The 128,932-nt window shown below is 41.3% G+C and overlaps 1 protein-coding gene across 1 annotated transcript; it reads left to right on the top strand.

Annotated features, from left to right (window-relative positions):
* The first annotated feature begins 10,465 nt into the window (after window positions 1–10,465).
* ST8SIA1 (ST8 alpha-N-acetyl-neuraminide alpha-2,8-sialyltransferase 1) lies at window positions 10,466–122,820 on the top strand. Its single transcript, XM_014880251.2, has 5 exons — window positions 10,466–10,768; window positions 36,538–36,682; window positions 66,936–67,045; window positions 71,701–71,793; window positions 109,254–122,820. The coding sequence occupies exons 1-5, from the start codon at window positions 10,524–10,526 to the stop codon at window positions 109,738–109,740; spliced, it is 1,080 nt and encodes a 359-aa protein (XP_014735737.2). The 5' UTR covers window positions 10,466–10,523; the 3' UTR covers window positions 109,741–122,820.
* The last annotated feature ends 6,112 nt before the right edge of the window (window positions 122,821–128,932 follow it).

Genomic DNA, 128,932 nt, shown 5'->3' with positions numbered 1-128,932 from the left:
ATTGGAAATCAAACTCTGGTCTGACACAGAGCTAACACAAAAGCCAATAAAACAGCAAGTCACTGATATCACAGTAATTATGTTATTTTTGAAATATTTAAACTTATGCTTGGGTTAATTCCTATCCTATGAGAAAATGGAGTTAAGTGAATTGGTTAGGACACTGCTGTACATTGCTTGTATGCTCCTAAGTTAACAATCAGGGGAAAGAAAATATTAACAGACACTGAAAATCAACTTAAACTCTAAAAGCTCCCCATTTTTTTCCACTTTGTGACAAATATTTTAGTTCCCTGTTAAATTAGGTAATACACTTGGTAGAAGGTGGTCTAAAAGATCCTTTCTTTATGAGAAGGGATGATGGGTAGTTAGCTCAGAAATGTCTTGCTGAATTTCTCTATTTTAATATGATCTTCCTATGGTTTTTTAACAGTGTTTTAGAGCTACTGAATCATTTGAGTTGAGAGTATTTAACCCCTCTGGAAATCTGACACCTGAGAGCATTTCTTGTTGAATAATCACAAAATGAATCAATGGAATTAGGCATGAGAATATTTTGAACTCATCACCCAAAAATTTGGAGACATTGTTTGGACATACACTGACTGAAAACCCAAGGGAATCTGCTGCTGCAATCTGTGTCATGCAGGAAAAATCCCAGTTTTTGAATTAATCTAGATGGCACCCAAGGCAGAACAGCAAAGGCTATAGCTAAATCCTAAGGCTGAAATTTTGCCTGACTGCAGTCCTTATCCATGCTCCAAACCTAGCAATCATGAAGCCTCTGTCTGACCCCAATGACAGAATATCCTTTGTTACATCAGTTATGTGCTGATGAAAAGAATCACTTGCAGATTTACCCAGCTGTCCTTCCACATTCATTTCCTCTTCAGCCTCCATTAGCAAACTTATCCTTGTAAAACTACAGATGCCAACAAAGCTCCCAAATTTCCATCTGAGGATTTATCTGCTTATTCAACATTCACAGTTTCGAAAATCTGTGGAAAGAAAAGAAATTCAAGATGTTTGCAAGATGTTTGATGTTTGTAATTATTGTAAATGCAAAACATAGCACATTATTTGTTCCAGTAATAGGTCTCAGCAGCAACAGAGTGTTTGCCTGTCCTCCAGGTCTCAGCTGTGGGAAGTATTTTGACAGCTCGATCCACAGTGTGGAACTACATGTGGGCAGAGTTGTGTTTTCTTTTTGCTGCTGAAGAGAGACTTTCAAATTTGCCACAAAGCCCAGGCATGTGAGCACATTTTCCTACTAGAATACCTCCTTACACTCTCCCTCACTTCTAAGGGAGTGAAGCTGATATCCACCTTGGTGCTTGGTAGTATCACCCTCTGGAAATGCTTCCTCTGCTCCTGGTGGGACACCCCGATGTCAATTACAGCTTCCTGTCACAAAGCTGTGACAGCTGGGACTGTAAGATAAATCCAACTCTGAGCGTGGAGCCAGAGAGCCTCCCTCACACCCTTCCATTGCTTTGGATGTAGACATTGAGCTTCAGCCTTTCCAGGGGCACATTCCACCCATTTCTGGCACCAGTTGCTATAAATCATGACCCCCGGAATGGGGAGAGCACCCTAGCAGCCCATCATGTTGCAATGAAACCTCCCTGACAGACTTTCCCCTCTTGTTTGGGAAGAGAAAGCAGATGATAATCTAGGCTGGCATCCCACTCTGGCACCACACCACCATCACTGCAGAATGTGTGACACCTCCTGTTTACACTCATGACCTAAAAACAGAAGCCAAACCTAAACCCAGTTCAAATCTAGAAGAGGTTGAAGGCAAGCATCTGGAGAATACAGGGTCAGCTTAGGGAAATCCACCTTCCATCTTGCAAATCATGGGCTCTCTGTTCACTTGGAGTGACAGGCTCCTTCTCTTTTATACTCTGCAGAGTCCAGGCAGCTTCAGTTTGAGGATTCACAGATAATGTTTTCATTTCCATTTCCCTCTCTGAAGACAATCTCGAAAGAGACGTCCATGTCTTTCAATTTGTGATTACAGTGACTAAAATAATGGCTTTTACCACAATTTACAGCTTCCTCATGTCCTGACGTAAAGAAGCTTGGTGGTTTCATGTAGTTTGGTTAAATGGCCTGCATTTCAAAGCTATTTCAAAGCACTGCATGGCATTTCACGATGTGTTTTTCCCAGCATTTTTTCAGGAATATCATGTCTGTTTGAATCTTCAAGTCTGCAAAAGTCATCTTACTATGCAAGTAAGGACTTTATTTTAATAACTGATTTTTGAATGACACTCAATAATGTGTTATCTCAATTCAGACTGTATATTTTACACAACAACCTATATTTTGACCCTTCCAGTTCAGCAGAAATCATGTTAATGATGGTAGAATTACACCTGCTACCAGGTGACTGATTATTTGCACATCAAAGATTTTGTTCCTTGCTCAATTTCTAATACACTGGCAATTTTCTGTTACCCTCTCAAAAAATTATTCTTTGTGCAACAATGTTAAAATATAATAAACTGATGATGTCATATTTCCCACAAAGTGAATAGACAGTTTGGAAAGTATGTTGAGTCTCTGAATAAAAGGGCTTTGTTGATATTTATCTTCCCAACCAGGTTATGTTATCTATTAGACTCTCTCCCACCAGCTGGCTGAATTAATGCCTTGTGAAACTTCCCTTCTAACATGACAGGCATCACAGTGTGACATTTTGTAAGAAAAAGCCATCCATCTCCTTGGTCTCTTCTCAAGAGAGAAAACTGATTTCCCTGCCTTTCAAATGGTTTATAGGACTAATCTCAAAACAGAGTGAAAGCACAGCCCCTCTGAATCCTTTCAAAGGGATTCACATTTGAATAAGTAACTTGAGAAAAAATAAGAATGACGAAGCTCCAGAACTAAAGGTGTCTGTGTGTCTAGAGTCCATGGTGGGATCCCATTATCTGACAGCTGTGAAAGAGCTGTTGTGGTCCGGGGTGCAAAGTATGGCTGAAGTTCATCAGAGGAACGTGCAGGTTGGTCCCTGGTCCTGCACTTCTTGAGTTTTTAGTCATGGTGCTGATGTCTCTGTGCAATAACTGCAAATCCCTCTGGGAGGCTGCTCTCCCTTGGAAACCACTCTCAGTCACAGGATATTTCCCTCCTCCATCACTAGCAATTTGTGTTGTCTCCCAGCACGAAAAATAATACTCCAGCTGTTTTCAATTTCATCTCTATTCTTTGGTGGACAATTTCTGTGCTGAGCCTTGCTTTTGTCTTAATTACATTTGTGAAGAGACAGAATAAAATTTTACTGTTGTTTGCCCATTAACCAAACTTTAAATTTTCTGCCTGGGTGCCAATGAATTGATGCTGATTAAATTTGAAGCACTTCACTAGTATTAGCTGTTGGTGCATCCAACAGTTTGGATCACAGCTGAATTTCTCTGGAATGTGTGTCCCACAGCACTGCACTAGGCTTGAAGAAGTCTCTGTTACAAATCTACCTCAGTCATCAGTCAAATATTTTCAAGTCTCTGTTTCTGTTTTCTCTGTTAAATGGAGTTAAGGGTAATAACACCTTTTTTTCCAGAAAAAAATTAAATCACTTTTGAGGCCTACTTAAAAATGCAAGAAGGTCCTGGTTCTGGTTCCATTATACCAGTGTCACTGTATGCAGATTGCTGGTGCACACAACTATAAGTCAATGAATGTATTTGGAAAGACTGTTATGAGGCCAGTATGTAAATTTTGCCTTTGATGTATGGGTTAATGGAAAATCTGACTAATGCAAACCTGACAAGCAACCCAAGCTCTGCACAGAACTCGGTGCTCTGCACTGGTTCTGTGCCTGAAGTCTCCATCTGGCCAGGCTGCTTCATTTCCCATCACTGAAGCCTTGGCTTTTTGCTCAGTTTTAAGCCAGATTTCCATTTTCACTGTGGATGCTGGATCCTGCACCCTTCAGAGCAGTAGCTTATGCTCAGGGTCTGAGTATGTGCCAGAGGAGGCCACTGACAAGCCAGAGTGTTTGTGAGGCTTCTTTTTAGACACTTGTCTGTCCAGGGTTTGAGGTTTCAGCCACCCTTGGTGAAAGTTGTCTTTAAACACATTCCTGCATCTTCTTTTTTTACTTCATGCTTTTCTCTTTCATCTTTTCCAGAGTGGACAGCTGAACAAACCACATACTCTAGATCTGCTGTTAATTCTCAGCAGTGGAGAACTCTCCTTATGCCTCACACAGATTCAAGTTTCTCCCTAGTCAGAACTACATATCATTTATGAAAAGAGGAAAAAGATACAGCAACAACATTAACAAGATTTTTCCTCTCTTCTGCTTTTCTTCTATCCACTTCATCCTGGTCTAGAGGGATTTCTTATTGTGAGACCAAATTTATTATGTCCCCCTCCATATCAGACACAACTTTCTCTTGAACAGGATTCTTAACCAAAACTAAATTATGAATCACTGCAACTTCCTGACAGCAACTGCTCAAATTGAAACTTCAGCAAATGTCAGACATGAGGTCAGAATCTGTTTGAGTCCCCAAGGAATAGGAACTGAACTTACAAGGGAAGACCCTGTTTGCTTCAGAGATGTGCTTGTAGTCTCTGTGTATGTGGGTGTGCATGTTCTATTGTGCCTTTTATATGCATTTTATTTCCTTCATAAATTGTTCATTATACAAGAGGACCTTCCCACCACAGTATCTTGGGCATGTCGGTTCTAGTACATAAAGTCACAGAATGGTTTGGGTTGGAAGAGCCAAAGAGACCATCCAGTTCCAACCCCCTGCCATGGGCAGGGACCCCTTCCACTATCCCAGGTTGCTCAGAGCCCCATCCAGCCTGGCCTTGAACTTCCAGGGATGGGGCACCCACAGCTTCTCTGGGCAGCCTTTGCCAGGGCCTCACCACCCTCTTAGTAACGAATGTCTTCAGTAAATCTAACCTAATTTCCCTTTTCTTTCAGTCTGAACCCATTCCCCCTTTTTTTCCCCACCACTTCCTGATGAAGAGTCCTTCTTCAGCTTCCTTTCAGATGCAGGAAGGCTGCCATCAGGTCTTCATGCAACCTTCTCTAGGCTGAACAGAACTTAATTGATACTAAATCCAGAAAGTCCCTTACCCTTCTGAGTAGCTGTTTTTGTGAGTAAACTCATTATCTTCAGCACAGCTTGCTCCTGTTAACAGTGAGGACAAATTAGTGGAGCTGCACATGTAAGAATTTCACCTAGAATTTCACTGTACTTACTTATATTCACCTTACTGGTGCTCCTGGCCATCCATGTCTTACACGGGCATCTTTACATGCATTAAAACACACTGAAGAGCCATCTTGAAGCCAGCGCTGTAGAAGTTTGTTTTTTATGGCTTCCCTAGAGATACTGTAATAATGTACAGCAGCAATAGTAAGATTTTCAAAAATTGCCTGTTCCTCCATTTTATAGAAAAGCCTTTCCATGCAAAACCAAAAAGTGAAGTGCCTGTGGCTAATGCCTTGATACATTCCTTGTCATTTACTCCTGCGTGTTCTCACTCATTCTTGTTCCACCTTTTTACCAGCCAACATCACTGTTTGCATAAAAAGATCATTTGAAAGTCCTTTGAACACTGCTCATAAAAGAGGTTCTCTGTTTTAGAGAATGAGCTCTGTCTTTCATCAGTAAATCATTTTTCCCCATTTTATGCTTCATTCTTGTGCATTCTAACTCCTCTCTGCAGCTGGAAGGATGACTGTAGATGTTGTCACAGTAATGATACTATTACAGCATGACAGCTGAGGGGAAAAACATGTGGAAGAACTGGAAATATTTTTTCAGAGGATAACTGGTACAAACCAGGTAAAAACTGATTAGTTTTTGGGCACCATGACTTTGCAGGAATTAATTTGATACTGTAGTTACAATTCTCCCCTTTAATAGGATTATATAAAACTGTCAAATTAGGGGCTTAAAATGCTTTATCAGTGAGAATATACATTTATGGCTGGTTTCAACAGAGCTACAGAGTAAATTCTGATAGGGAGAGGTATAATATAATGGGAATTTGCCAACAGGGTGACTGTGCATCCATTCATACAATTTACAGTGTTTGTGCTGTTTTTACAGAGGGAGATTCAGATGCCAGTTTTTAGATCTGTGTGAACAGAAGCAATTCAGAGAAATCAGCCTGGTCACAGATGACACCACACAAAAGCTGGCCCACAATTATAGTTCAGACAGGTGATGATTTCTGAATATTTTTGTGTTGTACATTGGGTCAAAAAAAAAGAAAAGTACCAAAGGAGCACCGTTTTTTTATGGCAGTGGGGAATAAGGACTGGGGTTCCACACAGAATGCTTACTTTTCTTTCAGCTTCATTTTCCCTTGGAAAATAAAATCCAATTTTCATGTAGACTCTACTAATATACTTGCAGAGCAGAGGGCACAGAGTACAGCAAGGAATTTTAGTCAGGTGGTAACTGAGTGCATTGGAAGATAATGAATTGCCAGGTATATGGCATGGTAGCATTTTGATCAGCTAAAAGGATGCCATACCGTGAAAACTGATTCCAGTGCAACTCCTCTGCTAAATTCTGCAGAACAGAAAGTGTGTGGGATGCTGAAGTGGAGGGAAATTCCCTGTTATTTTGGAAGTGAGAGAGCTGAAAGAGCGCAAAGACGAGGTACAAGGGGATGCCCGTAGGAGTACACGATAATTCAAATGAAAGCAGGCAAAAGCTGGATATTTTAAAGGATGTAGTTCTAATCTTCGCGAGTGTTTTGGGCTGGGAGCAAGGGAAAGAAGAAACCCTGGATTCTGTCGCTGGGGAAAGGTGTTGTCTGAGCAGAGTGTCAGCTCCACCCGCAGGGGCAGCGCAGGAATGCAACAGGGAACGTAGGGGATCCTGCTGCTGCATTTTGGAGGGAAGCCGGGAAAATCACAGCACAGCGTATTCCTTCCTATACGTGAATAGTCACGCTGTTTCACCGGAAGGTTTAAAAGGCAGTTTATGGCTTTTATCTGTGCTGCTTTTTAAAGACATCTCTCAGGAACTATTTTATTTTTTTTTTTCTGTAGTGGACAGACCCTGCCCAGGATACCTGGCCCTTCTTGCTGGGATCTTACTTGGAAGCAAGTAATGGATGTAAGATTAAACTCACCATCAACTCTCACTAAAATGGAGTTCAACAGAGTAGAATCATGCTTGAATATCAAATTTCTGCTTCGATTTAAAGATATGGATTGTTAATCACAACATCTCCACATCTTCTCAACCATTGCAAAGTGTCACTGAAATAGTTCAGGCTAGTTACTTGTAAGCAAGATTCATTTTTGGCAGTGTATTCTTACCTCCTGTTTATTCTCCACCTGCAGCTGTTATTCCCAGCAGGAAGGAGTGGTGTGCTGCTCTTCAGGGCTCACTGACAGAGGAAAAGGACAGAACTGATAACACTGCACAGAAACAGATTTGACTCCAGAGTAACAGACCTGGCTTTGATCTTGCCCTGGTGTCTCTGTAATTCCCACCTGGGCAAGAGCAGAGCAAGGCCAGGCATTTTCAGTTCCCCATGGCAAGTCAGTGGTAACATAACAAGCTCTGCCTTGTGTCTGACTTGATCCATGTGGCTCCTTGAGGACAGCAGGCAGGATATGGTGATGGAGTTACTGCCCTGGTGCCAGACAGACCAGGGACTGCTATGAAATCAGTGAACAGCCTGGGCTTCCTGCTGAAATAGATGTAGAAAACAAAGGAGGAATTTCTTAGGAATATCTCACAGGATCACAACTATAAGGTTTCCCAATATCTTGTGTATATTGGGTGTACTTTAACTTAATTCATTGCAAGCAGTTTGTATATTGAGAGAATAAGGCATTCCTACTTTCTCTTGTTCTTTTTCACTTGCTCGTTTCTAAAGCAATACAGAGCCTCTAGTTTGTCTCTCTTCTCAACAAAGGTGAGCAAAGAGTCAGGATCTCATTTGGGATACAGTTCTGTTCATTTTTTTTTTCAATCACTTAATTTGTTTTACTTTTAATGGCTCTAGCTAACTATGTTTTGAATTAGTATCCAGACAGTGAATGGTTCCGTTTGTTTTTAATAGAGGTGACTGAACAGATTCTGGTTTATTCTGCTGTTGGTAAGTAGTTTCCTCACCAAAACAAAAATATTTATCTGGCTCTAAATATTTTTTTCTAGAGGTTAACTAAAATGTCTTGCTCAGTTTCTTTTCCCATTTTTATCCAGAGGAAACAGCTATAACACTCCAGAGAGCTCTAGCATATCAAATATGAATGAAAATAATATATTTCTTATGCAATTACATGTTTATGTTTATTACACATCATGAAGTAAATGTCCTGTTTGTCTGTATATTTCTACACAACAACATGCTGTGAATGAAAATGTTATCCCTTCTCTCGAGCAATGAGAGTGCATTGAGATTTCCAGGTTTATTTTTTCACTGAGAACTAAGTATGTTTGCATCTCTAGTTGAAAACACTGTTGAAACACCCATATAGTATTTATGGTTATTTTATTGCTGCCTTAGGGCCAGAAGATACTAAAGTAACTGTATCAAACTTTCTCTTAGATATCCTTCCTTTACCCAATTACCCCTTAATACCCTTAATTACTACTAAACCCTGAAACTTGCTCCAAGATAGCCAGATGCTGAAAGTCTGGAAAGCAGCTGGCTACTAACTCATACAAAACACTTTGTAAGGTTATGTGGTAGTCTGCAGTGTTTCTCGGTGGGTCTGAAAGGTGTGTCTGGAGGTGGTGAACACAAATGGATGGTACTAGCCTGGCTGAGTCTGCCAGGGACTAGGAAGGACTGGGCTCTGAAACTAGGATCTGCCACTGAGACACTGAGAGGAGTTGAACGTGTGTCCCGTGTTTCAGCCTCCCTGATTATCACAGAGAGGTGCTTTCTACTGCTGGAGTCACTGTGTCGGCATGAAATGATGACACTGATGAGTTAGGAGGGCTGAGGGCTGTGCATGTGGCACCCTCATCCTGGCACACAGATGAATTCCCAGTGGGAAGCCTGAGCTGGGCACTGCCATAGGTATGCAAGGTTCATGCTGCTGCTCCTTGATTTGTGGGTGGCTTCTCTACCAACTCTCCCTCACCCTGAGCACTGCAACAACCCCCGAGGGCTGGAACACGCATCAACCACCCGCACTCCAGCCGGGGGTATAACCCTCACTGTGTTCTCTTCAAAGACCCAACCACGCTACTGGGCACAGAAAAATCATAGAATATCCTGAACTGGAAGAAACCCCAAATGATCATCCAAATCCAATTCCTTCTCCTGCACAGGACAACCCCAAGAATCCATCGTGTGCCTGAGAGTGTTGCCCAAATGCTTCTTGAAAGTCGTCAGGATTGATACCATAAGCACTTCCCTGGGGAGCCTATTACAGTGCCCGCCACCATCTGAGTGAAGAACGTTTTCCTAATATCTAACCCAAGCCTCTCGTGACACAGCTTCATGTCATTCCCTCGGATCTTTTTCAGGGGTCATCACGGAGGTGAGATCAGTGTTTTCCCCTCTGCTTCCCTTCACAAGGAAGCTGCAGAAGAGCTGCGAGGTGTCCCCTCCATCTCCTCCACACTGAAGAGAACAAGTGCCCCCATCCGCTTCTTGTAAGAGCTGCTGCTTTGGAATCGGCTCTGCTGGCAGGGGCAAGCTCTGCTTTTGGGTTTGCCGTGCCCCCGGTTTGCTACATTCTCCCAAAAATATCTTCACGCACAGATTTTTCTGCGTACTTTTTGTAAGATGTACTTTGTGCGGGATACACTTTGACTGGGCGGGCGGGTGATCCCGGCTCCGGAGCTCTTGGCTTGAGCCCGGGGCAGATCCGGAGCGTTCGGGGCGGCCCGCGGGGAGGGAAGACGGCGCGAGCGGCTCGGCACCGCCGACACCGTCGGGCAGGGGTCGGTGCCCGCCAGGGCGCGTTGGAGACTGGTGCGGCCTCTGCCGGGGAAGAGAGCCAGGCGCCGGGAGGGAAGGAGAAAGAGAGGGAGGGTGGGTCGGTGGGTGCCGGCGGCGACATCCGGAGCGGGACCTCCCTCCCTCCCTCTCCCTCGCTGCGCTGCGCTCCGCTCGGTGCCCGCGGTGAGGCGGGAGCGGGCGTGGCGCCGGAGCGGAGCCCGGCTCCGCAGCAGCCGGGTCCCCGCAGCAGCCGGGTCCCCGCAGCAGCCGGGTCCCCGCAGCGGCGGAGTTCCCGCTCTCTCCCTCCCCCGGCGGCTGCGGGCCGGGCGGCGAGGCCGGAGCACCTCGCGGCAGGGGCGGGGTGGAAATTTAGCGGGCCGGTCTTCAGCGAGGCTGCGAGCGAGGGGCTCGGCAGGAGGCGGAGGGAGGGCGGGGAGCGGCGGAGCATCATCTGGCGGGGAAGGCGAGGGACCAAATGACTGTGAGGAAGGGCGGTAGCCGGCGCCGAGAGAGGAGCGAGCCGCGGCGCAGCGGCAGCAGCAGCCCCGCTCCCCCCGGCGGCGATGGCGGCGGCGGGGCTGGGCTGAGCTGAGCCGAGCCGAGCCGAGCCGCATGGCGCGGGCCTGATGTCGGAGCGCGGCCCGGTGCCGCGGTGGCGCTGCGGGAGCAGGAGGAGGATGGCGGGGCTGGTGTGGAAGTGGCCGCGTACCCGCCTGCCCGTGGGCGCCAGCGCCCTGGGCGTCTTCGTGCTCTGCTGGCTCTACGTGTTCCCCGTGTACCGGCTGCCCGACGAGAAGGAAATCGTGCAGGGCGTGCTGCTGCAGCAGGGCAAGGCGTGGAGGAGGAACCAGACTGCGGTCGCCCTGTTCAGGTACCGCCGTGCGCGGCCCAAGGGCAGCGGGGACGGGGAGCAGCGCGAATCCGCGGCCCAGAGCCCGCCCTCCCTACCCCGCCGAACCCCAAACTTTATTCTTTCTTCCCCGAGCCTTTGTTTTGTCACAGCGGGCGGCAGGCAGGCAGGGCCCTTTCTGCCCAGCAAAACTTTTTTGGGGTGGCTCCGTTGGCTGCGGGGAGGAGAAGGGGCTTGGCGCGGGGGATGGAGGCTTATTCTCGCAGGGATACCTTCGCAAGGGGGATGAGGTTCCCGGGGGCTGCGGAGGCTGCCTGCACAATGGGATGCTCCTTGCTTCCCCGGTATCAGTGGCACTGGCAGCCCCTGTGGCTGCTAACAAAGCCCAGGGCTGCCAGCCCGGCTTCCCTCGGAGCTGGGGACTGCCAGCTTGCTGCCAAACAGAAAACCCAGCTTGTGGAGCTCCCCGGGATGCGCCAGGCAAGGTTTGCGTGGATGTGCATTCGTGTCAGCGTGCCCGCTCTGAGCAGCGCTGGGGAAGCTCCGCGCTGCTCCTTGGCTCTACGTGGTTTATTATAGAAGCCACGTGAAAAGGAATCTTTTCTCTCTTCTTTGCTTTTGACGTGGCTGGGAAATGGCGATAATCCTTGGGGCCCATTTCACCTTGCCCAGCTGCACAGGAGAGGACGAATGTTGCAACCAAGCTACCACATCTGAGAGCGATGGAAAACCGAGCGGATCCCTGCGGTGGGGAGGCTTTTTTGAATCGCTCCGCTTTAAAAGCGTGTGCAGTGGAGATTTGCATCCCCTCAAAAATTTCTCGCATGTTTGGGTAAAATACAAGCAATTGGAAGACAGACAGATTTCCCTCCCTTTCCTGGAGGGAAGCTGTTGTTTTTTTTTTTCCTGTCCTCCAAGTAGCAAATTAAAGATCAGAGTGAGCAGTAATCAAATTCCCTCCAGAAAAATCCTCTTTAGTAAAATGAATCAGATCCAAAATTCAAGGGACTTATTTTCCCTTTTGAAAATATTTTTGTTTGTTTTTAAGTGACATACAGTTTTATTTTAAGTTCTATAGTATTTTCTGAATCTATTCACCTTTGTCATGAACTGGAGCTGATGTGGTTGCTTAATATCTTGTCTGCTGGGATAACAAACTTTACAGTTTTTGAAAGGCACATTTGTTGTTACCCCCAAGTCCTGCAGGAAATCTGAGCGATGATAGGTGATAAGCAGGTATGTGTTAATACTATCTCATTAGGCAGGCCTGGAAGAAGTCCTCCCCTTAATATCGAGCTAGCAATAAGGTACAGATGCAGGATCCCTCTCCTAAAGCACTTAACTAACAGTAGAAGCTATATTGATCTTCTTGAATATTCATTAATCTAGATTCTGTGCACCAAAGACCCCCATTTTTGGGCGTAGATGAATCCAGGTTTTTTGAAAAATTACCCCATAGTTTATGTGGGAATGAGTTTGATCTCTTAGTTGTCATGTTAGTAAACCAAATGTTGTTTCAAGATTGGTAGTGCTGCTGCAATTTCAGTTTATAAAATAGTTTTAGAGCATTTCTGCCACGTGGTTTAGTAACAAAAACTCTGTGTGGCTTATCAGCTATTCCACTTGTCCATATGTTTTTCTACTGCAAGCATAGTGGTTATCCCAGAGATGCTATTGAAGAGAGTCTCATGCAATAAAAGGAGCTGTTGTTTCTTGTCTGAGTCTCTTGATGAGTTGGTGAAGCACTAAATACAATGACCTTTATATCAATCTGCTTTAGAAGTAGTTTTTCTGAGAAGTTGTATGCTGGAGGTATGTAGTGAGTACAGTAAACTGTATTATTCCAACAGTTGTGAAGTAGAACTCTATTTTTGCTGCTTAAATTTGCTTTTCTTCATGACAGAAGATTTTGAAGTTGAAGCCCATGTCAGGCAAGCTGCTGTATATTTCAGGTTAACAGAAACTCTTTGCTCTGGTCCTGCTGTCCCTAAGCAAGGCAGCTGTAAAAACTCCAAAATTAACTTTCTGCTGGAAAATTCCAGAGAATGTCAGTCTCTGTTTGAATGGGAAAGGAGGGACAGAGCTTCACAGAAAACCTGCATGTGAACTTTCAAGTAATATGGTTTTCCATAATAGTCTAATATTAAATGTGTTTTAATGTATTTTTAATAAAATATTATTTAAGAACAATGTTAATTGCCGTTCTCCCTAGCCCTCCTGCCACCTTCTGGTTAACAAACAATTTTGCTTTTACTAAGTTTGAAGCATAAATTGGAGTTAATCTGGGCTAAAAATCCATATCCAATATTCATAGTACTGTTTTGTGTAATACAGTGGCATTTGTGGTACTGTATAGCCAGGTTCTTGGTACACAGAGCAAACACCTGACAGATTTGGAACTCTCTCCTTGTATAAACTCACCGGACTCCTATTGCTGAGGTAGATGCTGGGTAATTCATTTGATGAAATCATACTTTTCAAACCTCAGAAAGACTATTCCCCCTTTGCCTTCTGTACCTGGATCAAGGACAATTTCACGAAGTGACTTAAGTTCAACAAAACCTTCTGGGTAATTTTGGGGTAGTTTGGGTTGAACCCTGGAAACCAAGTGCTGGTAGCTCTTCAATCTCCACTGGTGCTTCCTTCTCCTCTGTACTGCCAGCAACCTTATGGAAAGATCTGATCCCTGTAAACCCTCGGTTATGCAAGGACCCAGACTGGCCTGGTTCTTGTGGAATGATTCAATGGCGATTTTGTGTTTGAATGAATTTCCAGAACCGGTTTTCAAATATAAAACCTGTATAATTAGCCATGGATGCCTTTAAATACTGTGAAAGTATCTCCTGTCTGACAAATGCTGAATATTCTGTCAGTCAGATGGTAAAACTGCTCAATTTTGAACTGCAAAGTGGTCAAAATAGGCGTAAGACCATCATTAAAGCCTCTAAGAGCTAATGTATCTAATATGCCTACAATATAATGGCTTGTCAGCCTCTGAGGTGGTTAATGATATTGAGCCCTAAATGCTTTTACAAATTGCTTAGGGGTGTTTTTAGGGCCTGGCACTGCTGAGATTATTTAAGCAAAAATGTTTTTACTTGTCTGTTATTTGCTAAGGTAAATTACATACGGTAATACCTTTAGGATGGTTTTATTTAAAATACTGCAATTCATTAAAGGCAGAACTGGATCTTTTTGTCTGTCTTACGAGCTCCATACAATTACAAATCTCAAGCACTGTTTATATGACACTTCTTACATTTGTTTGTAGAGAGTGGACCTCCTCTAGGGAGTGAATATGCTTGTGGGGGGGGGGCAGTGGATTTTGGGCTGTCAGGAGTCCCACTGAACAGATTGGATGATGGTTAGTGTCTCAAGGGTTCTTCAGGAAGAGATGAGACAGTCCCTGCAAGACAGCAGAAAGGCTTCCTTTGAGATTTAGCTTGTGTTCTTGCTTCTGTTGCTTCAGTTTTGTGTGATGCTGAAAGGTCACCAGGAATTATTCTGGGTGGCAGATGTCCCCTGTGAACTCACTGTTCATGACCTGACTCCAGTTCAGAGCCTCTGCTACAACTTTTATCTGCTCTCCAGTGATGTCCCCTCTGACATGGCCAAACTGTCCATGCTCACCTTGGCTGGAGGCTTCTCCACTGCTTTCCACCTTTTCCATGGACAGAGCAGAGAAGGTACTGCCCTGAAATCACACAGCACGGTGAGTGGCTGAATTGGACAGAATATCCAGGCTCTGGTATTTGCAGTGTAAATGTGAATAGACTGTGGAGCCTCTCCTACTGTAGGCTTTGTGTGCCTTGCTAGAGTCCTGCTCTGTTCCCAGTGTGCCAGAGGGGCTTTCCCCACTGTAACTTCCTCTTGTCAGCTGGCTGTTCCTGTCTGTACCTGGAGTGCAATCACATGAGGAGCATCCCCCTGTGCACATCATTATTCATTCTGGATTGCTTTAACACAGACCTAGAATTCCAGGTCATTTCTCCAGCTGGGTATGACAGATGTGATTGCCGAGTCAACAAGGTTTTCCTTTGTTCAGATGGCTTTTTCTCCCCCCTTCTCTTTTTATGTCAGCACTGCAAATTACATGAGTAATTTGCATGAGTAATCCGGGATCTTCATTGGGCTATTTCAAGGCAAATCTGAGATTAAATTTTGCATTGCTCAGGTTGACTTTATATAAGAGTTTGGCCCTTCTTAAACAGCTTCATCAGATACAGAACTATTCCTGCTTTCACTAGATGCATATGAAGGACCGAGTTAGGAGCAGACCTGGGAGATGCTGGATTAGGTTAGTTCTGCCTCTATGGCTTGAGAAGCCCTGCCCTGAAACTGATGGATATGCCCACATGTTGAGCCAAATCCAGTTCATTTTTCTGTCCTGAGTAGGTGTTGCTAATGCCTGGCTGTGTTTTCATCTACATTTTACTCGATTTTGTTGTTGTTGCTGTGGTATTTGCTTCACTGGTGATAAATGGAGTATTGGTAATTTGTGGTTTCCAGCTGAGATGAGAAATTTTGGTGAAGAGGTACAATTTTGAAAAGCAGGTTAAAGGTGAGAGGAAGGTTATTATTGCATGTCATTATTTGGAGGCTGTGATGAAGAAAGCAAGCTGTAGAGAGGCTTGATTCCATATCTTCAAGGTGGATACCTGAATGACATGAAAACAAAGAGAAATAGTTACCCGAGTTAGCTCACAGTGTCTTTGCAGATGAGAACTGTACTGGCAAGATAGGAATTGATTTAAATTCCTGAGTTCCAGCTGCAGCTCTCTTCCTTCCTTGACCCTAAGTAGCATTTTCTTACAGGCTTTGATTTGTAATCCTAATGAAACAGGCTGTCGAGATCCCTGTATCTTGCAAAGTGTTGGATTGCTGCTTTCCTTTGGACCTGTAAAAACCCCAGTGTATATGGGAGGATGTAGCCAGGTCCCTGGGATTCTTTTCCTGTTAGCTGGAAGCAGCCAAAGGCCCACAGCCAGAGGCACTGGGGAGCAGGAGGAACAGAGGTTTGTTGGAATTTAGGTTACCCAGCTGGGGCCCTGAAAGTCTATTATGTACATACCCAGACACTGTTGGATGTATGTCTTTTCCCATTTATGTTTTCCGTTTCTTTGCTGTATAGTGGATGGAATGGGCACTGAATCATCCATACAATGCAGCAATGAGTGATTTATTCCTTTAGTTGTAATTTTCATCTTCAGAGCAGCCAGGAGTGTTGTTCCCATTTGACGTATGTTCAATGACATACATGAAAATTCCTATTTTTGAGGCTACTTCCTAGTAGCTAAATGCATGGAAAATGAATTGTCTTTCACCCTTTAGAATTTGTCTTTCCCCAGTGTGGATGAACCTCATTGAAATGAGGAAGTTGTTTGGACTATAGTCTTTTGTTATTCCAGTTTTCTGAGTACCAAAAAAACCTTAAATTTTAAATCCCTGGATATACATTAATCTTTTTCTGTATGCTGCATGGCGTTCTCAAAATGCAAGGAAATTGCTCCTAATGCTAAATCATTTTAATGTAGCTGCATACAGTTAAATTCAGACTGAAGCACATTAATCCAAGCTAAGCAGTGTTTGTAAACCTCAGTGTAGATTCAGGTTTTGTCACGTCACAATTTTTACATATAGAAGATCAGAGATTCTTCTCCCAGGTCTTGGAATTTAACCTGATTAGATAAACAGCAGATGGGGTGGGACAAGGCACTGATAAGTTCCTGGACCCTGGCAAAGCATTTTTTTCTGTAAAGTATTTGCTACAGAAGCTCTGAGCTTCATGAAGAAGCTGTGTCTGTTGTCTTGACCTTAGTAGTATTTGAAATTTTTAACAAGGTGAATTATATTGTGGAGAATTAAATCCTGGCTTTCACCGGGATTCTGGAGGTCACTTTCCCACTGCTCCATTTAGGAAAAAGGTGAAGGTTGCGAAATTAGATTATTATAAAATATTTTATGGCTAGCAGAATGGTGTGGGGGTTTTGTTGTTACTGCACTAAATCAACAGACTTCTATTTTGATTTCTGTTCCATTTGTTGGAAAATGCCCTCCTTAATTTCTTGGTTTAGAGATGCTCTTTTCAAATGGAGATGTGGCTACAGTGAGGCTTTTAAAGCTGCCAGGATTTATGTCTTTCATGATTGCTGTGAGCATACTGAACATTTCCTGAACAACCATTGTGTTTATATTTCTTCCTTCTTTTCCCCCCTCCACCTCTTCTTCAGCCTATTCCCATCTTAAGCTGCTTGAGGACCTCCTCAGCTTTAAGGGGAGCCCCAGACTATAGGAGTGGCTCCTTTTATAATTATCCAATTAACATTCACAGCAGTGATAGAAAGAACTTGTGTGAAATTATTTACTCCTTTATCTCCTTCCCCATCTGAACTAACAAGACCCTTCTCCAGAGTCTTGCAACTCCCGCTGATGATCAGGGCATCTGTTGTTTTGCATCCTTGATGTTCCAGTTGTTGGCTATCAGGCTTTCCAGGTAAATTGCAGACTTTGCCTTCACGTATTAGCAAGATAAAGGCTCTACTTACCAGGTTGCTTCTGCTCTGAGGAAGCACCACCAGCTTTAATTTAAAAGTTGCTGTAGAGCTATCCTATATTTTGAGGGGTGCTGGGAAAACAGATCATGAGCTATTTTCCTCGATTTCTTGTGGGAAAAACTTGCTCTGCATATTACTGGAATGCCAGGACTGGCCGTTGCTGTAATAGAGAAATAACAGCTTTGTATTTCCTGTCAGAGATGGAAGACAAACAAACAAAACATATTTTTTCCCCAGTGAAACGATTTTCATATTTTCCTATGTGGTCCATCTTGGCCAAATGTCAGTTCTGGGATTCTATTTCATCTGCCTCAGTGTTTGGAGGTTCCCTTGTTCTGCTGATGCTGTTGGTCCTGTGGCGTGGTGGTACTCCAGGGCAGGTTGATGAGAGACCTGGTGCTGTAGGTGGTACTCAGAAATGCCAGAAGAGTTGAGGAAACCAGTCCAAAAAGCTGGAAATGTGCAGTGAGAAGCTGATGGTGAACCCAAAGCTCTCTGATTGATGCCTACCTTTCTCTGTGAGTCAGTAAGGTTTAGGCCTGATGGCAAATGGGATGAACACTATGAGGTTGCTCACCTGGGCTTCAGTCCTCCTGCTTTTAACAGCCAGGGGACACCAGATTTTGGTTCCCCATGTACTTCAATACACAGCAAAGGAAGCAGAGTTATAAAGGGAATTATGGAAACTATGTACATGACATGGTTATCTCATGTAACTGAACTTCAGGTCTAGGTCACCACTGGTGTTGGTTGGGAATTCTGTGAATAATTACCACTGTCCAGAAATTATTATTTTTGCAGTGCCATAAGCTTGCAGAGAGACATTCGGGGCTCCGAGGGATTTTCCTTTCAAGAATGTGTGTAGTGAGATCCTGGCTATGCAGATTAGGAATATTGATTAATGGGCTGGGCTTTCCATCTGTTAGTGCAGTTTTTAATGTGAAGGAATACCTGGGCCAGTGACAGGCTGTGGGAATGTTCCCTGGAGGAGTGATCCAATACTTGTGCTGAAGGTTTGCTGGGTACTGGCTCTTCCTGCTGCTAGAACCTGGGGTACCAGCTTACTCCTTGTGAAGTGTGCAGTGCATTTGTTTTAGTCGTTTTCTTCTTTCTGTGACTTCCATTGAAGCATTTATCTATTTCAAACAGAATAGAAGAACTCTTTATTCCATATGTAGCATTCATTAGGGATATGAATCCCTGTTCCTGGGTAGTAACTCACAGTTACTTAGAGTATAAAGAATGAATTGTCAGCTACTGGTGAAATTCAGATTCTCTCCTTCTGCTTCATTTGTGAGTTCTGTCACTAGACAACAGTAACGAGTGCTGCAGCAGACATTCCTAAATGGAATGTAGTCTTTAGATTATCCTTGTTCATTGTGGATGATTTACTGCCATCCACTCAGGCAACATTGCATTCTTATTTGTCTGAGTGAGGTTCAGACCCTTTGCAGTCTCCTGTGTTGTGCCGTTTAGTACTTAATGGCAATGTAGAAAACATGAGAATAAATTCATGTAGGGTTTGGCTGTAACATGGGATAGAAAGGAGATGCAAAATTTGTGAGGCAGGAGCAGAGGAATACTATTGGATCAGATGAGAATGGGAATGATGAAGTGAGCACTCTGCCTACAGCTTGCTTAAATATTTATTTGAAAAATAAATTTGATATAAATGCATGCTGTATTTAATTTTTATGTGCTTTTAGACCTCTGTAATTTTTATGATATAGTTAAGAAATGGGTTAAGAAACTTCGGTCTAGTCTGTAAAGCAGATAGCTCACCTGTAAGTTCTCAGAAATTTTATAAAGCTACCACGATTCCTCAGTTATTTGGAGAGGAGTTTAAAATTTGTCACTGTGATGGTCTTAACTTAGGAGTATGAGAAGGACATCTCTTGCCAAAGACCAGGAGTCCAGTTTTCAGTCCAGTTTCAGCCCTGTTTTCAGGCTCTGGAACTCTGAGGCTCAGCAGACCAGGGAATGTCCCCCTGCAAAATTCCACCTGGCTTGGTGATTCTTACTCCTCTCTCAGAGGAAAGCAGGAAAGGATGCTGAACTACATATTTTGAGGCTAGGGGCACTTAGTATGACTTGGAGGATGCCCACCCTTGTAATAGCTGTGCCAGCTCCTGCAATCAAGTGAATTTGTGACAGTCTTGCTTTCATGGGATACAAATGAAACAGAATGTTTCAGTCCTCATAACTGCAGGGAAGCTTGTAAATGTGAGCAGTGGCTTGGCCCCCAAAAGGCAAGTAAAAATCCAGTGTGGGTTGTTGTAATTCAGCTGCCTAATTTCTGTGCTTAATCATCATTCTGGGGGCCTGACTCACAGTTTTTAAGTGCTAGGGATTGTTATAGTGAGAATTACATATCAGCCTATAATTAGATGCAGTTTTTAATTAAGGAAACTGCAACAGTGAAAGGAATAGGAGAAACAAAACCAATCCGGGCATTCCTTCATAGGTCATATTATTGAACACTTTGTCTTGGCAGCCAGCAAGCATCTAGCACAAACACACTTGCTGAGCCTTATGGACAAATGCTGAACATCTCCAGGTTGATGTATGCCCAGCTGGATGAAGCAGTAAAAATGCACATGAGATATTTATTCTTTCTATCCTGTTTAAGCAGTTGCCTTTAAGTGTATCCAGAAGGGAATGGCAGTGTGCTCTTGGAGCTTTTTGATCTACAAATGGTAACAGCAACAAAGAAGTTAGCCTATCAATAGAGAAATCATGTGTTTTGATAGATCTGTTTAGACAACAGAACAAGTGGAAAACACTTATTTAGTGTAGTTCAGTAAATGCTAATGGGTCCAGCATCTGAGAACATGTTTATTTTTGCCTTGGGTCTTTGATGCTTTCTCTCATTCAAAAAAACCGAACAGACTGTTTTGTGCTTCACTTGTCTAACAGGCCATTGCTACTGAAAGTCTAAGAGGGTTGAGTTTGTTGTTTTTCCCCTGCCTAATCTGTGGGAAAATGTTGAGTTGGTTTTACAAATTTAGTGCAGGTTCTGTTTTCTCATCTGCTGCAGAACAGCAGATCTGCATCATGGAGAAAAGCAATGTTCCCTCTGCTGGTGTGGAGGGAAATGGGCTGCTGGGGCTCCAGTGAGCTGTGGGCTCTCTTCTCTGTGGCATAACCAGGAGAACATGTGCAGTGTGCTGTCACTTGAAATCAGAGGTCAACCTGGATGAGTATGGGCTTGCTCAGCACTTTGGAGTTTAATCAGTTCTTTCCCAAAGAACTTTTAGAGTAATCGTTTGGTTTCACGTGGTGTCTCATGTGGCTCTGCAGTCTGTCTGGTGAGACTCTTACTCCTTTCCATTTAAGATCAATAACTTGTTTTGCCTTAGAGAAATTAAAAAGAGATCCCAAAGTCCTGAGAAATAAGCTATTTTCACCCATGAATTGCTGCCAGTGTACAGGTATTTCTCAAAAACCTGGATAACTGCTAAGAACAGATTAAACAAGTTTAAGGAAGAAATAACCAGGCATTGTCATTTCATCATCACCTTTTTGGGTCTAAAGTGAATTGGTTGAATATATTGCAGAGGAAGATCTCCTAGAACACACTGGACGAGTGATTGAGCACATAAACGTGATTTTAAAAGTATTTTTAACCAACTTTCAGGCAATATTCCCGTCTTAAGATGCCTCGTTGCAGGACTAAGTAGGCCAAATTATTTATTTAGTGAATTTTTACTTTTATCCTCATACTGAGTAGATATCTTGGATAAATTTCTTGAAGGATGTTTAGGATTTTTGCTTGCTCTTTTTAGCAGCTGCTTTTAAATGTTGATACTGTAAAAGACCATAAACCTTCAGCAAGTTAATTCACAGTGAAAAGCACTCTGGGCCCTCTGGGCTTCTGCTTTCCCTGAGCAAGCTGATACACGCCCTCTGAAAAGAGGAGTGGGGAGGCACCCTTGGGATTTCTTCCCTCCTTTCTCTAGTCCTGCCCTCGCTTCCCTCCCTGCCTGTGGCTGTGCCTGCTGTCCCTTGGGAATTTACAGGTGACATCACAGGCATGCCAGCTCCAGAGTAACTTGTGCCCTGGCGTTTTGGAAAAGGATTGCCTTAATGCTTTGGATCATTTCCAGAACTACCTCAGCTGTCACCAGCAACTCTTCCCTCTTCAGAGTAATATGTTCTATAAATAGTGGTGCAAATTAGGCTCTGGTTGTGTCCCAGATCCCTCAACTTCTTTCGTCCCTGGTGACACGACTGTGGAGGGAGAGGCAGCAGTGTCCAGCTTGGGCAGGGCTGGGGGCACAGCTCTGCCAGCACTTGGTCTTGTCCTGGAGCAGGGTGCCTTCTTTCATATATTCATATTCTTACATAAAAGCTGAGTTGGAAATCTCTTGGGAAAAGCATCAGAACCCTCTTGTTGGCTGAAAGGAAAGGATTGCAGAATGGAGTGCTCCAGAGGGAAAGAAAATGCCCTTGGAGAGCAGGAGGGAAGGTGGTGAGATGGAAAAGCTTTGGGAGGTTGGGAGGGAGGTGGAAGATTGCCAGGGCTTAACACAATAGAGACAAGGAGTTTATTACAGCAGGGGTATTGAAGAAGAAGAAACATAAAAAGCAGAGAATAAAATAAAGAAACATATATGTGAAGCAGAATAGCAGAGAAAGACCACAGTTAGGAAATTTGAGAACAAGTATGTGGCTAAATCAGAAAAGCAATCAATTAAGGGTAAAACATTCAGTGAAGTGGACAGTTTAAGGGCTGCTCAGTTGGTTAAGCAAGATAACCCAAGGAAGTAACAATTAATTAAATCAGTGTGAGGTAAATTATAATTTCAGTGAAGAAGCTCAAGTATCAGATGGAAGCAGATCACTTGAGTAAATTGAGTTTCCAGTTTCAATGGCAAGAGGTATAAGAGAGACTATGAAACCATAATAGGAAAGGGCATTTTCATGCCACAAGATAGGAGAATCATTTTGCTCTAGAGATGACTGTTTAAGTGGTGAGATTTGGAAGTGGAGTGATGAAATATGTGGAGTACAGCCCACTCACTGCAGCTATCTCTGGTACCTGTCCTACTTAAGAGCTGTGGTAGGGAAAATGTCCATATGGTTAGCAAAAAAGGCAGGAAAACAACATTTGCTGCTCTATTTTTTTTCATTTTCTGGTTGCATTTTGCCAACTAGACAGTCCACAAGCTTGACATCTAGTGAACTTTGCTGAGGGTTAGATTGCCCTTGGGGGCCCCAGCAGCTCAGGCTTGAGGGGACATGAATTACAGCAGGCAATTCTTTGACTTCTCATATCTCAAACTGGGCTTGGTTATTATGGTTTTGGGGTGAGACTTTAAAACAAAGGCATGCTTTGTTCTGTCTAGATGCCTTCCATAGCATTTCTGATGAGATGACTTCTCACTTTATGTTTAGTAGAATCATACACATTGTTGGCATTAAATAGATGCATACATAATGTGTATTTAGAAAGAACTACAAGCTTCACTGTTTTGGGGATATTCAGCTACTTCAAAACTCCACATGCACTTGGTCAGTTCTGGTTCCAAGCTTTGGAGCAGCTCTGGGAAGGTGAGGGATTTGTGGGGGCAGACGTGGAACTTCTACACTTCTGGGTGTCAAATGCCAGCATCTTCTCCAGAGTGATCTTTCTGTGCGGGAGGAGGGTGCAAAGCAGTGAAATTCTGGGTCCTGGATGTTGTCTTTCTCTCTCTTCTGCAGCATTTCCATCATGTAGCTTCTGCCCCAAATATGCCTACTTCCCAATGGCTGTAGGAATCCTGTGGGGATCTGCAGGAGATTTGTGACAGGTATGCACCATTAATCAAATTATAATGGACTTTTATTGCAGTGCATAAAAGTCTTTAGCAGGACTAATTACTGCATCAGGTCCTATTAGTTTCGTTTCCTATTTCTGCCAAGGCCTGGCACCAAATGCTGCAGAGAAAGTCATGCAATAAATGTAGCAGTAGTATGATCTCCCAAATAAGTCAATGTCTCAGGTTCTTAGCATTTTGAGACTTCATTGAGCCTTCACTAACTTAGTTTAATACCTCATTTCAAATTACTGTTGTTACTTAGAACAACCTTTCATGTTCATAGTGCTTACATAAACAATCAATTCCATCTTAACCATCATTATGCTTAATTAAGGAAGTGCAGATGTTCTTGGAATGGTTAGTTCTTAAATATATTTGTCTTATTCTTAGACTGCTGCTTAATCAATTAAAAAAATGTATTTTCTCTCTGACTCATACACCCTTTTTGTACTAATTTGCTTTTTTATCTGGTTGATTTTTAGATTGTGACACTGTACTAGAAAACAAAATGCCACCATGCTGTTGAAAACTAAATAGCTCGTCTTCAACTCTGTAGTAAACAATTTAATTATTGTGGAAACTGAACTATTGCTCTCTAAAATTGTTGAGTTGTTGCTTCTGAACTGATCCTCTTTTTTTTCTAAATAATTCACTGCTTAAGTTTCTTAAAATGAGTAGCATAGACCAACTGGCCATGATTCAGTAACTCTGTAACTTGTCATGCATTCTTGAGCTGCAAGGTGAATTTTCAAGATGAATTTGAGACCTAAAAAGGTGGCAGTTGGACTACCCAGTTGATGGATGCTCTCAAATCAGCTGTATCAGGCCTGGGAACTGATGCTCTGTCAAAGAAAAAAGTATGTTGGGTTAACTTTTGTGTAGTACACATCCTGTAGGTATGAGCGTGGGAGTCTTCTCATGCAGGTCAAGACACTGACATTTATTTTCCTGATAGGGCACGTTTTTGTTATTTTTACTCAGCAGCAGGAAGGAAGACCACAGATTCAGTCAGGTCTTTGTGGAGTAAGTGCAGTGCTGCCCCAAGAAGCTGGGGACAAAGGGGTCAGAAAGAGACAATGTCCTGGGTGCTTGGGGCCAGGGACTGCAGGATTCTTGTTTGCAACACGTGGTTTCCACAGTGTTCCCAAAGGACTATGAGCTACTTCCAGGCCAGACTGAGGAGCTCAGGATCAATCAATAAATTAGAGAATCTGCCACCTTCCTTCCTCACTCCCCTTAGGGTCCTGAATGCATTGTTTCATGGGCCAGTGGTTTTATTGATTATATATCCCCAGTCAGGGCTTTCTTGTTAGTGAATAGAAGATCCAGCTGTAAGCTGTAACCCATCAATATCTGTACCAAAAATTATCCCTGACTCAGTCCAGAAATCTCCCAGGTTGCTTGCATCACTCTGTATTGCCCTTCCTATGGATGTCAGGGAGATAGATACAAGTTTCCTAATGGACCCAGAGTTTGTGATCCAGGGATTTCCTTGACTCTTTTAAAGGAGGTTTCTGTTCCCAGCATTATGCCTCATTCTTTGGGAATTGAGCATGTGGATTCCTGGGTAAAAGTAAACTCAGGTTGGATACATGAGCCTGAGAGACTGCATGTCTGTGAGTTTTATGTCTTGTCTTGTTTGAAAGAACTGGTTTATAAATTCCTCCCTCAGATCTTTTCAGAACCCAGCTCAAGTATTTTTAATATTTAGATTTCTTTGGATTATGGGTAGTCTGTGAAAACTGGAGCATGGCAGCTAATTAAATTTAGAAATTCGACAGTACTTCAACCCAAAATAGTTTCCTGTGATATGTGTAGCTGTATATGTCAAACTCTTCAGGCTTGGCTTTTATTTAGAATTTCATAGTGTTGCAGTATATATAACTCTTGCAGGGTTTCAAGGTGGCATGTTTTGCTTTGTTGTAGTATGCTAGGCAGCTCCCAAAACAGCAACAAGTCTCCTGTTTACTACCTTTACTCTAATGGATTTTGTAACTGGGTTTTCTCAGAATAAAAGTCTATAAAGGATGGGAAACTCAGTCAGAAAGAGGAGGGGGAAGTAAAACTCCAGACTTGGTTGCTGCCAGGAACATTTCCTGTAGCTGTTCTGCAGCTCTTGGAAGCCCAGGGTTTCCCAGACCCACCAACTCATGGCTGTGCAGGGGAGATGTGGTTGTATAGCTGGGGGCAGGTCTGACAGATGGCAGAGGCAGGAGGGGTGGGTGGAAAAGAAAACATCTTGGCAAGATGGGTAGGACTCATAGCATGTAGTAATCTCCGTGGTTTGTGTTTGACAGGCTTTTAGGAATTCTAATCTCACATGGAGTGTTATCTTGTTAAGGGCCACCAGATTGGGCAGAGGGAGAAGTTGGATAAATTACATTTTCTGCCAGAACTTCAGGCCTATAAGAGCTTAGTACATAAATCATGTTTATCCCCTAGGAAGCTGTTTGATTGCTCTGGGTTAACAGAGTTTGTGCATTCCTGATTTATTCCCAGCAGCATAGAGCATAGCACAGCAAACTGCTCAGATTAGGATAGACTCAAACATGCTTCCTGTCTTGTGCTCACTTCTTTTTCACTGCCAGCTCTCTGTTTTCTACTTTTGCTTCTTCTTCTGTGCCGGAAACTTCCCCACCCCAGAACCACTAAACATTGTGGTGTGTTGTGAAACTCCGTTTGTAGTGAGTGCTGCCAAATATAATTTCCTAAATGATAGCGGCAAAACAGGGTGCAATGGGTTGAAAGTTGTAAATATGTGATGATCTTGATGACTGGAGCCGTTGGGGCTATATAGTCTATAATGACTCTGATAAGAGCTGTGATAAGATGTAGTGGTGCCTGTGAACTTCTGGAATCTTTGGAAGTGAGTTTAGGAAACTCTGTTTTCAGCACTATGTGAAAGCCAGGTTTATATTCCTTGATTACACTGGATAATTCTTTCTTGTGGGTTGGGGAAAATTCTGCCAGCTCTTTCTAGGATCTGGAATAGCTCAGATGATGAGCCTCTGCATGTCCTTTGGAAGCAGCTGTTAATTAATAGAAATGCAGATTACATGTTTAGATGAAACAAGGAGTGCTTAGATCCGCACTGCTTAAGTCTGACCCAGGGAATTCCCAGTGTTTTGTACACCCTGAAATCCCAGTGGATGTTTGTGGTGAGCAGTGGATTGGTGCTGTGACCCTGTCCAGAGAGCCTTGGCTCGGGCTAGGTTGCCAGTGAAGGAGTGGAGTGACTCAGAAATGAGATTATGTGGGAGGAAATTCAGAAAATATCTCCTGGGCTGTTCCCCACCTCCTGTTAGAGACTCCTGAGGTTTCTTTGCCGTAGTGAGCATTAGAGAGGAGGTTTGAGAATGCTTTAAGTAATCACAAGAGACATTTTACAGAGTTGTTAGTAAGCTGGCAGCATTGTTGAGATCAAATGGCAAAAGATTACTTCTGCATCAGCATTTTGTCCTTTCTAATGTAGTGCTAGCAGTGTTTTTTACTGATATATGTTCAGAAAGACAAAAAAAAAAAAATTTTGAGTTATTTTGCTCCGGCAAAATGGACCTTCGACCATCTCAAATCAACCCACAGCTATCACTCAGCCACTGGGAATGGAAGTAGGAGAGTAGGAAAAAGGAATTCTGCGATCCAGCACTTGCTTCTGCTTTTGTTTCATCATAACAGAGTCCCTGATGATCATCAATAAACTTTATTTTTGGGTTTCACTGGGCCTACAGGAGAGAAAGGTGTGAAGACAAACAGGGTATATGGCCTCTTGTTCTTGGAACAGGTGTCTGAAGGTGATTTGTGAGAGCATCTCAGCTGATCTTCCCTGTAAGAACAGACTCATTTCAGCCCAGAGCTGGTGAGATCTTATTTCAGTAAGTTGGTAAAGAGAAAAAACAATTACACTATGATGGAGTTCAATATGAGTGCAAGATGACTAGCATTTAACTTTTTTCTGTAGCCTCACCAAAAGAGACTTAAAAAGACTAGGAATTAGAATTTCTAATAAAAAGAGGTTCCAATTTGGATATGTCTTTCCTTTATTTTAATCTACTTAGTGCCTTTAGCAAAGTGTTTGCATCAGTGAAGCTGATTTTACAGCACCTAGCACTTGGGCAAGGTTTAGAACACATTAGCAACATTTCAAAAATAAACCTTTTACCTGCAAACAGAGGAATTGCAAGTTCAAGGTGTGTTTCAGATAAATGGCTCTGTTTTAATCCATGATAATTTTACCATTCTTGTTTATCTATTAGAAGCCATCTGTCAGCACACAGAAAGACCACTGAACTCAGTTCAGAAATATTTCTGGATCCTCGGCCAACTGATGGTCAGCTGTTTACAGAAGTGGTGGTGGTGGTTGCAGCAGCTAGGGTTGTAAGTGAAGTCCAGTGTCAGTGCTTGGTGATGCATTAAATCCTGGCTTTCATCCAAAACTAGACTATTACAGCTTAACTGGTGTATAATTCTGGGTATACAGAAGCAACAAAGAGCACACTGTTTTGTCAGTGTCCATTTCAAGGAAGCTAAAGCAAGGCTTTATTTGGCATTTATGGATTATTTTTCCTTTTTCAGTCTGTAGGAAATGTGATGTAACTGGAATCTCAAATCATAATCCACTCGCTTTAAGAAATTTCTGTCATTGGCAGATTTCATCCGAATCAAACGGAATAATAGAAGTTTACAGGTAGGGAGTTCCTACCAGTTTAATGAAAAACTGGAGAAAAGAGAGAGGTCAAGCCCAAGGTTTCCTATTTTGTTTGGCCTTCTATTTGACTGATCAACTCATTCTTCTGGCTGGTAGCCATCAGATGGATGGTTCCCAACCAGGCAAAACCCATTCCACCTCCTAAACAATTGATAGTTATGAGATGTGGGAAGCAGTTTCTGAGAAATGAGAGGAGCAAGTTTCTCTTCAAATCTGGGCTTCCTTCAGTCTATTCCTTCAGATTTATTAATCCACTTTTGATGGGTTAAAACTTTTATCCAGATGTGCACCTTCATATGCCTTTGAAAATATATTGTTTTTCATGCCTTTTCCTGTGATACTTTACATGTGACAGAGACAAGAAAATACAGGCCACAGCTGCTGGGTCACCTACAGTTTTTGCATCAAAAACCATTTGGAGTGACAAGTGCAATAGTATTCCTTTCCTCTTTATTTTTGCTGTTTCAGCTTTCAGGAAATCTGTGTAATTAATGATTTTTTTTTTTTTCTTTCTGTCTAGTTTGCCTTCTATCAAGGGGTATGAGTGAATTGATAGAATTAGTGAAAAGCATTCTATGGACCTTTTTGGATAGGGGCACTTTTGCAAGGAGCATTATTCACAGGGACTTTATCTGGGTTGAAGAAGCAGGTGGAGAAGTCACTGAGGTGTGATAATTGACTGCTTAGGTGGTACCTATAAACACTTAGGATAGTGCAAGCTCAAATGTAAGGTTGGAGCTGCTCAATTAATTTTTACTAAATCTCCTTCTCCTGAAAGAAAAAGCCACCCTGTGCCCTTGTTGAGTCCAAATATTTCTCTCTGTGTGTGGTGGCACAAAGCAAGCAGCAATTTCACTGGAAGGTAGGAGGGAAGTGGTGAGAATAACTATTCCCTCCTGCAGAAGCAGCTCATGTAGTGGAACTTTGTGTCTCAGTTGATGGTTCTGCTGTTTTGCAAGACAGCCCTTCGTTATTTTCACCTCATATCTGTGAAAACTGCTCTCCTCCTTCCAGGTTCATAAAATTAAAAAAAAAATTGGCAATTAATCTCCTCCCCTGCCCCACTCCCCTTTGCCTCTGAATTCTCTGTGACAATATCACCTGTCAGTACAGCTGTTCCAGTTCCTGATACTGTGAGAGATGTGTGAGCAGAGATGAAAATCCATCAGATGGGGCTGCTGGCAAACAGGATCCTTCCAGGGAATGCTGTAGACAAGCAGGAGAGCTACAGTCCCTTTGTCACAGCTCACCTTTGCTGCAGAAGCTTCCATTGACTTCCTAGGATCTGGAGCAGCAGGCTTCACGGGCTGGAATAAAGCTATCTAATGCAGATGTTCCTTTTTGGTCATTAGAGAGGAGACAGGTATTTAGTCTGAGATGAAGCCCAGCCTAAAAGGTGTGGTCTCCATGAGGAAGGCTTGGAGTGACCTCAATCTGCATTTCAAATACTGTAGATGAGGTGAACCCTGTGTCTTCTCTGACACAGTTGTGTTTAGGGAATGGTGGTGGTGGCATAAGCAAAGGCTGGAGTTCAGATTTGTATGAGGTTTCTGTCTGCCACCCAGAAACCATCATTTGAGCTCATGCTCAGGTTCCTCACTTCTCTGGGCAATGTAGCTGTTCATTGCAGTTCCCAGGTGGGATTTCAAGTCACTGCTGCTGTCTCTCCTGGATGTGGTTGGGAAAATACAGATGGCTCAGAGACATCCTGCATTCCAGTAGATTTTACTGCATGAATAATTTGGATATCTTTGCTACTGCTAGTCACAGTTTGTGGTGGTTTCCTTATAATACAGCTCTTTTATATATCTGATATGAAAGTCTTAGAAAAATTTCATCTGACCAAGTCCTAGAATTCATACTCTATAATTCATACTTTAAAATTTGTATTTCAAAGTTTGCAAGCAGGGTTTGAGCATAGGAATTTGAGACAAGTTTGCATGAATAGAAATGTGCCTCTCTGAAAGGAAATGAACAATTCTGTGTTGCAGTAGCTTTTCAGATCAAAGCTGCTCCATATTTAAGTAAAAAAATTGGCAAGAGGAAAGAGAGACAGACTAAAAGCTTGTCAGGTGATCCGGTAGACTTTTATTCATTCAGTTACAGAATGGCCTGAGTTGGAGAAAACCTTAAAGATCATCTCATTCTACTCCCCAGCCATGGGCAGGGACACCTTCCACTACCTCAGGCTGCTCAGAGCCCCATCCAACCTGGCCTGGGACACTTCCAGGGATGGGGCAACCACAGCTTCTCTGAGCAGCCTGTGCCAAGATCTCCCCACCCTGACAGGGAATAATTTCTTCCTGATATCCAATTTAACCTGTTCGTTTGAAGCTATTCCCCCTTGCCCAGGCCCTTGGAAATAGTCACTCTTCATCATTCCTGCCTCTCTTCAGGCACCAGCAGGCCATAATTAAGTCACCCCAAAGCTTCTCTTCTCCAGGCTGAAAAATCCCAATTCTCTCAGCTTTATATCCTTGCTTCTTCTAGCTCACAAACATTGTTCAATCAAAACAGGTAGTTGCCAGATAGTCCCTGGCAATTTTTAGCCTCATCTGTATTTCTCCAATCCAAATGTGACTAAATGTACAATCAAAATCAAATCCCCCATTTTCTCTGACACTTTGAATATGTCTGGAAGAAAAATGTATTATTTGTATATGAAAAAAAGAATTAAACAAAATCAGTCAGAGATTAGGATGAGGTGCTTTGATGAATGACAGCTCAGATTTTACCTTCTAGAATTGAAACAGGGTTTGTTTGTTCAAGGCCAAGGCAGCAAGGGTAGGGTAACCATACCATTACAAAGGGTGAAAAAACAATTTTATGTTTCTGTTGCAATCTGGGAAACAGACCTGGGAATGCTACTGTGTGGGTGGCACCAGATCAGTGATTTTAAAATAGGTAATTAAAACCCAAATATTCTCTGGATACATCAAAATAGGTAGCGAAAACTAGATTCTCGGGTTAAATAAAATACTTTGTTTCCCTTCTGGGCACCTAAAAAAAAGCCTGAAAGAAAATTCTAAAAAGATACTGACAAAGCAGAAAAGGTGCAATTTTTTGATTTCATAGTTTCCTCCCCAACTATTAATTTAGCAATTTGTAGCAAATTATCATTAATTTATAGTTTAATTTCTTGCTTTAAAAAGTCACAGCAGCTCTGTTGCTGAGCTGATGAGGATGGTTTTCATTCATAAGAATTGTTCTTATTCTGTGGTCTCTGCAATGCAACCTCTTTCCTTTCATGCGAGATGCTGTGCCAGGCATGATTTACTGTTTGCAATCTTTTTATTGTCCTGATAACTTTATTCTCTTGAGGAAGTTGGGGAAATATTACATGATCCTTGTAAAGTCCAGACACCAAAAATTGCTGCAAGTGGCATTGAAATAGGCTGAAATCACATCAAGAAACAATATAATACTACAGTTGAGGAGGAAAACAGTCATGACTTTAGTCTTCTGAAAATCTTACCATATTGCAGAGACCTTGACTGGGGAGTAAATCAGATTATCCCTCTCCTGCTCTGTGGTATCCACTCTTTTCATATTTCTTTTTCATTGCATTTAGACCTATTCTCCAAGCTTGGGTAACTGGGTATCTTCAGAAATTAACTATGCACAGCAACGTGTTCTGGATTTGGATGTTGTATTTGGCAAAGGTCTTAATTTTAGCTAGAGTTTCAACTATGACTGTTGTCCCAAAATCCCAATTTGGTAAGCTTTTGTGGATATCAAGAGCATTTGCACTGGCCATTCTCTTATTCATTTGGTATTTGTCCAGGTGATCTTTCTTAGGAGGGAAGTTTTAAGATCATATTCCCAAACAGTTGTGCTGAGGATAATTTTCAATTCAATCTTGAGTGGGGTGTATGCCTGGAGTAGTAAGGTGCTTTAAACACCATGAACACCTCAAAGTCTCAGTGAATTCTTCAAGCTAATCCCCAGTACAAGTATTAGATTGAATTTCTCTTTCCTAAAATTCTCTTTTCCTAAAAAGCTCAATGTGTGTGACCAAGCCCAACAATGTTTTCGCAGAATATTCAGAAGCCAATTGCCAACTGCAGCTCCAAGCTCATCAATAGTAGTAGAACCAGTGATTTTATTGTTATTGAATGGCTTTGTAGAATTCTGTAGGCCCATAAAATTCCCAGACTGCCAGCTTGGAGCAGAAAATGGCCACAAGTAGAGCCATTATGTGGTGTTTGAGAGGGCTATCTTACAGCTGCAGGCATTGGCTGCTGCCTACTCTGGGACATGGGATATGAGCCTAGATTTTTCTGTTCTTGGATGGCATGGGATGCATGAGTAATGAGAGGTCAGTTTGTCCCTGTAGTTGGCAGGGGGTAGCTACCCTAGAAATAATATTTCCAAGCTTTATTTAGAATGAAATATTTAGGGGTGGATCTCGAAATAGAGAGAATAGCCATAGGAATTATGGAAAAAGGAAAAAGCTTGGTCCATAGCATGAAATTCAGGAAACTCAAACGTTTCTGCTCATCAGAGGGGAGGTTGACATTTCAGCAGCCTCCTTTAAAGATCTCTTAAAGGAAGAAAGAAAAATAATTTAAAAATCAGCCAACAACCTGAAGTGCCAAAAAATCAGACTCTGAAGAGGGTTCCTAGAGACAATATATTATTAAGCAGTGATTTTGGTTTCTCCCCTGCCACCAAAACTTCTTGCAAAAACATGGGGATGTGTTATTTTTATGGAAACATTACACCAAAGACATAATGAGGAGAATTTCATTATTAGATTTTGAAATAGGAATAGGAAATAGGTGTTGGTTTAGTTGAGGACTCCACGAGGCTCTTGGTAGGTCTTCCTGCCTCTGCTGGGGGAATGTAGATGGAAGCAACTAACAAATTGCAGAGAAGTGGATCTGTGCAAATCTTCCCAAGTGACCACATGTGCTCTGCATTCCAGCAGCTCCACAAAACCCTGGTGGTGAGGGAAGGCCTGATGGTTTTGTCTTGACACCAACTGAAGCTCCAAAGCCAGACACCATTTTTTTTTCTTCTGGGCCTTCAGATTAATTTGGTCCCAAAGCTAAATAAGGGAAGTTGAGGCAAATGGGAGTTTGCATGTAAAGGGAAGGTTTGTGTCAGATCCTGGCTCTGTTTTGCTGTCATTAGATAAAGGTTAGTGTGATGCCAGCTAAATCCAGGCAGATGAGCAGAGTCTGACTAAAGCAATTAATTTCACAAATTATTTTTATCTCAAACTTGGACGTGAGCTTCAGTCATTATTTTAATGCTCCATTAAAGTCCTACTGTAATGAAATAATAAGTCTCATGTTAACATTTTCGTGCAATGATTGAATAAGTGCCTCTGTTCAGTGCGGGGACTGCTGGCATTTGCTGGGACCTGCAGGAGCAGCATCAAGCTGTACTCTCTTCTGTCCTTTCCCCATCCATGTGCTCTGGATCATCCTTGTTTTTTGAACACTTCCAGGCATGGTGGCTCCATCACTTCCCTGTAGAAACTTTGTGAAGGTGCCTTCCACTTGCTGCTGCTGCTGCCTGACAAGTGGCTCTCCATCAATCTGATCTTTTCCACATTAGTGCAGTGCATCTCACTTGCATGGATTTAAAAGGAAAAAGCTGAGAGGAAGAATTTAGCTCCCCCTGCCTTGCAGAGTGCTGGTGGTGCTTACATGGTCCATGTAGGACAGCATCCCAAGGCAGCTGGAGAAATGGTGCTGTGCTGGGGAGGCAGGACCCACCCCCCCACCTACAGAGAAAAGACAGCTAAAGGGTTGTGACCTCCTGGCTGAAAGCCCATGCCATGGAATTGTCCATTTTTTCTTTTAGATATTCTATTGGCCGCATTTGGAATGTTCAAAATAGCTCCTTGTATCATTATTGACTGGGACTTGAGTCAAACCAGAGTGCAATTAAGCATTAAGTGTCTATAAACTGAAATCAGACTGCAAAGTTTGTTAACTTAAGGTGAAGAATAAGTAGTTTTGGAGTTTTATGAAAGTTTTGTGGATGAATTCAAGCTAAGACCTTAGTGCTGAAGCTACATTTTGCTTAATGACCTGCCTGGTGCTCAATTACAGCTGAAATCTGAGGGGTTTTAAGTGAGATTCTCCAAGGAACATTTCTCCTGCTTCTCTCACAAGTCGAGATTTGTCCCCTAAATGCTCTTGGATCTGAGGGCCCCCAGTGCTTTTTCAATGCCAATATTAAGTCCTCTCACATACATGCCTTCTCTGAATTGGAGAGAACTTTGAATCAAAAGTATATTGTTTATGTCCTGTGAGTAAAGGAATGCTTGCAGTGAGCTGAGATTCCTGGCTAAAAGCTGTGCAGTTCTGCAAATTCTGTCACACGAATGCTGTACATTTTAATCAAGCTCAGCAAACAGTTCAGGCTCCCTGATCCTGCAAAATATCCTGCTATGGGTTTGCATTTGAATCCATTCTGCTTTTAAATGAACTTATTCCTATGAAGCTTTTCTTGCTTGGTAACTTTGGGATTTGGATCAGAAAGAGAGACTTTTGTTATTCTTTTCTGACAGAGAGCACACACAAGTGCACAAGATTTTTGTGTTCACACACACAGCCTCACTCTTGAATGAGTGGCCTGCCTATTTGTGGCCCTTCCAGGAGACCCCTGCTGCTTTTCATAATCAGTTTATTAATGAAGGATTCAGTGGGAACTGAAAGAAGTTTTAGGGGCTAGGAAAGAGTAGGGATATATATCTCATCTAATTAATAGGGCAGGAGTTGTTCAAAGAGCTGTTCCTTAGCTCTTCAGTCTACCCAGGCTAAGAAAAGATTCCTTTATATAAAACACTAGATAATTTTCTACTATGTTATTTGGGGTTTTTTTGTGCTTTTTGCTCAGACCAGACTTCCAGAGGAGGTGTGAGTTGCAGAATTTCACTGGAAAATTTTAATTTTGTTCTACAGTTTCGTAACAAATGGCTTCAGCTGATCTTGGACTAATTTAACGTTTTTTGAAAGAGTTGCTGTGGGGATAGAAAAATATGCAGAATTATTTTCTTTCCACTTGAGAGACAGAAATTATTTTCCAAAATCTGCAAACTGGTTTGTGGACAGCCAGAACAATCTTCACTGTCAAATATTGTATTTGGAACAGTATTCCATGCCTGTTTTACACTGTTTCACAAAGGTTATTCAATGAGAGATTCCAAATTTCCTGTAGTCTGTTTTTCACAGTTCTATGATGAGGGCTTTATTTGGGCATCAGCAGCAGGGTGATGTGAAGCCTTTCCTTGATGGTTGGAGATAAAGCCATTGGTGTTCTTGGAATGGGAATGGCTGCTCTGGCTGACACATTGCTGTGTCCTGCTCAGAGGGACATAAACCAGCTCTGCAACAGTTCCAGAATTACAGACCTACCAAGGTGGGAAGGGGCCTCAGATGATCACCAATTCCAGTCTTTTGTGGGAGAAATGAGAATATGCAGCAGTTTGTCCTGTTGTGTCTTGAAGATCTCCAGCCTTGTGGACTCGACTACATTCTTAGGGAACTTGTTACTGGGAGCTTATTGTTACTTCAGTTGAAGTGTGTCTGAAAAATTATACTCACACATTTGCAGAGAATTATGAACTTAAGGCAAAATCAGTTTTTGATAGGAAAAAATGACGTGTTTTTTCAAATACCAATTTTTAGAGATTAAAAGTAGTGGTAAAACTCTAAAAAATGCTAAAATTCAAATTCCTTTGAATAGCTTTATGGTTTTGAATACAATCTCCTCTTTTGCAGAGGAGAACAGCTATAGCAAGCATTTTAGTAGTCATGAATAATTGATGCTTTTCTGCTTACAGCTCTTTTGCAGCCACTGGAAATGGTTCCAGTCTCTTTGGAATTACCTTTCAAATATATGAAGAATATTTATGATAACATAGTATTATAATGTAATGGTGGAATTGTGCAATGTGTGTTTTTCATACATCTGTGAACATCATCCTTCCTGGTACTGTGTAGGCTTTGCAAACAGGATATTCTGGACCTTCAGAGCTTTTCATCATTCTGTATTTTAGGATATTAATTGCCGAGTTTGTTGTGGTACAGAATTTTCAGGATAACCTTCAATCACCTCACCAACTCTCCAATTTCTACTCAGGCTGAGTAGTATTTTTGGGAAATGAAAGAGTAAGAGGATATGGAGTTTCAGCAGGGACACTAACAAGTATAGTCACTCTCTCTAAATATAATCCATCATACTGGGATGACTCAGGCTGCCCTTCAGTTAGGAAGCAGGCTCTAATACTGCTGGGAATGTAGCACAAGGACATTCGGTAACTGAAGAGAGGTGCCAAAATTTCCATACCTAAGTATGTAACTGGGGTTTTAGGAGGCCTGCTCTTCATAAATAATGTTTATGTACCTTAGATCAAAATTTCAAAGGAACTTATCTGATATCTCTTTGTGTTGGAGACCAGGTTTTTACGATTAAAATGGGCTGTATAAGATGCAGTTTCTTTTGCAGAATCTTGGTTTTGTTTATGTGTCAGTCTGAATGAAAATTTAGATCTATATTTTTTCCTGACTATTTCTAAGATTTTCTGAAATAAAAGCAGATTTTCTGGCTCTTCTGTAAGTAAAAAAGAGTCCTATGATTCATCTACTGGCTGGGAAGTGTGGCTTTGGGGCACCTGAGAGCAGGCAGGAACACAGATGTGAGGGGTGATGATTAACAAAGGTGTGACAAGACTCCAATTAATACCATTTACTCTTTTTTTCCCTTCTCTAGGAAGCTGCTGGAAGAATGCTGTGACCCTGGGCAGCTCTTTGCTATGACAAAGATGAATTCCCCTATGGGAAAGAACCTCTGGTTTGACGGGGAATTTTTATATTCTGTCACAATTGACAATGCAACTTACTCTCTCTTCCCACAGGTTAGTAACCATGTTTTATTTTCATTTTAAGTATTAAAATACTAAATGGTAACATGATACAAATGAGTCTAAATAGGCTGAAGGGTCATCAAGAAATTGTATCTTCATTTCTCAATAACAAACAACAAAACTGCTTTTTTACTTCCACATTCTGAAAATTTTGGTTGTATGAATGTTAATACTTCCCTGGCTGCTTTTTGGGATGTACACAAGGGATGAAATTGGGTCAGCTGTCTTGATTTTTAAAATGTTTGGTTCTGGCTATTTTAAGAGGGTGATTTCTGCATTTCAGTCAGGGATCACAGTCACTGTGAGCCTGATCCCTCACCTACAATTGCTTCAGTTCAGATCTGTGTAGCCAAGATGGGACAGTGCTTTGTGTGAAGGTGTCCCAAGTTAAGGAAGTTCATTGATGGCAAACAACGTAAGTCCAATAAGAGAAGCCAGCAGCTTGACTTTGTTGATTTTTGCTGTGTTTTTGAATGTTGGAAGTGGTTGGTTATTAATATCTATCAAAGGTGCTCGGTTAAGTGCAGGGGTTTTGAGAGCTGTCAGTTTGTAATACTGATCTAGGTTGTTTCTTGTATTTTAAATTAATACAGGAACTGATACTAAATAGTGAGTTGGTTATATTGAATACAAATATTTTATGTGGCTACACACTTAAAGAAAGCCAAACTTCTGGCTATATTAATTGATTTACCTGCTACTTTAATCTGTCAAATTCAAGGTATAGGGATTTATTCAGCCTCCCAGTGTTGAGTCATTCACACAGGGCTTCTCATTTGTTGCTGTTTCAGTTAAATACATAGCAGAGCTCTTACTTGTTAACTTCATCCTGCATATAAAACATCATAGAAGTTTTAGGGGTTTTTTTTAAAGTAGTTTTTAGATCTAAAAAACCCCAGAGTTACTACTTTGAATGAGTTTCTTTTAATGGAGAAGGAGTGAGGGGAAGCTGCACAGTGGGGCAGAGGAGATGGGAGCACCTGTGGTCTGTGCTGATGTGATCCACAGAGCTCTGTTACAGCTGTGTCTTGCTCAGGATGCCAGGTCCTCTGTCTTCTCACTGGTCCCTGTTGCCATGAGCTGGGTGATGGCTCTGCCTCCCTCAGCCTGCTCCTAGCTTTTGTGTCCCAGCAAGCTCAGCAAACAAGTAGGTGCTGAAACCTGCCTGGCAAGTGGATTTTTTCCTGCAATGCAGCTGGAAAAGGGTTTCCCAGCTGGACTGAACTTCTGGAGACTGATAGAAAGTTTATGATGTGATGCAGAGAAGTGGCTGTAGGTTTTGCTTATGGTGATTGGTGTGATTTGTTGCTACTGTATCAGACAAAACCAGCATCCTTGGCAGAGCTGTGAACTTCGTACCACAAAGGTACTGGCAACAGGTGCTCAAAATGTGTGTGTTTTTTCCAAGGTTTCGGGAAAGCCCAGTCTGGGCTGGCAGAGGAGGGTCACTGTTTTGTGATCGATTTGGGATTTCAGATTTGGGGCTTTTTTTGGATTAAAACCTAGCACTCTGCTTGGCCACAGTGGTGTCCTTCCTCCTTTCACAGCACAGAGTAGCTTGCTGGATGGACTCCTTTGTAGATGTTAGAGAGAAATAATAGTCTTTGCAACTCCACTGGTTCCCAGGGTCCTAATACCTGTCCTTAAAGTTTATCAGCTGGTCAGATCAAGAGTAAAGATCTGGGAAGTCTGGAATAGAGCAGCTCCTGGGGAACAACACGGGCTGAGCAGCTGGGATTCAGTGTCCTTGGGCTTGTCAGACAGGCTGCAGAGGGGGTGGGTAGATGCTGCTGGAGAGTTGGTGGTGGAAAAGGGGAATTTTCATCATGTTCCAGCCCTGGAATGTTCCAACCCAGGACTGCTATCCCTTTAATGAGGTGATGGGCAGTTTGTTTCTGACAAGTGGTACTCACTACTGCTCCTTCTTTCCTGGCAAGTACCACTGCCTCTAATTTGATGTGTTATTCCTTTGCATTTTGCCCAGAGGAATTTTGTAGGCCTTTGTCAAACAAAATCCTGGAAGGCTTAAAAGCTAAGGAGGATCTATTTGCAGTAATTTTTAAAATGCATTTCTCTACTTTTCTCTTTGTTTCAAGAGAAGTACTTGCCTAAATTTTCCAGGCTCCTGCTTTGAAGAATGGTGTCTGTTATTAGCTTGCTTGCAAGTAATTTTCCTGAAGATGAATGTTCCTTTCAAAAGTATCCCAAAGCTTAAAACCACTCACAAAATATGGTTAATACTCTGAAATGCCAGGGGATGTAACAGTAATGTAAAGGGCCACAGGTGTGTTGATATAACAAAAAAAATTTACTCTGAAATAAATAAAAATGGCTCCATCCACATTGCTGGGCTTGAGCAATTTGGTGATTGCAGAAGATTTCTCAGTCCTGAACCAAAGACTAACTTATAGGATAATGTAACTCAAAACTAAATAGGGAACTTGCTGTATTTCATGTTATACAAAAATAAATATGTCCAAAATTAACACATAAAAAGTCACTTATTTCTGAATGTGAGCAATAGGAAATAGAATATTTTTTCTTCTGAGCTGTCTGTAGATAAGATTCTTACAGCTGGGTCAACATTTTCTGACAGAATGCTTTTCCACTAAAAATGCTATTTCATGAAAATATAAATTTAGTATCAGTTCATTAGTTTTTCATTTTTTCTTTGAAGTGAAAAGGTTAAAAGGTTTTGGTGGTGTTATAACATTTCATTTTAACTCTTTTTTTAATGTAATACTTCTGCTGTTGGAGTTTTATCAGCTCTGTTGCTGCCTCTTTTTTCTTCAGAATTTAAGTGATTATGTTACTCCTTTTATTTTTTCAAGTTTTTGACCCACCACGGGAGAAATTAGCAAAAGAGAAAAGCTTTTATGTGGAAATAGTCATTCAATGCCCAATTTCAGCTTATGAGGACAAAATCCGATGTTCGCAGAGTTTTGCATAAACCAGTAATTCCAGATGCTGGAAGCAGCTCCTCTTGGTCTATCACTCTGTGTCATTTTACCCCTTGATTTTGAGAATTAAATTTTTTGGAAGCAGAAATGAGATATTGCACTGACTGCAGCGCCTTTCCCCTCCTGCAGAGAGCTTGGGCAATACTGAGCAGTCACAGGAGCCGCACTGGCCACTAAAGGTCGTGGGCAACTTGTAGATGTATCTTGTCACCAGTGTGGACCCCTGTAAAGCAGAGCACAGAGCTGTGTGTTGGTGAGCCCAGCACTGCTGTCCCTGATGAGACAGACACACATTCCCACAGTCTGGAAGTTCCTCCCTCAGCTCTGGTCCTGCAGCATTGCACTGAGGCACGACAGAAGGCATGACTGGCATTTCCCACCCTGCACCACCTGACTGGGATGGCACAAACCAGGCTTCCATATATTCCTGCACTCATTTTTAGCTGCTCTGAGTAAGCAGGATGTCACCACATGGGTGGCTAGGATGTAACTCAAAACCATGTGAGAGAAACGTGAACTGACACTCATCTGCTTTGGACGTAGAGAATGCATCAAGCCCCAGTTTCAAAAGGTTTTTTTTTTTAATGATTTTTCACTCCTTTCTATCTTTTTTCTCCTTAGAGTTTCAAAAACAAATTTCAGAGTATCTGTAGCATTAGAGAGGAAAAAACTGCTTACCCCAATAGCTAGTTTTTTATGCAAATATCTGGGTTTTGGTGCTTGTTGGCTTAAGCCTATAGCAAGGAAGAACTGAGATAAATTTCTGAGGTCACCTTTCTCCATCTCCCAAGAGGTTAAAAACTCAAGTTAAATCAAATGTAATTTTTCACTCTGCCTTGTATTATTTTGGAGGGTAGAGGAGTGAATACATTTCAAAAGACATTTGAAATGCTAAACTTTAACTTTTAAACCTGGCAAAATAAAATTATTAATTGAAAAAAAAATTCCGGTTTCATTGTGTTTCACTTGAAGCAGTTAGACACTTTTAGTACCAGCAAATGATTTTAAATTACTAAAATACAATTCCTCAGTTGCTCAAATCCCCTGTAAAGTTTCACTTGCCAAAGCTGTCAGTTGCAAGAGTGGCTACTTGCACTGAGCTCCTCATGAATAGTCATCACAAATGATGTTGGAGAAATCCAAAGGAAATAACTGCCAACCACAAAAAATAAATTGGGAAATATGGCATCTGTTTCTGGATACTTTGTGATCAGGAGAAAGATGATATTTTCCAAATAACATGTATAATATAGATATTTGTTTAAAGTTTAAATTCCCACCATTAATTTAAAGGCAGAGGAAAAGTTGCTCTAATTGTAAATGTAAAATGGAGACATTCTCTGATATTTTCTGGATTTTCTGAGCGGTGTATTGGGTAACAGTGGATTATTTGATGATTGTGCTGTGTGATTTGTACTTTTTGTTCAGGGTACCTGTTAAATTTTGGGAGCTTATTTGGTATTTCTTAGATGCTCACAACATCTTTCATTTAGCCAGAGATTTTGTGTCATCGTGCTGGTGCTCTTTCAAAGCAAATTCCTTGCTCCTACAGTTATAGCCTGCAGCAAGTAGAATAATTTGTAATTATTTCAGGAGAAAAAAATCAAGTTGGGAGTTTGGTTAGACTCTGCAAGCTTTTTCTCTAATTGCATGGTGAGAGTAACAGGAAAAACATCCCGAGGAAGGAAATGGCACTTGGGTTCTAGCAAAAGCTGAGGTGTAGGAGCAGCAGGTTCTGGGAAAGGTTAGATGGGAGCCAGCTGCTGTGCAGATCCAGGGTGGAATGTGAAGCTAGAGCTGTGTAAAGAAAGTCAACCCCTTTAAGAGGGCATTGTTACCTTCCTTAGGGCAAATACTCTGTGTTGGACTGATTTTAGACCCAGGTGATCCAAAAATTGTGTGTAAAATGGGAAACTGCCCGAAGCAATGTGGGCTAGGATCTGATGGATGGGCTGCAGTGCTGCCAAGAGGCAGGAATTACTGCCCTTGCTGTTGATTTTGGATGTGCTCTGGTAATTTTTTTGCTAGCAGAATACTCTGCTCTCAGAAATGCTCTGTAATTAATAACTGCTTGGAGAAATACAGTGGAATATTGGCTGTCATTTATGGCATTTTTTTTCTAGATGTCTTGCATATGGATGTAAATTTTAGGTCTACAGACATTCCATTGAGCAGCTTTTATTTCTATTTCCATTAATTCTGCTGTCTAAATAGTACCTCCTTTTCTGCCTTTGAGTTGTATTAAGTTAGGATTTGGGGAAATTTCTTGGAGCTTTCCCTTTTGGTCCTTTTTTTTTTTTCCTGCCCCCTATGCCTACTTTAATACACAAACTCTGTTCTTGATTGGGGCTACATATATTGACTAAAAATGAAAGTGTGATTAACATTGTATACTAAAAGGTGAAGAGGTATTTAAATATTATGAAATAAAAGTTGTGGAAAGCAACTAATATATTTTTTATTATTCAAGCAATTGTGTCATACAGTGCTTTTCATAAATTGGAAGATGAAATACTCTCTGTAGAGACCTGACAAATTGTGCTCTTTTGGAGCACGAGTCTTCCCTTTGATGCTTTGAGAGGCTGCCCTAGAACAGAGGCTGAACAGTGTTAAAGGAATAAAGTAGGTATTTATTAAAAGGCCTTCACAGGCTACACCCTGGGCAGTACAAAAGCCTGACCACGGCTCCACTCAAGATGAATAATGGCTCACGAGATTTCACAGTTTTATAAGTTTTGAGCCATTTACATATTGGGGTTAATTGTCCAGTTACAGCTTCAGGTTATGAAGTCTCATAACCTCTCAGTTTGTTTTCCTCAATTTGTTGTTATTTGCACTTTTTTGGCCTGAAACTGCAATGGTGCCCTTGGTTTTTTGGGCTGGCAAAACATTGTTTTGTCTGACTAAACTGTGAGGAGAACTTGCTAACACTTTGTAAAGTTCAGAGTTACATACTAATGCAGTACAGAATCTGGATAATATGAAAGCTAAAACTTAAGGCATCACCTTCATTTGTGGATAATCTCTAGCCATTGGCATCAGGGTGATCAAAACAAAAATGTGGCTTAATATTTGGTTAAGAGAAACCCCTACCTTCATTATGATTCCATCCTGACTAATTAAGAGCTGTGTAATTGAACAGTTTGTGTTAGGAAAGCAATAATAGAGCATCCTCTACTTTGGCTGGTCAGTTAAGCAAGAGCCACATTGTTTCTCAAAGTGCTCTGTAGAGACAAGATGCAAACATACCTGGTGGTGAAAATCGAGTTCATGCTAAACAATGCGAGCTGGAACACATTTAATTTGTAGAGGAGGGGCGACATGCCCTTGTTGAAGTGAGCTGAGTGAGACCAAGGAGTTGCTTTCTGTGCCCTGTTGATGTGGGCTTTGGTCAGCCTGGGCTTGCTGAATGTGTCCAGCCAAGCAGCTCGGCCAGGCTGTCCTGGGTGAGCCTGATTTTCCTGGGTTTTATCTGCAATAATGCACATGCCAGGCTTCAGAGGGTGCAAACACATAAAGGGATGCTGACCTTTCCAAATGTAACCTAGAGAAAGGGAAGGACTGGATCTGGCTGCAAAGTGTCAGTTTGGCCTGCAGGCAGAGAGAGGATGGGCTGCCCCTACTCAGCCTTTGTGCTTCAAATCCAAAGTGACTGAGCATCCATCACTCTCTTTCCTAGGTAACACAAAAGCTCATGTTCCTATTCATTGACTGCACAGCTGAAATGTTCTCCCTGAAGTATCATCTTTATGTTGCCTACAGGTCACAATTACAAATGTTCTGCTGTGGGATTGCAAAGTACAGAGTTAAAAAGCTCAACTCGAAAAGGAAGTAGGAAGTGCAAGCAAAGAGGGACAGAGAGGCTCTGGGAATTTTTTGGGCTTTTTTGTCGATGTCCATCTGTTTTATCGGGATATAAACTTGCTGCCTTAGAAGCAGGAACTGTTGCAAGCAAAAGAATAATCAAAGGAAGTGAGCACAGATGAGAAGCTACAGGGACACCAAACTTGTGATGGTTATAAGTGACTTCAGGGCATATGAGCTGCCTGGCTGGGGGTGTAAAAATAGAAATAAGGGTGAGTTCTAGTTTGCCCAAAGGCAACCCAGTTAGGTTTGCTTTGTTTGTTTTATTGTAGTTTAATATAACTGATAAGATACTAAAAGGAAATTGTTCCTCCATGCAGAGGTTTTTCTGGCAGTGAACTTGTTTTTACACGAAGACTCCCACCTACAGGTGCAGTGAGACCTTTGGTTCTTGAGAAAGCTTTATCCTTGATAGGCTGTCCACCTGTTGGCCTTTCTTTTTGTTCATGAATTTTGTTACTAAAATTCATCTTGTTCAGTTTAAAGATGTTTTACTGTATATGTCACTGTATATTTGAATTATTCAGGCATCAGCACATTACATTTTCTCTCTGCAGTAGTTGGGTTTTTTTTGTAAGATACTTCTTAAAATAGGCTTAATACCTCTACTGGCTTATTTGAGGCTTAGGTTTGGGTCCATTTTTTACCCAGCTCTTACCACCTGGCAGAAGAGTGAGTATGAATTTGTGGAATGCTACATACTTCTATTTTTATGTGGTGTTATTATTTGGTTCCTTGATATGCCTTATGTAAATTTTACTGGAATATAGCAGGATACCAGATTATGTTCAGAAGGTATTTGTTGTGTAGCAGAGATGCAGCCCCCCCTCTTCTCCCATATATTTCTAAACAGAGATGGAGTGGAGTCTGCACGCTTGGACAAAGTCAGGGAAGGTTATGCCATTGCTAAAGATATTAAGAAGGGGTAGCAAAGTTACAAATCTCGTAGGAAGATTATATAGTGACTTTTAAGAGACCCTTTATGTCTTCTTGCTTCGAGGGGAGTCTAAGCCCAGCTGTGTATGTAATGAGAGCTCTGCTGCATTACAGATCAGAAATAGACTTAATGTAGCCAGGCATTACTGATTTAGAGTGCTTATAACCTGACATGACATGGAAGAGAAGGGCTGTGGTTCTCTCCTGGGGCTACTTTTATCACCTGCATAATTCCCAGGTGGCAGGCACTGACATCTTGGCCATAGGGAAAATAACACAGTAGTGGTTTTCTTCCATCAGGATGCACTGGATAAATCCTGGATGTGCAGGTTGCTCAGACCAAGAATCCAGACTGCTTTCTCCTTCTTGATCTACAAAGCTTATACTCTTTTGGAGTCTTTAAGGAGAAATTTGGCAATTAAGTTGGTGTTGCAGATTGTCTACTGGCCAGTAACTACCAACCTGAGGTGACTTTGGAATGTGGTGGCCAAAGGTTTAGTCTGTAGTGGCCGGCAAAGGCAAGGAAACTGAAAGTACTGGTGTGAACTGAGCCAACATATGACATTTAATGGCCTAGTGAGGTTTGACTTGTGTAATAGAACTGTGAATCCCAGGTGCTGAAATAAATAGTTCTTTTCAGTGCGGAAATGGTATCTTTTTTTTTTATTTCTTCTTCTGTAATTTATTTTTCAAAGACTGGCCTAGAGATTTCTGCTAACCATGGGCATTTGTGGCTGGGGGCAGCTGGCAGTACATTGTGGAGAAGAGCAGTTTTCATTAAAACATATCTGGCTTAGCAGATGATTTGAAGGAAGAATACTTGAGTCCAAGACCATGGCTTAAGCTCACTTTAGTCTGGTCCATCAGTCCCAGGGAGACTGCTGGAGGCATTCACAGGATATTTTCCTGCAGGGTTCATTATTTCTTGCACAATTCTGCACACTCTCCCAGGCAAGCCTTTGATCTATAAGCTGAAAATTAGTTATAAAATCCTGTGAGTGTGGTCAGGGTAGAGGTTTGAGATTCTGCCTGCCAGTTTGGTGGCTGCAGTAGAGCTGTTTTAATATTGTCTCATGGAAGCAGTCTCCAATGGCTGTATTTTCCTCTGTGTAAAACGTACTGGACTAATGTCTAGTTTCAGAATGTTTGGATGAAAGACACCGGATCTGATCATTTTTTCTGGAGAAAATGGCCTGAATTCTATCCCTAACATTAGCTCTGAAACTTGAAATAGTTTTTTGGAGCTCCCAAGTCATGCAGATTTTGGGTGCCTTCATTCTCTGGCATGGCAGGAGGTTTATTTTAGAGATCTAGATTCACAGAACAGTTTAAGCATTTAGTGAGACAGTTAGATAGGGATAAATGTACTGTGGAAGACTGATAGAACAATTTTTCATGTATATAACACCTCCTTACTTACAGTTTTATGGGATGTGACCAAAGTGTTTGCAGCCTGTTAAGTCCCATGGTAATGAGAGCTTCCTGAGTGGCCAAGGGGAAGAAGTCAGTGTGGTGAAGGTGAGGCCATTTCCACTTGTCCTGTCACTTGTTGCCTCCTGGGAGAAGAGGCCAACACTCATCTGGCTACAGCCTTCTGTCAGATATTTTTGTTAGCTCCATCCTCTTACCTGCTGGATTTGCATGAGGAGCACCAGCTACAAGAAGAAAAGGGCTTCTGTTGTACTAAAGCCAAATCAGCACCCGTTTTCACACTGTTCCCTTTGCACTCATAAGGGTGCATAAGGAAATGCATTCAATCAAACCACATAATCCAGAGGGACAGTGCTATTTATCATTCAGTTCTACAAAATCAGGCTTGCACCTTCATGAGTGTGTTTATTTTGCATGGCCTGGTTTTTGGTAGCAGGGGGGCCACAGGGGTGGCTTCTGTGAGAAGCTGCTGGGAGCTTCCACCGTGTCTGGCAAAGCCAATCCCTGATGGCTCTGAGGATGGACATGCTGCTGGCCAAGGCTGGGCCAGTTAGAGATGATGGTAATGCCTCTGTGGTAACAGATTTTAAAAGAAAATCAAAATAAAGATAGTGGGGCAGTTTTAACTCCAGATGGAGAAGAGAAGGAGGAGAGAACATGGGAGGGAAACAACCTGGGGACACCAAGGTCAGTGCAGAGGAGGGGCAGGAGGTGCTCCAGGGGCCAGAGCTGAGATTGCTCTGCAGGCTGTGGTGAGACCATGGGGAAGCAGCTGTGCCCTGCAGCCCATGGGATCCATGGGGGATGCAGAGATCCCCCCACAGCCCGTGGGGATCCATGGGGGATGCAGAGATCCCCCCACAGCCCATGGGATCCATGGGGGATGCAGAGATCCACCCACAGCCCATGGGATCCACGGGGGATGCAGAGATCCCCCCACAGCCCATGGGATCCATGGGGGATGCAGAGATCCCCCCACAGCCGTGGCAGAGGTGCCCACACCAGAGCAGGTGTGGATGCTGGAGGAGGCTGTGATCCAGTGGGACCCAGTGGAGAGAGGGCTCTGCTTCCAGGCTGGAGCAGCCTGTCCTTGTTGGACTGCACCCCGTGGGAAGGGAGACCCACACTGCAGCAGTTTTGGGAGGATTGTTTGCCCATGGGAGGGATTCACGTTGCAGCAGTTTTGGGAGCACTGCTGCTCATGAGAGTGGAATCACGCTGGAGAAGTTCATGGAGAATTGTCTCCTGTGGAAGGGACCCCATGGTCTCACAGGGGAAGGACTCCTGTCCCTGAGCAGTGCAAGAAAATCTCGGTGATGAACTGACCAAAACCCCCACGCCCTGTCCCCTGTGCTGTCGGTGGGAAGGAGAGAGGGGCTGGGGAAGAAGAGGGGTTTTTAAGGGTTTATTTTACTTCTCATTATCCTCCTCTGATTTTGTTAGCAGTAAACTCACTTTGTATCTCTAAGCCAAGCCTGTTTTTCCCTTGAAGTGCTTTTCTCCTGGTCCTTATCTCAACTCATGAACCCTTCATTAATTTATTTTCTCTCCTCTGCCCAGCTGTAGCAGTGCAGGGTGAGTGATTTGCTTTTGTGTTAAACCGTGAAAATGAGGCAATGCTGCACCAAAGTACAAGGTGCCATCAGTTCATGGTGGGATCTGTGAAACCTGTACCCAGCCATTGTCTGGAGGGGATTCTCAGAGGTCGCTGCCCTCTTGCCTCTGCCCTGTGCCTGGCAGCTCTGCCAGGATCACAGAATGGTTTGATTTGGAAGGGACCTTAACGATCATGGGCAGGGACACCTTCCACCAGACCTGATTGTTAGGAGCCCCATCCAGCCTGGCCTTGAACACTTCCAAGGGTGGGGAAGCTTCTCTGAGTATGCTGCTCTAGCATCTTACCATGCTCATAGTAAAGAATTTCTTTTTAACATTAATCTAAGTCTACCATCTTTCAGGTTTTTTAGAAATATTTGTCTAATAATTTTTACAGCTTCCTAATAGAAATTCCACAACCTACTAGGCTGTCCAATCTAGTAAGTTGCTGCCCTTATGCACAGAATATATTTCCTGACATCTGACTTGAAATTCCCTCTAGCTATAAGTTGAGAGATTATTTTTTGCTTGTCTTTTGCACATATGACTGCTATCAAGTCTCTCCACAGTCTTTTTCTCTAGCCTGAACAACCACAAGTCTTTTATTCAAATAGTTGGGTTTTTTTTAAACTTCTGAATATTTTTGTTTTTCTAATGGTGTGTAAGGAAAATATATTCCAATTAACTGTGTGGTGCCCTCAGAAATATATTCTCAGATTTATCCTTTGGAATGGTAAAACACATCAATATCGAATAATCCAAAGTAGAGTCAAAAGTCACCTTTCTGCTTGAACAAGCTTGTATTTAGTGTTGCTGATTATTCTATGTACAGTCTGGCTTGGTACTGTGGAGCAATGCTGCAAATTTAAGTGTTGAGACTGGGCTCAATAGGAGGCAGTTTAGGTGAAAGAAGACAATAAATGCAAAGGCTACACAGATCTGTTCTGTGATGCAGTATTATGGCAGTCAAAATGAGAAAGCCAAAGAGAAATAATTCTTGTATGGGTATGATGCTCTTTATAACAATTCCCTCGGGCACTTCACGGTCATTCAAATTCAATGTATGCTGTTATTGCACAGGTAAATCTATGCCTGGAGACCTCTGAAGAAAATTAAAATGGGGGTTTCTTCAGGTAGAGTTTGTAGGGAAGAAGTATTGCAAAATCCATTTTTAACACACAGTAAACAGATAGAGATGCTGGACCACTATTCCTTTTCCTTCACACAAAGGGGGGAAAAAAAAAGCAAAACCCCCCAAAAATGGAAGAGACCTAGAGAAGCCCCTGTGATACTCAGGCCAGTATATGAATACAGAAAAAACTGTGGTGGCAAAATGAGTAACAAAGTATGTGGTAAAATAGGGGAAGTGAAGCGTGGTTACTTCTAAGTAACAGAAGGGTTCCAGCTGACTTCAGCACGGCCAGGATTTAGCCAGCAGTACCCTTTTGCTGAGTGCAGTTCTGCTTAGGACTCATAATTTTGGTATTGTGGCTTCTTGGATAACAAATATTTACTTCTGTTTTTGTCTTTTCCCAAGTTTTTCAGCCTTTATTAGCCATTGTTTTTATGTAGTGTCCAGTCTGACTGAAGGAGGATTCCTCCATGGTAAGGACATGGACCTCTTGGAGCGAGTCCAGAGGAGAAACACCAAAGCTGATTACAGGGCTGGAGCAGCTCTGCTGTGAGGAAAGGCTGGGAGAATTGGGATTGCTCAGCCTGGAGAAGAGAAGGCTTTGGGCTGACCTCACTGTGGCCTTCCAGTGCCTGAAGGGAGCCCACAGGAAGGATGGAGAGAGACTATTTACAAAGACCTGGAGTGACAGAACAAGAGGGAAATGTCTTCACCCTGACAGTAGGTTTAGACCGGATATTAGGAAAAAAATTCTTTACCATGAGGGTGGTGAGGTACTGAAACAAAGAAGTTCTGCATATCCCATCCCTGGGACTGTTAAAGGATGGGGCTCTGAGCAACCTGGTCTAGTGGACAATGTCCCTGCCCATAGCATGGGTTGGAACTCGGTAATCTTTTAAGATCCTTTCCAACCCAAACTATTCTCTGATTCTACGTTATTTTCTGCAACAATTTCTTGAGATACAATCAGATGCTGCCCTGTTTAGGTATGCACTTGCTCCAGATTGTTGTCATGGTGCCAAGGTAGTCCCTATGTTTTGCGAATTTCATATTGAATATCTGTTTGAGAATAGACCATCTGAGAGATAAGGAAGTTTTAGAGAAAACCTATATAGTGATAATTGGCAATGTTGGTTTTTCTCTAGAGTTTGATATCTCCTCCCACTGCGCACCTGTAAGGCTGTGTACTTTTCTAAAAACTGCTGTTATGTGAAGCCTACAAAACAAATAATGTTTCCAAGTAAACCAGAAACTTGCTTTTTGTGCTTTCAAAGGGACTTTGTTCATCAGAGATAAAAAATGTACAGGCAAACTTAGAAAGTGTTCAGCATGGTTCTACTCCAATGTAAATTAGATCCTTCATGCTTGCTTCATTATTAGCATTTTGATCCTGCAAGGAACCCCTCATTCACAGTAATTAGCTATGCAAGATATAATACCTGGTTTTATTCTTTTAAGTATAAGCTTTTGGCCTGAAGTTTGATATGCTGGTTACCTCCATGCAATATTACACTTGCTAACCATGTAAACTTGATTTTCACACTCATTTGCTTTGTAAAATGCATGCTAATGACTATGTCCCTGCTATATTTTCTCTTTTCTTTCCCTTCCTGTGAGTACTGCTGGCTCTTTGCTTTATGGAACACTGCACTTGATTCTCTCTGCTAGCTCCAGCTGAGGGTAATATTTGCCCAGGGTAAGGTGACTTGAAAGGCCAACTTGACCTGGCAGGGACCTTAATGTGATGGCTGGTACCCACTCTGGGTTGGTGGTTCTGAGGGGAGCTGCAGTGAAGGGGATCTGGTATAACAGCTCTGTCAAGTCATGCAATGCACAGATATTTACAGATATGTGAGCTTGCAAAAATGCTGCTTTTTTTTATTCAGCAGAGCTGCTTCTTTCATATCCCACTTAGTTTTATCTTCACACTGATGAACTACATTTTCATTCCTGCAGAGCATCTCCAGCTGCAGAAAAGCAGGTTAGGCTGTAAGTTGCCCTGCTCCTAAATAGTGTCACCAGCTTAACTGTTTTTTTGACATACATTTGTTGAGGGCTAATGTTCTACATGACTCTGCTACTCTTACTTCTCCATGATGATGATAATGTACAAGACAGATCAAAATCAAACCTGATTTGCCAAGAGACCTCACAGAAGCCTTGATTTCAGAAGTTCTCATAATAGACACTTTGTCTTTAAATCTGTAAGAGCAAAACTCTGGCCTGTCAGTTGGGACAGGATCTTTCCATGCCTGAGCTGAACTTTGAGCTGGTGTCTGACTGAGAGGGGGAAAAATTGTAAAACAACAGTGATTACACCTTTTGTTGACAGCAACAGGTATTTTGGTAATATAGAAGTAAGGTGAACTAGCATGTACATTCCACTAAAGGTGTATTTGTGGTTAATTCTGTTACAGGTAAGAGAGCAAGAGTTTTCAAAACTTTCTCATTCTAGTATACTTTCGTGCTGACTTTTGTCAAAGACATCTGCTACCCACAGTGTCCCTTTGGGTCAGTGTCCCCTTCTCTGATGGAGAATGATGACAGCTCCCTGGTCTGCTGCTTCTGCTCTTTATCCTACTTTCCTCATGGCCCTTTTGTCTCTGTGCTCCCTCCTAGGTAGCCCCCAGGTCTCCCCACCTACTGCTGCTATTCTTCAGTCTTTATTAGTGTCTCTTTCTAGCTGGCCTTTTAATCACAGTTAGGGGCTCGATTGACTCCCCACTAGTGCTTTCTGGGCTGCTCTCACGCTGTGTGGAGTCCATGCAGCCTAGCACAGGCCTCAGAGGCAGAGTCATTGCAGGGATGAGGGCAAGAAGCACGAATCCCATTTTGCATCTGTTTCCTGCAGTGTAACGCTTCTGGCATCTCTGCTTTATCCTGCTGTGGACAGATGAATCCTGCATAAAGATGAGACAGCCCCCTTCCATGGAAGTACTACTCCATTAGTCCAATATTGGAGTACTCTGCACACCTGGAGTGAAATTCAGTGTTCTAGAAAAGAACATGTTTTCGTGGACTCTAACATGATTTGCTCATCATTGGTGTCAGGAGCTGTAGTTGTTTTGCTGCTGCCTATTCTTTTGTTGTCTAAATGGCTTTTTTCTCCCTGTAGTAACACTGTATAATAATGTTCTCATGTTATTCTGATAGCTTTGTTGTGGCTTTGAAAGTATAAGAACACAGATAAAACAAACCTTGTCAGGAGAGGAAGTATTTTTTTATAAAAGCAAGGTGTGCTTGGCTCTTGCAGGGCACTCCTTCTCTGCAGATCCCACAAGACAGGTTTCACTTCTCTTCTGTGGCTGGGGTAGCAAGCAGTTACCTGAGGGATTAGCAGAATCTGAGTTTGCTTACTTGGCAAGCTCACTGGTGACACAAAGCTGGGAGGAGTGGCTGATCCCGAGCCCTTCAGAAGGACCTCGACAGGCTGGAGGCACGGGCAGAGAACAACTGTGTACAATTCAACAAAGGCAAGTGCAGGGTCATGCACCTGAGGAGGAGCAACCCCAGCACAGGCTGAAGGCCAACCTGCTGGGAAGCAGCTGTGCAGACAAGGACCAAGGAGTCCTGGTGGACAACAGGCTGTCCCTGGGTCAGCAGTGCCTTGGAGACAAGAAAACCAATGGTGTGCTGGGGTGCATTGGGAAGAGCAGTGCCAGCAGGTCAGGGAGGTGATGCTGCCCCTCTGCTCAGCCCTGGTGAGGATCACCTGGAGTGCTGTGCCCACGTCTGGGCTCCTCTAGACAGAGGAGACACGGAGCTGCTGGTGTGCAACAAAGATGATTTAGGGCCTGGAGCATCTCTCTGATGAGGAAAGGCTGAGGGAGCTGGGGCTGCTCAGCCTTGAGAGGAGACACCAGGAGGGGCCCTCATCCCCTTCTGTCCCTGTCTGCAGGGAGGGTTCAGAGCAGGGCCCAGCAATGGGAAGAGGAATGGGCAGGAACTGATGCCCAGGAAGTTCTACCTGAATATAAAGAAGAACTTCTTCCCAGCACAGCGACCAAGATTGTCCAGAGAGGCTGTGGGGTCTCCCTCAGCAGTGATATCCCAGAACCATTGGGACAAAGTCCCATGCCATGTGCTATGGGATGGTCCTGCTTGAGCTGGGAGGTGGGACCAGATGACCCCACTGTGGATTGTTCTTATTTCAGCCAGGCTGTGAATCTGTAACCTAGAGCAGAACTCCAGTGGAATTAGGTTATATGATATGCATTGTATGTTTGGTTTGCCACATTTGCAGGAAAAAGTGCACAATTCTTTGTGGTTTTAAATGCCTAGGTGAGGTTTTAGTACACTGTGGGTTTGCCTGATCTAATCCACAGTTGCTTCTACTCTTATCCAGTAAAATTCAGTGGTGAAAGAGGACCTCAGGTGGTAAAGAGCATGGTGGAGTTACTGCCCCTGGAGGTGTTCAAGAAACAACTGGATGTGGCACTCAGTGCCCTGGGTTAGTTGACCAGCTGGTGATGGCTCAAAGGTTGCACTGGATGACCTTGCAGGTCTTTCCCATCCTAAATTATTCTGTGATTATGATTTCCCTTTGATCTCTCCATTTGTTTCTGTGTTGTTTTAATCCTTTCAGATCACAAAAATACCCTGGTTCCATTCTCAATTATCATGTTATGATGACATTTGTCTGTGGAATTTTCAAGTTTGATGTTATTTTCATGTTCTACAGATCACAGTTTTGGAAGCCATATAAAATTACTTTGGTAAATATCTCATTAGTGGGTCAGGTGTGGTTCATTTTTGAAATCTCCTTAAAATTTGAGTAAATACTGATAACGTAAGGTGTGCAGGATTCCTGATTTGGCAGCAATCCAAGTCAGTCACTTCATAGCCTTTTTCCCTGTAACTTTAAGAAGTTGCTTCCATTTATGGCACATATGTTAACATCCTGTCGTACTTTCAAAGAAGCTAAATACAGTACACCTTGCAAAAATGTGAAAGGTATGCATTTGGCTTTGATGAATAGCCTTTCATCAGAATTCATGGTCTTTCAAAACACATTTTCTCTTAAATTATGCTTTCAGAGTCTTTTTCCTTTCATTAAAATACGCCCAACTACCACTTACTGGCAGTGCACTCCAAATTCCTGTCAGAAAGAGTAAATTTAAAAACCACAGATTTCACTTTAAATTTTGTCTTTTGATTGCCATGTCTTTATGTTTTGCCTTCAGTGTATGTCTAGATACTTATTCGAGGCATAAAAAAGCTGTCTCTGCAGAAATGATGAGCTGAGTGAAAATTATTTTTTACTTTGCTGGTGTGTTAAGAGCAATTTGCGCCTGTACTTTGATATTCTTCCCACTCTTTCGGGTCTTGCAGTAGTTTCATTTGGATGAAGGAGAGAAACTTTCATTTGAGGGAAGGAACAGAAAATAAAGCAGGTTCAGTACAAGCTGTGTTGCAGCTGTAGGTTCTCTGGGGTTGGGAATTCTGTGCTTAGAGTGCCATGGAAAGATTGTTGGGAGATCAGATCCCAAGGCAAATCCTGGAAACCCATAACAATCAAAACAGAAATTAAACATACCACACACAGGTTGCAAGCAGAATGCTGAGAAATTCTAGCCTAAATTATCCTCTAAAATTCATACATAGAATATCTCAAATTTAAAATTCACAGTAGAAATTACAGATTTTTATAGAGAAAATAATTTCTGTCCTCACAGCTGCTTGAGACATTAATTAAATGACTGAGCTTTACTCTTGCGCTTTAGGTTCTTTAAGGCACTACTGTGGCTGTGAAAATGGATATAAATTGCAACAATGTTTAGAGAAAATGAATTCATGGTTTTCCAATCAGCTGTGTAGCCTATTACCTCATCTGCTGGGTCAGCACTGAACACTTGCTCTTCTCACATATTCATTACAAAATCATGGCAGTATTTTTTTCATTCATGTGTGGAGTTTGTTTTCTCTGTTTATTGCTTATTCCCAGATGTCATGGTCTCTAATTGTATTTTTGTTGCTGTAGTCTCTCTTTGAAGATGTATGTGTGTGATGCATAACAATATACAATTACATCATTCAGCACTTTGGAAGTAACTGAAAATATTCTATCTACTAAAGAAATCTCTGTTGAAAACTCTCCATGTTAGGGCTTGATATTTCTTCATGTGAACACATATTTCATGTTAGCAATTACAGGGGGTTTTATCTGACTATGGTGTGAGCTTTTGCCTTGGAGGTCTGTCCTTCATAGCAACCTGTTCTGTCACAGGCAGAGAGACAACAAAAACCTTTTTGTTTGTCTGTGTGCCTTCATTTTTGGAATACGTTGTTGTGTGTGGCAGCTGGGAGAAAGGGAGAAGTGCTGAGTGCTGGCTGCCTGAAATCTGGCATCCTCCTATGCAATGCTCTTGGAAAAGAGATTTTTTTTTCACATTTTACTCACCCAATATACAAAACTGTGTGGAGCTATTCCCTGGACTACTCCCTGGGATGAATGGCATTCATAGTATCTGAGGCTTGAGAGACCTGAGGGAATGTTTAATCTCTACCCCTGGCTGACCTGACAGAGCAGAGCTCCTGCTCTGAAACATGTGGGGTTTGTGCTTGTTCTGTAGTGGAATGAGCTCTGTGTGGAGTCCTGTTACATATGAATTACTGTAAGTTCAGAGCAGCTCTTGCATTTCTTTGATGTATTTAATTTGGATGTCTGAATTTTAAGTAGGAGTGGGAGAAGTGATTTAAACAAAATAGTGTAGCCTGTGACCCACCACTTTGCCAAACTCACTGTGAAAGACTTGCCCGTTTTGAATTCTGATGTAGAATCATAGCTAATTTATCTTTAGCAGAGTGTTGTAAAACAACCTCCTCTTCACTGGAATATTTGGAGTGCAGAGTCTGCCAGTCAGTTGTATCTACAAGTGTCCTCTTCAGGCTTAATGAAACCTTGGTGAAAATTCTCACTGCTTAAGTGGAAGCTTTCCCACCAAATTTCATGAATGAAAAATGCAGCCCATTTATTTATTAATATCCATAAACTTTTCGGTTGAATCTTGATTTGATTTATGAAAGATGATAAACTTCACAGGTCTCCAAGACTTTCATACAAAAGCTCAATGAAACTCAGTAGTTCTGGTAAGGTTTCTCTTTGGGATTTAACTCTGAAATGAAACACCCAAATGTGCCATTGAAAAGAGTACAGTTCTATGTCGAAAGGTATGAAAATGTAAGTAAGACTACAAGAGGGATGCTGTTAAAAGGAATCTGTTTATCTACTTGTTCCCTGCATATTCTAGAGTCACTAAAATCTTTTTTACTGGGGGAAAAAAGGGCACGATATTATTGCTAGCTGTGGGATGGTCTAATATCAACTGTTTCCAGGTGTCATGAATGGCATTGTCAGGGGACCAAGACAAAAATGGAAGGTCTAGGTGGTCCACTTGTATCTTTACCAGTGATACAAAAAAGAGAGAAGAACCTAATCTTTCCTATTACAGGTCATATTATAACAGATTATATGCCTAGGGAAAAAAACATTTTCTCTAAGTGTGGCTTTTTTTGGCTAGACACAATTGAGAAAGAATGCTGTACAACATTCAAAAAGTCATTTTGCAATCATTTTGGTCCACCCGTTAAAGGCTATCTAGACACGTGTGGAGAACAACACCACTTGAATATCTCTCTTTAATTGACTTAGAGAGCTCTCAAAATAAATTAGAGATACTGTGGGAAGATGAAATCAGAGGGCACAGTTATGTGTGGTGATAGGGCAGAAGGGAGTGGCTTGGAATTAACAGAGAGTAGGTTTACATTGGGCATTAGGAAGAAAGTCTTCACTCTGAAGGTGGAAAGGCACTGGCACAGGTTGCCCAGAGATGCTGTGGATACCCCATCTCTGGAAGTGTTCAAAGCCAGGTTGATTGAGGCTTGATGCAACCTGGTGTAGTGAAAGGTGTTGAAACAAGATGACCTTTAAGGTCTCTTCCAGCCTAGGCCATTCCATGATTTCATATATCTCTTATCAAAAGCCAACAGCCAACCCATGCTGTCTTCCATGGGATTCTTCATGCGAATAAAGAAAGCTAAAGGAAAATTTAGAAGCTTAATTTTAGGGACTATCAAAATCAGACAACTCAGTTTTCAAAAGGTGAAAAATCATGACAATATTTTGTGTGATATGTCCTGGTGAAAGGATGAAAACTAAAGCAGCAGAGTGAGTATAAGAGGCAGAATGGAGTAATTTTTTCAGCCAGAGAAACAAGTCTGGCCCAAGGATATGTCTTTGGAAATGCTGCATGGAACTGCAGCCATCATGTTTGAGTGTTACTGTTATATGTTAGCAAGTACTGAGAGTAGGTTCAGCATGAGCCTAATTAACAACCTCTCATCGCTACTGGGGACTCAGACATTCCCTGCTGGTGCACTCCAAGTTGTTTGCTCTTTTGCCCCACGGTCTTCCAGGTCACAAGGCTCAAATGTTTGCTGATAGGAAACTGTCCCTCCTCAGCCTAGCCATTAAACTGGGGCTGAAATAGGCCCCAAAAACAAAGTGGAGGGAAAGGCTCTAGACTCATGTAGCTTGCCGTTGTGTTCTGCTTATTAGTCAGAGTGTATTCAATCCAGTGCATTCCCATTGTGTTAACAGCTTCCTGCTGCTCTGGATATTCATTAGTTTGCCCTGGATTTGCATTAGGTTTGGGAATTGCTTTAAGTGAAAAATAAAATTGGTTTTATCTCAATAGGAAGCTCAAGATCTATTTGCTGGGTCTGACAATATCTTAAAAGTAACAAAATAATATGATGTCCTAGTAGCTACTGTGATTTCACAGAACCATAGAATCATTAAGGTTGGAAAAGCCTTCCAAGGTCATCAAGTCCAATCTTTGGCCAATCATCACCTTGTCAATTAAAGCACAGCACTGAGTGTAATGTCCAGTCATTTCTTGAATACGTCCAGGGATGGTGACTCCAGCACTTCCCTGTGCAGTCCATTCCAATGCTTAACCCCGTCTCCATGGAGAAATTATTTCTGAAACTTCATTTCCATGGTTGTTTGTTCAGCTGCCAGAAGAGAGTTGCAGTTTATCGAAACTTGTCCTTTTCTTCTCTAAATTGCAACCTCGAACAGAGGGTAGCACATCATTTGTTTCAGCCTCTTTCCTCAGGGAATGTAATCACACCTGGCAAAGGATGGCAGGAAAGCCGGGGGCCCGAGTGTATTCCAGAGCTGTCCAGGGTCCTGACACATGAGAAACAGCATAGAGTGAGTGGCGAGCTGGCCCTGGCTGGAGTAGGAGGTGGACTGCATTATGTGAATTCTCTGATGCTAAAAGTAAGGGAAGCAGCGAGTCAGTAAGGAAAGGCCTTTGTGTGAAATCAGTTTTCAGACTCTAATGCATAACTGTGCTATCTTGGTCTTAGGTTGGGTTGGGTCCCTGTTTGGCTGCAGTCTCAGTAGAGGAGTGAGCCCCAAAAGTACTTTCACAGAATCACAGAATAATCTAGGTTGGAAAAGACCTCCAGGAGCCTCGATTCCAATCTTTGAATGATTTCTACCTTGCCAACTTGACCAGAGTATTGAGTGCCACATCCAGGTGTTTCTTGAACACTTTTAAGGATGGTGATTCCACCACCTGCCTGGGCAGCCCATTCTGGTGCCTGACAAACCCTTCAGTGAAGAAATTCATCCTGATGTCCAATTTGAACCTTCCCTGGCACAGCTTGAGGCCACTTCCTCTTGTCCTGTTGCTTATTACGTGGGAGAAGACACAACCCCCACCTGGCTGCATCCTGTTTTCAGGTGCTTGTGGAGAATGGTAAGGTCTCCCCTGAGCCTCCTTTTGTCTGGGACAAACACCCCCAGCTACCTCAGCTGTTCCTCACAGGACTTGTGCTCCAGCCCCTTTCCCAACTCTGTTGCTCTTCTCTGGTCAAGGCTTCATGTAAGCTTGCAACAAATTACATTTTCTGATTGCATTTAGGGAAGCTATACCCTTATATAATGAAATGGCACTTTTTCCCATTTTAATCTTATGTTGCTAAGGGCTTTATTATTGATGTAGAAGTGACTGCTGTGTATTCAAATCAGTCATAAGTTATTCATTAATCATTCACGTGCCTCTATGTGAAAATAGGTTTTAAGGCGTTTTGTTTTCATTACCAGAAAAAATAAATAGCTAATGGAAGCTTCATTGGTTCTGTAATTGCAGTAGTTATTCTCTCTTACCTCCTTGGCCTTCTAAACTGCTGTTTTCATAACCTTTAGACATAACTTTACACGGCACTGCACTTCCCTCTAATTGCTTCCTTATTTGGTAAACATGGCTTTTTAAACACTTTGGTAGTCACTCATTATATGTAAATCCTTTGATGATGCTGACCTCCTTTCTGACTTTCCAGCAAGGGCTTTTAACCTTGGCTCTACTTTGCAGCAAGACTGTCCCTGAAGAAAGTGCTCTAAATGTAGACCTGTACATTGCTTAATGTGCAGTCCTTGAAATTCGTTGTGTTATTTTCTTTGTGTGCTGTTATTTGCTTTTCAAGTCTCACATGTCAGCTTTTCATGTCTTGTTAGTTACATGAGCCAGATGTGCCATATAGTTTTCTGTGTGAAGGATAGACCAAAATTTTGAGTTTTCAAAGTCTGAAATCTTGTCTTAAAAGTTATATTTTGCCTCCTTATCTATAAGGAGAAACTTTCTTACGAGGCTTAATTTTTCTCATTAATAGAGGAGAAAAAAAATGGAAGTGTGCAAGTATTAACAATAAACAGTCTTTCCACACTGCTGAGAAACCAATCTCAGTGTTTAAACTCTGCTCAAACCCTAATTGCAAATTTCCTGGACAGCTCAATCCTTGCTACTTGTCTTTGATATCTTTTTAACCAGTGGATCTCAAAAGATAGCAGTGAATCATCTGAACTATGCAGAGGTAACAGAAAGGCAAGGATCACTTGTTGTTGAGAGGATCTTTTCCTTGTAGAGGTTCATTGTCTGAGGTGCTGTCAAAATGGAACTGTGTTGCTACTTTGATACCTCCCATCATAACTAAATCCATATTTTGATGCCTATATAAGTTGATAATTACCTTTGCTGTACCTGCTTATTCATATCAATGGAATCAAGAATTCAGAGATCCTTTCTGTAAGTGTTATTGTTCCTTTTACAAGTAGGGTTGGAAATCCTTTTTATTTTTATAAGCTGAAACTAGCCTTATTTATTGCATATACTGTGTCTTGCTAATAAAGTTTTGAAGAACATGAAATTATTGATAAATCCTTTGTAAAACTGGGAAAAGTAAACAGTACCACTTACTGAGCAATAGCTGGTCTTGCAAAATTTCCAGATATCCTCCTTGCTGGCTATGTGTTGTCCCACACTGCCACAAGAGAACAATTCAACATTATTTACTTATTCCTACACCAGACATAAGTAAGCAGATACCCTGCAATTTTCCCTATTCTCTTTTGGTTTCTGCTTGCTACTCAAACTGTGCATCTTGAAATCGTGGAGGGATAAAGTGCAGGCAGAGTTGGAGGACTTTTTTGCTTGGCAGTCATATTACTTGTTTTGTCTCGTTACTCTACCTGGAATGTAACGGTTATTTACTTTAACAAAGGCTTTTGTGCATGAGATTTAGCGTGTGCCTATGGAGAGTAACTTCCTCAGCCAGGATATTGTGCACTGCAAGGCAGGAGATTAACTGCCTTGAAGTTTATACTGCATTTTCCCAGACCTGCAGAAAAACTCGTTAAACTGTCATAATATAACTGCTTGTGTTGTTTGATAGATTACCATGACATTAAAAAATGCAGTTTTCTGCTCAAAAGTGATGATTTGTGTTCATTCTTGTTTTCATGGAAAACTTGAAAAGGTTTTGGTGTGCTTTTTTTGGCTTAAGCTTAGACCATTTTATTAAGGCAACCCTGGTGTTTACGGGTTGATACACAGCTCTTTCTCTTCTGCTCAGACTTAAGAGCAGATTAAGAAACAGGGAAATAAATGCTGGAATACTTGCTGTTCCTACATGTCTTTCTGCCACCTAGTGCCCATGATCTGGGAGGTTGTGTGAAAACTGGACAGTGCCCACATTTAACCTGAGATTCATTCAGCTGAAACGTGAGAGGGAGGCTGTTTTGTACCTGTCTCCAAAGGTGCTGGCAAAGCAGAGCAGGGCTGACAATCCCACACAGAGGATGGTGATGTCCTCTGGGCCTCATGGTGTCTGGTATAGTCAGGAGATCTGGGAAAAGGAAGGATCTGCTGCTTGTTCCTCTGCATGTTGGAAGAATTTAGTGCTTTGGCCCATGGCTCGGCACTTAGCCTTATCACACAGGATTTAAAAAGAAGAAATCAAATGAGTCACTCAAGAGAAGGTGATAAGGGAAGCCAACAGAAGCAGTTGTTTATGGATTCTAGTCATGCTGGTCCTCAAGGAATTTGTACACTATTTTTCCATTTTCTACCATTTACGTGGGACTGGGTGATTCCACAGAACATTTAAATGCAGCTATTTTGGAGGCAACATAAGTTTTTCTTGAGGCTTCCCAATTGTGGAAATGTTAGAAACTGTAACATCATCCAGAATGAGATGCTCTCCACCCCCACAATATCACCAAATGACTTTTTTTTTTTTATAGGCTTTAAGTCAAAATTTGGGGTCCTAACGCATTGCAGGTCATGAAGTTTGGATCCAGAAACCTTGCAGATCTTTGGAATTTCTCACCTATTTATTCTTTTTATCTTGTCAGAGAGAATACCCAGAACATTTATTGTTTAAAATACTGTCTATCATATACAGTCAATAGTCTGTTCCAAACTACAAATGTGGTTTTATTTGTTTATTTTTCCATAATCCTCGCACTGTGCTGTCCTTGGCTGTATGGAGGCTGACTCTATTGAATTAAATACCACATCAGCAATTTGAAATTTTCTTTTAATTCTGAGCAAGTGCTACTTTTCAGTGACACCATGCTGGGTAGCTGTTAAAGATCACACCATTTTTGAAGTTCCTACTTAAAGTACAGCTGGAGCTAAAAGTGACTGCCAGCTTAGTCACTGCTACTCCGAGTTTTGTGTGAATAATATTGCAAAGTGTTCTCTCATTAGTGTGTGGCTGCTCTGCAGTTCATGGATCCTTTTGGATAGCAGAGCTCTTCCTGCAGCAGCACAGCAATGCATTCAGTCTTCCAAGAGGTCTTTTGTAGCCCTGTATCCCTGCTTAAATAGTTCCTGAGGTTCTAATCTCATGGAAAACAATACTGCCTAAAGTACATATTTGTGAAGAGCACAAAGTTTGCATAACCTTGAATATTGAATTCCACTTCAGGGCTGAATAAAGACACCGCTGTCATGGCTGAGACATGTGGACCTACAGAGGAACTTGTCCCACCTGGAACAAACAGTGAGCTCAGGTTTCAACATGTACTAGTTGGCAGTGCCAGAATAAACTGAAGAAGGTAGCTAGAGGTCCAGTGTGGGATCTCTTTCTAATCTACTTTCATAGTCACTGCTACCATTTCTTCTTGTAATAATCACATTTTAATCAGAGTCTCACCTGTTCCAGTGAGAGAGAGTAGGTTTGGACTAGATATGTGGAATTTGAGATTTGTTTCTGTGAGGGTGGTGAGGCAGTGGAACACGTTGCCCAGAGGAGTTGTAGGTGCCCCATCCCTGGAAATGTTCAAGGCCAGGTAGGTTTGGATGGGACTCTGAAAAACCTGGTCTAGTGGAAGGTGTCCCTGCCCAGAGGTTTTGGAACAAGATGATCTCTAAGGTCCCTCCCAACCCAAACCATTCTGTGATTCTGTGTCTATTACCTTGTTGTCACTGGGTCACTCCTCGCTCTGGGCTCCTGCACCTGGTTAGGATGTAATTGGTAACTGGCTGGAGAGGAGTGAACTAAATTGAAAAAACCACAGCCCCCCTCCCATCACCCTGTTGGGAATACTCCTTCCCTGACACTGATGGGTTTTTGTCCTCCAGCTGTCATGTCTTGACAGCTCTGGAGGCAGAACAAAGGGGCTCATCAGACCGAACATGATTTGTAAACAATGAAGAAGGAGCTTGTGCCACCCTGCAGCATCTGACAGTGTGAAAAACCACCGTGAACTCTCAGGGTTTTGCTGTCTCCTCAGGAAATTCAGTAGAATTTCACCCTTCTCATCAGGATGCTGCCTTCTCAAAAGGGGCAGCAAAATCACAGCATCTCTTTCAGATTCAAAGTGCTTATTTAAAAGACAAATTATTCTAATTTATGTTCTCAGTGTTTTCAATGATTTTTGTATCTTCAGCATTACATCAGAATACCATAGCTTTTGCTGTTTTTTCAGTAAGAACTTGCTTTCTGATTAAAGTCTTTGTCAGTGAGTGAGCAAAAAATTAGTGCATTAACAATCTAACAATGAAATCAAAGTGATTTAGAGTAGGATTATCTAAAATTATTTTTTGCTAGTATGTGTAATGTTGTTTTAACTGATGACAATGATTTATTTCTACTTAGATGAATGATGAAACTAATCAGTGAACTGCTTGAGAAATGCTTTGTTAAATTAGTCCTATATTAAATTGGGAGTCTTTAATCTATTTTTCTGTGTGCTTGTCATTGACTTTGCAGGGGGATGTGCAGGTTCTTCTTTTGTTTACATGAATATGAGCTAGAACACCTTCACTGATTGTCAGTAGAGTTTCTTTGTTTCAAAAGGGGAAAATGAGACAATGGGGCCTTCCTGTCTTTGGTTTTGTTGGGAGATACCTTTTAAAAAATGCCTTACACTATTCATTTAATAAATTACTTGAGTTATGTTTACAAGGAAATTCATCCTGCTTATTTCCAATATGAGAAGTGATGCTATTTAAAAGTATTTGGTAATTGTTGCTTAATAATGGGGATAAGTTGGTGGTTTTCTGGTACATTTTCTCTATCAGACTAAATAAACTGAGGGTGTTTTTTTCCAGTCCACCCACAAGACTGGCCATTCATAAAAAAAATTCATGAATGAAGAAAATAACATATGTGTTAACGATGAAAATAACAGAGTTTCAGGAAGCTAACACTAGTGGAAATGCTTTTGTTACAACTATGCTGCCTAAAGCCAGCATTTGTTAGGCTAGCTTAGAATTCTAAGGAGAAAAGCAGCTGAGCTTTTTGTGACCATTTAGCATAAATGACAGCTGGGTCCCTTCACACTATCAACTATGAACTGGTAATTTACCGAGCAAAATGTTGTGATGTGGAAAGAAGGGAAAGCATTAGAAGGTTTTGCAGAGAGAGGACAAAAAAGCCATGTATTTCATAGTTGCTTATGGGCAACACTTGGGTCTAGGACTTGTGTAAATTTTGTATGACTGGAAAGTTTTGTGTTTGTTTGGACAAAGAGTTCCTGGAATGTCCCTGCAATCTCAGCAATAACACAGATATGTGATTTGAACGGCTGAAAAAAGTCACACTGGAGATAACAAATGCAGATTTCTCCCGGGTCATTCTAAGTGATTGCTCTTTATCAAGCTCAAAGCACCAGAAATACCACAAGCAACAGAGACAGTTAATCCTTTGGACTTTGCAACCCCCCACATGCTGGTAATGGCCCTGCAACCGATGTCTTTTGCTTAATGTATGTAGGAAGTTTAAAAGTGTGCTCTGCTGGAAAACAGGCCATTGAACATTTTAAGCTAAAGGATGGTGTGTAGGCTGATGGCTGTGCCATGTCCTGAATCTTCAGCAATTTGCTGGGAGAGGCAAAACTGTCTGTGGGCATGATGGCTTTCTATAAATAGCTGTGTTGAGCCTGGTTTTCCTCCTGTGCCCATAGAAGTGGATTTTCACAGATCAGGCAGAGGGACAACCACCATGATGATATAATCTGCCCCTTCTGCTTTCCTTTGGCTTCTTCACATCACTTTGTCAGCCCCGATCTTGTTCTTTTGCTTCTTAGACTCCCTGAAATGATACTTAGTCCAAAATTGTGTGATCCAAATTTGGGAATTATTTTGTTGTTAATCAGTAGCTATAGCTTGGCAGGTGTGATTAAGTAGTTGCATTGTGAAACTCGTGGAAATTTATAGGCTTGGCTAATCCTTTGTTTTAAGGGAAAGGGCATGCTATTCTGAAATGAATAGGCTGTTTGGACAAGAGCCACTAGGAGTGAACAGGACTAAGCAGTAAATGGGAGGAAGAAGAATTAGAATGATAAGCAAGAGATATAGGTAGCAAATAAGGGTTTGAGTAATGAAAAATGAGTGTAATTTGGAACTAATATATGTTGATGGCACTGTTTGTTAGAATGTAGAAATTGTATATATTTACGCAAATTCTGGATTCCCAACACGCTCCCTACTTTGCACAAACTAAAATAAAATATAGAACTACCTCACCTTGGTGTGGGAATTTTCTGTACACACCAGGTAGCAAGCCTGTGTTCAGGATAACAGAAGGACAAGAGTTTCAAAACTTCATCAGATTTTGGAAACCAAAGTATGTATGCAAACAATAACTGGTATCATCTCTGAGGAGAACAGGAAATTAGCCTCTTTTGAAGTAGTCTCAAACAATATTAAAGGCTGTTTGCAACTCACAGAATTTGGAAGCATTTAGTAACTGCTAAATGTCTGTTTGGGGGGGTCTACAGGCACAGAATTTATGTAACAGTGCCCACTACTCTCAAAAGCAGGAGTTTGTCTGCTGCCTTTGTGGTTTGGCACAGCCTTTGTATAACCAGCTGTCTTGAAGGGAGTTTTGATGCACTTTTAAGAAAGGTACTGTTATATATAGAACATATCTAGTCTACATTTCCTCTGCTTCTCACCCCATCCCTTTACAGAGAATGTGAGTTCTCATTTGATCAGGGTCACCTCAGAGACAAAATGTCTTTTGAATCTCAAGATATTCTCCTGGTTCAAAAACTGTAAGTTAAAAAATGTTCTTGAGAGGGCAGATGCAGGACAAGAATTCAGCTGCATATTCAGTATTGCTCTGCTATGCTATCAGTACATTCCTACCCATTGCTGGGTCTCGGGAAACTAAAATGTGCTTTTCTGCTTCAGCATATCTTAATCCAGAGTTAGTTTTTTCATTAAAATCAGGTTGTGGCTGTATAGAAGCTGAACGGAGCCTGGTTTGCAGAGAAAGGTAGTAAACAAGTAAATCTAGGAAGAAGAGAAAATAAGACAGCAGGAATAAGTTCTAAAAAATGCAGAGTCTGTGCTGGGTCTGTTTTCTGGACCATGTCCTGTCTTGCAATGCCTGGTAAATACATGATGCAATGTCAGATGTTGCTCTGTACGTGCAAGCGAGGCCACCCAGAGAGAATTGTTCTGTGATGCTGCATCCTCTCTTCCTGGCATCTGTATTCTCTGAGACCTGTGCAGCAACTCCTGTCTCTGCTGCAAAGCCAGGCTTTGGCAAGTTTGATAAATAAAAATCACTGCACGATTTTTTTGCTTGAGGAGAATATAAACTATTGTATTGTAGACAAATCACATTCTGTAACTAAATCACGCTGCTTTAAATTCACATGTCTCTTCACCACCTTTTTTTTTCATATGCTGAGCTGCTTACATGACTGCCCCAAGATCATAAAAAGCTTGGGGCTGGCAGGAACATGTCCCATCCATAGTTTTGAGATCCTCTGGAATGAGGACTGTACAGATCTAATATATTTACTGTGTTTGGTGCCCAGGATCCCATGACCATTTGACTTTGCACTTTCATGCCCTGTTAAGCAGCTACAAGAGCACCTCAGCTAAAATGATCCCATTCTAATTTTAATTCATGCTAATACTAATATGTAATGTGTCTGGGCAGCTGGCTGTTTAAGGAGCTGCTGTTAAGCTCCAAATATCTTTGCCTAAGGCTCTGGACTGACTTGTCCCAGCAACACAACCATGGAGAGAGCCAGGGTGACTCCAGATTCCCAGTACACTTCTGTCATTACAGCATTCCCTGTTCCTTCCTTCCTTTCTTCCTCAGGGTGTCTTTTCTATATCAGGTCAGGAAGATCACTCTCATGGGTTTCTTTTCCCCTGTTTTCCTGGTTGTCTTTTTTCCCCTGTGCCCTCGCAGCTTGCCTGGAAAGCTGTGAACTGCCTGACTTTGGTCAGTGTCTGCATCAGGACTTCAGGCAGTTTTGGTTTTGCAGAAAATCATCTTTTGTATCATGTTTATTGCATCCCGGTTTGGGGACTGGGGATCAGACTGGTTCTACATGTACTTACCAGCTGATTTCTGTACTTTTTTTTTTTCTTCACTCCTAATTCTCTTTTTTTTTTCTTTCTGTCACTTTGAGCTCTAACAGCTCCCTGGGTTCTCCAGGAGCAGCTGCTACTAAGATGTTTGTGTTCTCCTCTGTAAAACTGGTCTTGTTTTGTGTTGCTAGGCTACTCCCTTCCAGCTGCCACTGAAGAAATGTTCCGTGGTGGGAAACGGTGGGATCCTGAAAAAGAGTGGCTGCGGCAAACAAATAGATCAAGCAGATTTTGTCATGCGGTAAGACAGAAACCTTAATGACACATTGTCCCCCCTTCCACCTGCTAAGCCTCAGACTTTTCAAAGCTGTTCAGTTGGGATTAATCAATGATAATTTGCTTTGTTGCCCTGCCTTTGCAGGATGCTTCACAAAAGCAATTTGGGTCAAAGTGTGAGGAGAGGCAAAAAAGGAGTTTTGGTTTGGTTCTGCAAAGGGATCTGGGGTGTGGGGACAATCTGCTGGTGAGTAAAGTTGTGACAGCTTGTGCAGTGTCTCAGGGAGGAACTGAGGAGCTGCTTTTTTCATCATTTATGCAGGGACAGCCAGGGTGCTTGATCCTGCTCTGTGCTCTGTCCTCTGAAACTAAATATCATGTATGCAACCTATGGAACTCAGGATGAGTAGGGGCTGATTTATGGGGCAAGGCTCGAGTTGGTCAAAACAAAAATATTCCTTGTTTTTATTTCCCTCAAGACTGAGCTGTGACTGACTGTCTGAGGAAAGGCCAAACCTCTTCTCTTGATGTGAGGTTTTTGTGATTTTTCACGTTTCCTTTCCCTTCAGCCTTCCTTAAATTTATAAGAACCTGTCAGGAGGGATGTTGAACCAGCTACTGCTTTTGTGATTAAATTTGGCACTTTCTAGGTCTGTGATCCTTAAGGAAGAAAGACAGAAATTAGTTCCTCCCTGATAAACATGAACAAGAGAAACATTGTCAGGGAGAAACTGGAGTAATGTTCCAAAACAGATGAGAATTGGAGTTTCTTTGGGTTTCTGATGGATACATAATGAACACCCACTATAACAAGTCTCCTGGTTAGATCCTCATGGCTTATTATAAAACCACACAAATTTGCTCTAAACCATTGCTGTAATTTCTGCTTTGCATCTCAAAGACCGAAAATGCCTTCCTTATTAAACGTCTGTTAATGCAAAGAAATAGAACCAATTAAAGGCAAACTTATACTTAGAACATTTACAGATGAGAAAATGTAAAGCACAGGGAGAGAGAGTGGCACCCTGATTGCCATTACTGCAAAACTCCATAGGTGTTCCATAGACTAAATACAAGAAACTGCAGCATTTATGCCATGGTTATATTTTCTAGAAAATTAGAATGCTGTAGAAGCAAATATGTTACAAAAACAACAGAAGTTTAAAAAAAAACCCAAAAAACCAAAACCAAACAAAAACAACAAAAAGCCCCCCCAGCAAAACTATTTTAACAGCTATTTTTGCTTGATCATAACAAACCAACCTTTATGTGTACAGAGCTTGTTTTGATTTAGAAATAAGTGATAGGGAAAATCCTGCAAAAATCCAGTTGTTGTCTCCAGGCTCTGTTGTGTTAATGATATGAAATAATTTTAATGGAAAATTTAGCTGATATTTTCTAAATCTCATTTCTTTAATCTGAGAGCTGAGAAAGAGCACAATGGTGACTTCCATAACATTTCATTTTTTTGAAAATAAATTTGTGTAATACCTTCGAAGTATTTCTGCAGTGTGAAGTATCCTGCAAGGTTTTGCCCTCGTTTGTTAATTCCCTTCACGTGAGTTTTGATTTTGTTTTTGTATATTTCCATAAGCTTTGTCATGTGAGAGAAGATGGCTGCAGTCATATGTTGTAATTGCTAAGGTTATTTAATGAGTTTAAGCTCATCTGGTTGCTGAGCATCTTCTACAAACTCAATTGTTCCAACACAGAGATGAAAAGAGCAGCAGTTTTCAGCCCCTAAGGCATAGCAAGCTGCATATGCAATGAGAAAGGTGCAAATGGTCTACATGTTCAGATATTTTGGCTATTATGGGCTCTTCTTCTGATTTTCAAGTTTGTAATTCTTATTTCTAAAGAAAAAAATTATTTCCCCCCCTCCCTACATGCTAAAGCTTATTTTAAGAGAGAAGTGTTGGGCAGTAGTCCTAAGCCGTGTTTTGACTCTATTTTTCATGTACTTACTGCTCAGTACCAGATATAACAGTAAGAGAATTAAAAATAAAGTTTCTTAGTATGAGTCTTTTGCTTTGGTGTGTTCCTCACCTGCAGAACACTCAGCACTCTGCTGACATATCCAAGAAAATAATTGGGAAGGTCAAGCAACAGATTTCCTGCAGTTTCCTGTGGATAGTCTGGCCATTTCTTAATGTTTCCTGCACAGTAAGGTGGGAATCAGACTTACTGATGAAAGGAATTAGATGTATTTAAATAATGCATCTGTGGCTGGCATATGAAAGAATTGTCACTATTTAGATGCTGAGATGATAGAAACTAGGGTGAGGTCTTAGTCCTTCATAGTACTTTTAAATCAACTTTAACCAAAAATATTTTCTTAAAAGTGTGCCTTATGAGCTTTTGTTTATTCAAAGCAGAGAGCATTAAATTGTCATCTGTCAGAGGTATTTATGCCACCTCTCTACCCTAAGGCAAATCAGCTATGAATCTTTCTTCACAAATATTTGTTTGACTTTTATTTTATTTTACTTTATTTTAAGGAATTCTTTCTTGTTAAGATTTTATCATTTGTTATGTCTGAGAATTAAAATTTCTCTATGCTTCTAGCCTCTCTCCTCTCCTCTCTCCTCTCCTCTCCTCTCCTCTCCTCTCCCCTCTCCTCTCCTCTCCTCTCCTCTCCTCTCCTCTCCTCTCCTCTCCTCTCCTCTCCTCTCCTCTCCTCTCCTCTCCTCTCCTCTCCTCTCCTCTCCTCTCCTCTCCTCTCCTCTCCTCTCCTCTCCTCTCCTCTCCTCTCCTCTCCTCTCCTCTCCTCTCCTCTCCTCTCCTCTCCTCTCCTCTCCTCTCCTCTCCTCTCCTCTCCTCTCCTCTCCTCTCCTCTCCTCTCCTCTCCTCTCCTCTCCTCTCCTCTCCTCTCCTCTCCTCTCCTCTCCTCTCCTCTCCTCTCCTCTCCTCTCCTCTCCTCTCCTCTCCTCTCCTCTCCTCTCCTCTCCTCTCCTCTCCTCTCCTCTCCTCTCCTCTCCTCTCCTCTCCTCTCCTCTCCTCTCCTCTCCTCTCCTCTCCTCTCCTCTCCTCTCCTCTCCTCTCCTCTCCTCTCCTCTCCTCTCCTCTCCTCTCCTCTCCTCTCCTCTCCTCTCCTCTCCTCTCCTCTCCTCTCCTCTCCTCTCCTCTCCTCTCCTCTCCTCTCCTCTCCTCTCCTCTCCTCTCCTCTCCTCTCCTCTCCTCTCCTCTCCTCTCCTCTCCTCTCCTCTCCTCTCCTCTCCTCTCCTCTCCTCTCCTCTCCTCTCCTCTCCTCTCCTCTCCTCTCCTCTCCTCTCCTCTCCTCTCCTCTCCTCTCCTCATCAATGACTTCAGTTTATGAAACCTCTTATTTGTATTATTTTTTCTGTCGTATTTTGAAATTGTCTAGCTTCTCTTAATTTGTGGTAGAGTGAACTGGAAGCTCACTGGAAGTTTCCTGACTGAGATCTCAATACATTGTACACATCTTAACAAATACAGACATGAAAAGGAGAAAATGTTCCTGGAAATTTAGTATTTCTTGGTGAATGTGATTCAATTCATCTATGTTCTATGTAGGTAGGACATTGCTGTCCTTTTCCTTGGCATTTCTTGATGATGAGAATTTAAGGTTTTGAGAGCTGGTATTTATATGCAGAGAGAGGCTGATACAGCACCACTGTGGTTTTGGTTGGGTTGGGGTTTTTTTGCTGTTTTGTTGTTGTTGTTTTTTGGTTGGTTTTGGTTTGCTTGGTTGTTTTTATTAAGGGGTTAACGAAAACTGCAGAGAGAAAACCCCAAACCCCACCAACATAAACACCTAAAACCCTTTCTCTGAAAAAAAATTCCAGATTCTGCTTGTCTTTGAGAATCATGGTTTCATTTTTGCCTTTTAAGCACTCCAAATATTGTTCATGTCTCTGTTTCAAAGGAAAATTTGAAATTAAAAATGTTGGGAAAACAGTTTTTAGTGTAATATTTATGTATTGAGTAGATTTCTCCTGACTGATTTTTGGGGCAGTGCATAGGCTTTGAATGTATCTTCATCTCCTGCACCTTCCTCCTTCTCCTAGGTGTTTTTTAGGACTGTTCATTGTGTACATGTTTCCCTCTAATTCTGGGGGTTTTTTGAGTCTTGATTCTCTGCTTCCCAAAGTAAATTTGCTGAATTGCTTTGGCTTTATTCTATTATTATCCTGCCCACCAGAACAAGATTGTGAGCAGAACTGAGACACATATTTAAAAAGCCACCTAATTTTTTTTCTCTGTGTTTTCTCATTAAATTCTATAAGATGATGGTACCCCACAGTGTAATATTTAAAATGCCAGTTATAATGCTTGTAATACCACAGAGTGGTTTTATCAATCTGGAGCCTGATACTAGTAAACAAGATAAAACAGAGTGAAAACCAGAAATTTCAAAGAGTTTGGATTTTTTAAAAAAAAAAATTCTATAGATAGTAACAGCCTCTTCCACAGCCTTTCAGCCTGTCAGTTTTTGACTTGAAACCAAGTCAGCCTTTGGTTTTGCTTAGCAGCTACATAGATCTCATCTCTGCAAAAGGTTTTATTTCTCTATTTCCCCACAATCTGGTACAAAAATGTTTATAGGTATGGTACAGTAGGGAACAATTGTAGCCTGGTCCAATAATACAGGATTTTTACATTTTCTGAAGCTTATCAGTCCTGAATGTCATTTAAAATCTTGACTGTCTTTGTGTGCAGGTGTAACCTTCCTCCTCTATCCAGTGAATACAGCAAGGACGTTGGATCCAAAACCCAACTGGTGACTGCAAATCCCAGTATAATTCAGAAAAGGTAGAGAGCAGATTTTTCCTTTTCTTGTTGGGGGTAGACACAAAGAAAAATTCTTCATCTGTGTTACAGAAATTAGTACATCAGAGTTGTGTTCTTAATAATCTCATCCTGGAAGGGGATCTGGAAAAGGTGGAATGGTTTGGTGTTAGGTGAAATAATTAAAGGCCAAACCTCTGATCCTTTCAGGGAAGTTAAGGGAGGTGCATATTGATGGGTGCCCCAAACTGGTGGTCAGGCCAGCTGGCTGCTGCACAGTTAATGAAGTGCTAATTTGGGTTTCTCTTTGCTTCAGCAGAGATAACCTCTGAGTACTCACTGCCTTTGCATTATTTGTTTGATGCTGACTTACAGAGTATAAAAGGGGTTAGGATGGAACTGCTTGGCAGTGTGTGATCATACAAGCTTTGCTTTCTTAGGAAACTGGGACAAATTTGTGTTGTTTATTAGAGTTGGTTGAAATTTTCCAAATGTCAGTCACTGATGAGAGTGGGGGAGAGGGAGTGGGGAAAAAAATGTCAGTGCTATCTCTGGCTTTGTCTTCCTGAATTTTAATTGCCATGTTTTTTGTTTGTCATCTGGACTGAGGTAGGTTGTTCTCAGGCAGAACAAGATCTGGTAGTAACCTGCCATGTTCACTGAAAAACACAAGAGAGAATATATGAACCAAGGGGATGAGCAGGAAATGATTAGACATAAAGAAATGTATAATGTGAGTACTGCGAGGTGAAGGATTGTGAAAGGAAGCAAAGCAGGAAAATTAAATACATAATAGAAAGCCAGGTGTTTTAAAAGGCACTGGCTTGGATATGGATGTTTGATGGCATTTAAATGTAATGTTTTTCCTCTCTTTCAGGAATTGAAGGGTTCTCTAGTTTTGTGTGTGGAAGAGATGACAGTCTTTGACAGAGTAGAGCAGAGAGGGCGAGCAAGAGGGAAATGCAGTAATAATGAGCTTCAAGAGCTGATTGCTGGCAGAGTGCTGAGTAGGAGAAGGCACAGAAATGCTTGTGGGATGAGATCAAAGCAATCCAAGCAGAATTGGCAGGGGATGGCGCCAGGTGCCAGGCAAAACCAGGGAGTTACTCAGGGCAGTGCACCTGAAGGCAGGGAATCTGAAAATCCCGTGGTATGTAGATGGCTAATTGATTCATGAAGTGGAATGAAATGGCCAGAACATCCCATCAAGGAAAAATCAGTTTGACCATCGTATTTGGGATGAAATGAAGAGGAACAGTGTGAAACACAACCTTACAGTGGGTTTTACAGTTTTCAAGACAGAGAGTTATTTAACTCGGGCATATTTGTTTTGCACCCTCCCCTCCATCAAGGTCTGGAGTAGAAAGCTGACTGTAGTTGCTATTTTTGAACAGAAAAGGAAAAGAGTTTTAGTGATGCTTTGAGGAGACTGTGGGGCCACACTGGAGAGACCACAGAGTTCCCCAGCAAGAGGGGAAGGATGGAATGAGGAGATGGTTGAAGAAGCAGATGAAAAGAAAGATGTGCTACTTTGTGAGGGATGGATATCACAAGGAGGAGTGGAGGGGGGTGGGAAATGCGAAAAAAGAGAGGAAGGAAACAGGATTGTGATTAATGACTGCTTTCAAAGTGAGTGGATAGTAACTGTGATGGAAGACCTTGGATGAAGTAGTATAGTGGAATGAATGTGCATGTGTATTGATTAGAGGGAGATGCACAACCAGTAACTGAGAATGACACAGGGAACAAATTCATAGCACTGACAACTGGCAGAAGCCTCCTTTGAGGCTTTGCTTCCTCTGCCTGGTCAGGAAGAAATGTTTTAATTTTTAAAATTTTTTAAATAATGGACTGATGTTTCCTGTGTTCTGCCCAAAGTCATTATTTTATCTCCTGTGTGGTAAGTTAGAGTGGGGAAAAAAGGTTATATCTTGAAAGTTAAAATTGAAAAAGAAGACTACAACTCTGTCATCACTCATATGGAAAGAAGCTTTTGTAGGAATTAAGGCTGCTTATACATCCAGACTTTCATGAAATTCAAAGACATTCAGATTTGTGACTGATGTATCTGTTTCTAAGCTGTGAGTTAGCTAGCATCAAATAATAGGATTATTCATTGTCATTCTTCCCCTCCTCTTGTCCTTACTTGAAGTATATTGATATTAATGAGGCTTGACATCTCAATTATCTCTCAAGTGTCTTATGGCAGGTTAGTGAATTGGTCCTGCAACACCATTCATAGTTTCTAAAAGATTTACCCTTACCAGATAATTTGTGGTGACACAGGTTGAGTAGGGCAAAGTTTTCATACCAGAGATATGAAAGCAATTTTCTGTGTGGTTCTAATACCAGAATTAGTGCCTTTAGAAAATCAAATCATTGGCAGCTGTTATTGCAGAGATACCACCATTTCCCTTAGGAGATTTAGCACCTTAGGATGGAAGAGTCACAGTTTTAATCTAGGAGTACCTTGACTTTAAAAATAGCTTCTAAACATTGCTTTTTGCAAAATTTAGAGATCAAATTCCTACTCTGTTTTCAGCAGGAAATGTGACTGTGCAGGTAGTACAGTTTTCACTTGTGAAATATTTTGCTCCATTCTCATTTGAGTTTGAATGTCCTATCCTTTGTCCTACTCATTTAGGTTTTGACAATGTCCTACCCTAACTTCAATTAGTATAATACACGAGAACTGACAGTAGATGTACTGTGGCAGAAATTTTCCAGTCTAAGAGGATGTGTGTTGACTGTCTCAATTTCTTTTCTTGTCTAAAATTTTTCACAGACGTCTCTCTTCATTTAATATTGGAACTCACAGTCCTTCACTCCTGTGTGAAACTCCTTTTTCCACTTTGCATTCAAAACTTAACTTTTCTGTCAAAGCCTGTGTTAAGGTTGCAGTTTGGATTGAAATGTTGCATAAAGCTGCTCCTGGGGCCAAGGTGACCTCTCCCACCTTCAACCCCTGAGTATTGTTGTGGGACTGCAGTCCCACATTTTTGATGTTTCCAGTTCATTCCCCTTCCATCCTACTCAGCTTGGCTTCATCTGCAGGGAACCAATTTGTGGGCAGATTATTTTATATTTGTTCTGGGTTTTATTATCTTTCCAAGAGTAGCTGCTGTAAGTCCCTCACAGAAAAGAAGCAGTGGATAGAGAGACCCGTGATGTGCCTACAGCCATTCTTAAGACTCTGAAAAAAATCAACAAGGTTATGTCACTTACAGAGGTTTTATCCATATTCTAAATTCTTGTCTACAGCTGTGGAGAGGGACGAGTCAGTGAACACAAAAACGCTTAAGAGGCAGTGATGATTTTTGACCAATAGCAGAAGATTTTTAACTAAGAAATACAGAGAACTTGTGGATGTGGAATATTATCTGTTTCTAAAGTCACTGCATCTGGGCTGTTTGGGAGAAACAAATTTTATGAATTTCTTATCATCTTCAACAACTCTTGCAAATGCCATACAATAATAATTTGTCTAAACTTCTAATTAAATCTACAAACAGATGCTGTTTGCAGTAGTATTCCTTTCTAGTGCCATGCCTGCTTATCTGTCTAACCTATGTGTAGCCATGGATAGGGGTTTTAACCCTTTAAGTGCAGCGGAAATAAGATGTACATTTACATGGTCGTCTTTCATGACAGGAAGAAAGAGACAAGTTTATTCAGAAACACACTTGGTTTTATAGCATGACTCACAATTCCAAGAGTAGAGAAAAGATGATAGGTTCAGAGAGAAGACACCCCATTCCCAGGGCCTGGTCATGTACCACAACAGGTATTTTTGTTATTAAATCTTTTTTTATTTTGACTAAATTATCACCCTGGGAGAAATTCTCCCTAGCCTTGAGCTGGACTAGTTTATTGGCTGGGAATAGAGCTAAAAAACTCCAGCCTGGAATATTTTTCAGGCTGTAATTTTCTTACTTTCTCAATATGTGTCCCACAACTATGCACACTTTTATCATCAGTAACATAGATGTAATACTCCAAATAGATGTTTCCCAGCATTTGGGGAGGTTTTAGTCCAGCTGATGTTTTCGAGTGAGTATTTTATCCAAGAGCTGTGTGGAAGCATGAACTTCCATTACCGAATGGAAACATTTTCCTTTCAGTATTTAAATTCACCTTTTTGATCTCTGTAGTATTTCTCAAGTTTTTACTGCATCCAGTGTCTTGCACTAAATCATGATGAAGGAATGAGACTGAAGACTAACAAATGCAATGATTCTGCCTCTCAGCTTGGAAATGCCAGTTAAATATCACTGCTGTTTATTAGGTTCCCATGGATTTTGAGTGGGCTTAAATTTGCTTTCCAATGTCTCCTACATTTTAGAGGCAACTAATAATCTTTCCTGGATTCAGTCCTGAAGATATTTCTGAATTCAACTGATTTGGACTATTAGGAATAAAATGGAATTGAAGCAATAATTTAATTTGATAAAAGCTCCCTTTATCGTTGATTTAACAAATGTGCAGTATTGTGTCTGTTGCTTACACTCCTGAAAATGCTTCACGAGAATTCATCTTCAGTGTGTCCCCATGTAAAAACTACATATTCTGTTCCTAGGTAGCTACATTATTATTTGGTAACTGCAAAATATCAGAAAAAGAAAGGTAGAAACCACCAATAAAATATGTTTTTGAAGGAAAACCCTTCATGCTTATCTTGTCCTTTTACTGTACAAGTCAAGCGATGGGAAGATCTTTCCCTGTAAAGTCAATTAGTCACCAGATTTTAAATACTTCATGTAGAGGTTATAATTTCATTCTGAGTATCTAAATAGATCTCAGATTATTTCATTGATAAGAAGTCCAAAGTGATAAGAATAATTCTTTTAATTCACATCTTATCTTCTACAAGAGTCTCTGAACATCTGTGCCAACAGCAAAGGGATAACATTTCTGGGAAGTACATCTTGAGAGGCAAACCTGTGATAAACTCTTCTGTATATGGAGTTTGCTTGAAGCCCCATTTGTTAGTAATAATTTTTTTCCTCCTCTAATACAAAGTTTCTTTAAAAACCATTTATATATTTTACATTTTACATTTATAAATGATGCCTTACTTTCTCTTTGTGTGGAACATCTGCTTTTGTCCTTGTTTGAACAGAAAAGGAAGCAAAACTGTGGGGATGGAGGGGACTCGCCCAGTGCAACCACCAGGCCAAAGACAGAGCCAGAAACGAAAAATTCCAGAATTTCTGTTTTGCTTCTGTGTTTTTTCAGCTGATGAACAGAAATACATGGAGTTGGAAAAAAAGTCCTGCTGCTATTGGAACAGTTTGTTGTTACTATAGAAATGCTTTGACCTCATTTAAATAAGTGGCTTTTACTCTCTTGTCCACCTCCCCATAACCACAAGATAGAGCAGTGAGCAGGAAGAAGGAGATCCAGGAGCCCTCAGCCTCAAGGAAAGGATTGTTGGGTTTAGAGGTGTCTCGAAATGCACCATTGCCTCCAAAGAGAAAGGTCAGGTGCTGTTGCTGAGATGAAAAACAATGGGGTGAAATTTTGGGTTAGGGAAATGAGAACTTGGAGGAAAAGTTATTTAATCTGGTAGGAGAAAAGAAGGGAGAAGGAAAGACTGACAACAGTAAGAGTTTTCTGAGGATACACTTCCCACTAGGGATGATACCTCATCAGTGAAAGCAATTATAAGATGTTAGGAAGAACTTCCCAGAGAACCTGCAGAAGTCTCCATCTTACAGTAATTTAAAGGGCAAATTGACGTGGGGACGAAATGGGAAAATTATAAATGAGATCTCATTAAATCATGGTTTGATGCTTTTTCTTAAAAATAAATGTTTTATTAATAGTTGTCATAAAGTAGAGATAGGAGATACCAGGATTAAAATAATCCATTTGGATCTGTGATTGAAATATCCTCAGATTTCAATTATACTGTATGTTTATTGGAGAGGATTGGGGAGGAATAGGATGCATTACTTTACACACACATTTGTAAGTTTCTTGTCTGGGAATTTGGTGATAATCATCATTATCTCCATTGTGAATGACATTTTCATTGCAGAGTCTTTGCCCTACCAAAATCACCAGTGCCTGCTCATCTGTGGGGATACTCATTAACACATTGTCTCACACGTTTTCACTCTCTTGGCAAGCTGTGGCAGGAAGACTGTTCCTTTTCATTCCTCCCCTCTCTCCCACCTCCTGGTGTCTTCTTCAGACCTCTGTACCCCAGACTCTGCCAGCACTACAAACAGAAAGTTAACCAGCAGTCTGACTTTCCATTATTAGGTCTGTGAAATGGGAAAGCTGTATATGTCCTTGAGCAAATCATGCTTTTATGTAAGATGAGGTTTTTTTCATCCTTATATTCCTGCAGTAGGACTTGATATGAGAACTTCTAAATCCTACTACCAATATGCGTAATAGTTAATCAAGTGCCTTGTAATTGAGTATGTGACTAGTATCTTCAAAGTCAATTGGAATACTTTAGTGTCTTGTATGGACTACCTGGGATTTTCAGACTTAACATCTCCAAAGATTTTTAAGTGTCTAATCCATGTTTAGGTAACCAGTCTTTCTTTACAGTCTTTAATTTTAACTTGTTTATTTTTACCAGTATTGCATCTCTTGGATATTTTCAGATACTGATTGGAAGACAAATGTCTATACATATTTCTTTCAAACGAAGATACAAGGCATCCTGCAATCTGAATGACTGCAGATAATGAGAATACAGAAAACATCTGCTTCTCTGTAGTCTGCCAGATTGTGACATTTCCACTTTTTCTTTTGTTCCTGTCCCTAAGTAACTTTCACAGTTTGCAGCATCTGCAGCCATGGGATACCATAAACTTAAAAGAAAAACTGCAAATTCAGGAGATGGGCACAGAGTGTAGAAATGATCCTTATGGACAGCAGGCCAAAAGCTTTAGATTAAAGCATACATGTCAGAGGCAGAGGGATTAATTAGGGTCTGTTTTCTCATTAAACAGCTGGGGATTGCTGAGGATGAGACAACCACCTGAGAAGGCTGAATCAGTAGCACTTGGAATAGATACTGAAGGAAAGGATAAATGGAGAGAGAAACGCTCGTGTGGAGTCCTTTAGGGGAATAATCCTCCTGTGTAGAACACTGTAGTGCTTCACAAAATTAAAGATTTTTAGATAAACCAGAAGTGGATGGATCTCGAGAAATGTTTTTTCAGGAGTTTATAAATTAATAGCCAGTATAATAGCAGACGACTAAGGAAGAATTTTTGGGACTTTTTCCTACATGTTCTTAGGAGATGGCAAAAAAAGCAAAGCAGTGCCTTAGGAGAAGCTTAGGTTAGATACTAGGAAAGATTTTTTTTTTTCACTGGAAGGGTTTTATAACATTAGAACAGATAGCTATGGGGAGTCACCATCCCTGAAAGTGTTAAAAAAATGTGTGCATGTGACACTTGAGGACATGGCTTAATGGTGAAATTGGTGGTGGTTGATGGCTGGACTTGCTTATCTGAGAGGTCTTTTCAAACCTTAACGATTCTACGATTCTGTCAGGGTAGGGGGTGGAAGAACTCAAGGGCAGAAGAAATCAGTTATTCTGACTTTAGTTTAGTCTACAGAAAGAGGGTAGAACATTGAAGAAATATCTCCATACTCAGAAGGCCCTTCCTAGGAGGTAACAAAGAAGTTAAATGGCATCATCATTGAGGGAGGAGTATTGTCAGGCATTAAAACCCATTTTCAAAGGCAAGGTGTGCGAGATATGAAAGCCAGATTTCCAAGTCTGTCTCAGAAAGCTGTGAGTTGCTGATCCTGATTGATTTATTTTCCATAAAAATCCTTGTGAACAACTTAGTTCTGACCATTCCAGAATGTGTTTTTAAACTTAGAGGCAGGCAAGTGGGAGAAGAAAATGTTGAGCAGCTCTACCCACAGGCTCATTACTGTTCATTAAGGTCTCTGGGGGAAATGTTCTGATTTTGTTGTATAGATGTGTCTGCTTCACTTGCATGCAGGTTGACAGAATGAACAATTAGGAGCTGTGTAAATGCAAAATGGGTAGAATATTTATGGAAGCCAGCATTTCAAAATGACACAACAGGGAGAAAAAGACAAGTTTTGGAGTTTTTTTTCCAAAATCTTTGTTTTTCTCAGTTGAATTTCTGAAGGTGGTCAGCAAGCAGCCAAGACAGTGAGTTGTGACTGCAGGATGTTCTTCTAATGGTTTCCCTGGGCCTCAGGTGGGATTTTGTGGTGTAGAGGGATTCAAATAAATGTGTAATGTGTGGCTTAAAGGGACATCAGTTCGTCTGCATCTTCCACCAGAGAGCTTAATAGCAGGAATTCCTCTGCAAGAGAACCTCAAAAGGTGGATGGTGGTGTCAGGGGAGACAGTTTAGTGAAGAAAGAAGTCCTTCTATCTGTGGTGCTCCTGGTGTGTTCTAATTCTCCCAAAATGTAGATGGAGAAAACACACAGCAGAGATGTCTGCATTTTAGGATGGGATGCAAGAGACTGTTGTGATTATTTGTAAACAATGAAGACAGTTATTTCAATTTCTGGTTCTCTTTTTTGACTAAGAAGAACCACGAATTCTTCTCATGAATTCCACCAGCACATAGGACATATCAAGAGATGGTGTGTTGATTTGAGCTTTGCCTCCTGTCAGTTTTGTCATCTCTGTGAGACTGAAAGTTTTCAGTGCACTTAGTTGTGTTAATTAAAACCTGACTATCTGGGCAATAATCATAAAGTAAGCTCAGGTTTCCATAAGTTTGAATTTAGAAAAATTAGAATACGAAGCTAGATCAGAGTGTGTAGACAGCTTGTAATGTTGAACTGTGTTATTAACAGCTAATAAAAGATGGAGCTGTAAAGTGGGACTATAAAAGATCTCCAGTAGAGTAATTTTAACACTCTCCCTTGAGTATGTGACTGTACAGCTGTAAGATTTGGAATTGCTGATTTGGGCAGCTGTCTATGCATTTGGATCACTTGTGCCCTTCTCACTGAGGCAGAACAGGTGCTAAAATCAGACTCTTAAGGGTCTGACCCTTTAATGCAAATTGTACACTAAAATTAAGGGTCTATTTCATATGAGTTTTGAAACCATATACAAGAGATTTCTCAAGCGTCTTAAAATAAGAAATTCTAGCTACTTTATGACATTTTTGTACAGGAAATCTTACTATTGTTTTTAACTTTTTTTTGTGCCAGCCCCTATAGCTGGCTTGCCTAGGGAGGGTGTGGATACTTAGTATTTAGAAGGAAAAAGAAATGAATATTTCAGACTAGAGTGTTCTGCTGTGACTTTCCTACCTTTTTTGCTTTTTCTACAAGGATATCAAACATGTGCAAAATGACAACCTGGTCTAGTGCAAAGGGTCCCTGCCTATTGCAGTGGGGTTGGAAATAGGTGACCTTTAAGGTCCCTTCCAACCCAAACCATTCTATGATTCTCTAAAAATACATGTATTATTAAATTTCTAATTAATTTATTCTATTATATTGTGGGAGGGTGTTGATTCTTGTGTGATAATTATTACTTCTGCTACTATTGGCAGACCTTACTTACAAACAAGAGAGTGTTTCTGCCTGGATTTATGCCCAGAGCAGCATTTCTAATTAGTAGCAGTGGTGAATTTGTACTCAGAATACCCTTAGCTGAATTTTTCAGTGCCCTGCCTGTTTCATGCAGCAGGTTGGCATTGATTAACACTGATATGAGGCTCAGTGTAGAATAGAGAGCTGAGCCTCTCACTGTTTCCATGGCAAAAGTTCATCCTGTGGTTTAAAAGATTGTGGCTCATTTAAAACTTCAGTCAAGATTTCCTTCCTCATTTTGATCTCTTACCAGTTTTAGTCTCTGCTCTCTTGTACTATCCAGTAATGAAGCACTGTAAATCAGTAATGTAGACTTACACCAGATGGTTGTATTTACTATCCAGCTAAGAGGGAGTCATCTAATGTTACCTTTTCCAACTCCATTCCAGGCAGAGACTGCTAAACACTGTAGGTAGACTTTTAAATCCCCACATCTAAGCATGTAATTTGTAAAATTCTTCTTACTCTCTGGAGATTTGCAACGCTGAAATGACTTACCCAAGTCTTGGCAGTGCTGCAAATACACAATGAAAGCAGCTGCCACCTTGGCAGGTTTGGGTTGAATTTTTTTTTAAAGCTAAGCTTGAGGAGAATTCACAAAATCATGGAATGGCATAAATTGTGAGGGACCCCTGGAGATCAGCCTCTGCTCAAGCAAGGCCACCTAGTCTTGGCAGCCTATGTATTCCTTTAGAGATTTTTAGAAAAAACTTGAAATCTGGTCTGTAGACATACTCTTGCACTTTTCTACTCACTCACAGAGACAATAGTAAAGACTTTCAAAAAGAATAAAAGACAAAATAGAGTAATCAGATAAAATGATGAAACATGAGCTAGTTATATTTTCTTTTTATGAAGGTCAGCTCAGTAACTGAAAACTTCTACTTACACCCTATGAGGTAAAAGGGTGTGATTCTTAGATTCATTAGATTAATTAAACTTGCTTTTGATCTGGTCAAGAGTTGCTTTTCAGATATTTCTGACCAATCCATCCTACCTTCCATTATGGTTATGCCAGACTAATGTTTGGGGAATAAGGCAATCCAAGAAGTAGCCAGATGTGTATCCTGACAGGGGACTCGTTGAGCAGTAGCAACGGAAAGAAAACAATAAGAGGAGCTTCATTTTTTAAGACAACAATTGGATTATAAAACAAATTTTAAAAAAGCCCTGCAACCAAACACACCATTCTTTTACAGCAGTTGCAGTGATGAATTTTGTGAGACCTGGAATTTGTAGCACAAGATACAAATTTGCTCAGATATATATCGGAGGTTGCCAGTTAAATATAGTGAAGACCTGGCATCAGTGCCAGGTTTGTTGTAGGCTCCTGTTATTTGTGGAAGATAGGAAGGATGGATAGCCAGGGGAAAGTCTTATAAATCTGAGTCAAAGGTGGAGCTTCTGTGCTGACCAGAATATGATCATGCTGCATGCACAGATCCAAGTGCTTTCATGGATGTAAAGCCCAGCTGTGTTAGCAGCAAAGCTCATTGTTCTCTAAATGGTTCATTCCAGGAGATGGGCAGCTTCTCATCTGCTCAGGCTCTTCCCATCAACCCTAAAAGGATTAGGTAAGCTCAGTTTACTGTGGGGTGGCCCAGCTGGATGTACCAAAGATAGACATCCCAGGAGTCCTAGTTGTGTTCTGCTCTCATCTGTGGGATCCAAGCATGGCATGGGCCAACGAGTGTGTGCAGGCAGAACAACACTAAATCCAGGTGCTCATATTGGCACAAAGGGGCCTGGATACTGCTAAGGAAAACTAGAAGCAGTTCAGAAACACAGCTCCTTCACAGGTTGTCTCCTGGCTGGAGTCCACTCCCAGCTTGTCCCAGTCAGCCTCCCAGGGAATGATGACTGAATCTTGTCCTTCTGTGTCAGGCAGGAAGGAATCTTCAGAAAAGCTGTGGAGCTTTTGAGATGAAGGCATGTTTGACAGCAAGTGGTGAGGTTTGAGCTGGCCTCTGGGAAGGGCTGCTGACTGCTGGTTCTGTAGAGGACAGCAGGGACCAAAAGGTTTGTGGGGCATGATTTAAAAGATTTGATCTCCCTTCTACTTTAGAAAGTGCATTTTTGGGTAAGTTTTGAGTCAAGCTGCTGTTTACAGACTGGTGCAGATATGTATTTAGGAAGGTGGATGAAAACCCCGGTCCCTCATTTTCAGACAGGATAACAAAAACACAAGGGAGCCATCACAGTCCAGCAGCGAGTCAGTGAAGCCCAGAGCAGCATATCACTGGTTCTGTGCCCACTCTCTGATCATAGGTGTTTGCTGAGGTACCTCCTGTGAAGAAGACTTAATGTTCTTGGCCACTCACACAGTTTATTTCATGAATATTAAATCTGCATAAAGAGATTAATGAGACCTGCCAGAAAATCTGTTTCTGTCCACAGAGTTGCTAATTGCTGTTCACACACTGTCAGATTATTGCAGTGTTTGGCTCTTCCTCAGATGCAGAAGTAAACATCAGGTGACAAACTTACTGTCCAAGAAATTTTCCTCTGTCACAGAGTGGCAGGACCCAGAGCATTCTACTTTGCTAGGAGCCAATGATGCCCATCAGGGGTGTGTCTCTTTCTGTTAATTTTCCACAATCACTGAGGAGCCACAGCAGAGAAGGACCTTCAACATCCTCCTTTTATTTTTGTCAGTGCTCCTGGATGTTGCTGGGTCAGCTAAGTTCTGCAGTACGGTTTGCCTTTCCTCTCATTTTGCCCTTTGCAACCTTGTGTGAAAATATGTCTCTGTGATATGAAGCATTAAATAACCACCATTAGCAACAGACCTGGAATCCCAAGTGAAAAAAATCATAAATTAATAGTGGTGGTGATTAATTATTTAAAATTATTCACTTGGAATAAAGTGGGTGTTAGATATCAATGAATTTTTTTCCCCCTGTGTGTGCTTAGCAGTTGCCAAGGAAAATTCTGTCCTATAGAGACAACTACCTTTTAAGGGACTAATTCCTTCTTCATATGAAGGGAATTCATGCTTGACAGTTTCCAAATTGTGTTTTGTTCTCTTCAGGTGGCTCTATTGAGGCTCTGATGGAAATGTTTAGATAACAGAGGTATGAGAGCTGAAGCCCTGAACCAGAATTTTCCATATTAATTTTACTTGTCTTGCACTATTCATAAAGGCTTCTCATCCCCTGAGGAACACTCAGTGCTCATAGCGACAGCAACATTCCAGGGGTCAGGGCAGAAACTGAGAAGCAAGGTCTATGTTGTGTGCTAACTTTCAGATGTCAGGAAAGATCTTTTGCTTTAGATATTTGTTTGAGAAATTTGCTGTACTGTTACTGGCAAAGAAGGGGGTTGGTTTTTAGAGTAGGTGTGGAGTTTCTGATGACCTTGGTTAGAGCTCAAGTAACAGAACATCTTCTGCTTAGAACTGAAGTGAGACTGGTTTTGCCTTTGTAAACAGGGTGAAATTCCTAAATTGAGCTGGAATATTAGGTATTCTAATTCCCATTTTCTGGTTTATGCTTTATTCAACCATTTATTCTGGCTTTCAGTGTAAAGTAACATTGTCTAACTGAGGATGTGCATGGGGCCTGAATCCAGCTTTGGAAACCTTCTGTCCAGTGTCATTTTCAGTGGAGGAAATGAGGGATAGCTGGTCCATCAGCAAAGTCTGAGAAGCCAAGAGACTCCTTCCCAGCCCTACAGAGTGAAAATTGCTGCTGCTGAAACCAGGAAGGAACGGGGTGGACTGGCAGGAACAGACAAGGTCCAGGAAGACCTTGGGGGTGGGGAATGAAGGTATTGGCAGATAACAAAGATTTAAACCCTAGATCTGCTGCTCCTCTTTCTTGTACTGTGTTTTCCCCTTTCCTCACTGAAGATTTGCATGGAGGGAAGCCAAACTATGCCAGTGCTGCTGGATAGTTGGCCAGGATAATGTATGGGACTGATGTGGGGGTAATGTGTGCCCTGAGGAAGGCACATGTTCCCTCTATTGCAGACAGGCCAGCCATGAACATCCTTCTGCAGCCTCTCGGCTGTAGGACTGGCCTGTGAATTGCTCATAAGGTACTTTGCCATTTCTTTTAATGCTGTTTGCCAGGAGTTTTGAGCCATGCAAAGTGACACAGGGGTTGCATGCATAGACTGTGATCAGTGAGTGGAAGCTGTTCAGGCAGCTCTGACAGCAGCAGCCTCAAGAAAGAGGACATCCTAGGACATGATAAAGGGACAGCTTTCAGAAGGGTGGCTCGCTAATAGAGCCAGGCATATGTTGTCACTGGTTTTCTGTGCACATCGTTTCACTTGGTGAGAAAAATTGGTTCAAACCTAGATTTGCCCCCCCTCTGTACACTTGCTCACAAGAGATGAGATGATTTATTTTTAAAATATTTCCTGTAAATTTGCCCTGAATTCTAGGGAAAGTTAAGGAGGGGGGGAAAAAAGGGTGGCTGAGTAAAGAATTTTAAGAATAAACTGTTTATAAGGTAGGAACTCATCAACTATCTCCCATCTTGAAGCAGCTGTGGACTTTGAATGAGAACAGCTTGAATATGGAGTGTTCAGTGCTCATAACAAACTGCTTTCAAATTGCACAGCACGGGTCATTTCAACACTTAAATAATTTCAATGACTTTTTGATGTGCACATGGACCACTCAGTGGGCTTTGGATCACTTAGTAGCCCTCCTAATAACTCAGATCGTGGTTTATTTGCTCTCCCATATTCACTTAGCTCTGAGTTGTGAGTTGATGCAGAAATTATTTGAGTCTCTTCATGATAAATTATATTATATTAAGCAGCATGCTTCATGTCATATAAGCCTTGACTCAAAGATCTGTCTGGATTAGCCATGCAGGCACAGCTGGAGTTACAGTTAATGGATAATATCCTCAGCTGGTGCATTATATCCATATAATTCTAGTGAAGCTAAGGGAGCAACACTAATTCTCACCATCTGAACAGCTACAGTTCCTGCAATTGCTCTCTTTCTCTCAGCTGCCAAAGCTGATGTTTGTGTCTTAGTGCTTCTCCAGCAGAAATTAATGATATCTGAATGGGGCACAGTGCCCTATAAACAATAGCCTTTGTTTTGAATTGTGTTAGTGTTGGGAGCTGCCTTTGCCTTTCCTCAAGATTGAGGTGTGTGCAGCACTTGTGGAGGACCAGATTTAGGTCACTTGTGAGGTACTTGTATTTTTTACTATACCCTTCATTTGTGATGGAGGTAGCACTGAACTAAGGCTCGTTATTTAAATTAACAATTCGTAAATCCATTTCATAGCATAGCCCTTAATTAGAGACAGATTCCCCATTTCCTTTAAGATTTAAATTATTTGCACTTGTGTCTGCTTTCCAGCTGTCCACAGTCAAACATAGCCAAATAAAATTATTACTGAAATCTATTACATAAACAAGCCTGTACTTATTAAAAATGCAGGTCAATAATTTCAGAGTATTTTTCAGAGGAAAAAAGTGTATTTTCCTAGTCCTTGGGAAAATTTTTATTACAAAAAACCTATACTCCAGCATTATTTGTGGTTTTGACCAAATGAATTAAAAGGAGTAGTTTAAACTGTCTTAGCCCACCTCCAAAACCAGTCCTCTCCAGTCTCTCAAAGACAGGAGAAGCTGCTTTACCTGGTGAACAATGTTTGCAGCTATTGTATCGCACTTCAGAAAGCATCTTTGCCAACTATCTGTGCATCTCAGCATTTGGAATGGAAGGGCCCATGAAAAATATTGCCTAATTCCCATCACTTAAGGCCAGCAAGCAGGAAAACTCTGAATCAAACTCTTAGTAGGCTTTTATTCTCATTGCAGTGTTCTATCTCCCAAATCATTTACTCTGGATTTGCAATTATGTAATTAAAAGCAGAATTTAGGCTTGTTTTGCAGGAAAACTCAACTTATTAGGAACCAGAAGCTACTGGTTATTAGCTGAAATTCTAATTTCATGTTTTTATTCAATGATGAACTACAGAATGACTAAGGCCCTTCTGGCAAAGATTAACATTGATAGAAACGTTAGTATTTCCAAAAGCCTCTCACTCTCAATTGCTAAATATTTTCCAATGCCTATGCCTTTAAATACACGTGATTTCTTTAGAGAGTGTGATTGGATATTTTTATGGTGGATAGCAGGGAGGGCTGCCTTATATTTTGCAACCTGACTTTATGATGACTACCTGTAAACCAGCAATGTGCTGTTGGCCACCAAAACACTAGAGTTCCTTTCTCTAGGAATCAGTCAGTCAGTGATGTCTGTGGCAGCAGCAACATATTATTCAAAAAACGGACACTATTATCCCGTGTTTAATTTCCTGCTGCTTCATTTTGCTTTTGCCAGGGGACACTTGGAGCAGTTTGAATATGAGGAAAAGCTCCTTTACCTTTCCTTGGATTTAAATGTCCAGGATGGGTGGAGTTTCACAGCTTCACTGTTAGTGAGAACAGTTTTATCTGGTTACAATATGAGGAAAAAATTACAAATATTTTAGCTGAGCACTGAGAATTGAAAGTAGCACCTGGCATCACAGGCATAGGCAGAGTAAACCTGTGAAGCCCAAGAGCTGGTAGCTGAGCTGGACAGACAGACAGACAGCTCATCTGTGGCAGCAGTGCCTACCTACTCTTTCACCCTGTTCTAGCAGAAGTGAAACAAGAATTTATATCCTCCCTGCAGGACACTCGGAGACCCTAATCTCCACCAGCTGGTTATTTCAGTTCTGCTCTGAAACAGGAAAATACTTTTTCCTGTTTATTTACCATTTTAACAATTTAAAATAGAGCTAATGAGTAACATTTTACATCTTTAACTTTTGATGCTTAAAAAAATCTGATTAAAAGATAATCAATTTAGGGGTGATTAATAATTTTCTCAGAAAAAGTATTTTTACATTAGTTGGTGAAATCTCTTAGAATGATTATTCTTCACTTAAACTTTGAATTTCTGTCCCCTTTCTAGGGATGCTCTAGAGCCTTATGCCTTACATGTGTATTTATTTACCCAATGCTGTACATGGATTTAAGTGCCTCATTCCTAACTGCTTGCTACTGATTTGAGATGGAATTTGTGGAGTTTGGTGCATATTCACCAGCCCAATTCATCTCCAAGTGTGGTTTTAGCAAAGTTGCAGAGCTTTGGGTGGAACCAGCCTTCACAAGTTTCATTTTCCTGTTTTTCCTTGGAGTTAGTAACCCCTAGCAGGAGTTGAGAACAAACACTTGGGAGAACAGGTCATTACATTTTAAATCATCTTACAATGAATGTGAGTCAGAGCCTCTAGCAATTCTGAAAATCCCTCCAACTGTTTCTGTTTAGCTTCCCACTGTGAATTGTAACCCCTTTTAGAGAGACATCCTTTCTTCATGTCCTTGCAGTCACCCATCAAACCTGGGAGGGCTGTTCTTGTGGAGCTGTGAGTCTGTCACATCTGCCAGCATCAGTGTCTCTTAATGTCATAACCCCTGGATTTTAAAAAGGATCACCCCTGAAGTGCATTTAAAAGTGAGAAATCCGCGGGGATTTGTGGGAAAAACCCACAGGTGCAGGGAATTTCAAGATGTTCAGAGAGTGATAGGAGGATGATAGAGGGATAGAGGGATAGAAGTTGTTCAGTGAGTGAAGGTGAATTAGGCCACACTGTGATATCTGGAGAGAAGATTATAGTCCACAATTTTCAATGCTCCACAGAGAGGACAAGTTTTTCAGTCAAGTGACATCAGCCTGTTTGCCATAGCACTGCAAAAGCTTAGATGATGGTGATGATCATTCTAAGAGTTCCCTGGCATGGAATGGGGGGAAGAGCTTACAGTAAAGCTTTTTTAAAATCGGCAAAAGCAGAAAGTTGATCCCTGAATTACACAGCAGCCATGCCAGCTAAAAATGGATCAGAGAAAGCTGTTTTCAATATCAAGAGATTTCTCTCCAGATATCCAAAAATGCTCTCTCATTCACAAAAAAGAAAATGTAATTTTTTTTATTGCCCTGATAAGCTGGGACAAATACATGATTCAGTGTGCTCCAGGATTGAAATAGGGCTTAAAGTCCTTGTTGTCCTTATTTTCTTCTCTATTAGAAGCAGGCCTTTCTTCCCCCAGCCCTAAGTCAGAGTAAGAAGTCTGGTACATTTAGTAGAGTCACAAAAAAAGAGATGGTGTGTCTGCCTTGCTTCTGGTGTAGCTCTACCTCCAGGAAAGAAATATTTTATGTGACATTTCAATGATGAAGGTGAAAAGCATTAGAGCTGCTTGGCCTTTGCATGCTGTTCTGGACTTACTTCTCCTTGGTCTCAGGACAAATTAAATGAAAGAAGTTCAATAAATGAATGCTCAAGAGATCTGAGAGTGAAAGCTGTGGTTTGAAATCCTAAAGATGATTAAAGCTTATTTCCTCACTGAGTTTGGACTCAGTTACAACAGTAGATTTTAGATCCTGTCAGGCATCGCTTCCTGGGAAGCAAAGATAGAAATACTCTTGGCTTTGCATGGAATAAGGCAGTTCCTTGTTGTTCATTGAGGTCTTGCTTCCAGCCAGGCAGCAAAATCAATGGATGCAAACACTGTGCATGTTGCTGTGCATTATTTTTATGGTAAAAGCCACCTGTGCATTACTCTACTCTGGAGGGTGTTAAAAAAAAAAAGGAAGTCTTGGAAAATAGTCCTGTGGTGGCTTCTGAGAATTCATGTGACTGTTGTGAAGTGAGGAGGAAAGGCAATAGGAGATTAAGAGGGAGGGATATATAGAGAAATGCTGTGCTGTATAGGTACTTGTCTTGTGGTTACACACTGGCCAAACACCAGGCACTCACAAAAGCCACTTCCTCACCTTCCCCTGCTACAGCTGGGCAGAGGAAAGAAAATAAATTTAAGAAGTTGAGATAAGGACCAGGAGAAAAATGCTGCAAGGGAAAAACAGGCTTGGCTTAGAGGTACAAAGTGAGTTTATTACTAACAGGATCAGAGGAGGACAATGAGAAATAAAATAAACCCTTAAAACACCTCTTTTTCCCCAGACCCTCCCTCCTTCCCACCGACAGCACAGGGGACAGGGCGTGGGGGTTTTGGTCAGTTCATCACCGAGATTTTCTTGCACTGCTCAGGGACAGGAGTCCTTCCCCTGTGAGACCATGGGGTCCCTTCCACAGGAGACAATTCTCCATGAACTTCTCCAGCGTGATTCCACTCTCATGAGCAGCAGTGCTCCCAAAACTGCTGCAACGTGAATCCCTCCCATGGGCAAACAATCCTCCCAAAACTGCTGCAGTGTGGGTCTCCCTTCCCACGGGGTGCAGTCCAACAAGGACAGGCTGCTCCAGCCTGGAAGCAGAGCCCTCTCTCCACTGGGTCCCACTGGATCACAGCCTCCTCCAGCATCCACACCTGCTCTGGTGTGGGCACCTCTGCCACGGCTGAGGGGGGATCTCTGCATCCCCCATGGATCCCCACGGGCTGTGGGGGGATCTCTGCATCCCCCATGGATCCCACGGGCTGTGGGGGGATCTCTGCATCCCCCATGGATCCCATGGGCTGTGGGTGGATCTCTGCATCCCCCATGGATCCCCATGGGCTGTGGGGGGATCTCTGCATCCCCCATGGATCCCATGGGCTGCAGGGCACAGCTGCTTCCCCATGGTCTCACCACAGCCTGCAGAGCAATCTCAGCTCTGGCCCCTGGAGCAGCTCCTGCCCCTCCTCTGCACTGACCTTGGTGTCCCCAGGTTGTTTCCTTCACATGTTCTCACCTCCTTCTCTTCTCTATCTGGAGTTAAAACTGCCCCCCTATCTTTGTTTTGATTTTCTTTTTAAATCTGTTACCACAGAGGCATTACCATCCTCTCTAACTGGCCCAGCCTTGGCCAGCAGCATGTCCATCCTCAGAGCCATCAGGGATTGGCTTTGCCAGACACGGTGGAAGCTCCCAGCAGCTTCTCACAGAAGCCACCCCTGTGGCCACCCTGCTGCCAAAAACCAGGCTTTGCAGAACCAACACAATTTGCTACAAAACAATTTATCAGGAAACATTATGAGATTTTTACTTTATGCTATAAGTCAATTGACAAGGGTCCTTTGGAGAGGTTTGTGGGGAAGGAAGCATGTTACTGAGCTGCCTCAGTTTAATTACTACTTTGCTGGTGTTCCCATAAGCAAAATAAATGCTCTTGCTCTCATGGTTGTAACTTCCATTTATCACTGAATGACATGTGAGAAATGAAATCAGAGCATTCATTTATGTATTTATAAATCCAAGTCTTGCAGAATTAGGCGTCTGAGGTAAGGGCTAGGCTTGCTTTTTCTTCCACAGAGCCTTCCTCTGCAATGGGTGTTTCAGAATTTTAAACCTCCATAAGACATCACCAGTTTGAACATGGATGCAGATGTGAGTTTCAGCACTCTGCAGATTAATCCAAAAGATTTGAAATTGTAAATCTGAGCAGCCTGTGTGGATTCACTGCTGTTCACTCATCAAAACTTGAAACTTCTAGCAAACCACCAAAAATCAGTATGTCCTCATCAGCCTAATGATAGAAGATGTCCTGAGCCTGCCTGGCCTTTGAGTTGAAGCCCTTGTAGTCAGTCACAGGAAAGGTATTGAGAGTTTTTGTGGTGTGGAGAGATAGTGGCTGGACTGAAAGGGTGATAAATTGTTACTATGCCATTAAAACTGTTCAGGAAAACTCTGCAGGACTGACCAGATGGGAGATTCTCTCTCAAATGTTGGTGTGCTTAGTTTCCCTCCAGTGTCAGGGAGGCAGGTCAGACAGATGCTCTCTGCACTTGCAGCTGTGGCTGCTCTCAGCAGTGTGGCAAAGGGACTTCAGGGTCCTCCAAAGGATGTTTTTACTCCTGGCTAAACTCTGCTCTTAGTAGGAGCCACGTGGTTCTGTGAAGAACAGCATGGATGTTGGATGACCAAGTGTGTTTAAATGGCAGTGAGTCCCACTCACTGCCTATAAGAGACTGTTTTTTCTTTCCTTGTTTCTGCCCTTTAAATCATTTAATAACAATGCAATGAGCCTGTGAGCTCTGCTGCTCTGTTTGCTCTTCCAATTGCCTTGTCCTTGTCTTTGGTGATGACCTCTCAGTCACTCATAACCTCTTCCTGGTTAATCTCCTTTTCCACATGCAGTGTTTAAACACAGTGCTCTTCCTCCAGAGGATTTACTCCCTGTGTGCATTTCCTTTGGCATCTCTTCCTTGTGACTATATGGGCCCCTCCTCTGGGGAGCTGAGTGCATCCTGTAAAAAGGCATAGATTTCCTTCCTCCTCATCTATCTTTTCTCTTCTGGCCATGCATGCAGCAATTTCCAAGAGATTAATAGGAATAGAGAATGTGTAAAAACACAGGCTAGGCCAGGTCCCCATCTGTAATCATTAAACCACATTATCATGTACACAAACACAGCACATCCACATCTGGGCTAAAACTGTTCTGCTCCACACCTGACCTATTGGAGAAGCTCTGGTGTGAAAAGCTATTTGCAAAGTCTCCTAAAAATGTGTTTTGTCATATGTTTCTGTAGTTGCAGTATTTTAGAGGATTTAAAGTGTAGCCACTCCCTTGGTTTTTGTTTTTGCTGGGTCATAAAAGAGCATAAAAATACCTGAACTGCATCATATTCTGTGAGGCTTTAGTTATAGTGTGCGAGGTGTGTTTCTTTGATATTATTTGGTGTCTCAACGGTGTTTATCAGTTTGCTTTGTTTTCCTTCCTGAACTGTAACCTTTTCCTTGCAGAGCCTGTATTGGGGCCATACCATGCCAACCATTTCAAACACCTTTATCGAGCACAGTAATAGTGATAAAACTAGAAAACAAGAGATATAACTCACCATGAACAATTTTATAGAAATATAGGCACCAGCACATCTTTTTCTTAATGATGCTCTCAGCTGAGTGGCCTTGGGATCCTGGAAATAGGAGGCAGGTGGATGATGGAGTTGACTGTGCCATGCTGGGTCAGCAGGTGGCTGGTAGGGACAGTGGTGATCTCTGGGACCTAGATTAATGTTCACTAAGAAGAGAGAGAAAAGATTTTGCTAATAGATATTAGCAAAGCATGAAAATGCTATTCCTTTGTGCAGGAATCATAGCCTGGAGAAGGCAATGGAGAGATGTGTGAAAGGTTATATTTATTTAAGGTTTATTATATTATTTATTATAATTATTATAATATCGAAAATATAATATCTAAAAATATAATGGAATAGCTAAAAATATAATGTAATGTAATCTAATATAATGTCATATAATATAATATAATGTAATATAATATGGTTCTATTATATATTTATAATCATATATTTATAATAATGAATATTATTATCTCTATTATTTCTTGTATTATTAAAGGTTTATATATTTCTATATAAACCTGTGTCACTTTAGGTCACTTTTGTCTTTCTCACCCTCTCCATAAACTGAACTCAATCTGTGACTCCCTTGTGGTTTGCACATTGCTGGCTTTAAACATTTCTTTCCACATAATTGTCTTTAAACATTTAAATGGGAATTTTCTCCCTCTGTTTTAAGGCTGCACCTCTCAAAGCATCCTTCCATGGCTTTGACCTCAGCCTGTTCCTGGGTGATCTGTGAAGCCTTTGCATTGTTTTTGTCTCTGCCTTTTGTTTGTCTTATTATCTTGCAACCCCAGCTTTGCAACGAAGGCATGATGAACAGTGTGAATAGTTAGCATCTGCTGGCTGATGTAAGTCCATGCAGCCACCTCATTTCATAACTTTCTCAAAGTACTCCAAGGTAAAGATGATTTTGCACAGTGCAATTGTCCTTTTTTTTCAGAGCGAGGGAAATGAATCAGCTCAAGAAATGTGGTAACTATGAAAAGGCAAAGGCTGGGCCATCTCTAGGCAGGACTTTGCCTAGGGGAGTTAAAAAATGGTCAGACACTCTTATGCCTGGTCTCTGGCTACCTGCACTTGTGCTGTACAAGCAGACGTTCAGGCTGTGCTGATGAGACTTTGTTTTTATCCACAATTACAGCTGCAGTGTTTTCCCTGAACTGTGGGAAAATTATTTTCATCATTCCAGTTTCTTCCTGCGTGATAGACATCTCCACACATGTCCTTTCATTATTTATTTACAGGCCTCAGCCTTTAAAGGCCAAGGAAATTTTTTGAGTGGTCATCCTTAAGGGATTGTGGCTCGTTGCTTGCACAGGGTTTAGCTGAGGCTGGTGAACTGTTGTTGACTCCAAAAGGCTTGAAAAAAGTCCCTCTTCCTTTCCTTTACTCCTTCCCCTGAGACTTCACGTTTCAAAATGCTGCTGCTGGGGTAATTGTGTCCTAATTGAGGAAAGTCCTGGACTGACTCCACTGGAGTCAGACATGACATCAGCAGCGTTGCCCAGGCAGCAAGTTCCATCCATTGTTCCTGTGCCACACACTTCCCTAGTCCCAAATCGGGTGTGTAACCACATCCAATGATCACCATCTTTCAACAGGAGGTGCAGCCTTAGCACTTCAGGCACAGCACAGGGATTTGGATGTGGTCAGTGTTTGCACTTGCAGGAACAAAGCAGACTTCTTTGTTATCAATGATTTTGTTGTCTAAGCAGCATGTTCAGTGTGAGATCCTGGCATTAGAAAAGGGATTATTCCTTGCTTGCAAGCAGATTACTTGTCATAACATGTTCAGGGTGCACTGCTGGTGCCTAATAGACCCATCTGTCATCCCTTGAATTTACAAGGATAACGCAGTCCCTCAGGCTAAGGTGATGTATATCATCTCAAAAGTGCATCCGGGATCTATATCAGGGTGAGACTGAATTAATCTCTGTTAGATTGAGATAACTTCATTCCAGTGAGTTTCTTGCTATGATAATGATGCAGCTGGATTGTAGGTCCTCTGTCATCAAATAACAGCTTCCCTTTCATAAAATTCTTATCCTATTTGATTTGTGCTGTGTTCCTGTATTCTGAAGTCAACAGGAGTTTCTTTTGGGGTTCTGTCAAAGTGGGATCAGACCTTCTTGTTTGAAAGAAGTCTATTTTCTTTGATGGCATCTGTTTCTAGAACTACATTGGCATTTTCCATATTTCTCTATCTCTGAGCTGTTTATTTCTACTTGCATTTTAATGACTGCTTCTGGCTGTTTTCCCTTATTCTCACTAGAGCTTTTTTGGATCTCCAGTTGAGCTGATGAGGCATGGAGTTTATGCAATGTTTTTTCACTTGGTCTCATTGAAGATACAACATACCTGGGAGGATGTATCTGTTGTGTGTGCTCTGTCACAGTCAGCACAGGTGGGCTTCCATCTGGGTTCAGCAGTTCAAGGGTTACCAGCACTGTTTGCTCATTAACATTCCCTGTTTATACACTGATCATCACAGATGTGGGTGTTATTTGCCCCAGCCACAGTATTAATACAGCAAAATCCACTTTTAAACGTGTTTTGAGTTCTGGGGTACATTTTTCAGAAGAATAATATATTAACGGAAAAATAAAATTTGCAATTTTTGTATTTTCAAAAGCAGTTTACAAGTTCTTCTCAGGATAGTATTTTTTTTCAATTAAAAAAATTAGTTGATTTTTACTTTTTCTAAATGGTTTGCAATGGTGATAACTGAAAGTCCAGAAGCAAATATAAAATAGGTCCAAGTATAAACACCAAAATAAGTGTGTCAGTCAGATCCCAGGTCAGCAAGTGATTTTTTTATTGCAGAACATGATAAGAGCCCTCTCTGGGATGTAGTTTTTGGTGAAAAGTTGAATGACTGAAATGAACTCTGGCTGATTTATTTGGGTATCATACTAAATGGCACAGACTACTTTCCTGTTAAGTTCAGCCACTCTCTTTTTGAGGAAGTTTGTTTTAATCAGTTTTTCATGGCAGTTTTCTGCCATCAGGTCTGGAATATACTACAGGCAAGAACTTCTACAGAATTAGTTAATTAAATGATAAATATGCCACCTTAATACTTAATTTCTACTCTCTAACTCCTTTTTTTTGGGGGGGGGGGGGGTTTCCTCTGGCAATGATGCTTTTTCAATTCCTGATTTGAAAGAGTAAATGGTGAAAGGACGTGTCTTGAAAAGGTTTTCAAGATACAAGGAGCAATTTGGTCGGTTAAAGCTGATCCACTGGAATTCTTCATCTTGGTTTCATGCTTTTTCCACAATAGCTGGTTTGTCGGAAGAGGAAACAGAAACCTGCCAAAAACTTTCATTGTGCTGAAAGAGAACCAAATGGTACTGCTGAAAGATAAAGCAGCATGGGGCAAACCAAGCTGTCAGGATGTACAATTCAACAGGGCAGAGAAACGGCCCCAGAATGAATAAAAAGTAGGACCTGAATCTCTGCATCTTGTTTTAGTAGCAATTAAAAATTATAACCATTTCAAGGAACTTTGAGAATAAATTAAGATGGAAAAATTGTTTGGAGAGATTTTATTTACTTCTGTAGCCGATTCCTGACATGTGGGTCACATGGAGAATTCTCCTAGGTGAAAAATCATTAGCAAAATTCTCTCTTCAGCTTTTGTGTATTTTTTAGCTAATGTGTACTTCACTAAAGGCAATCACTAATTTTTCATCAAACATGCAAAGAGCAGTGCAGATGCTTAAAAGTTTTATGGCACTGAAATATGAGGATTTGTGGAAGGAAAATGAGGAAGTAACTTCATTCATTATGGTTGTAATAAACTATTCTTGCATACTGGATTTCTTGTAAAGTTACAGCTTAGCTGTGAATGCTAAGGGATAACGTTAAAGAAATGTAAATAGGGAGCTCTTTATTGCAAATTGGTTTTTAAGCTAATGGGGAGCTTTATTTAAAATATTGCTGTATATTTAGAAATGTTGAACTGGTAACATAACTTTTTAAAATATGGATTTGAATATTGTGATCCTAGAATTTTATTCTTTATCATCCTTGGTTTTCAAACACGGCAATGAAGTTTTTTAATGGAAGGAATGGGCTGCTGATTATATCCAAAACTATAACATGCTCTCAAATGTCAGAACGTTGCAGAAGAAAGTTGAGGGCTTTTTTCCCCAATTCAGGCCATTAAATCAGAAGGTGGCTACTTGAATCTTGTGAGAGCTTTCCCAAAGGAAATAAAATCCAGGCGGATGACAAGCAGGCTATTTTCAGTGGGAACTTGTACGCATATGGAAGTTGAAAGCATGTGAAAGCCTATAGCACTGTAGTCAGCACAAATGTAAAAATAAAGTGAAAAACTGTGGACAGTGCACAGATTGTGCTGTAAAGAGTATTATACAATACTCCATCCCCTCTGTGAGGATGAGGAACACATTGCTGTGATCCTTCAAAGAGAGGCACTGAGTTACTGTCCTCCCTGAGCTGGCAGCTGGGTACAGCCCTGCTCTGCCCTGTCCCCAGCCTGGCATGGCCTCGCCCTGGCTTTTTCCTGCAGGCAGTATCCGGAGCAATTGGGAATGCAGCTTTTTTTGAGGTCCTTTTGAATGGAAAGGGGACAATCAGTTTCTCAGCAGTATCACAGCACTGTGTCCTGGTATACAGGAAGGCTGTACAAAACCATTGTGCTGAAAATGGGAACTTGCACAGGTTCTTGCTCTTCTCTCAGGAAGAAGTTTTAGAACAAAGTTTGGAGTGAAGATGGTGTGGATGCACTCAGTTGTCTGTACATCTGACTTTGAAAGAAAAATACTCTCTGCATCTGGCCTGAGCAAGAAGTTTTTCTCTGTGTTGAGAGTGTGAATTGTGAATCTTCTCATAGATTTTGCAGTATAGCCACAGATAGCTGCTTAAGATCATCTGTGAGTTTTTTATATAGTAAAGATCATCAGAGTTTAGAGGCAAGAGGACACTGATGATATATCCCTGATTCCTTCCACTCATTTTATTTTATTTTTTTCAGCATCTGACAGTCTAGCATTTGATTTTTTTATCCCAGATTTTGTGGTAGTTACAGGACATTACAAAGCATTTCAGGGCTGCTAGAAGCTCATAAAGAGCCTCCTGAAGTCAGCATCTCTTACAGCGCTGACACTGCAGGATTTCCAGAGCTTTTTGCATCCTCTCTGTTTGTTCCTCTTTGAGTTCCCCTGTGGCATCTCAGCTCTGCCAGAATATCTGTCCCTGACCCAGCCCTAGCAGAAAGCCTAAACCCAGGTGATCCTTTGGTCCCTGACTGATGGGGAAATCTGGAAGTGTTGCTACATGCAAACGAGTTGTTCCCAAATAATTGGAGTTAAATTGTGCGGAAAAACATCCAACTGCTGGGCTTGCCCAGGGGACCTGGGGAGGATGGTTTATGCAGCTGAACTAAGTCATCATCTGCCCCATGCCTACCTGGTGCTCCAGCTCTTGGGAATGCAGAGATGGCACTGGGAAAAACAAGGCAGGAAGGAGATGGTGTGTGTTGGCTGAAGTGCTTTTGCAGACTGGCTTTGGCAAAGGAAATTCCTTAGGCATACGAGCATGCTCTTGTGCAAATTGTTTTGCTTTTCACTACATGCTCCTAGGCCCATTAAGCTGGAAATGGAACTGGGAATGGCTTCTGGAATGCAACACACAGAACTGTTTTTGCCTGAGCACTGGTGCTCTGTTTATTTTTCTCACTTCATACTCCAGCATAGTTGCTGCCATCCCTCATTTTTCCTGCTACATTAAACCTGGTTCAGGAATGCAGATGATTATGCTGAATGAATCATCTCCACAGCCTTGTGCATCCAGATGATGTCATTGTCTTTACTTGTATGTTCACAGTGTGCTGGTGGTCCCTGAAACTTTAACTGTCTGACATATGATATCATCAAGACTGAGCTATATCCTAATTTGATGAAAGTTGATGTAAATCCATTGATATCGGGGGAATTGTGTCAATTTAAACACTGCAGACAGAATCTTTATGATTGTATTTTTACTCCATGTCAAAGTATATTTGACAATTTGTCATATTTGACAGCACTCCTTAGTTTGGTCATTTTCAATGTAAAAATGCAGATGGGGGGGGAAAGTAGAAAAAATGGTCTGATTTTTAGAACAAGTAAGACCAGTCTAAAGAGGACTTGGTATTCCAAGCAAAGTGCTGAATTTACTGGAATGTGTAAGGTTACTGCCTAGCTTGGTGAAGCAGAGCAGCACTGGGCACTGTGGCTTTCTGGAGTAGCAGATTAAGGAAGGGAAATTCTAGCCCTGAGACAAATTCAGATAAAGATATATCACTTGTTAAAAACTGTATTTGTTTTCCAAATCATTATCTGGGTAAAGCCTGTGGATAAAAACCCCAGGAAGAGGTTCCCATTGTTGCACATCACCAGACAAATTATTCTGGTCCCAGTCTGTGAAAACATGGAGCTGGATTTCACCACTGGTGCTGTTTGAGTTGCTGCTTTAGGAATATGTGTGCTGAGCTGCTGGGGATATCAAGGTCGGTCAGGCATCATCCCTGAATGATCATTCCAATATCTGTAAGTCTTCTGGGAGTGTGACTGATTCCTCAAGGGGGAGTTTATGGCCGTGGCTGTTCCAGTGATTCATGGCCAACCTCAGGTTCTTTGGAGCTGCTGACAGGCAGCTGCTGACATTTATAGCTACTTTCAAACTTACAGTTTGGACTTATTAAAAAATACTTTAGACTTCTCTAACTGTGCCCTTAAAGGTATTATCTTTTCCTGTGTCTGAGTTGTGCTGCAGACCCCAGACCGGACCTACCTCATCCCTGAAAAATACCCTTGGCCTGGTTTAAGTCCACATCTATGTTTTTTTTGGGTAATATGCTACTGCTGCTTCAGGGAGCCAAGGCACTAATAGCAGCTTTTGTTCCTGTTTGATTAATAAATAATACTTTAAAATAGTGGCTTAATCTGTGTTTGGATCTTTGGTGTTTATTGTAATCACATAAAGCATGTGGAACTTATTTAGTATTAATGTGATTGTCAGAAGTCCTTTGGTAGAATTCCTACTGTAATTCAGGATTAAATGCCCTGAGTATTAAAGAAAAGGAACTTCTTTTTGTGCTGCTGATCTGAAAGAGGTGTCAATGCTGTCTTATGGAGTCAAACTCCATCCAATTCTGACAATTCGTTGGGATTGAGCATTCCCTGAGGTAGAGAGCAAAAGGGGAAAAAGTATTTTTGCATGGTATTTCAGACTGTAAGAAGGTGAGGCCACATCTGAGTTAAGGCATATTATATAAAAAAGAGCCATAGCATCTTTAGATGTGAGATAGGAGAAACAACTGACCACAATTATCAAGTTGCTCCTAAATAATATAAATATCTCTGCCACTGAATCTTCACTGGCATTTGGAAACTAAGAGAAACAGGGAATTGAATGTTCTGCTCCACTTTCTTCAGACAATGCATAGAGGGCTCTAAAATACTCCATGGCTTTCAAAAGTATCATTCTATCCTAGCAAATAGCACTTCTTCTACCTTAGGAAAAAAAGTTTGCTTTTTACTTCTTTTACACTGTGTCTCCTTTAAATGAAGTCAGTGAAGTGTATAAAGGTGTAGGAACTAGAACTTGCACAGATATCAAAATAGTTAAAGATATTTTAAAAAGCTCCAGCATATTTCAGCTATCTGCACTTTGGTTCTATTCTATTATTTTGGTCAAGATTGTTGTAGCTATAGCAATTTAAATTGGGTACAGGCTGTACTGAGAGTTGAGGGGAAACCTTGGCAGTTTGATTGTGTTGAAAAGAAGTTTAAGTGGCATTCTCAGCCTTAAACACCAAGAAGCATCTTAGAAAATTCATCTGGATGATCTACCCAAAATAATGGACTCTCCTAAGGGTATCATACTGGACAAAGTTCCAGGAGCATCTGTCAAGGCTTAAGAAAAGCTAACAGGTCGCTGACATCACTAAAGGACAGAGAAAAAGGAGATTAATGGAAACAGAGAAACATCCTACCAAAAGCTAGAGCTGTTTCCAAAGGAAATTGCATCTATAATAAACTCTGCCTGATTAAATATTTTATCTATGTGGCAGGTAGAAAAAGATTCCAAGAGCAACTAATCAGAGAGATGAAAGCCTAGTGCTACAACCTCTTTCCAGCAACCACATAAGCCAAAAAGAAGCAGAAAACACCCACTCCACCTGCTGTGTGTGTATGGTTAGTTGATGGCCAGCTATAAAAAACAGGTATAAAAAGGAAGCTGTATGAATGATTTGCAGCTTTGTTCAATGTGGAAGACACTGAGATCATCCCCTGTGCCCATGGGGAGGCTCATCAGGCTGAGACTGAGATAATTTTAAGTGAATTTATGGTATAGATACAGGATGGATGTGAATTTATAGGCAGAACTGGGCTCACCCATGAAAAAAGAGTAATGTGTGTACTTCCTCACTGAAAACTGCCTTGGTACTTGAAAACTGGAAGATGTTAGAAATGGGAACAGTGCTTAAAAACAGTCCAAATTAAAAATAGCTCAAGTGTATCTGTAAGGCTGACATCTCTTCCAGCTGATTTGGTGGAGACTATAGTAGAAAATAATATTAGTGAACACCTGGACAAACGTATGTGCTCTTGTAAAACTTTGGGGGTTCTTTGAATAGGTGCATGTAGATATCCAGTAGATAGAGTATGTCTGAATTTTTAAAAGGCTATGGACAAAGGGATTGAGGCAATAGTGAAGTAAGAGAGAAAGTACTGGTAAAATAATTGGTTAGGAGGATGCAGAGGATAATAGATTAGGCAAATATTTGGAAATAAGGTTCACTGGGGTTACTGCATTGACAAACTACACCAGTATCAGGAAACCTGAGCTGAAAATACTTGGATGTACAGTTGAAAATATACTGGCTTTGTTTTTAGTCTTCCTTAAGTGTCTGTGTGAGTTGCAGAAGGGAAGGAAGGCTATTTCAAAGACCCAATGTGCAGCAATCAACACACTTTGGACACTGCTGGAAGCCTTGAGGAGCATCCAATGCTTCCAGGCATGACTGAACAGCACCAAGATTGCTGTAAATTGATATTAGATGGAAGGAAAGTCCTTGGGCTGGTTTGAATCCTCCTGGTTTATTTCCATGAATTTTAATAATAGACTGAGCTTTTGTGTGCCAAGGACGGGAGGAACTACCTTGTCTGTGGAATTGCTGTTTGTTTCTCTCTTTTTTCTATAATTTCAGCCTCATGTTTGGCTGCAGAGCAATTTGTCACCTCCTCTGTTTATACTCAGGTGGCCACTAGTTCATTGCTCAATTGCAATGTTTGTCCCCTTAGGAGTGCAGGTGAGGTTTCCAGTGGGAGCAGCTAACAGAAAAAATACAGAGATCTTCTTTTATGTATTTTAGAGTTGTGTGAATTTATTTTACCCCATTTAAAGTATTTTAGATTCACCACATATTCCTATGGGCTCTGAACTTCTGATTTTCTTACCAAGCTTCTAGTTGACAGTGTTTAAGGGGGATTTGTCCTGCAGCTGTGGCATGATCTGAGAGAACACCAATGATTCATGTACTAAAGTTTAAAATGGGTGCTTATATACTCAAAAGAGAGCTCATCCTAGTTACAGTTCTTGCCATAATCCCTAATAATAATGGATAAAAGAAGCATTTACTGTTTTAAATAATTTCCTTCAGTCTATAATTTCTGTAGCAGAGAGCACCTTTAAAAAGAATACACATTCAAACATCACTGTTTTCCTCTCTCCTGTTTTTTTTTGTAGAGAGCTCCAAGAGTCTGAAGAGAGGATGTAGTTGAATGTCACCTTCACTGATATTTGCAAATTATTAATGTGTGAAGGACGTCATGACATTAAAGGGAGAACTCAAAGACTCAGCTAAAATGTTCTCAGCTATGAATAGGTCTTTCATAACTGCTGTCATTTGGTAGATTTTATTTTATTTGGTAGATTTTGTTTGGGTTACAAAGCACTGGAGGCCAGCACAGTCAGGAGGGTGTAATGTTATTAGCCTTGTGTTTCTGCAGTGCTCTGGTGGGCAGTGATCCACAGGGACCTGTGTCTGGAATGTATTTGAGGGAAAGATCCAGGAGATGATTCTCTGTTCTGCTCCTGTTTTGTTGCTGTCCCAAAGACATAGCGAACAGTCTTAGGGACACTGTCTTAATCCAAAGTTTATCTCTAAAATCTCTGTCTGGGCTTTGTTGTGATTCTTTTTCCATTAAACCTGAGGAAATAGGTGATCTGGTTATGTTTCTTCTCAGCTCTCTCTGGCATGCAGTCCAGTGAAATTCAATGCCAAAGATACCAGACTTAGTTCTGTGTTGTTTGGGGCTTTTCCTAGCTGATTTCATTACTTCTCCTACTTGCCCATCTTCCTGACTTCCAGCTGTAAGAGTTTCAAAGTATTCAGAAGACATAGAAATACCAGGCAGCAATTTTAACAGTACAAGTAATTTCCATCCATGCTGTTCTGCCTGTCCTTCTTTATTATTTCCACTTGTGTGTGACTACAGCAGCCACAATTTTCAAGGAGTCAGACTAAGATGAGCAGCTCATCTTCTGAAAGCTAAGGTCCAAGCTCTCAGCAGAAAGGATTGATGTTTACCTCTGCTGGTTTTGGAAAGAGTAGCTATTAAAAGAACATTTTCTTTTGAGTTGGCAGAATAAGGATCACACACAGTCCCAAAATACCAGTGAACACTGATTTTAATGTTTCATTGTTTTGCTGTACAGGATAGCTCTCTGTTCCCTTGAAAAAGTCAGCTATCCCTTGGCACTATATATAGTATTTCCAGGACCACAGAACAATAATGGGTGGAGGTTTTCAAAAAACTCTAATTAATGCTTTATTCAGGCAGAAAAGGAGCCTACTTCTTCATGGGAATTAAAACATACCTCTGCCATGTCTCACTGGACTTTCTGAATGCATCAAATTATTCTGAAGGTCATGTGCATAGGACAGAGCATCAGTAAGAAACAGCTTGGCCCAGAAAGTCACTGCAAGGAGTGTTTTTTCCCTGCTTATGGGTATTTAAAGATGATGGTGGAAGTACCCAGAATCCCTGCATTGGAAAACACCATTCAAGAGATTTATGAAAAGGAGAATGAGGCAAATTTGTCCTTGAATATTGGTGTCAGAGAGGACAGAGAAGGACAGGCTCTTTGAGGCTGGAAGCCCCTGTCCATCAGAAAGAAGAAGCAGTGTGAGGCCTCAGCAGGCTGCAGGATGCACAGAAAGGATGAGCTGGGCTGAGTTTGCGAGTCAGTCACCCCCTGAGAGGAGCGAGCATCTGATCCATAAAGAGCCAGCAGGGAAGAAGGGCAAAGGGGAAGGAAAATATTGAAATAGCATCACCCCACTCATGCCATGAGCTCTCAGCTGGGTGCCCATGGTGCCTGTGGAGGGACCCACAGTGAGAACAGGAGAATCCCTCCTGCTGAAGGTGTTTGAAATGAGGTTAGACAGCACACTGGGGATCAGAGTTGGTTTTACCATTGACTTTCATGGGATTATAATTGATTCTTAAATCAGGTATCTGTCCTTAAGGTGAGTAAACAGTGGCTTGTGTAGTTGGGAAAGCTGGATTAAAATAAGAAAGGGAGTCCATTTAAAGTGCTTTAAGTGCTCAATTCTCACTCTCTGTGTGGACAAGTAGAAAGTCTCCCTTGCACCTAAAGCATGCTAGAAGTGTCCACATGTGGAATGAGCACATGGAAACAATTTGTTAATCGAGACACAGTCTGTGTGTCAGTAAGATTTTCTGCACAAGCCCCAGAGGGGCACATCATCAAGAAGAGCTGGATATGAGTGAGGGCACAGGGCATTAAGCAGGGCATTGCTGTTTGAAAAACACCTGAGAAATGAGTGCAGTACAACACTCTGTCACAGCAGAGGAGGCTCAGATGTGTACTTGCAAGCTGACTTCTTGTGACCCCAGCTGTAAGCAGAGTCCAACAGCTGCAGCAAATTGCTAAATCATTCTTGGCTAATGCTGACATGAAATTATCTAAATAGTTTTTGTGAGGTTATTGTTTGTCATAGGGACATGACAAACATAAGTCTTTACGCCTTCTGCTCTATTCCCTTGAGTTCTATGTCATAATTTTAAAATAATGCACTATTTCTTTGGCATCTGAGCTGTTCCCCTCATTACATAATTTTACTTTTTCCCTCTGATAAGTCAACTCCCAATTAATCCAGAAGGCTGAATTTGTGACTTTGCAGATGCCAGCAGAGTCAGTGCCTGGGATATCATCACAGGCATGAGATAGCAACTCTCTAGGGAGATCAAAAAGAAACCAAGATGCAAGAGAACGCTGCCATAATTATCCGCAAGAGGGTTAGCTCAATGTCACTGCAGCAAACTCCTTGTGGTTACTGAAAACTTTCTCAGTACCAGAGAGCAGCCCTGTCCCTGAATATCTGCTAAAGAACATCAATAAGAACATTAAAAACAGATTAAAAACAGAACCCAAAACGCTTAATGCTCTTAAGTCTTTGATTGTTCTGTTATGACAATGTGCCATGGCAGTTTTCTGTTGGATGAATATTTCTCTCTGGAAAAGGAGAGCAGAGCATTTAAGGGAATTCTCTAGCTGGTAGCAAGGAAATTATTTCTCGGATATCTTTGCAGCTCTGCCTCCACATGCTGCTGAAGGTTTCTGATTTTAAGTTGATCTTTCATAGGAACCTGATAGAAAAATGTGGTGCTGATTATTTGAGTTGTTCACTGTCCACTGATGAGTGCAGTGGAAATAGGAGTGTCTGGGCTGGACCTGCTGTGATCTGTTTTCACCAGGATTCACAGTCACTCGTGCCTCTCTGGACTGTGGAGCTGCTGGAACACATACTTGCAAATTCCCAAGTGCTTGTGGAGTCTCCAGGTGCTGCTCAGGGCTTGGAAGATTTCAGCTCCAGTTTTATCCAAATGCTAGCAGAAGGTCAGGGGAGGACCCTGAAAGCAATTCAGCTGTTTCTTGCTCCAGGCTGTGCTGGGGAGATAACATCACCTGAGATGCACTCCTGTGCAAAGCACCAGATCATTTGATGCATTTCTTTGGAAGCTGTGTGGGTGTGGTGGAGCTGCAGAACTTCTGGGCTGTGCCACTGAGAGGACTGAAAGCTCAGTAGAGGCCAGCACTAACCAGGAACCAGCAGCTCCTCGTTCTGGGTGAGGATTGGCACAAGGGAAGGCGTTTGTGCCTGTGTGGATGCAAGGGCTGCACCAGGCTGGCAGTGTCTGTGCCAGGACATGCAGGAGACAAACACTGTCGTGCTCCTGTGGGCACTGCAGAGCTTCCAGGGAAAAGCCTTCCTGGTCTCTGTCAAGCATGGGGTAGCCTTCTTGCTGCCTGCTGAGATGGGGGTGGTATGGTACCTTCAAAGCCTGCAGGACTCCCTGACTGGATTGGGAGTTAAAGGAAAACACACTTGAGCTTCCAGCACCATCTCCAGAAACTCATTTATGCACAGCATTTGTCCCCAGGTTTCTCAGCTTCTATCCAGCCTGTGAAGTGTCACAATGCTGGAGAGCACTCCCATTTTTAGAAACAGGGAACAGAAATTTTCATTTGTTTTTCTAATATGTCCCCTCATGAGGTGCTCAGTGTGGGTAGCAGCTTTTTTGGCTGTTAGACCATCAGCCCAGCCATAATCAGCATTTTTTTTATGTTTCTCCATGGCCTCCTGGCCACCTGTATAATGTCCATCGACTGAACTGGGCAGGACACCTAGCAGTACTGCCATCCAGGTCACTGGAATGAGGCATGGGTTTCCAGGAAGTAATGGTCTTCCTTGAAGACAGTTTGCAGCAGGGTGACAAATGCTGCTGTCCCTTCTGCATGGAGTCCTTCCCATGCACCAGTCTCATGGCACTGTTGTTCACTTCTTGTTACTTTAAGGCATTTGGGGAGATTTATTCAGAAGAATTGCAAATATTGTGGCATTTGATAGCAAATTAATATTCAGACACAGTCTCTGGCCCTCTGACACTGAGGAATTTTAATGTGTTCATCCTGAGCTGCATGGGGTTTTTCTAAGAATGATAAATTTGCTGGAAAATGCAGGTTTAGAATAACCACAACTATTTGCCCTCTGAAGTAAAATTTGTGGACTAGTTTTAAGTGGGAAAGGACATGGTACTTCAGGAGTGACAGTGAATGTGCCTCTGGCCTCTCCTCAGCCAAGCTGCAAGGACCCCACAACATCAAGCTGTTCACTCAACACTCCTTTACTGTGGAAGGAAATTTGAGCCCGCAATGCCCAGTGACTGAATGGGGACTGAAAGCCTGCTGTTTGCCTTAGGACCTTTCAGAAGTGATTAGAGACATTAGAACAATATTTGGGTACTAGGGGTCTGAGCACTTAGGTGACTATTGACAGTCTTAAGCTTGAAGTTTCTTTTTTTAATTTGTTTTTTTCCCCTCAGTGACAGTGTCCTGATGGAAACAAAATAGGCTTGGTAGGATGGAGCCAACTCATGGACCTGGTAATCTGCAGGTTGTCCTGCTACTCCTTGGGAAGAGAGGCTGGTAAAGCTCATTTTGGGGAACAGTCATAGGTCTGATAGTGATGGAGGGAGAGGCCCATGTGAAGAGGCACTTAGTGAATTTCTGCCAAGGCACCTTGGTCTTGACTGACCTTCTACACTAAGCTGTGTCCTGGCTGGTTCTAGAAAAGAATGCCAAATACAGTAAGTTATGAAATTGCTGGGTTTTGTTTTGTAGGTTGGGGTTGAATTGATGTCTTGCTTGGAAGCCAGTGGCTCTGTCTCCATTAGCAAATAGCACCATGCAGTAAGAGCAGATTTGCAGAGCAAAAAAGCAGTGGAGACCCAGACAGACTTCAGATTTCAAACCAGCTTCATTCTAATACCATGTGGAGGAAATTTTGCAAATCCAGAAACCAAATATTTAATATTAAAAATGACAACAAAAAGAAGGGGTGTTTTTGCCAAAACAAAGACTACAAAAAGATCTGGCATATATAAGGAGACATTTCAATGCTGGTTTTTTGTTTTGGTTTTTGGTTTTTTGTTTCCAATCATTTCAGCTGAAATTTAATCTAATGCTTCTTGAGGTCATCTGGCGTTCTATTTAAGCCTGTTTGTGTCATTCTTGTTACAGTTTCAAAGAAATTTATACATAAAATTGATCTCTTTATAACCATTTAAAAACATATTATTATACTATTTCTGCCTGCACAATGAAAAGGAAAAGAAAGTCCAGTGCTGCTGACTTAACTTTCTTGTTCTGACTCTTCTGATGTTAGGGAATTAGTCATGACACATCTGCCTGGGCTGCAGGAAACAGAGAGGAGGCAGCAACACGGACATTTGGGAGCTGAGGAAAAAAATGGGATCACACACAGGGGAGCAGCCTAGCTGCAATGAAATTAGTGTGTTGAGGCTTGTGCAAAAGTGGGTTTTCATGTACTAAGCTTTACACTGTGAATATTGGATATTGTCAAGTGATAAAGGGGAGGAAACGTACAGCAAGAAAGTTTATAGTTCGTGATACTGGTTGTGGAGTAGTTTGTCAGTCAAACATCAGGAATAGAACAGCCATCAGCAAATAGCTGTTGACAATTAAACAAATTGTCATGTGCTGTTTTCATATAAAAGAAATATTCTGTACATATAACTTGCCCTCCTAATCTAACTTGGGTTTTTATTTTAGTCTGCCTTTAGGAAACACGAACAACACAGGTTTGAAAGTTTCTTTTATAGCGTCCCATACCTGAAAAATCTAAGTTGATTTTTGGACCAATGAAAAGTATTGCTAAGAAGGATTGAGTCTTACAGAATGTTGTCAGCGTTCATTTGGGTTTTTTTAAAAAGATGACATCAGAAAGGTTTTGGAGCTAGCAGGATACCAGGTAGTTTTCAACTGTCTATTCAGATGTCTGTTTTCAAAAGAGAGGCAGTGTCAGACAGCAAGAAGTTTGTCTGGACTTTCTCTGGCCTCGGATAAGATGTACGGGGAATTGTAAATATGGATATGAAGAGCAGCCCTTAGGTGGATTAGGAAACATCTGGAAAAACCTGTGTGTGACCAACTCGTTTTCCCTTGTGATTTTCCAGGTTCCAGAACCTTCTGTGGTCCCGAAAAGCCTTTGTGGACAGCGTGAAGGTCTATAACCACAGCTACATCTACATGCCAGCCTTCTCCATGAAAACAGGGACAGGACCCTCCCTCCGTGTCTACTACACCCTGGAGGATTTTGGGGCCAAGCAGGCGGTCCTTTTTGCCAACCCAAACTTCCTGCGGGACATCGGCAAGTTCTGGAAGAGCAAAGGGATTCACGCCAAGCGCCTTTCCACGGGGCTTTTCCTGGTCAGCGCCGCCCTGGGGCTGTGTGAGGAAGTGACAATTTATGGCTTCTGGCCGTTCTCGGTGGACCTGCACGGAAAGTTTATCAGCCACCACTACTATGACAATGTCCTGCCTGACTCCGGATTCCACGCCATGCCGGAGGAATTTCTACAGCTTTGGTTCCTCCATAAAAGTGGTGTACTGAGGATGCAGCTAGAACCATGTGAGGACCCTCTAATCCAGCCTTCAGCCTGAGGATCGTAGGAGTCAGTTTGGGAGATCCAATAGTTTTTAATTTCCATGCTCTCCAACAGAGAGTTCTGTTTTATGTTGGTTGTTCTTAAAGGGATCTGCATGGACCGTAAAAATGCTGCTCGAAGGCCGAATGGAATATGTCCTTATTGTTTAGTGCTTTATGGAACTGGGAGGGGATGAAATGTATCTCTCCATCAAGTCCATTCAGCAGCAGTGGGAAAAAGTCAGAAGCAGCACAGCTGAACTTTCCAGGGACGTTTTTAAGTGACAAGTATAAAAAGGGCATTAAGGCTCAGAGAGTCACCGGGCCACTCATAAGCTTTTGCTGACAGTGCCAAATATGACTATCTGTTCCAAATTCCATTTCATTCCAGATCAGCACCCTGTAGAACTTCACTTTTTCCTTGCTTTTTTCCTCTGTTTGTGTGTGTGTGTGTGTGTGTGTGTAGGACAACATATGTGTGTCATTGACTTTGTTTCTTTTCCTTTTATTCCTTTTTACTTTGACCCCCTCCTCCCCTCCACCCCCTCCCTGGGAGGAAAAGGAAGGGCTTAAAAGCCCAAGGAGCTGAGTACCATCAGCTCCTCTGAAGATTCTTGGGAGAATGAAGGTGCTAAGAATCTGGTTAGAATGTCATAGGAATGCCTTGCTACTGAGGATGGACAGACCTATGTGTTGTAGGTTTTATCAGGATAGTTCAGGTCATTGCTCTTACAGCTATGCCAGTGCTGTACTGTGGGCAAGAGCTGGTTAAGGCAAATTGGTCTGGAAAGAAAACATGTTACAAAACCAGCAGTGGAGTGCAGCCTGATTTCAGTGACCCGCTGCAAGATTTCCACAGTGACCTTCATAGCAGGGATGGTTCCTGACCTGTTTTGCTGTCCAGCCTTAGGGATTAATTCTGTATTCATTTGGACTCCAGATGTTCGTGGACTGTTGAGGGTATTTGAGGGGTTCAGTGGAATGCAGAACGAGGTTCTTCATGTGCTTATAGCAGGAAAATTGCAGAAATGAATGTAAGTGTCATTTAAAATTAGTCAAAGCTTCGAAAATAGTTTCTCTGTGTGTGACTTGCTCTTCTGCTTGGATTGTAACGTTAGCCTTAAAGACTTGTACTTCTCACACGAGATTGTCTCTGCTTAAAGAGAGTCTGGGAAATAAAACAGCCTTTGGGAGCACCAAAAAGCTGCACAGGCAGTAAGAAAAAGGAAAAAGAGAGGGGCATGCCTGATGTAAGGCTGCCCTGCTCGCAGTGGTGAATTCTGTCAGTGTGCACAGTGCCTGAAGGACTGTTTTATTTTGGGTTATTACTTGGGCAGCAGATGGTCCTCTCACCGTGGAAATGACAAATTGTTTTGTTTGCTTGCTTTGGTTTAGCACTGGAGGACAAGAGGAGAATCCCATCTCAGTCTGTGGTGCAATTTAAGCTGCAAGATGTTACCACCATTAACTTGAAAAATCCAAATCAGTGTTCTCTTTCTTATTATCTTATTACTGAGAATCTAGTAAAGGTGTTGGAACAACAAAACTGTCATCAACTTTCCATAACAACTTCCTGTGCTGTTCTGTCTCCAAAGTTCTAGTGTTTTGGGGGATGTGTCTTCTCAAGTGTTGATAAGGCCTCTCCTTGTAGACTACCAGCTGCAAGTTCTATAGATAAAAATAATTTTTTAAAAAAGCTAAATCCATGCCTCTTCTTAAAATATGAATAGTTCAACTCTCTGTGTAGGAAACTGGGGAAAAATAGTCGTGTTTTTCTTTTTAAACCTATGTTTCATAATAAAAATTTTCTTTTGGAATATGGATATTCCAAGCATAAAGGGGGCACTGTTCCATTGGATTACAGGGCAATGCTAAAGGGTAATGTGGAGATTTTGGAGTGTTCTAGTTGTTGTTCTAATAGAATCTGAATGTACATCGTAGCCCATGTTGTCTTCCATGTTTTCATTAAAAGTACAGAGAGGACATTGATGGAACATCACTTGATAATTCATTCCTTAGTGCATTATCTATGATGTGGGGATTTGGTGAGGAAGGATTTGAAAGTAAAATATTTTCCTTGCTGCTTGTTATGGCAGAATTCGACTGAACTGCCTTTCTTAGAGACGAAGAGGTGACAGCATGGTTTTTATTTGGTGCATCAAGTTTGCGTTTTTTAGTGCTTTATAGATTACATTATCTGTGAAAATAACAGTTGGACTATGATGTGCTAAAAATGGCAATTCAGCAGGATGCCAGCATTTCCTTGAGAGTGGGAGGGAACAGGGAGAGTAGGGGGAACTGCCTCTTTGCCGGTCAGCTTTTGGTATTTTTAGCAGTACTTAGGAATTCACTTCTGAACCTCTTCTTTCAGCTCTCCAACCCCTTGGTAATTATTTGTGCCACATGTTGGGAAAATAACTGGATTAGAAGTACAAGTGTTTTTGTAGGAAAACTCTGTCCAGTGTTTGGTAAGGTCTGGCTTGTTCATGTTCAACCAGTGCCCTGGATATCTGGAGGTGTTGTATTCCCCACCTCTGTGAGACTGAGCCTGAGGCCTTTGTGAGTCCCTTCTGGTGTCTGCAGTCCTGATGTTTGCTAGGAGATAGCTTCCAAGGAATTAAGGGGGCAGGAGAGACCCAGGCTGTGTGTGATGTGTGGCTGATATTGGAGAAATCTGTAATGCTGGCTCTGTTCACATTTACATTTAGTGAGCATAACTAGCACACTCAGTACAAAGGCATTTGATGAGGAAGTAATGACTTCAAGGGTAAACAATTTTTTATAACTTCCAGAAAACTGGCAGTTGAGAAAAGGAGAGAAACAAAAATAAATGCTGCTTTTGAGGGGCAAAATTTGTGTCAGCTGACTTGTCAGTCCATGGAAATGCTGGCCAGCAATCTGCCTTTTGCCCAGCAGGTAAAAAGGGATGCAGGAGAGCCCTGCAAGTCTTTCGTGACAAGAGCAGTCAAAAAGACAAAACCAAGCAGCTACAAGAGTGGCTGTTACCTGACAGAAATATTGGAGTGAAGGCTCTCCATCCACCTGGAATGTGGAGCTTGCCTTGTGGATATCTCGGGGGAGAGCAGTCCATGTGTCGGATCACTGATATGAAATACAGCATTACATGGAAGGGCCTAAGAATTTATCCAGCTTCAGGAGGGAGCTCATTGCTCATGCTGCTATATTTTTAGTGAAGTCTTTTGAAATCTTAATATTTGTTAGTGAAATTCCCTCCTGCAGCACCTCTGTTTCCACTGCCAGTCCCTGAATTTCCCTGATAGTGTAGCTAAAGCTGCACAAATCTGCCAGGTTGAAAGCTACTGCAGCTCATCTTCAATAAAAGCTGGTTCAGGCTGGCCAGATGATTTGTTAATATTCATAGTTATTAATTTTATCATAGAGCTGACAAGGGACAGAAGTTCTGGAATGTTGCTCTGCCTGCATAGGAATCATTGTCCCATGTTTGAAAGGAGAATAAATTAAATACCTTTACAAGAAAGGTATGCACTGAAATCCCTCTTGATACAATCTTTTTGGGGCTGTATATGTTCTTGAGGAAATCAAGACCGATTTTTGAACTTGTGATGAAACTGTGTAAAACTTTTCCTCCTTGTTGATTGGGAAGCCTCTCGGAGCTCTTTCTAGATCAGACAAGCAAAACAGAAACCAGCACAGCAAAGTCCTAGAGAAGGGAGTGGGAGGTGTGCTCATGAAAAACATCTCTAATTTTGGCACAGACTTTGTTACAGTGCTAAGAACTCTTGCTCATGAGTGTTATATTTTTATATTTTTGTTGGAATGAAGATAGCAAGTTTGGTGTGAGGCAGCTACTAAAGTCAAAGGTCTAAGCCTCTGTTACAGCTGAAGTTTTACAGAATATGGAAATATCAGCTGGTTTTTTTTCACTTGACTACTTTCATCTTTTTGTTATTTTCCTCAAAATTCATGTTATTATCTAGGCAGTTGAGCTAGCACCTCTGTGAGAGCTGAAACTAAGGCAAGCATCTGCTTTTTGAAACTCAGTGTCCTGAAATGTGATAGTTAAGGAAAACTCCTGGAAACAGCTTCATGAATGCTAACTTAATATCAGGCTCACCCTTGCCTGTAATTAAGGTGTAAGGGAACTTTTGATCTAGAAGTGAGGAAAATGAAGGAGGTGACAGCAATCTCACCTTTGCTGCCTCTCTGACTCTTCCTCAGCTTAATACATTAGTAAGTATTGGAAGAAGTCCGGGTTATAGGAAGGACAAACTTCTTCTTTCCTGCCACTCCCATCAAAACACAAATATAAAATGGACTAACCAGCTGCTTTCTTGAATCATGGCCTCCTTCAGAAGCTCATATGGTGGAGTTTCCATGAGCTGATTCTTCCAAGTAAGCAAAAGTAATCAGGCTTTGTCCGGAAATTCCAGTTCCCCATGTCCATGATTGTTTGAGAGATATTCTGGGTATTGTAGCTGCCTTAGTGTGCAGTGACCTCCTCTTAATGTGGACTTCTATTTCTGCTCCAAACCACATTCTAAAGGATCTCTCTTCCCTGTCCTTACAGATGACCATTCCCTTTGTGAATAGAAGTGTGATTTTTAAAAATCCAGCCATAAGGCAGCTAATATGTTTTGTTGTTTGAACAAGCTTTTCTTTTAAACTGTTGACATATCCACCAAGATTTCAAAATAGCTACAAATAAAAAATATGGCTTCAGCCAGGTGTTGGTAATTCCCTACTGGAGACGAGAAAAAAGATAGAAGAAGGATGTATTTTCAGGGCGATTGTTATAAAATAATATCTGTTTCCATTAATTCTCATATCTCTTGGAATCTATCATATGTTTGAGTTTTTTGTAGTTTCTGAACAAAGCAATTAGTAAAAGACTTAGATTTATTTTTGTTAAATTTTAGAAAACTTGTTTCCATAAGTGGAATGCAAAGAGCCAACAAGAGGCTTAACCTCTCCTTCCTGGCTGATATTTTTTTGGCAGCAGTAAGAACTTAAACAGCTTCTCATTCCTCTTTGATTATTCAATTATTCATTTTCATCAGTTTTTATTGCAGCAGGCTGAGCCCTAGTGTATTCAGCCTCTTCAGCTTAATGCATATACTTTAGAATGAATTTCACCCTGCTTTTCAGCTGTTATGCTGGGGGGGAAAGAAAAGTGTTGCTAATTGAAAATGTTTGGTTCTGTACAGCCAGGAGAGAAGCACTGCCAGATCCAGGCTTCTTCTGGCCATTCTGAGTTCTCTGCAGGACTGTGAAAACACTCCAGCTGTGGCTGTGAGACCCAACTGTGCAGGACACAACAGGAGCTGGAGCTTTTTCCCTGGTGGAAAAAGCTGATTGTTCCTTGTGGGCACTGCTGTGGCTTTGCCAGTGCCCACCAATGCCACTCTGACTGGGTCCAGCATCAGCTCCATGACCAGCCCATGATCCCAGATAATCACCCATGGCATGGTAAGCCCTGTCCTGCTTCACAGTCAGGAGTGTTGGGCTTACTGGAAATGATGGTAGTGGCTCACTCCTTTGGAGGCCAGCCTGCTTCTAGCAGCACTTGAAATCTCTGGCCAGTCTCAGAAAGGCCTATTAAAGCTGCATCTTAAATTATTGTCTGTATGCTCCCTCTGCTGTGGATGGGGCCAGCTTTCTGCTGAGCTGAATATTTATCCTGTCTGGGACCCTCTAAAGCAAGGGAACCTTTAGCACTTCGACCATGTGGAATTTTGATGTTTTCACCTTCCAAGTTAAATCTCTTTTCCCCCTCTTTATCCTGCATTTAACTCCTGTGAGTGAATCCAGAGTGAGTTTTAAAAAACGGTGCCACTAGTAATTGTTCTCTGGGTTTATGAATAAAATGATGTTCAACAAAACACTGGAGTACATTTGGACAGTTCCTTCTGATTTCTAATTTTATATTCAATTAATTGTTTCGGTCAGATGGGACCCACAGCAGAGATGAGTTGCATCATTTTCTGTTCATTGAAAGGAAACAATCAAAGAATTGTATTACATTTCAAGCTGAATTCTATCAACGACTAAAGGAATCTTCCTCCTGCAGGAAGCTTTGTTATTGGGTGATTATCTTGATAGTAAGTGAAAATTCTTCACTGAAAATAAATGCATAATCTGGAGTACTGAGACACCAATTCGAGTTTCTACTCAGGTTACCTCCAATAAAGATTTTGGTGTTCTGCAAAATTGCCATAATCACAACTTTTTTTTCTTCTGTGCATGTGTTTTTATAGGAAATGCTTGAATTTTTTTTTATAAACTCTCCATGTGTTGCAAATAAACACTCCTTCAGGAATGAAAGTTTCTTTTTTGGTACCCATCGTATGCAGAGTAAAACTGCCAGAAGATGTCCAGTTTTCAGGAAAATGCTGGTTTGGAGTAGTCTGGCAAGACTCCTTTGAGCATGTGAGTTGGCTGCTGCCTCTTGAGCTGTAGAGTTTGGGCAGGTGATACAGAGTGTGCTGCACTGACAGAAAAAAAATTATATTTTAGCCACAGCTCTGCCTGCTTGATGTCTCCCACTGAGTGATGTGTCTTCATTCTGTGAGGGCCCTTCAGGGACTGATCCTACAGATCAGTCATGTGTTGACTGGTTTTAAAGGCCTAGACTTTGTACTGAAAACCACAAGGAGTGTGGAAATGCCTGGAAATTATGTCCTTTAGTGAATTATAATTTGGTCACTGAGTGGTTTGGCCTGTTACATACACATAAAAATCATTTTATCTGAGTATCCAAAAGCCATCTTATCCGAGTATGAGACTTGCATGTAGGAGGAGGTCACTGGAAGGTGACTCTCTGATGCTGCAGAGTGCAAAAACCATTGTGATTTTATTTCTATCAATAATGAAATCCCCATTGAGGTAATATTGGATTAGGTCAGTTTTCAGTGCTCTTGAAACTCTCACTCCATAAGCATTTCCAATAATTGTTCCACGTAAAGACAGAAACAGGAGATTTTTTTTCTTGTTCATGCGTGTCACTTTGCATTGAAAATGGAACAAAAAGTCAATCAGAGCTCTTACCCTTTTCAGAGGTCTCTGGAGAGTCTCTAAATAATCAATAGGCACACAGTTATGTAAATATAAACAAAATAGCCTGAAGTTTATAGCTCAGATGCTAGTTAGTATCTCGAAGAATTGCTTTCAAATAATTTAGAGGAAAAAAATTACAAAAATTTTATGTGTGAAAACCATCTATTTGCTAAAATAAAACACTAATAACTAAAGAAACCATGTTTAAAAAAATAATGTTAAAAGATATGTGAATTTTCCCTGGTTTCCAACTTATTCTGCACTTCTAGCTTTGTATTCAAGTCCATACTTCTTCAAAGCTTCTAGTTCTAGATTGTCCCATGTGGTGTCCATAGACTTAAAAAAAAAAAATAATACTCCAAATGTAGTACAAAAAAAAAAAGAGAAAAAACCAAAATCAGGTTCAGCTCTTCTGAAATGTTCAGCTCTTCTGAAATCAGTGACTGTTTATGTGCTGCCATTTAGTAGTGGTGGCCAAAAAAAGTGGACAAAGATCAGAAAGGAGATAAAGGGACACAGAATTTCTGCTAAAGATAAAGGGAGAGCAGCATAGGTTTAAATGCTTGGAACCCAAAGTTGTTAATAGATATTAGGTCTTCATTCTTTTGCTTCTCTTTCCCTCGATTCTTCTTGTGCTGGCGTGAAACTTGCTGTGTTCATGAGTTGCTTAAAATTTTCTCTGCACTACATTGAACTTCCCTCTGGCTCTAAACCTAAAAAATTAAGGGACAAAAACCACTTTAGGTTTATCAATATTTGTATGCAGCATTTTACATCTTCCTAGTACTAATTACTCTATTAACTCATAATTAAATGAAGAAGTAGAAACTGCTACCTATCCCAGGGTTGTGAAGTCTTTCTACCTGTGGTGATTTCTCTGTTAGGTGAATGGAGATTACTTTTAGCTCAGATGTTGTGAGAATTAATTAACTCATGCTTGAGAATTAAAGTGAAAAAAACCCCAAATTTTATTAAGGTTATCTATTTTGAACAGTGAAAACAAGCAAATGAACAACCCTTTTTATTTGAGTGAATTTATGCTTTTGTGTTAAAATCCTCCCCTATTTTTAGGAAGTACAATAGGAACATTACGTTCAGGGAACACCTGGATTGCAGGAAAGAGAAAAGCTGTGCATTTTTAATGAGAAAGAAAGGTTTTCTCCTCTCTTTCACACCTTTCAGTTTATGAACCAGATTCTCTGCTCTTTCACTGTTCTGACTCAATCAAATCAATAGAATTGCTTGGATTTTAACTAGTTGACTGTTCTCAAACCTGAGGGAATTCATCCTATGAAAATTTAAAATTATTATTTTAAAGCACTGCCAGATTATGATACTTTGTTGAAATATCATCATTCTATAATCTGTTCTGAAACCAATTCTTTTTTCCTGACAAGTATAGACCTTGAGCAGTTTATGCTGTTTGTTGGTTGCTTTTGTAAGGCAAATATCTCACTGCATTTCAAACTTCTGCTGCGTGAAGGCATCACAGATTGAAATCAAATCATGATCTGTGTCATGTCCTTGTTTCATGGACGTGATCCATGAGCTGCTCAATTTGTCAAGTGTATTGGATGAGCCAAGAGAAAATGAAAAAAGGATTTTTCTACACTGGGAAGCTTCACCATTCACTGGCTCTAACTGGGCATTAGATATCCTCAAGTAATTTATTATTCTTGATGGATCTGATGTCTGCGAGTGTTTCCACTCATCAAATAATTTTGTTAGATTTTATTGATGATCTTTTCCCCCTGCGTTTCAACTGCAATTCTTCTTTTCTGATACTGTTTGCAAGGAAGAAATCCTTCTTTCTTCTCTCTTGTTTTTTCAAATGACAATTTATATCTAAGGCATTATTCTAAACTCAAATGCTGGTTTTCTTTAAAAAGTTGTTCTTATGCTTTTTTTTTCTGTATTGTGCACAATATTTTCACAACAGTAGTTATGTTTTCAGTGATGAAATCTCAACAAATTATCTTCCTCTTTAAAAACTGAAAGATTTACTGGCTTTCATAAACCACAGTTTATTAAATTGTCTTTGGGTTTTATCCTAAATTGAACATAGTCACATCTTGTATCTTTGGTGTATCTTGGTACACTCATACTCAATCAGGTGTCAATAAAATAGAAACTGATTTCTGAAATAGCTTTCAACTTCAGTTATAAACAAGGAGTTTTCTCCTTAATAAGGACCTGTAACTGCCATGGTGATACTGAGGCCTAAAGACCCTAGAAAGAAGACAAAACACTTTTGAGATAATGTTAGTATAGGAGGTAATATAAAGGCTTTATTGGAGGCCTCCAGGGGCAGACATGGAAAATGTCCACAAAATGCTCACCCCCACATGGGGTGAATGCAGTTTTATAAGTTTAGCAAATTAGCATCATTGCCAAAAATCACCAATTAGAGACATAAGTGTGAGGCAATTTCCCTTAGTTCAACCTTCTTTGAATCCTGCTCCCCCCCCCCCCCCTTAGATGGAAACTAAACTTTGTTTATAAAAACTCATCTCAAAGATCTGGTCTCAACCTTGGTTCCTAGAGAGAGCCAAGGTAGGAGAGGGGCCTTGGAATGGGTTTTGTCTTTCTGCCTATCAGGGCAGGGAAAAGTACTGGGGACACTAGCTAGAACACAATAATAGGCTGCAGAACTACAAACAGATGTGTAAAGAATACAGAGAATATATATGAAAGGAAAAACGCAAAAATCAATTTGGCATCATTTCCCCCCATTTTTAGAGACTAACAAGACTCTGCCTTGTCTAGTCTCTACTCCATATTTAACCACACCCCTGTATGATACAGCCAGCTATTATTTGAAAAACAACTACAGATGTAAGTAGTATGAACAGTTCCTTTTGTCCAGGCCCAGTTCTGTAACCATGAGGTGAGAGTGTCAAAGATATATTCAAAGTTCAATGGGCCTTTGGAAAGATGTCTGATGTAGAATCTGAGTTTGCTTTAAAATTTCAACCAAATCCTTAATAATTCTTTCACTCTCACCTACATAACAACAACAACTATGTTAATGATTTTGCAGCTAGTAGGAAGTTGAAAGTCATTTTGTTTTGTAAAACGATACCAGACAAATCATGGGCTTCTTCTTGTAAGGCTGAAATTGTATCTGAAATTTGCTTTTCAATGTGTTCAATAATCCTTACTGGGATCAAATATTAAGTTTGGAATTACAGCCCCATGGGCACAGGCCCAATCTTTATCTAGGGGCAAAACTTACCAGACCTCATTTTCACATATTCAATACCACCCTGACAAGTTGTTCTTATGAAGAGCTTTTGGATACATTTTGGACTAAAACATGTTCAAATGTTGGGACCAAATCTATGCCATAGTTACCAACCGTGCATATAACAGGCACAAAAGAACCATTTAAATCACGTAATCCTGATTTCTATCAGTCTCTGTTTTCCAGTTGTTTCAGGGGAGAAGTCTCTTAAATTTAGAGCAGGGAATTCAGGATTCCCTGCCAGCCCTGGCTTGAGTGAGAGCAGTCAGGACTTTGAATGGTCCTCTCCACTTAGCTTGCAAGGGTAACTGTCCCACCATTTAACATAGACCCAGTCTCCAGACTGGAACAGATGGGCAGATGTCTCCAGTCCTGTTGGTCTGGGTAACATAATAATCTCTGGACCTTCTGCAAAGTGGAATTTAAAGCTAATCCTAACCCCTAACCCCAAATCATAAAAAAAATCAGCATACAAGTATTTTTTATTTTAATTTTATGTCTCATGGAAGCTACAAGGACTTCTAAACTTTTTTGTTTCTGAAACATACCAGACACTTTGCTTTAACCTGTGTTAATGCTGTTTCCTTCTGGCTATTTCTGAAAGCTCCAGAGAAAAGCAAGCAAACAAAGACACCAAGGAAATGAAAGGTGCCTTGCTGTGATGTTTTTCTAGAGTGGTACATTACTCTGGTAATGAACTGTGAAATGTAGCATGTGGATGATGATGAATGTAAAAACATGCATGTGTTTCTATTTGAATGTTGTGTCCCTGAGATGGATTATTAGTATGAGCTCTGTAGTGTAAAAATACTGAAAAGAGAAGGGAAGAGAAATGGAAGGAAGATACTTCTAGCAGGTTTTGCAGTGAACCATGTCCCCTTTTAACTTTTCCTTCTCAAACTCGGATTTGGTAACATGGCCCTTACCATTAGGCTAGTAATAAACAAACTGCTCTGTTCTGCTTCTTTCCAGCACTGTAAGGGACAATCTGTTTGTATTTCCAGCATATCTGATTTATTCCCAGGCATGGGCTCACAGGCCTGCACTGGCTGGGAGATCAGTCAGGCTCACTGGTGATGCCATGCCACGTGTTTCCTGCCCACATCCCACATCCTGCATCCAATAATCTGTGCCTGTGCCAGGAGATAAGTGACTGTGGTCTGTTACATTTTGCTGCTTATGGCTGGAAGCTGAAGTGCAAACAAAAACTGTGAATTCCCTCCTGTTTCTTGTAGGCACAGCTACAACTTGGGGAAGTTGTGTGCTTGACCAGAGCAGAGATGGGCCAGGCAAAGTTTTTTCAAAATCGTTAATTTTGCATTTACCTCACTGAGTATTTATAAGAAGTCACTGATTTCACAGGGCACCAATAATTGTTGGAGTTGCAGCTATCCTGAATATCTGCCCAGCCAGGGGACCAGGGAGTATAATGGGGGTTATCCCAACTCCTTGGTGTTTTACTTTGGGAACAAACTATGTTTTCAGAAGGCAAGCAGCCCAGGAATCACTGCTTGAAAGCTTCTGTTTGCTTCTCCCTGTAGTTGCAAGGTCCTTGCTGTCACCTTCCCTGACCTACCTTGTGCACATCTCAGACCTCCAGCTTTGTGGCTGGCTCTGGCTGTGAGAGGGGCAAGGCACTGCTCAAGGAAGTGATGCTAGGGTGAGTGGTGCTACCAAAACTTAAACGGGTGTTGGGGAGGAGCTCGGTGTTTGGATAAAACAAGCTGATCTGGGATCAGTGTGTGGTTTACAGGAATGCTGGTATGCAAAGCCCTGGCAGGACAGACACAAGGTTTCTCCTGGCTCTTTAGGGACTGGGCACAGTTGCCATTTTTGCTCTCTCACACAGTATTCCCAAAGGAGCCATATGATGTGGGATGTCAGTGTTAGCTGTTAAATTCTAGTACTTTTATTTGCATTCCTTCTTCTCTTGCCCTGCTTATTGAAAAAATGTGATGGTAATGTGATAGTTTGATGTCATGAGGTGATTTTAAAGTAGATAAGCAAACCACTATGCCTCTGAGATTGCATAATTCCATGAATTTGTTTTACCTCCAGTGTCCAGCATGTAATATTAATTGTCTCATTTCTGATGTGTGTAAGTTTTACAGGCTGGATATTGTGTCCAAATGACAGGAGCACTTGGGTGACCATCTCAAATCATTGGTTTTTTGGCACACTCAGGGGCAAAGGTATTTGTGTGGAGTGTGTTAAGCATCCCAAAGTGTGGTATTGTTCTGAGTCTTGTGATTAGGGCTTCGATCTAATTCACTCTCCAATGTAGCAAATGTTTGCTGTCAGCCAACACTATTACAAGGACTAAGGGAATCTCTTTCTTTGCCCTGCAATAATGTATTTTCTATGATTATGTCAGTAGAATTTGTTCATTTTTCAAGTACTGTGCAGTGCTTCTTTGAAGAATGTCCCTTTTTCAGGTGGTTTCATGGTGACTGTACCCCAAAATGTCTAGATGTCTCTCAATAGCAAAAATTGCTTTGTTATTGAATGTATTATTTATTAACAGTATCTTGTCTTTTTCTAGTTGCATTTTACAAAATGTGCCACAAGCATCTTATGTGATTTTTATAAGGAAAGTCATATTTATAATGTTTGTGCAAGTGGATGGAAACAAATAATGATTTTATAGTAGCCCATGCCTTTTTTCATAGCTGCAGAGTCTTAATGAGCATGATCAGAAGGGACAGGCTCATTGTTTCATTTAATTTTGATGAAGTTTTTCAAAGTAAACGATTATGTTATTCATTATTTGAAATTAATTATCTTAAAAAATAAATATCGCCATTTTAAGAAATGAAAAGAGTATTTTTGGGGCTTCTTTTTCTTCTCTGTTCCTTGCTCTCTAACCCAGTATGTCCAAACAATCAAGGCAATTTCCTGTTCGTCTTTACATTTTAAACCCACCTCAGCTCCCTTTAAAAACAATGAGGATAAAGGGCCAGATGGTCCTGGCCACTGCAGGGACAGCTGGAGCAGGATTCCTCAGCCTGGTAGGTACCAAGAAGCAAACAGCTCTGTTTTCATTTTATTGGAAGGATTATCCATAGCAAAGGTGGCCTCTGGTGAGGTAAGAGGGGAAGACAGATATTCCCTTTCCATTAGCCATGATGGTTCCTTTTCACAACCCTGTGTTTCAAGATGAGTCAGAGACCATTTAACTTCCAGTTTACTCAGGTGTGGGCAGATATAAATTGCTGAAGCCAGTCAAGGATAATATCCCAGTGATTATGTTTATGCTAGAAATCCTCAGATTATGCCATAACTTTCCTTTGCTCTCTCACACATTGATTTCCATTCTCTAAATACATGTTCCTACATAGTGATTAAATGAGTTCCTAATTCTTCTCAGTTAATATTTCTTTTTTTTTTTTAATATACCATCTCAGTCAAGGTCACTGTCTAGATTAGTTCCTGTTGCAAGGAGGGTCAGATGTCAGTGAGGGCTCAGAAAATGAGAACTCCTTGCCTCTGACATCTTCTGCCAGGGGAGTGCTCCATGGGTGGAAACTTCTGTGCAGGATCTCTCTCTGGGTGCTTCCTTGAGGCAAAATTGCCTTGGAATATGGGAAACCTGGTCAAATATTCAAGTCCTTGAAGGTACAATTCACTTTGAGCTGGTGAAGTGCTACTTGAAAGTGATGTCTTGCAGTTTTTCCTTCTGGAAAGGAATCCTTCCTTAGTTACAACACTGATCCCAGGGAATTTTATTTAGCTGTGTGCCTCTTCTTCCTAGCCCTTTAACCTTGATACACTGAGATTCGTTCCCTGTATGGAAATATACTGTGAAAAGGCAAAATATTGTCAGTATCAGGGCCTTAGAATTCCTTCTGTCTGGCTTTGACTGGAGATGCTTGATTATCACAGGGAAGGACAAGAGAAGCACATCCAGTGCAGAAAATTCTCTTGGTTTCTCACTTCAAATCCTTTTCCACCCAGATTTCCAGCCCACAATGGCATTCCCAGCTGGGACAGCCTGATGTGGCTGTTAGTTTTTGGCTTCTAAGTATCCATTTCACTGATGTACTTTTCCAGTTCATCCCTTCATGGCATTTTAGCAGAAATGTTGCACATCTTCTATGGTTTGAGCTGGGGTAGAAAATACACTCCTAAATGCAAAGGTCAGCTGGCAGAGAGAGCTGCAGTGGTGTTGGTGAGGATGAGTTAATGGAGATGTTCCTAGCTGGTGCAATTTTGCCAGACTGTTGAGAGGTTGTGTGGAGTTGATGCCTCAGGCACACCAGGACCTCTTATCTGGCTGGGCCATTTTGCTTGAGCTTGTTCAGCAACAGTGAGATTTCAGGCTTCAGGTAGCATGTGCTGTCTTCCTAATGACCACAGAAATTGTATGTAACATGAGGAACAACTTCAAGAAGAAGATTTTCAGGAGAAGACATGCGGGACTTGAGAAAAAGACCTTAATTTGTGATTTCTGCTGCAGATTTCCTCCTTACCCCCTCAAGCTGATCAGCCACTTTATGTCAAGTTGCTGCTGTTTGTCGGTAAGAACCAATTCTTTGCAGTCTCTCAGATATTAAGGTAAAATATTCTTAACATACTTCAAAAATTCTGGTGAAGAGAACTGGAGACTCAAAAGAAACAAGCTGCCCTGCCCAGAAGTTCCTCCAGCTGAACACTAGTCCCAGGTGACTGTGACATTTTGTGTTGCTATATCTGCTTAGAGAATATTTTAAATGTGCCATAACCATGAGGCACTGCATTATGTCCATCTAGATTAAACTGCTACTTCATAAAATATCCTCCTGAATTGTCCAGTCAGGTGGGTAATTAAACTTCCCATCATGTAGTGTGGCTTTTCCTCCATCTATGAGTACAAAGCCCTTGAGTCTTCTCTCCTCCAGACAGGACTCCCTCTTTACTTGCTGCTTTTGATAAAAGCCATGCAGCAGCTCTGGTTATTATCTCTGCTGCTCTTTGCTCTTCCATGCAGTCTTTTCTGGTCCTACTTCTTTCTTTTTGAGACAAAAGGCTCAGAATTCCATGGAATCTCAATTACAAGGTTTCTTTTCACTGTTTTCAGTGGTTGTTAAATCAGGCCTTACTCATATCCAGCTTTTGGCCTCTTCCCTGAGAACCTCAAGATCTGCAAGTCTAGTGAGCTAAGCAGCTGAAATTAAAATTTAAAAGTAGAACTTTTTTCCATTTTCTTTAATCTAATAGTTCTATATAATTTCTGTATGCATGCGTATGTGTATATATATATGTATATATATATGTGTGTATATATATGTACACATATATATATCCCGAAGTTTGGTAAGAAGGCTTCAGATATCTAAAGTAGAATTCTGACTAAAGAGAGATTTAAATGCAACCCCTTTGGCTATCTGGTTGTTTTTAAGAAAGAATGTTAGGATTCAACTACTTTCCATGAAAGGATCTGCATGGGCCCCTTTTGTAAAGAGCAAAAAGAACCAATTTAATTATCTTGAAAGATACTGGGAGGTGGAATCATTGGTCCACTCTGCTACAGGCTCCTTTTGTTTTGTAGGGATATAGCAGGGGTAAGAATGCATTGTGGTTTAGACCCTGTCCTTGTCTCAAAAATTTTGATCCAGTTCTCAAAAAGATCACTGTAGTATTAACAATATTTTGATGTCGATCCATCCACTTTGTATTTCTCTTCTATTGTGTACCCATAACTGAGCAAAAAAGACAGAGTTAACTTAACCAGGACCAGCAATGCATAGATCTTAAAAAATGGTTTAAAAAAAATCAAGTGCCTGGGTATACTGCCAAAGAAAAAGTCAATATCATTAAAAAAAGAGACCTAGATATTTTCAGGCAGGATTTATGCATCAATTTCTTGGAGCTTTGTATTCACTATTAGAATTACAAGTGGTGGTACTTGCAGATCTACCTGTTGAAATTAATCTATACCCATGTTATTATGCAAAAACATTTCATAAGACATAGAGTACTTTCCCAAAAAGAGAATGTTTTTATACTGTGTTATGCAGGCTTACTACCAAAAAACATTATAGATGATGAGGAAAAGCTATTCAGAATCCCTGTTTTAAACATTATCTGCCATGATACTAAAAATAAAATACAACTGTGTATGCTGAATTACTATCAGACTCTGTGTGGTTAAATTTAAAAATAATTTGGAAATATTTAAATTAAAAATATTTAATTAAAATATCAAAATTATTTTAAAAATAATTTGAAATTTGGAAATCAAGAAAGTGTGAGATTTTCCAGTAAGAAGATGAATCTGAAAATATTCATGTGAGAGAGAAGACAAAGTTCAAAATAGTTCAGTTGCATTCTCTTGTAACAAACCTGTGCCACAATGGAGCATTTTCATCTTGACTTAATGTGGTTTTCAGAGTCCCTTTTAGAAAAGTCTGCCAAAAATTGTTTCACTGAAGTTATTAAAACAAAGATTTCATTTGAAGGCTTCAACAGTTCAGAAAACAATTTAACAAACTTTATAACCCATCCATGGCAGATCAGGTGCTTTGCTTTCCTCACACTCCCCATCTCCAAATCCACCACTCATTGCCATTGGGACACCAGCTGGCTGCTAACAAATGCTAAGTGAGAGAAACCAGCTTTGGTGGCACACCAGACATGTCTGGGGATGGGGAAAATGTGACAAAAACATGACAACAGGAGGAAATCACGAGTGACAGCACCATGGCCTTAGGCCCATTAAATGACATGACACTTTGGGCTCAGATTGTATGTGGCCTGTCAGTTGTGGTTTAGCTCTTGGGATTATCAGCTGTTGGGATGGATAATTGTTAGAGTTTTCAGGTGTCCTCAGAGTTCATGTCTAATAGGAAAATGGCAAGTGCAATGGTTTTTTGAGGGACTGTGCTTGTGACAAGAGGGCTTGGGAGGGCAGCACACTGGCTGTCAGGTTAATGATGTGGACTTGCCATGGCCACTGACCATGTGGTGTGGCCAGGAGGCTGAGACAGGGCATTTTCCCATGTAATTGAATAATTGAATCAGCATCTGGAATGCTACATCTGATGTTGGAGTTGGGCCAGATGGCCTTTAAAAGTCCCTTCCAACTGAAACGATGATTCTTCAAACTATGATTCTTCAAACTATGAGTAGTTCCTTTGATCCCATTGCCCTGCCAGCTTGGCAACAAGTTACCTGGTGAGATGGCTGCTGTTTCTTCACTGGGGCTGTTCAATAGCCCAAGCACCTCACTCTTGGCTTTTCCAAGTCCAAATGTTCCGACTGACATGGAGGAGGACAATCAGGCAGCATTAAGGGTGTGTATGTCCTCAACTGGTGGGAGAGTAGCTGAAAATGGGAAGCTGGATCATCTCCTTTCATGTTTCTGTGGGATTGGGTCATGGTGGGTGAGGGCTGGTTTCCCTTTGCCTTCCAGATCCCTTCCTGCTCCCACCTGCTCTGACCAAGCCCTCTCAGTACTTTCACCTTTCCCAATTTTTTGAGTACATCACATTTCTTCTTCTTTTTTTCCCATTTCATCTCCTACCTTTTGCTTCTTTTCTAGTCCCCAAACTTCTACTTCCCTTTAGGGCCCTGCTGTTTGTGATGTTCCCTGCCCACTACCCCCACTCTGAGGGATCCTCTAAGCCCCAAACTGGTTCCCACTCAGATCCCTAGAGGCATTGCTAAAGCTGCTGCTCCACATTAAAGACATCTGAGACATTTGACAGACTGAGGCAGATGCTGTAGAGAAAAATTCCACAAAAGTAGCCTGGAGGAAGCAAATACTTTTTCATCAGTGCATATTTTGATGGTCTGAACTCTAGAAAGCTCATGGCAACCATGCTGAATATAAAAGAGGTATAAATAACTATTTATTCAGTGAAAAAGAAGAGATTCCTGCTGTTTAGCAAAAAAAAAAAAATGTTCAAAAGAGGAAAAGGAGTACAGAAAACCAATACTGCTGAAAAAGCACTTTTGAAGATGATGCCAACATCATCCTCCTGACAAGTACTGGTACCCATCCATAATTCAGATGGGTATTACCTTTTATGAAACTTAATTTATATAAAAGCATGTGCAATTCTGAATTCATAGATCTCCATGGCTTAATTCTGCAAATTCTGCAAGGCTCAGAACAGATGTACCTAGAAAATGGAAAGAAATATTATGCAAGCTCTTCCACAAATATCTGGCACAAGCTGGCCATGTTCAGGGTTTACTGACAGCAACACAAACCTGTGGAACAGGGTGGAATTGCTAATCTAAAATCCCTGTGCAGAAAAAGAAGCCTTGTAAATGAAAATTTTTGTTGTTTGGTCACAGGCGATGTCTGTGACCTGGTGTGTGTCAAGGATCATCTGGTCCAATCTTTTTGGTAAAAGCACAGCCTAGACAAGGTGGCCCAGCCCCTTGTCCTGGTGAATCTTGTAAATATTTAGTGTTGATGAATCCACCACTTCCCTGGGGACATAACTCCAGTGGCTGATAGGAATCTCCATACATGTAACTTGTTTTCATTGCCCCTCATCTTTTCCATGTGACTCCTTGTGAAAAGGGAGTTTCCACCTTCTTTGTAGCCGTCCTTTAAATACTGGAATGAGGTCCTAAGATCTCCCCTAAGCATTCTTCTCTCAAGGCTGTAGAAATCCATTTCTCTCAGCCTTTCCTCACATAGCAGCTTCCCAGCCCTTTGATCATCTTTGTACCCTTTTCTGGACCCTCACCAGACTGTCCACATCATTTTTGTGGAGTGGGACCAAAACTGGACATGATATTCCAGGCATGACCTGACAAACACTGAGTGGGACAGTGACTTCTGTATCTCTGCTGGTCATGTCCTTGTTGATGCAAATTAGCATCCTGTTTGCTTTTTTTTCTTGTTTTCCACCAGGACCCCCCATAAAATTGATAGTGGGATAGATTTGATTAGGAGGTAAAGTTTGGGAAGGTATCTGCACTACAGGAAATTGAGT

Source organism: Sturnus vulgaris, chromosome 5 (assembly GCF_052056855.1).
Source record: "Sturnus vulgaris isolate bStuVul1 chromosome 5, bStuVul1.hap1, whole genome shotgun sequence".
Taxonomy (NCBI): Eukaryota; Metazoa; Chordata; class Aves; order Passeriformes; family Sturnidae; genus Sturnus; species Sturnus vulgaris.
The sequence above is the reverse complement of the archived record's forward strand: the minus strand, read 5'-3'. Positions and strand labels throughout refer to the sequence as shown.

Coding starts and splice junctions, on each gene's coding strand:
- ST8SIA1 (XM_014880251.2), top strand. CDS start 10,524: ATGTCGGAGCGCGGCCCGGTGCCGCGGTGGCGCTGCGGGAGCAGGAGG. Junction 36,683..66,935: donor CTTACTCTCTCTTCCCACAG/GTTAGTAACCAT, acceptor TTGTGTTGCTAG/GCTACTCCCTTCCAGCTGCC. Junction 67,046..71,700: donor CAAGCAGATTTTGTCATGCG/GTAAGACAGAAA, acceptor CTTTGTGTGCAG/GTGTAACCTTCCTCCTCTAT.